Source organism: Cinclus cinclus, chromosome 2 (assembly GCF_963662255.1).
Source record: "Cinclus cinclus chromosome 2, bCinCin1.1, whole genome shotgun sequence".
NCBI lineage: Eukaryota > Metazoa > Chordata > Aves > Passeriformes > Cinclidae > Cinclus > Cinclus cinclus.
Genome location: NC_085047.1, coordinates 32,654,306 through 32,783,251, shown reverse-complemented (window position 1 = coordinate 32,783,251; position 128,946 = coordinate 32,654,306). Strand labels below are relative to the sequence as shown.

Below are 128,946 nucleotides of genomic sequence, written 5' to 3'. Positions count from 1 at the left end.
AAAAATAATGTGGAGCCTTAGACTATGTTTATCTTAATAAATTAAATCTTCTGCTGGCTGCACTTTGCCTGCTTCTGCCAAGCTGCTGTTACACCATGGAGGCTGCTCTGTGCTTTGGATGACTCGAGGAGGGAAGGAAGCAGGCAGCAGCAATGTGAACAGCTGTCAGCTGAGAAGGGAACGAGGGGGTGAGGGGGCATCCCTCCTGCAGCACTGCTGGATGCTTCAAGGAAGCATGGACAAAGCCTCTGTGTGCTTCCTGCAGCCATTGAAGAACTTAATTCATGGATGATCTCTCTGCCAAATTGTGTGAACTGCCCCCCACTCCCCCCTTTCCCCTTTAGTGACAACTCTATTAGTTAAACAAATCTCAACTATTTTTTTTTGTTGTTCTAGGAAATAAATCACAGGAAAATAATGTCAGAGAGCTCTTAGGGTTATTTTATCAGCGCTGTGAGGCTTTTTAGAGATGTTGCCCTGTGTGATTAACAAACAGAGCAATTACTATTCTAAAAACAAGGTTTACCCAAAAATATGTTGAAAACTCTTGTTTCTCAGAGGAAGTCCAATGGAAAACAAACTGATAATGGATGCTGCTTTCTCCGTGGAGATGTGGGGACACGAATTTTTTGAAATGATGGTTTCTTTATGCTACTGATTCTTTGGGTTGCCAATAGTCTGTAAAACAACACGAAACCTGGAACTTCTACCAGAGGGACTGGTTGAAAACACTGGGCTTATGTTCAACTGTAGACTGATTTTTAATAAAGTGACTGCTGCGTTTCTTAACTTGGGGCTAGAGGAAAACTGGTGAATTCACTGTCAGCAGACAAGTCTGTCCTTGCTTGTATGGTCACCAGGTGCTTGAATGTGTTGGATGAAGTAATTTAATCTTTTCTTACCCCTTCTTCTGCATTCCTTTGGGGTAGCGAGTGGTGCCCAAGGCTGTAACTTTACACATAGAGAAAATCGATACAAAATTGTGGGAGCTGCTTTCTCTGTGCTGCTTTGGTTACAAAGTGAGGTGAGTTTAAACCTATTTTGGAGTAACCCCTCATCTTTCTGTTGGATAGAAATTCATTCCTTCTTGTTGAGACCTGCTGCTGGCTCAGCCCTCTCCTTCCTGGAACTGGGCTTTCATTAAACAGTTTTCCAATGGCTCCATGGTCCATGACAGCTATTACACCAGCTTTACTGGGTGTAGGTATTTTGTGAGTTCTTTTGCTTCTGCGGGGCTTTCTCCCATCCTTTGTGCTCCAGGGTAGTCACTGTTTGACACAAGGCTGAGGGGTGAAGTCTGTTGACCAAATTTGCAGCCTCTCTCTTTTTATATTTCATTTCCCAGTATTGTTAAGTTTCCTCTCACAAAGCTTCTATCCAAGGATGAATTTCTTGGGCAAAACAGTAGAGCTACCAGCCTGGAAAGTGATATGATCTATTGATAAGCTTGTCTGCTTGGCTTAGATGGAGATTGTGGAATGGAAGGCCACTGTGCTTGAATAATTCCCTTTGAAAAGGACTTTGTATTCCCTCTGGAAAACTCAGGATGGCACATGTGGAAGGAACAGAATTAATGTGTAGATCTCTCTTGATCTAAAATCTCATTTGACTGGAAGATTTGGCAGTTGACTGCTTTTCAGACAGCACAGGGTTCAGGTTGATCCACAGCGTGTTTAATGTTTCTGTCTTTGATTCCCTTCCCCACTCCCTTCTCTGCATCTCATTGAGATGAGGACCTTAATGCAGATGTGCCCTATCTGTGGGCGTGCATGGGAGTTTCTTCTCCTGCAGCAAGATTTCTTCTAAACTTCCCCAAACAAGATAGAAAAGGTTATTTTTATGTGTTCTAAAGTTGCTCTTCTAGATCCTCTATTGCATAAGGGAAAGAGACCAACCCTTGACTGTTTATCCCTCCTCTTACAATGTGCTTCTGTGTTTAACTTCCACATGGACCCGGTCCTGCCTGGTTTCTGTTGGCTGCTAGAGAGGGGTGTTGCCAAAAGCCTTTCCTTCAGCTGGGAAAAGCTGCAAGATTGTGCCCGTGCTTGTGTGTCATGTTGCCCCAGGCTTTTTGTCCCCACTGGTGATGAGTGGGTGGGAAAAGGAGGTGATTGCTACGGTGTGCCTGGACCTAGTTTCTAGTTACCAGACACACTGTGTTTTTATGTTCTCATAAAATCTTTTTTAAAGAATTGTAATTGCCCTAATCTTAGGGGAATGGTTTTGGTTTGTATTAGTTGTTCTGAAATGTATTCTTTCCTCCCCTCTGCTTTCATGTGCCTGCCTGGCACCAGCATCCCTGTTAGCTTTTGAAGAGCTCTTCCTGTCTATGGCACACTCCTCTCTACAGAGGGCTCTTAAATAGCAACTTTCTGACTTAAAATTTAATCTCCAGAGCTTATTTTCCTGATAATATCTTGTCCCTGCTGTTACTTGAAAGGGACTCCAACTGGGCAGCTTCTTTTGTGCCTTTTTCCCCCCTAACTTTCTCTTATTAACTGATTTGCCTGAGTTGAAACCATTTTAAATCACAGCCCTTAATTATTAATTTGCCTGCTAATATTAAAGTTCTCTCTTCCATATTAGAACATTAAATTTTCAATTGTTCTGACTGTCCTTTCAGAAAATATATTTCCTTTTTGAGGGATCTCAAGTAACCTGATACCAGAAATATTTTCATATCCTACAGTTTACAAAGGGTTTGATGAAGGGAGAGGCTAAAACACACCTTCTTTTCTTAAACAGAGACTGTCTTATTTAAATATCAATTGATATCTTCAATAAGACTTTTCCTATGTTTCAAGAATGGGCATTAATTTGTATCACTTTAGCTATTAGGGTTTTTTTAGGGTTTAGAGTTTTTTAAACAAAAATTTGACTTGGGTCTAAGAGTTTGTGTGTGAGAAGGGTGTGGAGACCATGTGGGAAGAAGGCAGGTTGTTTGGACAACACTGCCAGGCACATGGTGTGATTCTTGGAGTTGTGCTGTTCAGGGCCAGGAGCTGGACTCAGTGATCCTTGCAGATCCCTTCTAACTCAGGATATTCTGTGGGGCTGAGAGAGAAGAGCCAGGACAGGAATGGAGGGCACAGCAGAACTGGCTGGTTGCAGCAGCAGCACACCTTTAGCCATCCCTGAAATGTCTTCATTGAATGGAAGTGTTTTTAAAGAGCATGAATCTGACTGATTTGTTGCTACAGGCACTTCTGGCAGGCATTATGCTCCTACCAAACTGCCTTCCCCTTTCAAACAAAAGGGGTTCAGGGATTTCTCCAGCAAAGGAGGCTCCTTGAGAAAGAAGGTTTCCATGGAGACACTTACTTGACTTAAACGATCTGGCTAAGGCTTGAGAAGAGGTTTGGTGGGTAGACACCACATTGACACAAAAGCCACTGTTTTGCAAAGCAGCTGGGGTTGCTGCAGTGTTGTGTTGCCAACTTGATGCCCCTTTTGAGAGGGTTGGTTTTGAAAAAGTGCTGAGAATGTTGCTTGGTCAGGAATGTGTTGTGTGTATAAAAGTTTGGCTCTTAGCTGAGATCTCTGTCAATATCCTAATCCACGTGTCTCAAAATGCAGATGGGTGTAAGCAGGGCACGTTTACAGCAGAGTGCTGTGCAAGAAAGGAATGCAAAGGTGTCTAGTAGGTGCTTGCTTTCTTAGAACCCACCCTTCTTGGCTGACAGCAAAATTGGTTCTGGCCAGTTTCCAAGAATAATATTTGTTTGAAGCCCACTCCTAAGTAAGAGCATAGTCCATTTGTTTGGTGAATGACAACATCTTCAGTGTTAAAATTGTTAAAGGTGAACTGGTTGTCTGCTTGTCTTTTCCCCCATAAAACAGTAAGACTTTTTAATGGCTTCTTACTTTAGCTGTAATAGAGAGCCTGGAAATGTATTTTGGGGTCATAAGCCCAACTGGATGGAGCATACGTATAACGAATGCTGTAGGATCTCATAGTTTGTTGCTAATGACAGTTCACAGTGGCAAAGGTGGGACCTTAGAGAAGCAGCTGCCTGCTTTGACAGGGGATGGCTAACAGCAGCAAAGCTGCAATACAGATGGGAGCTGGACAGAAACTTGCTGCCAGAACGGAGCCTACAGTGAGTGGTGGGAGAGACAGAGCTGGTCCAAAGGGTAGGATGAAGCAAAGGTTAAAACTTCAATTACACAGTTACTGAGGAAATTCAGGGAATGCCACAGCAGCCTGCTGCATCTCAAGGCAGCAGCATCTCTGAAGGCGGAGAGCAGAAAGGAGCCTGAGAAGGGAAAAGGTGCTGAAAGTGGAGAGTGGAGCAGCAATATGGCTCTGAGTCACAGCTAGTGCTAAGAGCTGGAGCTAATCCAGGAGGTTCACAAAAAATGACAAAATTCAGCTGAAAAGGAAAAGTGTAGCTAGAACAGAGGAGATGGCCTTGATGTGCCAAGGAACTGAAGAGAGAGGACAGATTTCCTGAATGTGTGAAACAGCAGAAACTAATTTAACACAGGCTTCTGTGGATGACAAGTAGCTTGTTCCCTCCTGCCTTGCAGCATCAGTGTCATGTCTTTTTGAGATCAGCTCTGCTTTGGGATCGTCAGCAGCTGCCCAACTTCAGCCTTGTGTTTGTAAAGAAGGCTTTTTGCTGTGCACCTAATGATTTCTGACTGCAGCTCTCTGCTGTTGGTAGATGTCTTTGTGTTGTGTCCCACCTGGAAATACAGAGTCTGTTGCAGTTTTAAAATCTGCTGGATGATGTACTTCTCCCCATGCTGCCTTGGCATAACTCCTGTACTGTGCTGCTGGGTTTGTTCAATATGCCAGGTCAGCTCAGCCATTTTAAAAATAAAAATTGAAACCTTAAATAAAACTTTGATTAATTATTTGGTTCTGCTTGACTTGCTGTGTCAATGATCCCTGCAGTGATAGTAGAAATGAGCGGGGGTGCTTGGATGAGGTGTTGTGCTCTCTGACCTAGTTTAGATTAATCAGATCTTACTTGATTGTGCAAAGTGACTTCACTAAAAGCTATTGCAGCAAGTGTGACTTTCATCACTCATTTTAACTTGTTTGGACATAGTTAATATTCTGGAAAGTAGACTGGAAGCAGGATGTCTGCCACAGCTTGATGGTGAAGGAAGCTTGGATGCTTGTTTTCTCTGCAGGTAAATTTGGTGTCTGAGACTCCTGATATGGAGGAGGAAATCGGGAGTGGGTTTGAGATGGGTATGTGTACCCACCTTCCCAGCATCACTTTTTCTTTCAGGATTGGTAGGATAAGGCTGATGAGAAGAACAGGAGTTCATCGTACTGCCTGGGTATCATCTGACCTTGATGCTTTACTCTGAAGTCTGAGAAGGCCAGTCCGGTGTTGAGAGGACTTTCTCAGGTCAGCACCTGTGCAATGTGGGGGTGAGAAGCTCTGACAAGCTTCCATGAGTCAGCTGGGTGCTGAGCCAGGTTTTAGAGAAGTCGCTGAGAGAAATGGGAGCACCTTGAGTGGGGGACTTGACCAACTAGAATAAGGAAATCAGTGTGACTCCATAAAATCTCTTCTGCCTAGAACAGATGCTGGAGCTGAAGTTTGCTTTCCATGAGTTCTTTTTCAGGAAAGCCAGAGGTGATACCCATCAAGTTGTGTTTTACAAAGATGGGGTCCCCATCATTTGAGCAAGAGGAATGTTGCAGCTGAACTGGCAGGGATTTGGAGTGATTCTCTTTGCCATGATGTGGTATCATCCCCTGTTGGATGTCCTTGTCCCATTAGAAAAATGAAATCTGACTGCACCAACACTACCTCCCCTTCATAGAAACATAGAATGGCTTAGGTTGGAATGGCCTTCAAGATCCTCTAGTTCCAAACCCCTTCCATTAGACCCAGGTTACTCAAAGCCCCATACAACCTGGCCTAGAACACTTCTAGGGATGGGGCATCCACAGCTGGACAGCTTGTGCCAGTGTCTCACCACCCTCACGGGGAAGAATTGCTTCCTAATAGCCAATCTAAATTTTCTCTCTTTCATTTTGAAGCCATTACCCATTGTCCTGTCATTCAATGTCCTTGACCAGAGTCCCTCTCTGGCTCTCTTGTAGCCCCCTTAGGCACTGGAAGTTGCTCTAAGGTCCCCACAGAGTCTTCTCCACACAGAACATCCCCTCTTCCTCCAAAGCTTCACAAAGCAGGGTACCACACAAACTTTGCTCAGGGTGATGTACATCCCCCCAAAAGTGCCCCTAAAAATACTGCTGGATTGGTGTGTGGTGGCTCTGCCCTCTGGCCCATGGAGGGGGCATTCTAACTAGCTACCATTATCCATGATTTTGGGGAGAACTTTCTGTCTTGGAGGCTTCTTCTCTTGAGACGAACGTGGTAGAGTATCCCAGCAGTGGATGGGGGATGGGAGATAATGGACAATGAATGATGGCAAGGCTTTAAGAAATGGTCCGTGTTGATTTCAGTGAAGTATAACATCTCTGAAGACTCTTCAGAGCCCAAGGCAGCTTTCCTTGAAGGTAAATTCAAAATAAAATTTATAAACCCATAATTATTGAAAGCTTATTTGATAGATTAATTGTATTGGAGTTAAATAATGGAGTTCTGGAGATAAATGTGGAGATGGACACAAGGTGATTATGCCTTGTGTGTTAGATCAGCAGATCTATGGAAGGGGAGCAGGGGAGGAAAAACAGGAGAAAGCTTTGGACAAAACACAGCTTCGGGTCTGAGCCAGACACAGCAAACTGGCAGCTAAATCCTAGCGGGAGCAGGATTTATTCTCTGTGTAACTGCATGGTATTAGTTTATTTAGGAATGAAACGGGGGACTAAGTGGTAGGAGAAACAATGCACTGGCAGGTGTATTCTTTATCACATGCTGCAGGAATACTGCAGCTCCTTGTGCAGAGCATGCTTTGACTGGGTCCCTCATTTGCCAGCAGCATCCAGAAGACTTCCAAGTTTTTGTTCTCGAGGTCATCTTTAAGGAGGATGTGTAGCCTGAACCCGGTAAGCAGGGAGCTGGCTCGGCTTGCCTGATCCTTCCCGATTCCTGGGGCTGTAATGCCCTCTCCCGGCAGCTGCGCCGAAGCTTTTCCTTTCGTGTCCATTTTCTACGAGCAATGTAAAAAGGAACTTTTCTGTGTTTCTTTTGGAAGATGCACGCTGAAGGCAGCCGGGAAACACGGGCACGGATAAGCAGATCATCCTGACGTGGAATCTGGTGTCCCGCTGTGTCTGTTCCTTTGTGATCTCCCCACCTCCAGCTTTACTCCCCTCCCGTTTTTAAGTTGCTGCAGCCTTGTGAGGGAAATGTGCTTCCCCAAGCCATGGGTTATGTGTGAGCCCTCTGCTCCCATCCCAGCGTGGGTCCCTGATGCTCACTGACATCCCTGTTCTTCCCCCAGGTGCGGTGGGACTTTCTGCTGGGCCAGGTCTGCACTGACAACCTGGTTAAGCCTGGTAAAGGAGAAGGGGCACTGTGCCATGATGGCTGGCAGGGTTGAGAGAGGCTGCTGGACAGAGGCTCCTCTCCTGGGAATGAAGTCAGGGTGAAGTGAACCCTGGCTCATCCCTCATCCCACACCTTGTGCCCTAAAACCACTAACCTGCATAAAAATTGGGGCTAACAGCTCTTCTGGCAGTCAAGGTCATGGTTGTGGTGTCCATGTGTGCAGCTGTAATGGTGTCCAGAACTCAGATGTGCCTGGATTGTGCCCTGGAGGGCAGTGGGCAGGTAAGAGTCCTCTCTTTTCTCACCAGCAGAGAGTTGAAATGCTCAAAGATGGACAGGAGTGTGAGTCTCGACTGGCACAGGGAGGGACTGAGCTGGTAGACAAACTACTCCCTCTCATTTTCATTCCCCAGTCTCATGGCTGCATGAACAGTGAATCCTTGTTCATGCATCCACTGCTTTTTTCTATTCCTCACATTTTCTAACCACATCAGCCTCTAACCCTACCTCTCACTCAAGGCCTTTGTGTTTTTTAGTCACTCTGAAGCCCCACAGGCTTTGGGAACAGCCCAACCCAGGAACGCTGTAAATTGTCCTATCTCTTTTGCACCATGAAGAATCCACTGGGTAGGTCCCAACCCAGGAAGGACCAGCACAAGATCAGTGGTAATGCTGCGGCACAGAAAGATGGTGGTGTCCCCAGAGCAGGCACCAGCCAGTGCAGGTCTTCCCTTGCACAGGCAGAGTGGGTTGGGTGGGATGCAGGGGCTTTAGGCAATGTCATTGCTGGTGCTGGTGTGCTGGGGAAGGGAGGTCTCATTGGTGGTGGGTCCCCCTGGCCACTGTGTCTCGTTCCCATGCCATCCACCATGCGAAGGGTAGGAAGTACCCAATGAGTTCTCTGGAATTGCCCTGGAATTATCCAAGTGTCACTGGAGAGGCTCCTCAGCGACAAAGCTGCAGCTGAGCAAAACTGAGCACCACGGCCCAGGTTGGGAGACACGGGGCACAGCACAGCTTTAAGAGCCTGAGTGGTGCGAACCATCTCTGCTAGTCCAAAATGGAACAGCAACTCTGAGTCCCCACAAAATTCTTTGGCTGCTCAGTTCCCTGAAGGGTGGTTTATTTCCCTGGAGTAGTGGGAGGCATCACTGCAACATCTCCACTGAGGAGCAGCAGGGTGTCCCCATCACTCTCGAGGGAGGAATCATCAGGGCAGGGGCTAGAGCTGACCTCCAGGTTCACTGACCAAAGAGGAGCACAAAATGGCTGCCTGTGTGCCCAAGAAACAAAACTCTGAAGTGCTTCACTCCTGAGATCTGTCACGCTCCTCCCTCACCGTCTGCTACATTACATTTCCTGGACACAGAAAAATTTGGCCAAGGGATGTTTTATCACATCCTCTTCTTCCTCACTGGTCCTTGCATGATTTTCCCCTCTGGAAGTCCCTTGACCTCTAGCTGTATCCTCCTGGGTGTGCTGCAATCCCCTGATTTCTGCCAGGAATGGCCAAATGATGCAGTTTCTTAAAGGACAGCCACAAACTATAGAAGAAGAGTGAGGACTGTCCCTTTCTCCCTTTAGATGAGGCTGCACCAGCTCCAGCAGCAGCCAGCCCTGCTGCAGCAATAGCTGTGAGAGGCAGAGCTTGTCCCCACCAGCTGCTTTGAGGGTGATGTAAAAGCTCCGTCCATCCACTCAACACAGCCTGTATTTCTGCTGGGGTGCCTGGTCCCCACCATCAGGCTCTCAATGTATCTGCCTGGTGTTCCTTCCCTCCTACCTGAGGGATGTGGCTTTCCCAGAAACAATGCTCAGAGCCCCTCATTGAGCCCCAGGACTTGGGAGGACTTACCTGGCAATTCAGCATGCATGAGGTGATTTTCTGAGTTTGTATTTTGACTCTTGGTGTGTGTTTTATATCTGGTGGATTGCACGCTCCAGGAAAAACTTCCACGACTTAGGCTTAACTGGCTGGGTTTTGCACCATTATCCAGCCACTGCTGTCCTTGGAAAGGGACAACAGCATTTCTTGGGAGTAAGTGCATTTAAAAACAACTCTGATCAACCCAAGTAGCCTGAGAAATCTTGATGAAGGACATGTCCCAGGATGCAGGAGCAGGGCCAGGCCCAGGTTTCCATGGAGACTTGCCAGCATCCTGCAAAACCTGCTGCTCCCCATTTTCATTGTGCCTCTACTTTAACTATCCCCACATCAACACTTTAGGAGGTGCTGATGCTCTCTGTTTCTTGTGTGTTGGGGCTGTGTGTCAAAGGATTCAGTTTGGGAGATGGCAAGAGGACCTCCCAGTTTGCCCCTTCCCCTGCAGGCTCATCCTCTGGAGCTTGATGTGAAGCTGACAGTCTTCTGGCTGAAGAGCTGAGTGAACATCTTCATTTTTAAACATGCTGTACACTGAGGGACTGGAGGAGTCTCTGCTCTCTTGTGTTGTGGCATGGAGCTGGCTAGGTTTCCTTTCTCCCCCCTCACCCATCCTGTGTGTCTCCAGGGACTGACATATCTGTTCTTTGGTGGGATACTACTTGTGGAAATAAAAAGAGGATGCTGCTCTCCCCTGGCTGTGGGTCTGAAGCTTGGATCAGTTCAGGTCATTTCCTTCTCCCCCCACCTCCTTTATGACTTCTGGAGCTGTCTTAAACTGTGCCATTTCCATCAAACCTTCTAGGGACATCATTACCTGCATGAGTCCCTGCTCTGAAAGTTCAGCTATTTCTTGGGCAAATGTGCTGTGTGGGATGGGGGACATGATGGGGACACACACTGGCCCCTCATGCTGCCAAGGCAGTGTGTTGTGAGAGGACAAATGTCCCAAGGTAGGGAGGACTTAGGGCAGGAGGGTGTGAACATGTGTAGCTCCCAGCAAAATTCTCCATGATGTGACTGGCAGCTGGGCAGGGACACCATTCCCACTTCCTATTTGAGCCATTTCTGCCCTGGGATTACCTTCTCCTGAAACAAACAGAGGCAAAACTCACTGGGTTTGAGGCTGACCTGCCCTGCTCTCCCCTTGGAGAGGTTGGTACAGCACCAGTCCCTTGCAGGCATTTCCCTTATGGACTCACAAGCTCCAAGGCTGGACTTGCTGGTGGCAGTGCTCCAGCAGATCCTTGTTTACCTTTATTCCCAGTTTCTGGCAGGTCTAGGACATTGACTGGAACACTGGGTGAGGATTTTGTGCTTGAGATTAGCTGGTGAACTCTGAGCTGAAGATACTGAAGCCAGAGCACTGTCTGCCCAGCTGATCAGTCCTTTGCCAGGTGTTTGGAGAGTAAACTGATGCTGAATGCTTTGCATCTCTACACCCAGAAGAAAGCAAAACCATAGCAATATTTTAGGACAGAGAACAGAGATTTTTTTTTTTTTCTTTTTTGGTGGTAAGACTATGGTCGTGCTTTTAACAAGCTTTTTCATTCTTCAGGCTCTTACTTTCACTGAAGGAGCTTTTTTTGGGCTGATGATGTTGCTTAGCCTTGTCCCTTTATCTTCATGTAGCCCTTGGGGTTCATCCACACTGTGAAGATAACAGTATCTGGAGGAATGGCAGCCTGAATAGGGATGGTGATCAAGGCCCTTCAGAACTTATTTTGGGGAGTTGCTGATCCTACTACTGTCTTCAAAGGTAGAGCAAAGTGCTCTGGCTCTCTGTGCTCTCCACTACTCCTTAAGCCTTCCAAGCCACCCCAATGCCATGCTTCCCCTGGCTCTGCACCTTCAGGACCTCAGCATGCCCCGTGACGAGGCTGGGCTCAACACAGCCCAAATACATAAGGAGAAAAATCCAGTGGATCAACTCAGGAGATTAAAACTGCAGGGTACCTGGAAAAGCTGCTGCTTCCTAAATCTCACTAGTGGCACCAGTCTTCTTAATCTCACCCTTTCCTGCCCTATTTATCAGATTTCCAGGAATTAGACCATAAAGCAGCTAATTTTTCTAGAGGCTCGCACACAGTTCCGTACATTTTTACTCTAGACAGCTAAGTGTTAGCTGGAGAAACACCAGCAATAGAACCAGCTGCTTTTACCTTCATGTCTTGTGGTTCCTACATTTATTTAATTCCAGTTCTCCCAGTTCCACAGGAAGAGTGATGTTATTTTAGGGCCAAGTGCTAAGTAAGGATTAGCAAGGCAGTTTTACGTGGAACTCTTCTATGCCTTCTGCTCATCGTTCAGTTTCGGAGTGAACCAAGCTGCCGCCTCTATAGCTCATCTTCTAATGAAAAGTTTCTCTTTGCAATGTGAACTGCACAAAAACTGCTGGACCATCCTTTCTGCCTGTTCTTGCCCCCTCTGTTTCCAAGGGCAGTTTTCTGATTTTGCTTTTGAGGGACCCCCTTTCTTTACATCTAACAAGAAAAATCCTACTGTGAGAAACTACAGGGATGGAAAAACTGCACCAGTGGTGTTTCAGAGGGCTGTCCAGGGCTGGAAGGGGTTTTGTTTAGCTTCTAATGCAGTGAGGAGCTGTTATGGAGCAGGAGGAGCTGCATGAGGTTGTTCAGCTTCCTATCCTGAGAAACTTTTTTATGGGATTTTGCCTCTCTGAAAGCCCAGGGTGCATTGGAGGTTACAAAATCCAACCTGCTTTTGTTGTACAGACCCGTCCCCTCTCCCCCTTCAAAGGAAGTTATAACTCTAATAGGATTTAGATACTAAAGCCCAAAACCATGCAAAAACCCAAGTAAAATAAGCAGTTTTGCATCCGGGGTTGCTCAGAATTCTGGTGCAGTGGATTCCTGCCTGGGGCTTACAGCCGTAGAAAATATTTTCATGGAGGAGGTTCAGGGGTTTTAATTCTGAGGGTCAATGATGTCACATCTTTCCAAAATGCCCTCTGGGACATTTCCTCCAACCTCCTTCTTTGGACACTTAATTCTGCCAAGGTGGGATGTGACCACCAACCTCTCCTGTTCTGGGCGGGCAAGGGATAAACGAATCAATCCCAGGTTCATCCCCAAGTCCCGGCTGTCTCCCAGAGCCATGCCGTGAGCAGGTGTCTGCATCCCATGATGAGATTTTAATTTTTCTAGCCTTGGGGACTGACTTTATGAAGCCTCTCATGGCCCCTCCTCCCGTGGGAGGGACGGCTCCCGCAGCCCGTCTAATACCGGGTGTCACACAGCGGTGCCACCATTCGCGTCCCGGAGTGTCACAAGCGGAGGACGCGGCGCAGCCCCGGAGCAGCGGGAAGCGGGACCAGCCCCTCCGTGCGCGTCACGGCGCGGTGAGTTCCCTCCTCCCTCCTGCCTCTCCAGGATGCTCCCGCCTGCTGAGCTTCACCCCTGCCTGCTCTTCACTGCTCGCCTCGAAAGTTAGCACCGAGGTGGAGAGATTCCCCCCCCCCCCCCCCCCCCCCCATCACTCTTCCTTTGTTATCTGTGGATTTTTGAGCGTGTTAGTTGGGATGAGACAGTGGGCTCCTCCCGCCTGGGATGAAGAGATCTTCTCTCTTCAAAGAGAAGCCCAGAGAGCCGGAGGACAGGGAGAAGCGATAACCAAAGGGAAGGGAAAGGGATGGTTTGTGAGCAGGGGGCTTTCTGGTAGCTTGCAGTGCAGGAGGAGGTTCTCAGCAGTCCTGCCTCACCCGGGGTCCGTGCGGGATGAGTTGGCTGTGACCTGTTGAGCGGATAAACGGGAGCCGGGATGAGGCGAGAGCTGCGGGTGGCTCATGGGGTCGCTGTGGCCGGGGCAGTGGTGGCGGGGAAACAGCGGCTGAGCGTTTGCAATCCTTGGGATAAAATGCTGTTTCCATAGTAAAAGGGAGAAAGGAGCCTCTCTCTTTCTTCCCCTGAGCTTGCCTAGCGTGTGAACGGGGAGGTTGACTCAGGAACAAATAACCCGTGAAAGGGTAACATCTGGGAACAGCTGTAAATAATCACGACTTGGTTAGAAAGGCTGGAAGCGACACTACAGTCCACCATCTGCCCTGATGCTTCAGTCACCCTGGGAGCTGTGATGGGCAACTCTTTGGAGAGCAGCTCGGTTTGCAGCTGAAACAGGATTTGACCCTGGCTTTAGGCTGCTGTTGTCCGAATGCTTCCATGCTATTTGTAGGCATAACAACAATTAACAATGGAAGAGGGGAATTTTCACTTCTAGGAAAGAGTGAATTTTAGTTCAGCATCAGACATCCAGCAGATGTGTACCCGGGCACTGGCACTGGGACAACTTTAAGTTGCAAAGTGCAAGCTTTGTTTAACTGGAGGTCCAGCCCCTGGTGTACATCGTGTCCATAACCTTCTCTTCACTTCTACGCTTTCTCTGGGAATCCTAACCTCACAACGTAGCATCTCCCCTGATAAGTTCTGAGAGATGATACCAGGTGGAAGGACAAAAGAGAACAGAAATAATTTCCTACAGGTGCTCAAAGATTTTAAGTTGCATTTAACAATAAGAAAAGGCATAATGTGTGATGAGACCAGCTGGATTTTAATTAAAAATTGTTCTGAATGTGAACAGAGGCAAAGGTGTTGCTTCCTTTATAACTTTACTACTGAAATGTCTAAAAGATGTGCAAGACTTTCAGGGCAATTTGAAATCCTTGCTGAGAACACCAACACAAAGCTTGTTCTCACTGCCAGTCCTGGGGCTTCCTTATGCCATGACAGTGGATCAAGGAGGTGAGCAAACAGTGTCTTCTGTATCATTTCTGGTTGATGGAAACACAGTTCTTTAAATTTAGTTGTGTCAGTTTTGTTGTTAGAATGCCTGCAGCTCACAATGTACCTCTGTGCAAGTTGTTACCATACAGTTCCACTTAATGTGATAAAGTATCAGCTAAAATAAAACAGAAAGTTGGATTTTTTTTTTTCCCTAGAAGTCTGTGGCTCTTTGACAGTATGACCTTCTTTTCTTTGCAAACCCAGAGGCCCTCCTTCAGACAAACCTTTCTGGTTGTGTGTAGACACTTTCAGAAGCTGTCACTTACCAGCTGAGACACACATGGTCAGTGTGGAGCAGATCCTGCCCACTGGCAAAGGCACAGCTCGGTGGCTTTGCATGGGGGACAGGCTGCAGGGAACTCTGCAGTGGTCATTCCCCGGAGACTGCAACACCATGCACATGTGCAGCAACAGGCTGGCTTTGGTCCAAACCTGACTCCATGTATCAGGATATCTTGCAGGAAGAGGTCTGTGCCTCATCCTGGAGGGATCTGCTATGTGCTGGCCTGTAGAACTGCCCCAGAGACCTCTGTGGTGTGCAGCAAACAAGGGTCTTGGGCTAGGTTTTAGGTGAGCAGAGAGCATAAAAAGCTGAGAGAATATGTTTTTTGTTATGGATCTTTGTGAAAAGAAAGTAAAAAGCTGGTGTGGGTAGAGCAGCTCAGAGACCTGACCTGTGGTGCACCCTGGGCCATGCCTTCATGGATGAGTCCTGAGGGTGCACAGGCATGGCTCCACATTGCATCCTCTGCTCCAACTACAGACACATGGTGTGAGGGAGCTTAGCAGCCAGCCTGCAGGTGCTCCTCTCTTCAATATCTTGTCCTCATCCTGTTCTTCATCTGCTGGACACTGCTCTCCCAGCAGCATTCAAGCAGGACTCACAGCTGGCTGCTTTTTGGTAGCTGAGGGCTTGGCGTTTTTTGAAATACCAGTAAACAGAGGGTATCTTTGGTCATGTTCCCTGTTGTTCTCCCCACCAGCAGGACATTGGCATTTGCTGCATTTCTTGTTCTCTCTAGGAAAAGGGGAGGGAAATAGAAACAGTGATTTTTCAGGGGCTTGAGCAGGAAGATGTCCCTGCCCATGGCAGAGGGTTGGAACCAGCTAATCTTGAAGGTCCCTTTCAACCCAAGCCATTCTGTGATACATTGGTTTTATCTGGTGTCATATTGATCCTTTTCTTCTGTCATTGTTTGCTTTGCCAGTCTTTGTGGCGTCTCCAGGGAAGATGTTGTGTTAAGCACGATGAAAACTTGCTGTCAGGGTCAGGATAGACTCTCCGTGCTCGTGGCCCGGGTCCTTTCTGGTGGCTGAGCAGTTGTAGCCCATGTGAGTACACATGATGCTGTAGCAAGGGAGAGATGAGAAACCCTGTCCTGGGACTCATCCTTTGCAGGTTTGGTGCCAAGGGAAGCTCTTGGGGTCACCAGGGTGTGCCAGCTCTTTTCTTTCATCAAGACTTGCAAGGAGAGGTGACAGGGTAGGAAGCTAGCTGTGATGGTGGTGTGCTATAATAGCAGCAGGGAGCACAAGAATAGCAGTGGGCAGGGAAAGAGAGCAGGGCTGGGGCAATGAGTACGTGTGTGAATGAGGCTGTGGCTGCTGCCTGGGGGGGCTGTTCTGACGTCAGCTTCAGTGTTGGGTGCAAGAAGAAAGAAGCACATATCTGCAAGCGGGGCACGGGCCAGGAGCAGCTCAAAGCATTGCTGTCGTCCCGCTGGAGTCTCAGGCTGGAGTCTCACTGCTTGTGCAGAAATGCTTTGGAGTCAGCCCCTGCCTTACTCTCCTGCTTTATTTCCTCTCTTCTCCAATGCAACTGTGAGCAATTCCTTGCTTCTCCAGCTTCCATCTGCTCCAGTTAGGCTGGAAGGGCCTGGAAGGTTTTCAATCCCTGGGACACTTTTACAGCACTGAGCCTTGGTGACAATTACAGGTCCGTTCCTCTCTGCTCGGGCTGCCGCCACCAACTCCGTCTGGTCCTTTCGGCAGCCGCTCTTAATCACTGACCTTACTTTGGAAGGTCTCCAGAGTTGGAGAAATAAAAGACGCTTTAGAAAGCGGGGAGGGGGGATTTGGCAAAAACAGTTGCTTTTTAAAAGACTACTTATTTTTTAAGATGTACTTGCTACTGATTAACCTTTGCTCTGTGATTGTTTTAATTGATTCATGCCTCAAAGCCGTCAGAAAGGTTCTGTGGGGTCATGGTGCCTCTGTCCTAAGTGCTCTCTTTCCCTGCAAAGCCTTTAAGAAGTTTCTCGTTGAGCACAACCCAATCCTTGCAACAAATGAAGGTGAATGACGCCAACCCTTTTATCTTCTCCATCCCTCAGATTTTCCAGCCTTCATCTTAGTGCTTTGCTGCTGTGACCTCTTCCTTCCCTGCCTGCTGCCAGTTGGCAACCTGCTACCAGGCTGGGCCTATTCTATATTCCTTTACAATTCATGGTGAATGCCGTTTGGGGGGATGGGGGGGATGGAGGGGGGTGTGAGTTTTTTGCCCTTCTGTGAAAGAGAGGCACTGTAGGGTTAAGTACTACTGCCCTCGATCAGCCTGTTGGTGCCTTACACGTGGTCCTACCCATGGGCCCGCCTGTGGTCCCTGTGACTGCTTCATGTCACCCCACATGCAGAATTTCTGTGGCTGCCCCTTTGTATGGCAACAGGATGACAACCCCCTGGCAGTTGTGGCCTTGTCCTCTCCATGCCAGGATGCAGAATTTCCTTGAAGGTGAACTGGCAGGGCTTGCTGGGTTTAAGCGAAGAATTCCCTTTCGTTTTGGGCTGGGCTCATGCCCTGGCACTCTGGATGTTTGTGAGGCCATTCATCTGGCCTATTCAGACACCTGCCCTTGCATGAGCTGAGCTGTGCCCATTTCTCTTTGCTGGCTGTTCTGGGCAATCAAGGTGACCACTCAAACACAGAGGAGATGGAGCATAAGTCTGATGAGGAGCAGCTGAGAGAGCTGAGAATGTTTAGCCTCAAGGAAAGGGGACTGAGGGGGCACCTTAATACTCTCTACAACCACCTGAAAGGAAGCTGTAGCCAGGTGCCTACGGAGACTGTCTCTTCTCCTAGGTAACAAGAAGAGAGGAAATGGCCTCAAGTTGCTCCATGGGAGGTTTAGATTAGATAGAAGGAAAAATTTCTTCACTGAAAGGGTGCTCAAGCATTGGAATAGATTGGCCAGGAAAGTGGTGGAGTCACCTGGAAAAAAAGGATATATGTAGCATTTGGGGACACGATTTAGTTAATGGTTGGATTTGATGTTAGAGGGTTTTTCAATCCTAATGATTCTGTGATTCTAACCAGTCATTCAGGAAGACCAAGGGAAGAATGAAGACACCCACCCCAAGCTCTCAGCTAAAGAAATACTTGTTTCCTCCAGGATGCTGGGATGTGAGCGCTGCTGAGTGCTAATCCAGCAGATCTGACTCTTCTGTGTGTCCTTGGCCCTGAGGAGGTCCATCAAGGCTCTGCCCATGGGTCATCTGTGCCAATCTGCTTGTTTTGCTAAGCAAACTCCATGTCTCACATCAGCAGATGGATGAAAACCAAATGAGCCATACAATCCTCACCTGCTGATCTTGTGGCACTGCTGGCACAACCCAGAACTGGGAAACTGAGGCTCTGGGTGATGGCTCCACTGCGTCCGTGGCTGGAGGTTAGGTCAGGGGATTTGTGTGTCAGAATATCCTGTTGCTCTGAAACGAGTTCAGAATTTTATGAGTTGGCTTATGCAGAATTGTGGTAGTATTTAATTAGCTGAAAAGGATTTTTCTCTGAGAACAGCAGCATTCTTATGGTGCAGAAACTGGCTACCCCTCATGCATTTGGATACTGTCAATAATTAAATGGATAAACTTCTGTCTGGTGACATGGAAAGCATCCTTTTCTCCTTTTTCCTCCCCTCCTTGCAGAGTATTTTGCTCCAAGGCTTGAACTTTAACACCCACAGCCTGGGGGAGGGACAGGGCTGGGGTCTTCAGGCAGTGGCTGTCCAGGGCCCCTGTCCTTTGTCCAGACTGAATAGTGTTCTGCAGAGCTGCTGAGCAGAGGTATGCAATCTGGAAAGTTCTTTTCTTCTTCCCTCTTGGCTCAGGGACAAAGTCTTCCCCCAGACATGATGCTTGGGGTGATGCACAGCCCTGGGTGGGGCTGTGGTGCCGGAGAGGGTCCCCCACGCTGTGTCCCAAGCTCCTCATCTCCCCTTAACAGCAGGGCACAAAGAGCTGCTTAGGCATTCCCAGGAGCAGAGAGGGACCCAAGCCAGGGCATGCTGAAATGCACAAAGTAGGATTTGTGACTTCAAAGAAATATTTCCCTCCTTTCTGAGCTCTTTTTTATTTTTTTTTCCCCCCAAGGGATTTATTCCTCCTCCTCCTCCCGCCCAGGCAGGCTTTGAGGCATGGAAGCACTTTTTGCCTCCCCACCGTGGCTTTTCAATGGTGGGAGAACGACTTCTTAGAAAGCTGTGGGCCACCCAGGGGCCGAGCCCGGGGCTGTGCCCATGTGCTGCACGGGGCTTAGCTGAGAGGACTGCACACATTGCTGCTGGTGACACTGCATGACCACAAGGACAGTGAGAACAGAACTCTTCCCTTCCCCTGTTGACCACGCTGGAGTGTGGGGAGCAGCATCTCACCCCAAATTGGTCATGCTGAGTGTCTGTTTTCACGCTTGACCTGGGTAGGTATAAACCTCAGCGATGCTCCTGATTCCCTCTTCGGGTGAGCAAAGTGACACCCAGACATGGACATCTTGCTGCGGCCATCTGGGACCAGCATCTGGCTGGGAGATGGAAGGTCTCTGTGTGATCACAGATGGCAGGTAGCTGCTCCTTTGGGGGCTAATTTCTGCCTCTGCTTGCCTGTATTGCCAAGGGGCAGAGTGCCAGCTTCCTCAAAGGGGTCTGTCCTTTTGGGGTGGGAACCCAAGGCTGCGAGAAGAGGTGCTGTGTAACCCAAGATAATGGGTTATATAGGAGGTATATGAAGGCTGATCAGGGCCAAAATAGAGGAAAGACTCTGCTGAGGGGTCTGTCACCAACAGAACCAAAGATACCTGTTCATCATGCTCATTTCTGCAAAGCTGGAGAAGTGCCCATGTACCCAAGAACACTTGGATCAGATTATGCCTGAGTCCAGCCAAAGACATGGCATTTGTAAAAAATCTTTCTCCACTTCTTATTTTTCTTTCTTTTCTTTTTCTTTTTATTTCTTTTTTAAACGCAATTGTTCAGCTTTATTCAAAACACTAATTTTGCTCCTAGCAGGCGAGAGGGAAAATCCATTGTAGCACTTTGAGGCCCTTTTACACACTTGATGATTTCCCCTTGCCTGTTTCCACATGATGCTGAAAGCATTTGTATAAAACCCATTGTAAATGCTCTGAGACTTGGCCAACAATTTCCTGGACACACATTTGTTAATGTAGCCTGCAAAGTGCTTTGAAAATGAAGAAAAACAGCTGTAATTTCTAATGATGATGAGTATGATTAAACAAGATTTCTGCAAGCGGTTGTGAATAATGAGCCATCCCTGGGGACTGGACACTGGGGACAAACATGCTCCAAACATAGAATCAAAAAATGGTTTGGGTTGAAAGGAAAATTAAGGTCATGTCATTCCAAAACCCCCTGCCATGAGCAGGGACACCTTCCACTACACTAGGTTGCTCAGAGCCACATCCAACCTGGCTTTGGACACTTCCAGGGATGGAGCAGCCACAACTTCTCTGAGAAACGTGTACCAGTGCCTCACCACTCTCAACAGTGAAGAATTTCTTCCTAATATCTAATCTAAACCTACCCTCTTTCAGTTTAAAGTCAGTAACTGCCCCAGCTCTCTCAACTTGACTTCACAGGAGAGATGCCACAGCACTCTGATCTTGCAAGACTCTTAAGAGAGGTACCTTGAAGGAACAGAGACTCTAAACAGTCCTGGGGGAGGGTTTTGGGAGAGGAAAAATGTGACTTGTGCAAAAATGTATTTCAGCTTTAGAGCTTTATTTCCTATGGTGATCACTCTGGAATAAAATCAGGGATTAAGATGCCTTTTGTAGGCTATATTCCCATGGCTGATGTTGGGTTTTGTTTCAAGGTGAATAGATCTCACCTTGGGAGTGAGGCTTGCTTCAATATGCAAGGGTATGTTTAGAAGTTTGGGGCTGCAGCAGCGTTTCCAAACCTGTACCACTCATTATTAGCCACGGGGGCTCCCCAAGCTGACTCCACAAAACCAACTGGTTGCCTGAGAAGATCATGCCTTAAAGCATGTACCCACATCTGAGGCACTTAGGGCTGAGCAGGGCACACCACCCATTCCCAGCACAGCTCCTGCTGGATGTCCTCTGTGATGGGCTAAGCCCCTGTCTAATAGATACAGGATTTTGGCAGTATTTGTTTCTTGAAATGGGCTTGTTTATTTTTGTCTGTTCAAAATCTGGTGGGACATTCCAAAAAGGTCCCTCCCATGAACCTTGATGGAAATCTCTCCATGTCAAGCCACAGCCACTGCTTGTTAGAGGTGAACTACAGCAAATGGAATGGAGAAGCGATGTCCCTGCAGTTGCAGGAGCTGTAATTCCTTGTTAACCCCTTCTACATCCACATCTGTTGGTTGTTTCCCATGTTAAACCGTGTTGTTTCTTTCTGCTAATGGCTGTGTTCTTCCATCTCAGAAGCCAACAGATAAGCAAAGAATGAGACATGCCTTGCACGTGTTTGTCCCAGGCCGTACCACTCCCTGAGATCCCAGAGCAGGGCTTATCAAGAAACTGCTGAAGGTCATAGTGATAAATTGTAGTTGTTATCTGCCAGGGAGAGAACATAGATTATATTCTTTATCACAGGGAGGTTACAACTATCTTTATCTTTTTTTTTTTTTTAATTTCCTGGGTTACACCTCATTAATTTCCTGAAAAGAAGCTGAAGGCAGATGATGGCCAAATACAAGGGATCCTAGACTATGATCTTGGGCAGACTGTAGGGTAGAAATGCAGGTTTAAGGGATGCTCTTTGTTGGCCTTTTCTGGCTAGTGGCAAGATCTGTGTGCAGCTCATGGTGATGGTGATCAACAAGCAGTTTGTCAGGAGGTATTTTTTTTTCTTTGCTACTGTTGGTGTGATGCTGTGAAAGAATCCCAGGGAAAATCAAGGAAGTGATGCCCTAAAGAGTGGTGGCAGGAATCTCCATGTTAAGGACCTGCAGGTGCTGGAGAGGCTCAGCTCTTAGGAATCTCTTAATCTGAGGAATCTCTTAGTGCTGACATGGGGTTCACTTTCTCTCCAAACCCCCTGGAAACAGTGGAATGGGCAGAGTGGGCATCACTCATTTCTGCTGTCTTTCTACGCTATCAAGATTCTTAGGAGAAGCTGGCCACGCTCAGGGGCTGAGAAATTACCACCTCCATGTCCCTCCTGTGACACCTGTTGCCCATGTAACCTTTCCCCTCAAATCTCTTCTTGCAGCGAACTTGGAAACGTATTTGTAAAGATCCGGAAAGAGCCTGCAGCCACAGAATCATGGAATCAAAACGGGTCAGGTTGGAAGGGATGCCAGTGGGTCATCTGGTCCAACCTCGTGGCTCCAGCAGGGTCACCCTAGAGCACATGGAACAGCACTGGGTGGTTCTTGAGTACCTCCAGTGGGAGACTCCACAACCTGTTCCAGTGCTTGGTCACCTGCACAGTAAAGAAGTTCTTTGGAAGGCGGAGCTTCCTGTGTACAGGTTTGTTGTCCTTATGGACGGCATCACCGGGAAGAGCCTGACTCCATCCTCTTGTCACCCTCCCCGCAGACACTCGGAGGTGAGATCCCCTTTTGGTCCTCTCCTTTCGAGGCATCTGTGGCAACTGACCCTGCTGCCTGTGCTGGAGCGCCTCACAGCGCCCTCCCTGCGCCAACCGCTGGGACAACCGCTGGGACAACCGCTGGGACAACCGCTGGGACAGCGGGACGGCCACCGCGCGTGCCAGCCCCTGCCTGCGAGAGAATCCCCGCGCCGTCCCCGCGCCGTCCCCGCGCTGTCCCCGCGCCGTCCCCGTTCGCCGGCCCCGCCGCTCGCGCTGCCCGGGCCGGTTTGAATCCGCCGCGGTGCTCCCGGCTCCTCCCGCTCCTCTCCAGGCTCCTCCCGCTCCTCTCCCGCTCCTCGCCCGCTCCGCCGCCGTGAGCTTCTCGGTGCCGGGGGGGTCTGGGCTGCTGCTGCTGCTGCTCGGGTGTTTCCCCTCGGACAGCCTGACCTGACCCTCGCCCCCAGGCCGTAGCTCGGCCGCCGCTGCTGCCGCCTCGCAGATCGTGCCTTACAACCCCCTGCCTTGTTAGGTATGGTGTGCGAAGTACCTCGATGCAGGGGAAAGCAAAGAAATGCTCAAGAGGCCACAAGGGAAAAAGCCATAGGGCGGTGCCAGATTTGGCTGCCGCACCTTTGCCCCCTGCAAGATGAATGCTCCGGCCCCAGCGCCCAAAAAAACGCAGTTTTTTAATCCTTGTTTATGTGCTGGCTTCTCAAGCACGTTCCTCTTTTCATGGGGCTTTCACCGTTCAGGCTGTGTGGCTGAGTATGTTTCCTGATTTTTCTCTCCTTCTCTTCCCTCTCATCCCCCCAGGCTATTTCCCATGCTTTTCCTCACTCTCTGCCAAGCAGTGGGAAAGCAGCAGCCCTGTCTGGCTGCCTGTGATTATGGGAACTCTTATCTGTGAGCAAAGTCTCTGTTTGCCATGGAAAAAGCTGAAGTCCCCGGGGTTTATGGAGCAGCAAAACATATGTTACTGCTTTCATTTCTCACTTGTTAAGGAGTCCTAAACTTTGCCATCCTACTGATGAGTGTTTACCTGCTTGCTCTCTGCTTCCATGGCTTTCCCAGTGAATGGATGCAAGTTTGCTATTTCCCTTCTCTATCCATTTAACTTTGCCTGGTATAGATGGGTGGGAATTGCAGACAATCTCTGAATTTTAAGAGAGCTGTGCTTGAAATCTAGATGCGAGGAATTTGAAGCCTCTTGCTGAGGCCTTCCAAGGGCTTGTGTATCTGTCATTTGTTTTGGTGTTGTTTGCCCCTTTGGTCGTTGTTGGGCCCAGTTATTGGATATTGTCTTTCTTAGGATCAGATGCTTGTGAATTCAAATGTATCAGTGTTTGATGTGGTCTGAGACACTGCAGATTCAGCCAGACCATGGGAGTTATAATGTTTTTATGGCTTCTAATTGCCTTGTCCCAGCGGTGGCAGCAGACTGGTAAATTAGTTACCACGGATGAAACCACAAAGGATGAAACCACAGAGGATGAAACCATGGACAGAGGGTCATGGAGAACAGGAAGGGTGGCAGAGTGGTAAGGAGGGAGCTTATGTTAAATGGAACACAATTATTTGAGAACATGGAAATGAACCTGAGAGCAGAAACCAGGGAAAATATGTGGAGGTAAAAGGCGAGGAATGGTGCCTGTTCAGAAGGGCACATATAAGGATGACCATGGAGTGCCTGGAGAATATGAGTACATTTTAATTGAGAAGCACTCTTCTGACTGTCCTTGTGTCTGTCTTTGTTTTCCTCATTCTCATGTGGGACCTGGCACATCTAAGAGGGATTTCTTCTGGACTTGTCCTAGGAGTTGCCACTGGACTGTTTGCTGATACCAGCAACAGCACAGTGTAAATGCATTGCAATACATGAACCTTGCAATACCTGAATCTTATGGAGGGAGATGGGCTCTTCTTAGGAGTCACTGCCTTCAGAATGAAGCAGCCTCAAATTTGGTGAGTTGTCCTCGGTCTTCCCTCTCCCTGTCAATTCTTTGCTTCGCATCTCCATGCAAGCATCATCTTTTGTCTAGTGCCTCAAGCGTGCCTTGTGCTTCATTCCCCAGCAGAGACCCAGCAGTCCCTGAAGCTGTGGGGCAGAGCTGCTCAAAGGCTCCCATTTGCTAGATGAGCCCTGTATGCTCAGAGGGAGCAGAAGCCTTGGATCAAATCATGGTCTGAAGATTGACAAGATAGTTTCTGCTTAGGACAAGAGCGTGCCAATATTTCTTCCTAAGATCTAGTCTCAACCTACCTCCTTTCAGTCTGAAGCCATTCCCTCTTGTCCTGCTACTCTATGCCCTCATCAAAAGTCCCTCTCCAGCTCAATAGTAATCCCTTTAGGTGCTGGAAGGTGCACTAGGGTATCCATTTATATCTCCATGTGTTTGAGTGGAGATATGCCAAAGAACATCTGTCCTCTGCACTTGACAAGATAAAATTTCAGTCCAAGTTAATTGCCTTTGTAGGATTCTTTGACCCTTTGCAGGCTTCAAAGGAGCAGCTGAGCCAGATAGCTCTGTCTGTTGTAGGCTGGGAGAGGAGGGAAAAGGTCTCTGGAAAGAAAAAAAGGGAGAGGACAGGAAAAGAGGGATGGATGGATGCCAGCAGAGGCTAGAGCCCAAAGCAGGGGACAAGTTATGTTTTTTGAGTCTCTTGATACTGAAAGGTGTAATGGTCATAGTGATACTGCTAGGACAACAGGGTCAAATGGGGATTCAGGGGATGCCAGAGAGAAAGGCATTTCGCTCTTCTTTGGCCAGCCTGGTGCTCTTGGGAGAACCAGAGGCTGGTGGAGGGGGTTGTGGACAGAAGGTTGTGTTTGTCTCTCCCTTATTCCCCAGCTACCTCTGCAATGAAGTGTCCCTTTCCCCAGTAACTCATGGGCTTGGAGTGGTGACTTGATTGGAAAGACTAAGGCAGGAGGTCATGAAATTCTTAATTATAGTGGTATCATAAGTACTCTGAGGCATAGATGAAGCTCTGATATTGCCCAGAGAAGTTTTGGATGCCACATCCCTGGAAGTGCTCAAGGTCAGATTGGATGGGATTCTGAGCTACCTGGTCTAGTGGAATGATCTTTAAGACTCCTTCCAATCCAAACAATTCTGTCATTGTGTGATGAAGCTGCAAACACCTTTCCCTTTCTGCTGGGAGTGAGTGCAGGGTGAATTATTTAAGCATTCAAAAGCTCAAAACCCAATAATGTTTGATACATGAGAGAAACTGGATGCTGCAGGTATCGAGTAGCCTGTGCTATGGGTGAACAGGTGTAACCTGGATAGACTGTGGCTACTGTGTGCCAAAACCCATGGGAAATGCCACAGAAATAACCAAACAGCTGGTCACTGTGCACTGCACAGAAGGAAAGACAAGAAAAGCTGAGATAGTTGAGGCCAGAGTTTAAGAGAAGGTTTAATCTATATGTGAACACATGTAACCAAACAGAGGAAGAGCTTAAGCTGTTCACTATATCCACAATGAACAAGGCATGAAGTAATGTCCTTAACTGTAATATAGGGGACAAGACACTGGTAAAAAAAGCCCCCAACTTTTCATGATAAAGTGAGTTAGGACTTGTTCAGCCTGTCTTGAGAGATGGTGGGCTCTCCATCACTGACAATTTCACGAGGGGTAAACTGACACCTAGGTTTAACACCTGGCATGCTGCTGTAGCTAGACAGATGATGTGGTTTCAGGATCTCCATAGTCTGTTTTCCTGTCAAATCCTATGTGCTCATAGACAAATAATGATGTGTGAGCCTTGTATCCACACCTGGGAATGTGAGTAACAAATCTCCTGGCCCTTTGACAGCAAAGCTAATGAGTTTGGTCCAGTGTCCTGAATTCCTATTGCTAAAAGAGAAGGGCTGAGCAAGAATGGACACTGTGCTTTGGTGATATGGGAACTCATATTTTGGGGATCCTTGTAGGAGGTAACAAATACTGCAGTCCCATGGCATGTGACAACCTTCTGGTAAGAGTTCAGAAGGTTCATATATATTCAGAAGCTGTGGCTATTGTAACTTGGTAATTGCTGGGTTTGTGCCAGGTGTACTTTAGGCCAGCTGATGAAAGCAGCTGGATCAGCTGTCATCTGCACCACATCCCCCCAGCTGTGCTCTGGGAATTCTAGAGCAGGATCACCATCTTGCCACATGAGATTGGCATCAATTTTTTACTAGGAGTGACTTGCTGGTGCCAGGATCTGGTACTGCTGAACTTCTAGGGATGGCTTGACCCCAGCACATCCAAGTTTGTGTCCGAGTTGCCTATGATTGTCCTGGATGGACAGACACATCTGTCTCAGGAAGGCATTCAGGGCATGACATTCTTAGTGCTGCATAATTAGTACTGGTCGAAACTGAACCCCCTTTTTGTTTCCTTTCCATCCTCTTTCCTTGTACTCCAACTGCCAATAAGCTGGAGCATTTAGAAAGGGTATGAGAGGAATGTCTTTTCTGTTTTAACTTGTGTCTGGTGTCTCTGGTTTATTTGTGCTTTCTGCAAACTAGCCAGCTATTTAGATATGTCAGTCCTCAAGGACTTATGCACTGGTTTCTCCAAAGTCACACTGGGATCTGACTTATTTCCAAACACAAACCCTTTATACGTGTGTTTCATCCATGCGTATAGTGCAGCAAATGGTTTATTCTTCCTCTTGAATTATTGTTATTACATCTGAAAAGTCAGGGAAATCTAGAGTCCTAAGATGGAATTTTGCAGCAGATATTCCAGGATTTGAACATGGTTGGTGTGGACCCAAGGATGTGATAGCACTTGTAATGCAATAGAAAAACATCTCTGACTAACTCAATTCCAAAAAGCTGCATAATGGGGCTTCTTTACATGCCCAAACAAAACTGTTTTCCTAAATCTTTCCTTGAAGTCTTGGTAGTGCCCTGCTGGGCAAGCCACTTTTCAACTAGAACTAGTCCCTGTGCTATTTTCTTCGCTGTAACTGCACCGGTTGCAATTTACTACCAAGTTCTTTGTTTTTAATTATGAATAGATCTCCCACACGTCCATCTTTGCAGCTAGTCTTTCTACACTTGAAAATCTGTTCCAAGTAAAGTTGTTTCAGCCAGGTAATAATTATTTCTTAAGGGATCAGTCTCTGCAGTGCTGCAGTTTTGCCAGAATAAGAGGGCTGTGCATCTGTGGGGGTTTAGTGCCTTTTCTGCATGAGCTAGTTAAACTGTTAGCATGTTTCAAACAGGTCGCAGTGATACCGACTAATTCCCATAGCTAATCCTAGATTCAGATTCATATGACATAATTTGAAATGCGCTTAAGTTACTGAATTAATTTCCCAGAACTCCCTGTATAGCCAAAAGGAGGCAGAAGTAGCATCAAAGGTGATTCAGAGTGCCTAAGTTACAACCAGGAGCCCCACTGACTGCTAAGAGGATTTGCAGTGACCATCCTCAGCTGGCCATCTCACTTTGGTATATAAAATTAAGTGGGATGTCCTCAGCATCACCTCCTGCTGGTCTCAGCATCCGCTTGGGAAAACTTTCTCTCCTTTTTTGAATATGGCAAGCTTGCCTAGCAGTGTCCCCGTAAAACTTGTGTTCTTGTTTCAGGAGGAGGATGAGATAAAGCCACTCAGATGGAGGCCAGTCCCACCAGTCTCAAGAGGCTGAAGTTTGGGAAGCTGAAGGTGGTCCGTCGGCGCTTGCTGCAGAGGTACGAGCACCAGCCCTTCATCTCCTGCCTGGCTGGTTTCTACAGCTGCCGCTGGAAGCGGTACCAGCGCGAGAGGGCTGAGCCCGGGAAGTGCTGCTGCAGCATGGTGAGTGAGCTCAAAGTCAGCACAGACTTGGATTTCTGTACTGGGGCAGAGCACTCTAAGCAGACAAGGGGTTGGTGTCGTGGAATCCAAGCCCAGTATCATTTGGAGCCCACTGGGATCTGTTGGGATGTTGGATTTTGCTGTAATTGCTTGATGAATTGCTGCTTCTGTGGCAGGCTCAATTTGACTGTGCCACCACACAGCTAATAAATGCGGACTTCACACCAGCCTCTCCTGGCCAGTGAAATATCTCAAAGCCATGGAATCAAAGAAGTAACATGAAGGTTGGGTGGGCAGTAAGAATTGCAAAGAAGGTTGCTCTACAGTGCAATTTCCTCTCATGTCAGGTGGTTAGAATTCCATTAATTTGGGAAGTCATGAGTTTTCCCTGGGAGCAAGTAGTGCACAGTATGCTTTTGAGGACATTTTTCTGGTTACAAGGGACAGGATGGGAATTCCTCTCCATATTTACTTCAGTTAGAATTCCAACACCAAGCTACGTATTTTTAGGGACAGCCTAAAAGTACCTGCCATTTGCTTTGATTACTCTGGGCTGGCCATAGCTCTGACTGCTTGTCTTTCCTCTCCCTCTCCAGCGGGAATGCATGTTTTTCCCATTGCTCATTGCAGCTTTCTGCTTTTCTCTGGTCTTTCTGTACACGTGGGGTGAAGGTAAAAATGACTACAATAGCTTTGACTGGTAAGTAATATCTTCTCCTCCACTCCTACCCCTTTGACCCCTAGGTCACTACGATGACTGGGAAGGGATGAGGACCTTCCGGAGCAGCTGTAGTGCTACGGAGCACTTTAGTCATGAAGCAAATATTTGGCGCCTTAAAATCTTGGTTACAGCATCCAAATTTAATGTCCAGTGACTCTGGAGGTGCTGAGACTCTGCCTTTGCTTGCGCAAAATTTTTAGGTGTAAGTGTGAATTTAGGAGAATGTGACGATGATTCTTCTCTAAGTTGGGAATGGAAGAGACTAAATAACTCTTTCCTTCTCTGAGTCTTTCTTTTCCCCCTTCTCTTTCTCCCCCATTCCACGTGAAAAAATGTAGTGGCTGGAATCACAGGCATTGCAGCAGCTATCTTACTGAAATAGAATTCCGTGTTCCCAGATTCAAAAGTAAGAAATAATTGTCAGGGATTTATGCATATATTTTCCTTCTGTAGTATGTAGGCAGCAGTTATGCAAATCTGCTCCCTAAAATTGAATTAAAGCTGCTCAAATATTACGGAAAGGAAAGGTATAATAGTGTATTTTAGTCTGATGGTTAATGCAATCAGGGATTTGGGGAAGGAGGCTCTTAATGACTTCTGCATGTTACAGCATAGGCTATTCCCCTGCCTTTCTTTGTTTCACTGCTTAGAAAATTTCAGAATTTCAGAGAACAGGACTTTTGGTCCTCTCTAGTCCACGTGCTAACCAAAAACATTATTACAGTATTCTATTGGTTTATTTTTAGGTATAACTATGGGAATCTGGGCTTCTGGTTTCTCTGGTCTCTTGTTATCCTGATTGTGGCTGCACTCTTGTTCACATATATCTCACTGTTACTGGTAAGTAATGCTCCTTGTAAGCTGACCTTGATTTGTAGTCCTGAAAGGTAAACATAGGGATGGCTTTAATGTTTCAGACAAAAGCTCAGTCTAGTGCTCTGTATGATCCTTAGACAGTGGCAGTTGGGAGATGATCTGGAACACGAATGTTTACAGTACCTTCTCCCTGTATCTACCTGCCAATGACCAGTTTCAGCTCAGGAGTCTCTGAACCAAATGTAATTTCTTTGATTTCTTTCAATGATTTCCCTTTGATAAATGTGTACAATTCCTCCTTGAAGCCAATGAAAGCTGACCCAGCAGTGTCTGGATTTAGATTTAGGGGGAAAGAAAATTGTTGCTTTGGCAGCAGGGAAATTGAGTCATGTAGTAGTGGTGATACATCATCACAGCTGAGTTATTCTTCTAATTCTGGATAAAAAGGTTTACTAGAGCAAGGAGAACAGAACTTTATCATTTGATTCACTCTGCTTTGCTGGAGGATTTTCTCCAGGTAGAGGCTATAGATGTGGTCACAAAACGCTGCTGAAGTTTATGCTGAAAGATATTCCTGAAATCTTCACTTTTCCAAATCTTGTGAAATTTTCTAATATGATGGCTGGTGTAGTTAGGGAAACATACCAACCCCAAAATTTTCCTAAAATTTCTACTTACTTTTCCTCTGATCTTTCTCTCATAAGAAAGCTCTCAAATAAAGACAGATTTGCACTTGTTTTTCCATCTAATTCATCCAGAGCTATAGGCCAAGAATTCATTTTGACTCCAGACACTGGAGTCCCCCTCAGTCCCAAGCCCACTCTGACTTTCATTTGGAAATGCCATGTGCTGAAGGTGAGGTTATGGCTTTGTCTTACCTCTGTGACCAAGACAACCAGTTTTATCATCCATTCCTGCTGTTCTTACCCATTCCCTGGTGTTACATACTGTTGTCATACAGTCAGTCTGTAAATTGCTCATACAGGGAACCTCTTTTAGCTTTGTCCATGAAGTACCTAACACAATTGGTTGCTGGGGTCCTTTTTTTCCTGATGAAGTACAAATAAATGGTACTTCTATTCTGGTGCTAGCGATAAAAACCGCAAAGTGATAAATAGGACAGGTGCTTGTTCATGCCCACAGCGATCAAGAGCATCATAAGAGACGTGGACTGACTGAACTCTGAAAGGGGCAAACAGCAATAATTAATTACAAGGATTTTGTAACACCGTGGTGGCTCTAGGGCTCATGGACTATTATTCAGCAAAGCCTACCTGGTTTTCCCAGGGGCCATGGATAGTGGGAATACCAGTAGTGCAGTTGCAATACTATTTGGGGCAACTCAGAACTTTGCCAGAGATGCCCATATGACATGGATACTTCTGAGATGGTGCCTCACCATGGTGCCTCACCATATGGCTCTGGATCTGGAGTCAACCTCAGGATCGGACTAACTTACCATAGCCCATGCTAGAAACTGGCTTTAAAAGATTTCCTGGGCTTAAGGAGCCTGAAAACCCCTGGGGCTGATGTGTCAGCTTGGTCAGACCCTGTCTGGATCCAAATGTCAGCCAGTGTCCAAGCAGTGGACTTTCTTAGAGCATTTTCAGGTTTTTGTCACCCTGAATATGACTGCAAGCTATCAGGGCAGGTGATGGGGAAGGTAAAACCAGAAAGGAAGATGGAAGATATGAGGTAAAATTGGTGTCCTACATAATTTAGTTCAGTCCTGGTCTCACTCTTTATTATGTAGCTACATCTTCCTCTCAAGCCTCTCAGTTCTGTCTAATGAGGCTGACAACATTTGCCTTCCTCAGAAGGGTGAGTATGGATAAACCTGAAAGAAATGCAAGTAGTCTGGATGGTGTCAGACAAATGGAGAAACATTTCAGAGGTTCCTCTGCTCTGGGAACAACCCCTGCAGTGAAGGCCCATTTGCTTCTTGCTTTTATGGGGCTGTAAAGTGACCCAACCAAAGCTGTTGGGTATTTCCAAGGACACTTGTCCTGCTTGATTGCATCACCATGCCATTACATCCTTTGTAGCAAATTGGTGCATAGATCCATGCTGAGCAGAGGGCGCTGGGGGCGTGAGGCTGCTACTTGAATATTAATAGGTCTTAAGGGGAGAAAGGAAAGTTATCACTGCCACCACTTAGGCTCCTGCTATCTCAAAATATGAAGGGTATTGTAAGAACTGTGGCTGGGCTAAGCTCATCCTAGCAGGGCTCTTTCAGGGAAGGATTCTACCAGGAATCCACCCCCACACCACTGTTTGCAGAGTTTCCCTTTCACTGAAGGTTTTGTTGGACAACCCAGCAAAACACTGGGAGCCTCATGGGTTGGTAAGTGTAGCTCAGCCCTTCCACATCTAAATAAGTCATTCACTGTGGGTACTATATGGTAGGTGGGTTGCTCTAATACATTTCAGACAATTGATGGCCCAAGAGGTTTCTGGCATGATGAATTACGTCCCAAGTTCTGGTTGAACAGTGTTGGATGGAGAGTACCTTCACCTAGGTTGTGTTTTCTGGTGGTGTTTTGTATGAGCATCCCATCACATCAGAGAACAGAACACTGTGATGTCCTTCTTGGAGCAGAAAGATTTTATATCTAGTTTTGCTTATGAACACCATACCCTCTTTCTTAACGATGGCACCGAGCTGGAACCTGCAAGCCTGCTTCCACAACCTTATTGTGACCCACTGAAGCATACAGACTTCTGCCCACCAGCCACAAGTGGTTGAAGAAAATGCTGCACAAGAGAGCACTAGCTGTCTGGACAAAGATGCTCTCCATCCACATGCATCATTGACATTTTTTCACACAATCAATTTCAATTAATTCAATTGTTCAATCACTCCCCAAGACAATTTTCTCATCCCCATTAGGGCTAAAAGGTTAAACTGAGGGGTATAATTACAGAACTGTTTATGCTCAGTGGAGAAGAAAAATCTTTTCTTGTTTAGTCTTTTAAACCCCAGCAGATAACATTTGCCTTTCTGCAGTTCAACCACATTTTTTCTAAGGGTTGTGAGGAGGTGACTTTTGACTGTACAAAGTAAAGAGGTTCAGATGCATTGTAGCCTCTTCAGTCATAGATGGAGAGGACTCAAAATAATACATTGGCACTGAAATCCAAAATGTGACCTCAAAACTCTGTCCCCAAGAGACTGGGGTACTGGACAATAAGTTCTGAGTTTTTTGCCATAAAGTGAATGCATATAAGGACCTGAATCCAGCTGCTGTGAATATCTAAGTGAGCAGATATTTCAGGTGAGACAAGTGTCTAAGTGCCTTCTTGCTTGTCCTTGTAGAGTAGGTTCAGAGCCTGCCCACACCTCACCAGGAGTATTGAGATGATTACAAGGTTGTTCCCATGCTGAAGTAGAGTGGAGTTAATCATCTGCTGTCCACCCTTTGCAGCATAACCTTGTGGTCAGTGAAGCCATTCTAAAAGAGGGACATAAATTAAATTCTCATTGCAGTGAATCCATTTCTTTTGCCACTAGGAAGCATCCCTTAATCACCACTTTACAGGCAGATGATGGAGGGCAGAGACTTCCACACCTGATTTTAAAGAAGAGAAGAATGCAAGAATTGGAGGCTGTAAGATTCTGGGAGATGATGGGATTGGCAAGAGGGACCTTGACTCTAACCTTGGCAGTATTAGTCAGAAACATAATGGTCACCCAAGCCCTCATGACTCTGTACTTATATTAGACAATCCCAGGAACTGCGTGGAAGCAATTTGGGTTAGACAGACCAGTGAGAAGACACAAGGGAATACCATAAAACTGTAAAGTGGAGATTTAGGTTTAAATTAGGAGAAGGTTTTACAGCCAGAGGATTGTTGGGCACTAGAACAGGCTCCCCAGGGAAGCAGTCACAGGACCAAGTCTGTCTGAGTGCCCTGACTTCAAGAAGTATTTGGACTACACTCTCAGGAACATGGTGTGATTCTTGGTGCAATTTTGCACAGGGCCAGAAGATGGACTTTGATGAGCCTTGTGGGTGCCTTCTGGCTCAGAATGTTCTAAGTGTGTTGCCTTACTGTATGCAAGGACCAGGTCTTTGTGTAACACCACTTACAGCAAAGGAGCAGAGAAGCTTTTTTGCTCTTGTTTTGTCACCCTGAAATAGCTTATTTAAACGGGGCTGATATAAGATCTTTAGCAGTATTTCAGCTCTCTCTCAACTGCTCCCATGTTACTCATCATGTACTGGGTGCATTTATTCCATTAAAGGAAGTGTCAAGAAGCACTTGTATTCACTGCTGAGTTTAACATAGAATCATAAAATGGTTTGTGTTGTAAGGGACCTTCAAGGTAATCTTATTCCCACCCCCCTGGAACGTCTACCTCTAAAACAGGTTGCTCAAAGTCCCATCCAACCTGGCCTTTTATCTTGCTTCAAATCAGCATGATCCTGGAAAGGGAGTGTGTTTGTAGATGGATAGGAAACAACTTACATTCACTTGCAGGTGAATTTCAGGAAAGAAGATCCTCTTCTTCCAAATCTATAAATCTTCTTTTCATACAAAAAAAATCCCACTATCCTACAGTCTGGAGGGGCTTGCATCATAAATGATCCTCCTCAGTGTAGCACTGATGTCTACTATAAGATACTTTTCTCTAAGCCCTGACACCTGGTGATACTAGTCCTGAAGTTCAAGTCCCCAGTTCATGGCATCTCAGGTTGTCCTCTGTCCTGGCTGAGGTTTGCAGCATACTTCACAAGAACCCTCCCCAAGGGCTCCAACTTGCCATCAGGTGGAAGGGATGTGCCAACCATCAAAAACTGGAGTAATTTAATCTCCAAGACATTTTTCTGAGACAGGTCTGAGGTGTCTGTTACATTTCTGTGGTTAATGTGGAAGAATTGCCTTTTTTTTTGCTGTCTGCTCTGTACTTTTGTGCTGCTTCAGGGCATTTTTTATTCCCTGACTTCTCTTCCATGGTTGATATGCCTCTAATCACAATAAACGCATAGAAAATAGTCAAGGTTAGTGCTGTATTGGTTTATACAATAATAACTGACCCTGGCCATCATTCCTCTTTCAGAATCTCTCCTCACAAAAAGTAATTGTAAGGGAGTGCTCAATTATCTGTTACCCAGGAAAATGTCTTTGATCCTGGAGGGCAGTCATGATGTGTGCTTGGCCATTTCAGAATCATTTTTACTGTAGCATGAAACTTTTCTCTCCATACACCTGTCCTGGAAACTTTGACTTTGTGCAGGAAGACCTAGGGTAAGGTAACTTCCCAATGCAAAAAAAAAAAAAATTCCAGAAGTGCCTCACTGGCACACGTCACCACCTTCTACCAAGATGCATACAATCTCTTCTTGATTTCCCAGGTCCTCGCGATGTGTTTGCTTGCAGAAGGTCAGCAACTGTACCTGCACTGGAGTCACAAGGTGGGGAGAGTCAGGGCTTTCTGGTAACTCTAATCTATGCTTTTAATTTAGTCTGTGGTGTTTCTTTGCACAGAAAACCTCTTAGACTATGGGAGAGAAGGAAGAGAGGGAAGAGGTTAATCTTATGAGATTGAGATACTCATGAAAATAATATCTCCACCTGAGTGGATCACTCAAACTCTTTTCGCACTCAGTGGAAGGAAATGAATCCTCTGAGGATGCATTTCATCCAGCTGGTCACAGGCCTCTAAATTAAGATGAGATGAATCACATTCATAGAACATTTTTTCCCCACTGACTCTAAAAGGTGCCTGCAGTGACTCATTCAGGTGAAGATGCCTATATTTGACACATCTACATATGGTAACATGAAGTCAAAAGTAAAGTTTTCATGAGAAGCACTGCATGATTTTCTGGATCAGATCCCAGCAACTGTGAAAAAAAGTTTCTGCTCTCTCTGCAGGAGAGAAAGATGGATTTTCCAAGGCATCCTGGTGCTTTATGCCTATTGGTCTTTGGGTGGTTCCCTGGGAGTGTTCAAGGCCAGGCTGGATGGGGCCCTGAAAAATCTGATCTAGTGCATGGCATGGGGGGCTGGAACTAGATGATCTTTAAAGTCCCTTTGAACTCAAACTGTTCTATAGTTTATAATTCTATTCTAGAGTTTGGGAAATGGCTTTTGGAGTTTTGAAGACACAAACAAATTATCAGGGTCTTGTTGCTGTAAAATTATAGGTTAGAATCATCTTCCTTAAGTGATTTTTGAGGCTCTGTGAGGCATTTAAAAATGCTTCTCTATCTATGCAGTTTATGGTGGGATGCAATGTGATTGCAAAGGCTGCAGGGGGAAGGAATAGCTGAACATGTTGGTGCTTGATCCTGTGTTTCTTCATTTAAGTAATGGAAGCTGAGTGATCTTTGCTATTGAAAAATGGGTTCCAGAAATACCAGAAAGTTGTAGAACAATTTGTAAAAAAACAACCAACAACAACAACAAAAAAACAAACAAAAAAAAGGCATTCTTGGGTGCAAGGGATCTTTTTGGTTAAAAAGTGAACTCTCATCTCTTAATTATGGGAGGGTTTGTTCTGGCTGAAGCCTGTTACAAAGCAGCTCATAGGACAAGGAATTTGTGTTGTTGTCTGTTTTGGGTGGAATTTGCCACTTCTGTGTTTAGAAGAGATTAATTCCATCTGCAGATTAGGGATTTAATGTAGTCTGATCACCTAGGCTCCATCTATATCAATAGAGAGGCATATTCCATCATAATGCAAGCAGGAATGGATCACCTCTGAAATTCCTCTTTCTTTACTGCTTACAGAGAGAATCCTGAGTGCTGACTTAGTTGAGTATCCAACCCCTGAAATCAGTCTTGCCATATTGATAGCATTGAGGATTTGGTTTTAGTCCCGTTGGATCTCTCTGTCTCTGAACTGGCACAGTCAATCTCATGCATCCAAAACAATTTTTCAAGATGCTTAAATTAGCTGTGACTAAAATGGATGGCATACCCTATGCAGAAATGCTGAAGCCAATTTATGTCTTCTTTGTGTCCTCAGATTGGTACTTTTCTTGTCTTGGGCTTCTCTATCTCGTCCCTCTTCGCATTGTCTATACTCTGGCGAGATCATGGGAAAACTGTCCGCCTCTCATTCCAGGTAAGAGGGGTTAGGATATCTGTTTGAAAGAGCAGCTTGTTTATAGAAGTATTTTGTGACAACTGGCAGAAGGTATTCCATATGGTGGATGTTCTTGACATGGTTTTTGTTAGCAGGGTACTTTCTGAATAAACGTATATTATGACTTAACATTTCCTGTTGGAGGAAAGGAAGGCAAAACCTGAGATTGAGTTTCAAGCTATGTGATGTAACATGTCTCAGTTTAGAAAGATATAGGAAGTTAGAGCCCTTTTTTTTCCCTCCCCAAAAATGTATGTCTACTGTCAAATTTCAGCTGTCCAGGACAGGTATATCAGACCTCTTAGGCTGGTAGGTTTGTTGGAGCAAGAACTTTCTCCCTCATCCCAGTCTGCTGGTACAGCACAGTTTCAGTCTTTTGTGACTCAGAAGAGCTTAATCTCCTGAGGGCATGAGTGCACTGGGTTTTTGGGGAGCAGGTGGAGAACGCTGGTGTCGGGTGGGACAAAATGCTGGATGCAGGAGGTCAAAACTCATGGTCGCTGGCCTCCTCAACTCTCAGGAGATCTGAAGGTGGAGGCAAGAACTGTCCAGTGCTGTTCAGTGTCTGAGCATCCAGGTCCCCACGTGTATTGGGGAGGAAGAAGCATGTAACCTTTGACTGCACAGCTGCTCTGCAGAATCCAAAACACTCCACAATTCTATGATTCTATGCTGTTTGGGTCCATTACCTCTCCCCTATGTGGCTTAGTGCTTGTGAAGGCTGGGAGAGCAGTGCAAGTGGACTGGCAGAGGAATTGAAGGTGTGGTGTTTGTAGGGTGTTGTTAATTGCACATTCCTATTCTACACTGGCAAAGGTAATGAGAAACCACCATCTTCTCCTCCCCCTGGCACACACCAGGGAGTGTGGACAAGGAGGAGACATGAGAGCCTTTGGGTTCCCCATCGATGCTGTTTATTTCAGGTGTCCATGCCCTTTGAGATTGCCTCCCATTGCTGTTCCCATATCATTTGCAGATACTGTGTCATGTCCATTCGCCCTGCAAATCTATCTCAGGTATTCTTGACAACTCAGATGGTACCTCTGCTTGCACAACTGAATCCTGCTTCTGGTCAGGAGATGTTGGTATCAAGTGTCCAGACAGTGTCACATTCAGTAACATCTCCCAGTGACTGCTGCTTTCTTCAACCTTCCAGCTCAGAGAATCGAGCATCAGGACTAAGAAATAGGAAAGGCTTGCATCTGGAGAGTTGCATTTTTTTCCTTAGCACATACCTTAATAACTGCCAGTTCTAGCTGGAATATTTGCCACAGAGCTCTGATGAGCATGAGAAGATGATGGACTGGTTTCTAGCTCATATTTGCCTATTTTTAGGAAAAATGTGTTAGACCAACAGGCATTCAGATTCTATATTTCTGCTTGGTTTGTAACTCTATTCATGAATTCATGCTAAGCATAGAAGTGATTATCTTCTTATGACCTTCTTGTTTAATCTTTAGGATTAAAGAAATTAAATCTATTAACTGTATCTGTCTAGCAATATTACCTAATATATCTGCTTCTATTATACCACAGTAGTTAGTTTCATATCACAGCTAGTAAATACCACATTTTATCACTCAGATTTGTTGGCATCAGTTTCATGATTTGACTACTGTGTGGTGTAGTGTGGAGATAGCTATCACCTGGATGGGATTGGATTGGAATTGTTTGTATTGGGATAAACTGGAAGATGCTCACAGATTATGGCATATCAGTAGTGGCAATCATATCCTCATGGAGGAGGGTTGTTGTGTCCCCTTCAGCTGATTAAGGAGAAAGTAAAGAATTGAGCAGCACTCCTCAGGCTGGGGCACACTCCTTCCTGGCCTTGCCAGGGACACATGGCTCTCCTCTGAGTCCTGAGGTGTTTGGTGGATCCAACACAGGCGACGGAGAGTGGTTAACTGCTGGTTTCTGCAACAGGAGCCCATCCATGTGTGTAAGGGCTGTAGCTCTGATGGCAATTGTTTCCATCTGTCTGCACAGTTCATCATTTGACTGAAATCCTTTTTTTCTCCTTGCCAGGTCACTGCTCCTTATCTCCACATAGGGGCAATTGCCATTATGGTCCTTCTTGCCTGGCCTGTGGCTCTTCATGCCCTCAGAGCAGATAAGAAAGGTATGGCAGCTCTGTTTCCCACTTCCTGAATGATAAAAGATATATACGAGCATGGGAAAAGAAGCATGCAGGAGCCCTTTCCTCCCACACCTGCACTCCAACTGGAGGAGACTCAAATTCTGCATCTCCCAGGGAAATGAATGGGGCTGGGGCTTGGGCTGTGTACTGCCCTGTTGCTGTCCCAGTGTGTTACTGGTTTGCATGTTTCCTTGCACTGTTTTGCCCTATACTGAGGCAGTGATCTGTGTTGAGACAGAGGAAGCTAGCAGAAGCACCCATGTTCTGAGTCACGGATTAAACTTTTTTAGCCCTCTGCAGGAGAAAGTAGCCAGTGGCAGTTCCCTTGATTTTTGCTTGCTGTATACAGAAGGGATCTCCAGTCCAGTCAGACAAACCACTTCAGACTAGCATATCTCAGGAGAAGCCAGCTGAGATAGGGAAAAGAACTTTTTTGGCCTAGTGTTACCTCATAGGAAGTTCCTGCCCACCTCTAGGAAGAATGACCAAATGTTGTAAGGATAAAGCCAGATACCAGGAACAAGTGCAGAAAAACCTGACTGGGAGAAGCTGTTTTTATTTTATTTTCTCTCCATATAGCCAAAATTATCTACCTGACATCCATCTTTGGATTTTGGTGTGCAATAAAAGTCACAGATGGAATGGACTGCTGAAAGCATATTTTTTTCCTGTCCAAGACTTTTCTTGTTGAACTGCAGCTGGGGAGGCTGGGGGAGAATACACAGGGACCCTATATGCCACCATGCCTGAGGTACTCCTAGCTTAGTACATCATTGTTGTAGCGTAAGCCCAAATTCCCTCAGAGCCACTGGCACAGAAGGATGGTGGAACCCATTCAAGTAAGAGGTGTTGGTGCATAGATGCCCATTTCTCAGAAGAACTGTTTTGGTTCCTGAGGAGAAGGACTCTTGGGGCTTTTGGGCAATGTGTCAACAGATTCCAGAGAAGAGTGTAGATAATGAGTCGGCAAGTTTCTGAGGTGCAATATCCATGCTCTCAGGGTCCATAGGATTGTCTAGGTCACACACAGAAGGTCACTAGCAACAATCTGAATGAACCAGGGAAGTATTAAAAGTAAGGAGATGCAACATAGTTGAAGGAGAGGTACCTATCCTTCTTCATTGTGATTGAAACTTGAAAATGGTGCTTGTTCTCATCTGAGTATGAAAAAATTAGCATCCTTCTGTTGAGGATTGTTGTTCTACATTTGGAGGAGTTTTCATTGCATCATGTCTAAAGAAAAAAGAAATAAAGCCATATCTTGCTGTCAGGCATAGCGAGATGTAATTAAAGCATAAAACCTGCAGTCCTGACTTAAACAGCCTGCATCCTTGCTTTCACCAATTTGTTTTCCTCGGTTGTATTGTCTGAAAAGAAAGTGAAAATTAGGGGAAGAAGGAAAGCAAAAAGGGATGAGACAAAGCCCAAAAGCTACTTAGCTGGAGGACTGTATTAAAAGTTAAGTGGCAAGGCAGACTCATTCATTATGATGTGGATTAACTCTAGCCTTCCTCCTTCAAATTCTTTCAGTTACTCAGGTGATAATTATTGGTCCATACCTGGCTATCCTTCTCTTTCTTTTCTTGATACCTCTGGGGATGTACTCTCCTTGCATCAGAGAGATGGGAACGCTTGGACCAAAACCAGCCCTCATTGGACACCGTGGAGCACCAATGGTATGTCTGAAGAAGTTATTTTATGTAATTTCTTCATCCTCTCTGTTGCTACTTATGTCATCATCTTCTGTTGTTTCTTTGTTTGTTGTTGTTGTTTTTTTTTTTTTTTTTTCTCCCCATGAAATATGTGGAGGGTGGGAGACATTTCTGGTCATTGGAACTGCATGCCAAAGGCATCACTGCATGAGTTTGCTTACAAGGAAAACACTGTTTCTGAGGAACAAGACCAGGTTGGAGGGGGCCTGAGCAACCTGGACTAGTGAAAGGTGTCTCTGCCCTGACAGGGGAATTGGAACAGGGTGATGTTCAAGGTCCCTTCCAACCCAAACCATTCTAGGATTCTGTTATTCTTCTGCATGATTGGTTTGGCTAAAGTGGAAGGAAACAAACAGTAGACTTTAACAATATAATGATGCTCCCTTAATAAAAACCAGAGATGTTACAAGGAGGCAGAAAGCATTTGCAGAGTCCTCCAGAGTGTGTTTGAAAATTATCTGTTCATGTGCCTTTTTTTTTTCCAGCTGGCACCAGAAAACACTGAGATGTCATTTCTGAAGACGATTGAGCATGGTGGGGATGGTCTTGAAACAGATGTCACCATAAGGTGAGGGCAAAACATCACATCTCACAGAATATACACTGCTTCTTCTAAGGGCTGTCTTTGGAGACATGCAGCTCCAGGCAATTGGGTTTTACTGATGGCTGGGACAGGGTCCCTCAGCTGTCATGTGGCAGGGGCTGTAGGGCATGGTTGTTCTCAGGCAAGTCATTAAGCTGCAACTATTGATTAAACAATCGTTATTTCTACAGTGTGTTTTAAATGCTTAGTATTTAGAGTATAGAAACAAGCCCTTACTCTAGTCTGATTTCCAGGTCACAGTGAGGGTTATATCAGGTCTACAAACCAACAGAAAATTGTGCTCAGATTTGTGACAGCATTGCCCTAATTATTAGATCTTTAATTGCCTTTGGTGAACCCATTGCCATGAAATGCTAACTTTCTGTGCAGGATGAGCTGTTTCCAGGCACTGAATGAGAAAAACACTAACATTTAGACATTTTACTAAACTAGACCTTTCTGTAAAAGAAAATTTTGCATTTCCATCACTATGCATTCAGAATTCAGTCCTCTAAAAACCACAGAAACACTTTGATGTCAGCAAAAAGAGATTTCAACCATAAGTTACTAACCATTTAGCATGGCAAAAAAGGTCACCGCCTTCACGTTGTCCCTAGGGAATCTGAGGCACAGACAAGCATGACTTCTGTGAGATCTCCTAGAAGTATTTAAGCTGGAAATAACCTGATGTCTTGAGCCTCAGCATTCTTCCATGTTGCACTTTCTGCATTAAGGAAGGCTGTACTGCTGCATTCACAGTGGCCCACATGTTCTGATGTGGCTTGATTCTGCTCATGCTGTGAATGAACCTGCTCCCCAGGTGACCTGAACTCTTGCTCTCTGGCAGCTATGATGGGGTTCCTTTCCTCATGCATGATGACACCTTGAGAAGGACAACTAACATCCAAGAGGTCTACCCTAATGACACTGGTAAAGCAGCTTCATTTTTCTCCTGGGATGCTCTGCAGAAACTGAACGCTGGAAAGTGGTTCCTTAAGGTAAGCATCATGGAGGGCTAGAAGCATTCAAGTTCAATTGGATTGGACTCCAGGCAACCTAGTCCAGTTGGACACATCCCTGTTGCAGGGGGCTTGGACTAGATGAGCTTTAAAGGTCTCTTCCAATCCAAACTTTGCTATGATTTCATGACTATCACCAACTGGATCTCAAAGAGACACCAGCTGTCTATTATTTAACAGCATCAGTGTTAGAAGAGGAACTGCTAGGTGAATCAAAACTCAAGTGAGTCAGTGTAAATCCTTTAATTTGGGTCTCTTTGCTTTGTCCAGTTTGCCTTCATGCTAAGGAGACCTGTAACAATTTGCTGGTGGGTGTTTTTGTGTCACCTTATTATGGCAGCAGCAGAGCTCATGGGCTGGGGGAAGAAGAAAAGAGCTACTTGTGAAATGTGCTGTTTATAATATTTAGAGCTAACAAGGTGGGACAGAGAAACACAGCAGAGCTAGCTTTGAACTATGCAATTTAGGTCCCAGAAGCAATGTCCTCACAGCCTGGGTTAACTTCCCCCATTTCATATGCAGAAGAAATAAGCAAAATAAAATATCCCCAGCTGTTGAGGACTGGCATCAAACTTTTTCCCTTCTTAGAGATACAGCTGACTCCCAGAGCCAACTACCTGATTGATTTTCTTTATTTTTTATATCTGTTTATTTCTAGAACAAACCATTTGTAGGGATGGGCTCGCTGTCAAAGGCAGATCAAAACCAGGCAATGAATCAGTCCATTTACACGCTAAGTGGTTTTTTGCGCCTCGCAGACAGTCACAATAAACTTGTGATATTTGATCTCTACCGCCCTCCAGAGAAACATCCTTACAGGAACTTGTGGCTCCGCAAAGTCCTGGATGTCATCCTCAATGAGTCGAAGATTAAACGCCATCTGGTAGGGTGACCTCACTCCATGTCCCTTTTTCTTGCTTTCCTCATTGGGACTTCAGGGTGTACTCTGCATGATTTTACCTGCATAAAATTGGCCTATTGCATTTCACTTGATTTAAAAGGCATAATTTGGAGTATATTCCTAATATTATTTCCTCAGAAGGTTCACAATGGTGTAATCCTTCAGCAGCACTGGAAAAAAAGCAGTGTATATACCAAATGATGCCATAGCCCCTAAACAGCACTTCTTCATAAATATAATAATTGTCAGCCTATTCCCTGCTACCCATGCTTGTTTTATATATTGCATCAAAATTCCCATCTTAAATTAAAATAAACTGTGAATCTTTATTGCCTTCCTCTACCTGGCAGTGGATGAATGCTAAACTCACGGGAGTCAGGTTATGTACCCATTGATGTTTGGGGATTTATGCTGATCTGTATCTGCTGAAGGTCTTTTCTTCCATGCTGGTAGAATGGCAGAACAGAATATTTTCAGTTGCCTTTTCTATAAACCAAAACTGTCTTTTAATTCATTTTCAAAACTGTATCTTTTGTTGGGCTGTGTGAAACGTACTCACTGATATTCAGTGGATAAGCAAGGAACAGTGGATACTTATTTTGTGATAAAAGTGACTTGCAAATTCTAAAACTGCATCTGAATATTATTTGATCATTGGGAGAAACGTTGTTTGACAGGCTGGGTTAAGTCCCTCAAGACATTATCTTTACTGGGCTTGTGTGAGCAGCAGGGCATATTAGGGGCATGAATTCTTCTACTGAGAATTCACTGGTTCCTCTTGTTGCCTGCAGGTCCTGTGGCTGCATAACAGCGTGAGGTCCTTTGTTCAATCTGTTGCTCCTGGGTTTCAGCACACGATGGGCAGAAAGGCACCAATAGAAGACCTATTAAAGCACAATATCGTCAAACTCAATCTGGTCTATACTGACATGTCCAGTGAAGATATCCGGTAGGTTTCAGCCCCAAGTGCAATCCTGGGGGTGCATCTGAATTATGTTTGTCTGATGCATGGGGCAATGTCTCCCTCCAGTGACCAGTTCCAGAGACTGTAGTGTTTTGGAAATAGGTCGTTCAGACCAAGTAGCCATCCCTGATACATTTAGACAGACTGCAGTTCACTCCTACTGTTGATTAAGAGGTGGCACATGTAATTAAATCCAGCTGTCCTCAATTCCATATTGACCAGGATCTGAGAATGTACTGGTAAGAACAACACAGCTGTATCCTGATTTCTTGTCTTTTTATTTGTGCCTTCCCAGTCCCACCAGCACTGAATCAAAGAGAATGCACAACTATTTAACCTCCCATGGCTCTCCCACAAACAACAGTGGGAGTGCATAATGCTGTGGTGAGAGACCATCACCCTCTTGTAGCCAGTGTTTTGGAGACATAATTTCTTGTCTGTTACTACCAGTACTCTGTTCCATGTGACAGACTGAAAATGTAATTTCTATGATGAAAAGCTCTATATTCATTGCAGGAGTTCTCAAAATGTTATCCTCATGTGGCAAAATGACCCAACAAACCACCAAAAAACCATGGCTTTACCTGTCCAGATCTTCTTTTGTAAATAGGGTATTTTGCTCTTTCCAATGCATAAAACCATTGAAGTCTAGTTGAAATGAATAAGAAATTAAAAACTTTAATCCTTTGGACAAGAGTAATGTCCATGTTCTCTCAATTATAATTGTCACAGGATGTAAAATCACATAATCATAGTATCACAGAATGGTTTAGGTTGTAAGGGACTTTCAGCATCATCTAGTTCCAGCCTTCCTGCCATGGGCAGGGAAGCTCCCACTAGACCAGGTTTCTCAGAGCACCATAGCCTGGCCTTGAACACTTCCAGGGATGAGGAGTCTACAACCTCTCTGGGCAATCTGTACCAGTGTCTCAACCACCCTCACAGTTAAGAAGTTTTTCCTAATGTCTAATCTAAACCTTTTCTCCTTCAGTTTAGGGTCATTCCCCCTTGTCCTGTCACTCAATGCTCTTGTAAAAACTCACTCTCCAGCTCTCTTGTAGCTCATCTCCTCAGAGCCTTCTTTTCTCCAGACTGAAAGGCCATAAAAAATCATAGGCATATCCTTTTGGGTAAACCTTGGATAGGTCCTAGGTAGATTTATAAATGCTACTATTGATGATACATTACCTTTATAAAAAGAATGAACTTACATCAGATTAAGTTTCAATAGCTTATAATAAGTCAAGAAATGATGCGTTGGTGGAGCAACCAAAGCAAACTTGGGTGGCCAGCCTTGGAGATTAGCTCAGCTGGTCTAACCAACTGAGGTGCACTAACCAACACCAGCATTGTGAGTTCAGTCCACAGATAAGCCATTCACTGAAGAGCTGGACTCTGTGGCCTTCTGTGTCCCTTCCAAATCAGGCTATTCTGTGATTCTCTGGTGGTTTGGAACACACTGTGGGAAGATTTTAGAATAACACGGATGGTTTAGATTTAAAAGATCTCTATGATCATCAAGGCCAACCATTATCCCAGCACTGCCAAACCCACCACTAAACCATGTCCCCAAGTGCCACATCCACATGTTTTAAATACCTCCTGAGATGATGATTTCAGCACTTCCCTGAGCAGCTAATTCCAAAGCTTGATAACCCTTCCCATTAAGAATTTTTTCCTAATATCCAATCTAAACCTTCCCTGGTAAAACTTGGGTCCACTTCTTGTTCTATTCCTTGAAGATCTTCCACGCTGAAAGAATGGAAGAACAGAATATTTTGGTTGTCTTTTGAAAGAAGAGACTGACTCCCACCTGGCTACAGCCTCCTTTACAAACACATTGTTACATTGATTCATACAGCAGAAGGATTAGAAAGGTTTTGTCCTTTTGGGCATTTTATCTGCATTTGTTTCCAGCTGTTCAGCTATTCTGTATTGACTAATTGTTAATGATTAATTTTTGGCTGGTTGGATTTCCTTTATGTTCCTTATCTAGGTCCCAAAGTAAGCACTTCCTGCAGAAGATTACAGCCATTTCCCATGATCTTCCCAAGTCTCCTTGCGTAAGCCTGAAGGAAGTACTAATCTTCTTGCTCAATGAAGGTTATTGCCTTTTGGTCTTTTAAAGGAAATATGCCGAGGCAAACATCACCACCAACTTCTACGTGGTAAACGAGCCATGGCTCTATTCCCTGGCATGGTGCTCTGGGGCACACTCTGTGACCACCAATGCCGTCCACTTGCTGAAGGACCTCAGCCAGCCACTCTTCCTCATGGTAAGTGGAAGTCTTCTCTCTCTCAGGTGTGGGAAATAGGGTTGGGATGTTCATGATTATCTCCGGGGACGATGGGCCAGTTCACACATGAATAAAGCATTTTTTAAGGATCCTTTGCATAAGAAGGACCTGAGTTGAAACCTGGCTTATCTGGAACCTCAAAGCCGCTACAGGTATTACCATGCCCTTCTCTCTTCTCCTGGCTCAGGATGACCTAACCCTAATCCTAACCCTGCTTGTTAGGATTATCACCTTAGGCCTTGAGATAATGGGAAAGAAGTCATATTGAGACATGTATAGGAAGAAAGGAAGGGCCTTTGGGGACACAAGCTGATGCATGAGAATCTCTATTTCTAAGCTTCTGAAGCACCTTACTGATTTCAGAAGTTTCTCTTTTCCTGCCCTTCTCAAACTTGGTGTTGTTCCACAAGTCCAAGAGAAACAGCCACAAAAATGAGCCTTCCTACTGGGAGGAATTTTAATATAATTTCTCTATTTGTTATCCTGCCTTGAACAATCTGTAGGACCAAGAAGTACCTCAGGCATTGGTCCCACCAGAATCTCTGTAAGGACTTTAAACAGTTGGCTTCACATTCTTGAATTGGATTTTACAATGCTCCTCTCCAGAGAACTGCAGTGTTTCAGTCAATTCTAAATTTGTGTGGAAGTCCAGTCTAAGGATGAATCTTCAAATGCCCTTAGACTTAAAGAGGGAGCCACTCCAGGCTATCTGTGGTGTTCAGTAAATGGCATTTTTAGAAGAGAAAATGAGATGCCACCAGCTGATGTTATTATTGGGGTGAAGCTGAGAAGTGCAAGGCCTGCCTGTACAAACGAGGTCTCTGTGGCATTCACTGTGATATGGTAAAATATTTTTGGCTACACAACAGACCTGCTTTTATGAAGAAGAACAATTTGGCACCGACACCCAGTGGTGAGTGGCCACTTTGAAATGTCACCAAACATTTTAAACACCCAAGGGATGTTACTGCAGATGCAAACCAGGATGAACAGCCATATTCAATCAGGAAGAAAGAGCTTGAGTAAGTTTTTTTTGGCAAATCTTGTGGTTCTTGGTGGTGGACACAACCTCTGCTGTTTTCTTCCAGACTCCGCAGCAGTACAACATCATGTGGATCCTGACAGATCTGACCTCTGCATTCCTCATCTCACTCATCTTTGCTCTGCACTGGTAACCACCAAGCTGTTTATGGCCATCCTAACCTGATCCTTTGTGCCAGGTGGAGGGAAGGAGGGATGCTTTCAGGTGACCTGAAGGGTTAAAACTACACTTGAGAACATTAGTTTCCCTTCTGGAAATGGAAGAAAGCCCAGAAAGTCCCCCAAAACCTCACTGTTTCACCTGCTTGCTCTCTTTTCCCTTTCCATTTGGGTAGCACAGGCACTGTCTGCCCTCAGGATTCAGTGGAGAACTGGTGGATTTATAGTAGCCACATAAACCAATTATCAAAGCTGATGGGGTGAGAAAGGAACTGATTATTCTGTTATTACTATTTAACAATGTTTCATTGGACTGATTTGTTAGGAAAGCTCCCAGTGTTAATATTTGAGCACCCCATGTCTCTCTACACATGCCAGAGCCCCACAGAAAATCCATCCTTCCACACAAAAATGTCTGTGTCACAGACACCACATTTTGTTTCCTTCCACTCTGTCAAAGATAATTGGGAAATCTGGGGTTCATGGAACAGTCTCACCCCAGTAGGTCATGTTTGGCTGCTGGTTGTTCTACTCTACCACAACTGTATGATGAATGTACCTATGTTCTCATCTCAGTAGTGCCCCAGAAAAGCAGGATGTGCTGGGCTTAGCTCTTCAGCTGGTTGTCTGTGGGTGGGTGGGAGGATCAGAGCAGCCAGCCCAGGGGAGTGTTTTTGCAGGGTGCTGGCACTACTGCTGTGCTGCCAGTGGCAGCAAGCAGAAAGTCTGGGAAGCCCCTGGGTGAGAAGTCTGGGCTGCTGTTAACTGTGACTTGCTTAGGCATAGGAAAAGATTGGAGTGCTAATACTGATCTGGTATGGTAAAAAAATTAATTAGTAGCAGTTTGACAGTGATGAACTAGCAGCTGTACAGGCATTTTTCCTGGGCATCCAGACTTTTCCCTTCCCAAGACAAGGTGGCTTCCTCCCTCCCTCTCTTCCTTCCCTTTTCTTCCCCTGCTCTGCTCTCCTCAGGTCCTGCTTTCACTTTGTTTTCAAGGCTGCAGGTTTCAGGAGTGTGCACAATCACCCCTGTAAATCATCACCACCACCATCAGACATTGCCATGCCCAATTCCTCCAGGATCACGTTCATGTTGGGTGCATTTTCCAGGGTTCTGTGGATGCTTCTGGTCCAACCAAACAACAGACTTCTCTGGGCTGGCCTTGCAGCAAGGACATCCCCAGCCCTCCTGGGACTGAAGGGTCATTAGCAGTGCCTCAGTGCCCTGTGTGGTCTTGTCAGTTTTATGAACATGCCAAAATCACAGTTTTTAATTTTCCATGGCTGCGTTAGAACCAATGTCTGTAAACATTTTGGAGGCTTTGGAGATCTTAGATCTTGCTTAGAAAACAGGGCTTAGTCAGAAAGTTGCCTTCAAAATGCTGTTGCACACATGAAGTGTGGATGTTTAGTCATCAGGCATGCACTTGAGTCCTTTCTCGATAAGGACCTGAGAAAATCCCAAAATAGCTTCCCTCACAAAGTAGGGAAAAGCTGTCCAAGGCAGCAGGGGGCATGAGAAACACCACAGCAGGCAGTGGCCTAACCCAGGTGCTTTACCCCATGCAGGTGGCGAGAGAAGAATTTCTCCTGCTGTGCCCAGGACAATAACCTGATGATAGAGAATGGCACCTACAACAAATTCAAGACAGGTGAGCAGGGCAAGGAGAGCAGCTGAATCCTGCTCAGGGTGGTCTCTGTGGGAGTACTGAGATCCTGATGTTGGGGTTGGTGATGGGCATCCATACTCATGAGGAAATTTAGGAGGAAGGATGCAGTCTGGGTTATCTCAGCCCCAGACCCCATAGCAGCTTGATCCAATTGGCCCTGCTTCAAGCAGAGGCTGGGGCAGACACCTCCAGATGTCCCCTCCAATACTCATGACACAACGTGGACTGCATGCATTTTTGAACTGGTTCCGTTTGCTCACAGTGGCTGTCAGAACAGATGCAGGTATTTGGTAGCTCACTGTGTGTCTCCTTTTCCAGAGCTCAGCGATATGCCTGCCGTGCTGGCCTGACATGGGCAGAGAGGGGACATGGACCTGCCATCTTGATGAAGCTGGGGAGACCAGCTGGTGGGGGGCTTAGATCCACCTGGTGAGGAGGAGCCCTTTACCTTCGTGGAGATGAGCACCAACCTTCCTCTCTACAGCTTTTCTCACATACCCATGTCTGTCAGGGATCCTTGGGGTGTAGGAGAGCACAGATGGAGTTGCAGCCATGAAGAAACTGTGCATTATGGTGAGATGCATCTACCACATGGGAGCCACCATTTACCTGAGACCACTGGCATCCCGCAGGGCAATCACTCCTGCTGTGTGTAAGCCCTGTTTCCATACATGCTGCAAACATCTGAGCATCCTCCAGTCCTCCTCATTCTCAGGTGCCCAGATTTCTCCTATCAGACCAGCCTCTTCACACACTACCTCCTGTCCTCCCCCCTTGCAGGTGTCCTACATTCCCAAGAGCACACTATACCCACCACGATGGTCAGGTGGTGCTGGCTGGGTCGTTACAATTAGTACCTTTCTCTAACAGAGGCAGGGGTAACTTTGGTTTTCCTTTTCCCGACTCTTGCCCTGCCATAGCCTAAGAGGATAATGTCCTCCCCTTGTCTGTGGGTGAGGGCGTGTCATTCCCATGGGGGCTGAAGGGCATTTTAGTGTCTTGGCCATGTACTACTGAGGCAATGACCAGTCACAACCACTTTTCTTCAGAAGGATGGAGCTGTGTGGGAATTGGTCCCACCAAGTGCTTGCTTTTCTCTTGGGAAGGTCTGTACACCTGTACTACAGCCTGGGATTTATTCCAATTTTCATTTCTCCCAGTGGCTGCTGGCACATAGGGGAGGGGGCCTATGCTCTCTAAGGGAGATGTAAACATCTCTCAGGTTTAAGCCATATCTTCCTACTTGAAGAGATAGTATGGTTTTTTTGTAAATTGCAAGTGATGTTTTAAATACATTTTATCTCTCCTATCCGGTTTTGTTCTTATTTCAGCAAACTGGGAAAGGGAAGGAATATAGTAGTCTTTACCTGATCCAGACTATAAATATTTCTCACACATGAGCCTTTTGTTAATGAAGTAATCACAAGTGAGAGGGCAGCATTAAGTTTCAGAGTTGCTGAGAAGCATCCGAACCTTTCCAAGTTGCAATTCTGGAGTATTTGGTGGCTAGAAATGCAAAAAAATGAAGATCCTCCTTTGGAAAAAGGCTAAAGGACTTAAAGTTGTTGTAGAGCAGCTCCAGATCTGTGAAATACGGGGAGTGGATGGTGTTAAATCCCCCTCCCCATGCCTTGCATACATAGATGGTTCATAACTTTTCATGGGTACCATTCATGTAGGGTATGTGAGCAGCAAAAGTAGGAGGTGGGGAGTGTGTGGGTTAAGCGTGGTGTGGACCATGGGCTCCTCAGCCTGTGCCTTGGTGTTCAAGGGAGGGACTTGGCTGTGGTTCCCCAACCACTGCCTTTAATATGCATTGGGAAAAGCCACCTCAATGCTCTTTGATCCATGTATCTACCTGCTGCTTGGCCAGTATGCACTGGTAACTCCCTGCACTCACCTTCCTCATCCTCAGAAGCCTTGCCTAGGCACCACCTGGCCAGTTAGACCTGTGGTTTCCTTTAATGCCTTATGCTCTGTCACATCTCAGCTACTGTTTTCATTGCTTCACAGCTAGCAAGGTCTGGTAACCTTGTTAAGCACACGACTGGTCGTCTGACTCCCACACACAAGCTTTTCACCCAACACTTCCTACATGCAGTGATTAAGCTCGAAACTGACTGGAAGATTCAGCCCTTGTCATAGATGACAAGCAATGGAGACTCCCAGACTTCAGTGTTTTTTACCCCAAAAGGAAAGATTTCAATTAATTTCCAGTCTCAGTGCACTGATGGTTTGTTCCTCCTTGCTGGATGCTCTCATCAGGAATTGCACATCGCACAGAGAAGTCTTGTCCACAAGTACCCAGGAACCCTGGTCCCACCCTTCCCCCTGGAGATGTCACAACAACTGCACAGTGCAGAACAGCCTCCCACAAGCCACTTGATGCTTTTTAATTGGAGTATTTCACTCGGACATATGCTTTTTTCATGTTACATCGCTTGGTGTGAATACAAAGAGGCCAGCAGATGCCAATACATAAGACACACAAGTACACACACAGAGTCTCAGTCCTGCCCAAAATTATGGGGTGTATGGGATGCCTACAGAGCTGTAAGTGGAGGGATGAGGGTGGAGGCAGGGGAAAGATGACCCAGGACAGCTCTGGAAAACATGGCTGTGCTGCATCATCTGCTGAGTGTGCAATGGGTAGCAGGGACGTCTGGACACTCAGAAAAAGCAGTGATGGTGTGGTGATGATAGGCATGTGTCTAAGGACAGGTGTGATCCCTTGGACTGCTGGATCATGGCAGCTAGGGAAAGGAGAGAAATGTCAGAGATAGATGGTGAGAAGGCAGCTGGGCTCCCAGTGTAACCTTGGTTGGCGTAACCATGCTCCCATCACCAGAGTGCTTTGGGTAGGGGATGATGGAGGAAGGGGATCTCCTGGCAGCCCTGTCTGGCTGGTGGATGTCTCCATGCAGTATCTCATTCACTTTGATGGAGCAACCAAAGTCGTAAGTCACTGCTTCATCCCACTTGAATGTCACAGTCCTTGAGGTCTGGTAGGCAGTGCTGCCAATTCTGCCTGGCACACCACGGTGTTGGAGACCTGAGCCCAGCTGAGCTGAACAGAGCAGCATGTGACACCCCACAATATGGACTTCTACAAAAGCAGTCAAACCCAGCCCAATGCACTGGACCAAGAGACGCCTTAACATCTACTGAGATCCACTCAAATGTTGGTTACACCACCACCAGATCTTGGTGGACAATTGTGCCTTGTCTTGTTACCCCACATCCAGCCATGTGTTCCTTTGAAGCCTGGATTTTGGAAAGGCATCCCCAGGCTTCTCTCCCTGCATCTTCCCACATGGTTTCAGCCTCTGCCAGCAGGTCCCATCTCTGCTCCAAAGTAGGTTGGTCCACACTGTGTAGCATTGGGTGGCAGATGAGACAGCAGATGAGTACAGCCAATCAAAGACACAGAAAAGCCCACGAAAATCAAGGGTCTGCCCTTGATGCAAGTGGTTCTGGTCCAGCTAGGACTCATGAAGAGCTGCTTTATACAGAAATACACACACAAAGCACAATAAAATAATCAGCTGGTACAAACCCGAAGGCCAAGTTCATGTTTGAATTACAGCCCAACATAGGCTTGGCTTCCAAGTGTGGGGTGTTCAAAATCCCCATATCCATATTGAAATTTGCAGTAAAAGTCCTCCCAAGGTTAATTTTTCTGGACACAGGGAGCAAAAGGAGATAATTCTTTTTCCAAGCTTTGCTTCCAGCTGAACCCTTAGGTTGGGAAAGATGTGCCTTACTCAGCCCCTGGCAGTCATGGCTCTTGGGGAATCTCTGGGCAAGGGATTGTTCTGTAGGTTACCCTCCACCCCAAGTCAGCATCCAGATACCAGCATGAAATACACTTTTTTTTTTCCTTTTTAATATATTAAAAAATAAATAGAAGAAGAAGAAGAAACAAAACTTTAAAATTTGTTCTTTAAATATTTCCAGCATTGCACAGATAGCACATCAGTACTCTAGCCTGTTTGATCAGTAGTTTGTTTATTCTGATTCCTAGTTGAAATGTGCTCCTCCCAGCCTGCTTTTTCTTTCTGTACATCTTAAGAATACAGTGTATTCTTTTGTAATGACAAAAAAAATCCCAAGCCCTGCAGTGTTCATTGGACATCTTTCCAGCATGGGTTAGGGCTCTCTTATTCCTCTTCAAACCTAAACTTCACCAAAAACCTTTTAGCATCCTAACAGCTCTCATATTTAAGAAACAAAAACGAAAAATGAAAACAAAGCAAGCCACACGTACACACACACACACACACACAAATCCTCTTCCAAGAGCCTTTGTGATGCCAACCACTGGGTTCAGGCAAACCTCCTGCTGGAGTGTCTTTGCCTTGGTCACTCTCTGAGAGCAATGGTGTCCCCTGGAGATCTTTGAGGTGTAGGACTGAGTTGGGTGAGAAAGGTGAGTAGGAGGTCAGAGATAGTCATCTTCGCTGGAAGGGGAGGTGGGACTGGAGCCCTCAAGGTCAGAATCCAGTGAACTCCCTGATGGTGTTCGGTTCATCTTCCACATCTGGGAGGCAAAGGTTCTTGCCCAGCTGCACGGGTATCCCACAACCCTCAGCTGGTGAATTAGCCCCATGACCATGTGCCAATGGCTTCTTGCAGTTCACTTGCTACCCTTTGCACTCCGCTGTTTGCTCATGGCTGTTAGCATCTGGCTGATGTATGAGGTTAAAAGATCATCCATCTTGTACCCCTGAGGAGGAGAGGGAAGATGTTACCAGCCTCTACAGCACAGCTTACAGTCTCTGGCTTGTGCCTCCTGAACACACTGGCTACCAGTTCTCGACTTCCAAATTTTCAGGTACATTTTGACCTGTTCCACCATTCTCCTTCAGTGAAATGTCACCACCACAATGAACACTGTCCAAACATAATTTGCAACATTGAGATAAACTCCCTGTCCCAGGATGCTGCAGAGGCAAAGGACATAGGGAGCTTTGGATAGGACATACATTTCCAAATGGCCAATGAATTACTGAACGCCTCAGATTAGTAACCAGATTAATGCCTCAATTAATCCAGAAGGAATTTTTATCCTTTGTTCTCTGGATTTAAGGTAGTCTAGGAGGAGGTTTATTGCTGTAATTGTTACTAGTGACAAGCTAGGTAAATGATACTGGTTAAGAGTACCACTTGAACCCATATCAGCTTTAATGTGTTCTTCAGTCCAGTGACGGGGAGCAGACCCCCATGCTCCTGACATGGCACCATCCCAAGCACCTTAGGCTTGCTTGTTTGTTGGATGATGGACCAAATGAGAGCCCTGATTCATTGAGCAGAGCCATGGGAAATTCAGAAGAAAAAAGCTATACCAGCAGCTCTTCTGAGAAACCACTTTCAGCCCAGAGAATCCCTGGGGCACAACTTGCTGCTGAAGTCAGGATTTGGTCTAATCTTTAATATTTCTTACCAGGGAGGTCTCACAGAGCAGCTTGCTTCCTCTCACCAAGTTGCCAATGGTTATGTGGAAATACGTGTTGCCACTACTCCAGTTAGAGATCTTGGTGAAGGGATGAGTGATGAGAATATCCTGGTGGGAACACAAAACTGACGCTCAACATGCAAGAGAGCCTCAACTTCCATGAGGGGCTGTGGACACTTCTCATGTCCCTGTTCACTATCCATCACAGCAGGCCAAGGATGTCTACTGTGATGACACTCATAGGAATGGCAGGGAGATCAAGACTCCAGATCCTCCAGAGCTTGTGAAGGACTGCTACACTAGAATGACCATGAGGGTGGTACAAGTAACTAGTAAGATCTCATTTACTCCAACTCCTGTCTGATTGCCTGTGAAAGGATTAAGGAAGCAGTGTGTGCATCCTCCAGGTACAGCACCCTAATAGTTGATGCTCCCAATCCATATTTTGTTGAAGAAGTCTGGGCTTGCTCTGTGCAACAGTGAATTTCTGCCTCCATAACATTTTCTGCCTATCCAGCCTTTCAAGCCTGGCTTAAAGAGAACTCAGTAAGTACTGAACAACTCACTCTTTGGGACATATTGGGTGAGAGCTTGGGGACTGGGCCCAGGACCATCTGGTGAATACCCAAGTTTTGCTTACCTTGGTTTTGGGATCAATGAGGCTCACTCCATGCTTATTGATGGCAATTAGAAGGATTTCTGGATAATTTGGCTCTGTAGTTTGCTGTTGAGAATGAGATGAACTGGTTAGGAAGATCAGACCTCTCCCTGTCTTCTCCTGACAGCACTGGCTTCTACTGTCCTTGATGGAACACTAGTGCCATGGTGGATGGTCTGGATTTGGTTTGTGGTGGGTAGAGACACGTCCCTTGGAAAACCACAGCTTCCCCTTTGCCTTGGCCAAACAGAGAAGAGCTCGTGTGTTCAGCAGCACAGCTGTCGGAATAGCCCTGACTCTGATATGATGAAGCTCTACAGTGCTTCTGTCTGTGTAAAGAGGCAGTGCAGCAATGAACGAGTGCATTTGCCCTTTACTGACGAAGAGTATTACATTTTCCCTGTTTCATCAGGATTGTCCCATCGGGTTCAGATCTGGAACCTCTCTGTGATACAGGGCTCCTGATCTTGGCTAAAAGCTACCCTCTAGAGAACCCCCAGGGCAGGTACCTTCACTTCAAAGAATGCTGATCCAAATGTAGGCCACTTGAAGATAATCTTTAGAAAGGCAAGCTTGGCTTCTTCTCTTGTTTTGCCCGCGTGTTTGTTGTAGTATGCCACGATGGACTGCAAGAGAGAACACAACAGAGATGGAGCGTTTGCAGTATCTGGCACTAGGGTTGTTTGCAAGGAAGAAGCATCAGTTCCACAATGACAGACTCATAGAAGAGTTTTGGTTGGAAGGAACCTTTGAAAGGTCATCCAGTCCAACTCTCCTGCAGTGAACAGGGCTGCCTTCCACTAGAACAGGTTGCTCTGGGTCCTGTCCAACCTGGCCTTGATGTTTGGTTCTAGCCTCTGTTCCAGTAACACTTCAAAAAAGTCATTGGAGCTGGCTGGTCACTGGAGCAGGGCCTGGAACCATGGCAGGTCCTTTTTAGATAAGCTGAGCTGGTGACTCCATTAAAGAGATTACAAAATTTGATTATCCAATTTATGCATCAGAGGGGACTGAGAGACCTTCAACCCAGAGATGCTGATATCAGACAGGAAACTGAAAGGACTTGTCAGACTATTTCTTGACAGTGAGACACCTCTAATATTTTAAGGCTAGACCAGTTTGCACCTGTGCCACAGCTCTCCCTGTGTAAAGAAAACCCCTTTACTCAGTTGTCTGCATTAAATGACAGACCACCTCTTCATGAGACCATCTCTTAGCATGTTTGAATCTGGCTTTGCATCCACCAGTACAGCCACAGTCTCAGGACAAAGAAAACCCAGGGCGAGGCCTATGTATGTGAACATGCATGTACAATTTCTCCTCTTAGTGGTGCCAGGGAAAATGAAGCTCTGGTAAGGCTCAAGAAGGACCAGGTGTCACTGATTCTGGCAACTCAACTTCAACACTGAATCTCAGACAAGTCACCCGAGAGACTGGACTTCTCCCAGCCAGGCCTGGCATATGAATCAAACTGCTGGTTTACCCTTTTCCAGTCATCTGGAGAGAGCTGCCGGATAAGGTCCTGAGGCACCAGCTCCTTCAGGAGTTTGGGAATGCTGGGGAAATAGGACTTGTCATCTTCAAACTTGACCCGGTAGATGAGAGCCGCCAGCTGCAGAACCTCTTCCCGTGAGCACTTGTGGTAGCCACGCAGGTACTTTGGTAACTCCTGCATGGAGGAAAGAACAACAGAAAGATAGAGAGGGTGTCCATGGACCTTCACCCTCAGGTGTTAAATAGAGTTTGGGAGGTATCCAGCCTCCGGCTAAGAGGCTGTTCCCTGGGAACATCTGCAGATGGACAATTGTTTGCAACCTACACCTAATCCCTCCCAAGTCTCCACTGCTATTGCAGAGTCCTGGCTCACCTGGTAATAGTGGAAGATTGAGTCTGCCATTGAATCTTTTCCAGGTGTTGTGTTGGTCCACAGTTTTTTCATGAAGAACACTTGGTAGGTGAGGGAAGGCACTATACCTGTGCAAGTGAAGCAAGCATAAGAGCAATGGTGTGAGTATCAGCTGGGTATCAGTGACTATCAGTGTCTGCCTCCAGCAGTGCCCATGTGCCATCACAAAACCTCCAGGGACAGGGACATTCACAAAGCCAACTGGGCCCTGGCTTTGCAGAACAAGCCACATCACTGCCATGCAAAACTTTAACAAAGTGGGAAAAGTGTCTGGGCTCACTTGTGTAACTGTACTTCATTTATAGTAACACAGGACAGAGGAGTTGTACCCTGGAGGCACCTGTGTCTTGCAGCCACTGGTAAATTCAGCAGAGCTGCAGCCAGTTCCACTTTGGATGTGGTCAGTGAGGCGAGATGAATCCCACCACTGAAACCTTCCTTCAGGCACTTCCTGGAGAGATGCCCTCCAGCAGGTGCTTCTCACAGGGGCCAGGACTGACCTTGGAACAGAGGTTTTGATGCTCCTGGATGGATCATCTCCTGGGTGATGTCCCCAGGGATGGTGCAGAGAGCACCACCCACAGCAGTGTGGCCCAACAGATCACAGAATCACTGAGGTTGGAAAAGACCTCTAAGATTGAGTCCAACCATTAACCTAACATTGCCAGGAGCACCACAAAACCATGTCCCTAAGCACCACATCTACATTTTTTTGAACACTAGAGGACAGTGATTCCACCACTTCTGTGAATAGCCTGTTCCAATGCTTGTGGCAGACTATGTGGTCAATCTTGTCTGAAATAGCTGGAGAGCTGTAGGAAGGCTGTGTGTGACCTATACCGGAAAAAAATTCATCCTTACCATCTTTTGCCGGTCTTGCTTTCTTTATCCAGTCTGTCAGGTGTCTCACAAAGTCAAAGAAGAAATCTCCCTCTGGCACACTGATGACCTGGGGGACACAGCACATAGTCATGAAGGCTGAGCAAGTGAGTCATACAATAGGATCACAGAATATCCTGGGTTGAAAGGGACCCAGAAAGATCACCCAAGTCCATCTTCTAGCCCTACGTAGGATATCTTTCAGAATCACACCAGGTGCCTGACAGCATTGTACAAACACTCCTCGAACTCTGTCAGGCTTGGTGCCATGACCACCTCCCTGGGGAGCCTGGTCCAGTGCCAAACCACGTTTTGTGTGAAGAGCCTTTTCCCAATATCCAATCTAAATGTCCCCTGACGCAGCTTCATGCCATTTCCTTGAGTCCCATCACTGGTCATGCCAGAGAGGAGATCAGTGCCTGCCCCTCCTCTTCCCCTCATGAGCAAGTTGCAGACTGCAATGAGGTCTCCTCTCAGTCTCCTCTTCTCCAGGCTAAACTAGCCAAGTGACCTTAGGTGCTCCTCACATGGCTTCCACTCAAGGACCTTCTCCATTGTCGTAGCCCTCTTTAACAGCTTTATTTCCTTCTTATATTGTGGTGCCCCAAACAAGTGGCAGGACTCCACAGGCAGGGTTGGCCATTGCCCAGTCCATCTCCTGTAGTTGTTGCTCACTGTTTTGTACTTCTTACACTGATGTGTTACAAACTGCTGATGTGAGAAAGCCAATTCCACCTTGCTTCAGGCTCTGTCTCTAATTTCACCCATTACTCCTTATTGCAACTTGTTCCACCACACTTCCTTTTCCTGCCTGATGACTATCTCCATAGATTTCTCCCAGTTGCCAGAGACAGCTTTAAGCTGCACATTTTTCTTAGTCCTTATAAACCCAACTCAGCAACAGGCTAGGAGAGCTTTGCCTGTCTGTGCTTTAAGTCATTTGGGGTGACTGCTGTAAGTCAGGGCTGTGGGACTGCAAACCTCACCTGTATCAGGTCAGATCTGACTTAAAAATGCCACACAGCTTGTGAAGAAATGCTTCTCACCACATGGCTCTGGCTCCACAAATGTGTACCCACTGGCAAGCAGGCTGTCCTGAGTATCTCGGCCTCTGGATGGGTCACTCACCTTGTCAGAGATCTTAACGAAGAGGCTGAAGCCCTCAGAGGACTTCAGGAGCAGCCTGTTGGAGATGTTCTGGCAGAAGTCTTTGGCTTTCGTGCTGGATTCCACCTCAAATGCCTACAAAGAAAGGAAGATCATCACTGCTATCTAAGGGTTAATTTTCACCTTCTGCTCTCTTTGAGGAGCTCCAGGTGCACATGCACAGAGGGGTGTAGATGCCCACTACCAGTGAAGTCAGTGACATTGTGGACTGGGGCTCTGGGCATTGGAAGGGATGTCTGCAGAAGCTCTGTCGTGCTACTGCTGTAACACTGTGCTTTGTGATGCTGCATCTATATCCTATGCTGGCTTATCCAGAGCTCTCCAGGGAATGCAACAGATTTTTCTAATCTCACAGTGAACTGTCAGAACTATTTGTTTGAGGGAAGAGGGGTGGGAAAGATGGAGTGAGAGAGCTCCAGGCTGATTTGTCCTGTCTCTCCAGTGATGATGAGGAAGTCAGATGCCTGGCTTAGACCAGGTCTAAGCCAGATGCCTGGTTTCTAGATAGGTGAATAGAGGAAAAATTATTCCTGTTTTATGGATAGCTAAAGGATGGGATATTTAAAGGTCTGTCCCATTTGAATGCACATCCCAGTTCTGGTTTTGCTTTTTGAGCTGTGCTCAGCATTTACATTGCCTCAGTTTTGCTCTGCCCACTTAATGAGATTCAGCTCATAGCAGTTTAAGGAACCTAAGCTTCTGACCACCACATGCACCACTGAATCACCTAATTACCAGGACCTGTGTTCCACATCCCATGAGAGTCTGATGTGGGGTTCAGTGCTGCTAATGCTCAGCAGCACTTCAGTGCAGATGCATGTTGTACTAGAATGGTGCTACTCTGTCAGTCCACCTGGTGACTTCCATGGCCAAACGGATCACAGAAAACCCATCCAAGTGTAGAAGTCCCCACTGCCTCCTTCTACTGGCTCTCACACAGATCCATATGTATGAAGTAGTGTCATGCTCATTGCTGGTCATGTAGAAAAAAATACTCAAAAGTGATGAGAAACCCCAACAGTTCTCTCGACTCCATTAAAACTCCAGATAAACCAGGGCACTCACAGCTGCTGCAGAGGACTCATCCTTTTCCTTCCATGGGTGTGGACTGTTTTACAAATAAACCCACTTGGAAATTTAGTCACACCCAAGGGTATGAGGGAAGAGAGAGATGTGAGCATCACAGGAAGACTGATCAGTAGGTGAGACAGCAGGATCTACAAGGACATGCCTATCTACTCTGACATCAATATGACTAGGCTGCCTTATCAGCATGTAAGATGCTTAGTGAGAGCTTCCCAAGTACACGTATGTTTTCTGTGTCATCTCAGGTCAGAAGGGGTAATTTCAATCACCTAATTTCCAGTGTTGAAATAGTCTGCCCAGTTCACCGGGGGGGCCCATCATGGTACCCCTCTGAGTATCATTGGGTGGACAATATCTGCTGGTTTAGACTCCAAGTAACTGAGAGCCAAGGCCTGTGAGCTACTGTGGATGGATGACCCCATCCTGTTTCCCTCTTTCTGCAGTCATACTCTAAAGCCTCCAGTGAACACCAGCAAAGCACCCATATCTTGAAGAACACAGCTTGCAACAAATCCCAGTAGACAATGATGGATTCTCCTTGTAACGCTTTGGCCCAGAGTCTTCTGGAAAGGCTGAGCTTTTCTGAATCAGAAACAACATTGGCCTCTTCTGAGATGTTAATAAGAAAACTGACAGCCATCCTGACAGAAAAGAATTTCCTTCTCCCCCTTTTACCTCATCAGTGTCATCAGGGAAGTAAACCTTGTGGAAAATTTGAGTAGTTTTGTGTTGAATGGCTTCCACTTCTACCAGATGGGGCGGGTATTTTCTGGATCCATTCCTGCAAAACAGGAGGTGGCAAGTGTCACAGCATCATCATAGCAAGAATCCTTTGTTTAAATCTCCCCTTTCTAATGCATGTTCTTTTTGAGTAACTTCAGCTACTTTCTTCCTCCTAAAAAGAAGAAAGTGGCTTAAATGGACCTGAACAAAGTTGATTAATTTCTATTTTTCTGCACTGCTTATCAGCAACCCAATGTCCCTTTCAACCAGCTTGGTGGAATAGGGAGAGAGGCTGTGAGCGTTCACTGTGCCCCAGTCATCAAAATATCTTCCAGCTGTATTTTTTCACACATATTTGGATGTTGTGGCACAGTCAGGACAAGGAGGTCTTTCAGTGCCATACCTCAAGGCTTTCTGGAGTCTCTGGATGCAGTCTGCAGCCAAGGGATGTTGTTTTCGGGATTGTAGGAACCTCTGGACATGGGGCAGGAGGATGTTACTTGGAGGGAAAAGGCCTGTACACAACCACAACAGCTCCCACCCTTTCTCTTCGCTGTATCTGCACAAGAAGAGACCCAGGAGGAAAATCACTTGTGGCACGGACACTTCAAATCTGCTTTGCCCAACACAGTCTAGTGCATTTGGGCCAAGGGAAATGAACAACTCTTACTTGATGTGGTTGTCTGTGAGCTGCTTGAGGGTCTGGCAGTAGATTTCATCCTTTAGGGGTTCAGCTTTCAAGGCACCTTCAAATATTTGGTCTGTCAGCTCATTGACTGAGCGGGTCCTTTTGGATGGGTAGTCACCCATATATTTCAGCACAGGTGGGAGGTAAGAGTCAAGGATGAGTTAACTGGGATATTTGGTGAAGCCCCTTTGTTGATGATGTCGTTAAAGACATCTGACACATGACTACAGAAGTGGGTGCAAAGGGATATTCAGGCATCAAACTCTGTCCCCAAGGCCATGTGGACTGGTCTGCATCCACACTGATCAGGGCTGTGGCCATCCAAAGCAGGTGCACCTGGCAGAGAGTCAGCTGAATGAAGCTAGTGAGTGTGGTAGGACTCAATAACTGGTCCCCAAATCCTCACTGATTAAGAAGCACATACACCTCAGATTTCAAGGATGCTTAAGTAGAGATTTGTGATGCAGGCCTATCTCCAAGCCTGTGACGTGGTCCCACAGCCCTTAAGAGGGACCATAAACTTTCTTTGTGCTTTGCTTGGGGCCCTAAAGAGCCTTTTCAGCCCTTTACCTGCCAGACCTGTTGCCTAAGGGCACTCCCAAGCAGAAGGATATCAATAAAAGCCATACAGGCTTCTTGGGACAGCTCCTCGCTGCCCAGGATCTTCTTCAGCAGTGGCTGTTTGATGGGCTCACGGGTGTAACACCACAGCTTGTCCTTTCCACGGGTCTTGGTGATCATGACCCGGCTGAGGGTGTGCTTTGGAGGTGGTCTGGTGGCAGATGCAAAGCAAGAGGTGGAGAGATTACAGGGATAATAGGAACAGCTTATGGCCAATGTTTCACCTAGGATGGTTACTCACAGCACCTGGCTAATGAACTTTTACACCAAATGGGACATCAAAATTGAGAAGTACCCAGCTCCAGTTCTGCTCAAAGATAACCGCTTGTACTTTCCCGTGGCTCACAAGAGTCTCTTAGAGACCTTACCACAGTAATTACACCACAATCACCTATGCTGTCCCAAAAAGCTTCTAACCACAGGAAGGATGATGGCAATGAATGGGCAGAACATCCACCCTGAAAGAATATCACCTAGCAGTATAAATCTGACAAGGGGAAGACATCCCAGAGGATCTGATCCGCCTGTTTGGTTTGCCAGCCCATCCAAACAGAAGTGGGAGCTTTGGTCTGCTGCATTCAGCAGTGGTGCACATTTAAATTTTTGGAGCTGAGATGAAAATACCTATAAAGCCTAAGCACATCCTCCCACACAACATTACATTTCAAATTGCTATACCTCTGCTGAGAAGAAATCCTTTATAAAACCTTGTCTGTGGAAAATCTACAGTTCAAATGCCATGACCTAAACCAGAGGTTGAAGTACAAAGTCACACAATGGGGTATTCAGAGTCTTTTTTAGCAGCAAAATTTTCCTGATTCCCAAGCTACCTGCAGATGGATTCCTAGAATTTTTGAGAATGGTTTAAAAAAATCACCTAAAATAATCATAGGAAAATTCCTCCAAGGTGTATGGCTTTACTCTTTCTTCACTGTCTGAAACTGCCATCTGAGAGGTTCTGATGACATCTTGTCGCTGGTCAGGGGTCATTGTGACCAGCGCCTGTGGGATGAAAAGCTCTCTGTTACCTGGTATATTTGAAATAAAATACATCTGATGTATTCAAAGAGAGGAAACAGATACAAAACAAGAATAGTGAAATTGAGAATAAGCCATCAATTCCTGTTAACAGTCAGTTGGAATTGTGCAGTTGTCATTTCTCTGTGCCATTCTCACTCCCTAATGCAAGGAATAACAAATATTTCCATAGTGAGGATAATTTCCTAAGGAAGATAATGTGCTCTGGAACCTACAGCTCCATATGTGAGTGCAGGAGTTCCCTCCAACTACAAATACACCTTTAAGCAATTAGATCAGCTGGAAGGATTTAGCACAATACATATATTTTCCAAGTCACAAGTTTGTGGTGTCCTGTGTGCCATGATCAGAAGAAAGTCTGAGATCAAGTTTGCTTTGGACAGCTTGCCACCTCTCCCATCCACTTTGGTTTCTGCCTTATGTTCTGGCCAGATCTAAGCACTTCACGAAGGCTTTGACGTCCCTGGACATCATACCAAGTTGTGTAATTCCATAAGACTGCTTACCACGACCTCCAGCGGAGGCATGGTGACGGTAGGCAAGACATAGACGGAATCAGTTGGGAAATCCCCTCTCTGCTTGGTCCGTTCATTGAAGCCATTCGCCCACCCCGAGTTCATCACTTGTTCTCCTGTGTCCTGGTCCAGAACTATCAGATCTCCTTTAAGGAAGCTGAGGAACCCAGATTCTTCTCCCACTGCAAAAAAAAAAAAACAAAACAAAAAACCAAAAAAACAAAACAAAAAAACCACAACGATTGGGTTGAATGTTTGGGATTTTTTTTTCCAAATTCCTCAAGAATATTTGATCTATCTATATACTTACCACTGAGCTGGGCTATTTACTTGCCTGGATTTGGGTTGTCTTGGAGAGTGACCACATACTTGGATCGTTTTCTTAGTCCTTCAAGGAAGGTCACCACCAGGTCCCGGATATCCTCTGCATTGTTGGAGGTGAAAGTGTATTCATCACCTTTAATGGTGGCCAGGGTGAAACTCTGCCCTTGCAGCTTTCCTCCTCTGGGATATATTTTTATAGGAGACATAAACATGAAACATAATGACATCCAGAGGTAAAGCCTGCAAAAAGACTGATCTGTGGTGAGATTGCCAGCCAAATCTATTCCTCCTTACCTGCTGCTTGACACAGCTGTGATCTCTGGGAAAGAGAGCTCTAAGAGAACCTGCTCCTGTTCATCCACAAAGTACACCCCTGTCCAGTTGACAGCTACAATCACATCATTTTTAGGCAGGCTTGGCCCTGGGTTGAAGACAAGACTTTCAATCAGCTCATGAAGAGTCTTAGGATACAGAAAGTGTTTCAAAGGAGGATGCAATGATCAAAAAGCTCTGTGTTTTTTTAAGGGAGAGAAATAGTGGCAGACCCATAGCCTGAGCCATTGCTAATCTGGATGAAAGAAAAAATAATGCGTCCAAAAAAGACCAGCTAGATGGTCCCCTTCTTGTCTATGGAATCCCCATATCTCCTTCCTTTGCCTTAGAGCATCTTGTGCTCTGGGGATGTGCGCTACGGACTCACCCGAGAATTTGAAGGCTTCATAAAACCGAGAAAACAGCAAAGGCCACTTGAAACGTGCAAAATCCACTACTTCCTCCTTGACTTTTTTTGGGTCTGCCCTCTTCTGAGTATAAATTCCCTACAGAAAAAGCCAACCACAACTGTCATGAAGCAAAACACAGTTATACCCAGGAAGAGAGCAAGGAAAATCAGTCCATGTAACCTGACGATCTTGGAACAAATATTAATGGAGGTCTCAGTGTGGCTAAGGGCCAAACTACTACAGGAACAAGTGACAGTTTGGGCAAAGTCCTGGCCTTCAGTTCCCACTTTATGGAATAATTTGACTTGGAGAAGGCTGGGCAATCATCTGGGGTGACCAGTCTCAGTGAGGTTCATCTCAGATGACTGTGAGTTTCCCTAAAGTAAGTGTTTACTTTTCAGCTTGACATTCCTTTAGTTGGAAGTGGACACTCATCAGCCCTTAAGCCCCTTATTTAGGGCATTCTTAGATGCCTGACACTTCTGTGCAATGCTGACAGGCTTCTGGGGGATGTGCAAGATCCAAGTGGATCCCTGTGTTTCCACTGACAGTTAAGTTGAGGTGAGACTCCTAATGCACATGGAGATGTTTCCATAGTAGGGATCCTAATCTGAAGCTGGCTCATGATGTTAAATGAAAGCCCATCCTCATGCCAGGAACATCACCTCTCATGAATGGTCATGAGTACTGGGTAATGAATTACGGAAAGTGTTGCTGTGTGAGAGTGTCACAAATGTTCTAACTGAAGTCAGGGAGGTTTTATATAATGCCTGGCACAATAAAGTCCTGACACTACCCAGAGACATGAACCACCTCTGTAATACAACTGGTAACACCACAATCTAGTGTAACAGGAATGCCACACCAGAGATGGCATTTTGCATCTTACAGTAGATCTTTGCAGGATGACTTCTGTCAAATCTTGCATAAAAAATAGTGGTAAAGCTGAATATGGTTAGTACAAGCCCTGCTCTTTCTCATTGTTTTAGCTTCAGGCCAGGCTAAGAGCTGACATATGTTTAAAAGGCACATGAAGCTATTGAAGCATGATGTGGCTCTCGACAGGTCATCTATTGTCCCCACCTTTTTATGTGCAGCTATAATGAGCTGAGCCCATTTTTCCACTGTTTTTGAAGCTGTGATCTCTCTGTCTGGAATGTAGGATGGAATTAGATTTAGCAGCCTTTCCAGTACCATCTCTGACCCATAGTCCACGTAGTACTGCTGGGAAGCCAGTTCTGCCAGATCTTCCTCCTGTGGAAGCCAAACAAACCAAGTTAATGCTCACACCAAGTCCTCACAACATCCACCCTCCACCATTCAAGGAGCCTGCTGTGGAGGCTGGGTGTACTACAGAATTGTGTGGGGATGCTTCCTCTTGGCAGAACTTCACCTTTTGCAGCTTTTTGCACATCAAAAGTTCAGGACATTGACCACTAAAAGCTATGATTAAGCCTTAACATGTTCATTGCTAAGAGTGCTCATGCAGCACATGGAAGCATCCAAGCCCAGTTAAGAGGACCTGATTGCTGTAGCTCCTGTTTTCCACGTGAATACCATAATGCCCAAGCCAATGGGTGTCCAGGGAGGAATATTTATCATCTCCTTTGTTGTAACCTGTTTCACTGTCTCAAAGATGCTTGCTGGACCAGACTGGGAGCTGCCGAGGTCACATACCTTGTCACACCGGTACTCTCCAAACTTCACCCCTCGCACGATCTGCTGGTAGATGAGATTGGTGGCCACGTTGTCCTCACTGGGGTTGTGCCAGGGAGTGAAGATCTCCTTCCTGAAGAAGAGTCGCCATGGCGCGTTGCGCTCCTGCGCTCCCTGCTCCTTGGCGTACTGCTCACACTGGGACACAGCATCCATCACGTGGTCATTGCCACTCCCCAGAGAGGACACCTAGGGAGGGCAGAGAGAAATGTGGCATTCATCTGACCAAATGCAGACCTTTCTAGGTAGAGAGCTATGTTTAAGCCACTCAGACTACCTTTACAAACAAAATAATCAAAATAATCAAAATAATCTATGTCATCTAGCCAGCCAAGTTCTGAAGCATGGGTGAACCATTCCATTTGGAGCTCCAGTTTCCCATACAGACTGAAAGGAGAGCATCAACATGAATCAGCAGAGCCAATGGTCCCATTTTAAACTATTGTTGATTCATACTGTCCTTTGAAACATAGTGTTTCAAAGTCAAGGGCTTGGATCCAACCTAGCTAAGCATCAGAAAAACCCAGAAGACAAAAGCCTGTCCTGTTACAGAAATTTATCTGTCTTCTCACTGGGGTCTGCCATGAAGCCCCCAAAGCACTGTATCTCCTCAGACTTAGCATCCCTTGCTGAATGCCTCCTCAAAAAAGATGAAGAAGACAAAGTATAAACCATTTTCTTCTCCATCTAGAGGCTGAGGTGATCACATCTGTAGGTGAGAATATGCTTCATCCTCTTACAAGCAGCTCTTGGAATACTTGAATTGCTTTGACTTGCAGCTGTTGTCTCACCTGATGAAGCTTTACCCCTCTCATTTATGCTCACCCTTTATTTTAACGAAATTCCTAAAAAAGATATGCTTCTAGGTTAAATAAATCAGGTTAAATGCCAAAGCAGGCATGGAAGTTTGGATTTTAGCTCATTATGGAAGCTTAATTTCAACTGTTAGTTTTCCAGTTAAATTTAATCAGCTCACTTGTATAAAAATTCAGGTAGGATGTTTTACTGGAAATTAATCTCTAATAAGCTTAACTGAGAGTAAGAGAATAGCAGCACATAAGTATGTAGAAGGAAAGGAATTTCTGAAGGTTTCTGGTCGACCACACTGGTCGGAACAGGTGCGTCTTTGAATGGGTTTCTCTGTGCATTTTCCTGTTAATTCTGAATATCTCCAAGGAGAGATTTTCATACAACCCAGCTTCAGAGTTCGACTATTCTTTTTGTGAAAATCATACTGACATTTGCACTGTAGAAATAATCCCTCTGCCTTCTGGAAGTTATGCGACAGCAAGGAGAGCCTCCCCTTTCTTTCCCAGAACTATTCAGGAACAGAACTTAAGGCATACCTTGTCAAAAAGTGCAATGTAGAGTGAAAAGCCAAATCTGTCCTTCAGGCTGATTTTGTCAGCCAAAGAATTACAGAGCTCTTTAGCAGTTGTTGCAGAGTCTGTCAACAGTGTCTTTGTTGTCCCATCCATAAATGTGACAGGCAGCATGATTGGTTTCTTGGACTTGGTTGCCTAAAGGATTAAAGTCAAACTTTATAATGTTACGTGTAGCTTAATATTATTTACCTGCACACTCTTCCACTCCACTCTGCTAATCTACTTACTAATTCCTGATCCCACTGACTGGTTGTTTTTCAGTGCTACCACACCACATTTTTCAACAGGATAATGTACAGTCAGCCACTGGAAGCACTTGGAAGTCACAGATATTTTATTTAATACATTCTGTCATCAAAGTGCCTAATCCAGTCAATGCAAGTATGCTTGGGAATGCTCATGGACACTGGAGAACAGCTGTATATGCTTGCAAACCAGAGTAGAAAATGAGCAACTTTTGCACAAACTGCCTATTCCAGCTATAATTATCCACAGACAAGTCCCAGGGACCACTCACAGGAGGCAGTTTGGCAGCCACTCTTCATCTGGAATATAGTTTCTTTGAACACATGGGGGCTTGCTCTGTGCCAGCTGGCCTCAATGCCAACAGCACACATTTAATTTACAAATACCGATGCAACCAAAAGGATCAATCTTCAACATACTCTGGAGCAAATCTAGGATGTACGGGGAATGCATTATGTTGGAATCACGTGGAAATTGTTGACAGAAATAGGCATTTTTTCATCCCACACTCTGTCCTGACAGAGATGTGGCTCTTGTGACAGTGAAAGGCTTAAACCCTGATCCTCAGTTCCCTGGGGAGGACGTGGAGGGGCTCATACCTGCAGCTCCAGCCAGCTGGGTGGCTGTGTCCTTGTCCCATTGGCAAACGTCCGCCTCAGCCTCTCTTCACAATAGGGAGCATAACCTGGAGGGCCTCCATTGATAAAGTTCCTTAAATACTGTTGGCAGCAGGGAACATGTTTAGACTTTTGGCTTAAGAGGCCAAGCATTTGCAAAATGTAATGTTTTATTGGAGAAAAGCCCTCTGTGACTAATGACACCACTCAGACTTGGATATTCCTACATCACATCATTGGAAGCTGAGAGATAGTAGGACAGTCTGCACCCCTGCCTTGTTCTTCTACTGTGCATTTCTAGCCTCAGAGGAGATAAAATACCAAACTAGACAGATTTTTGATTGAAGCAGCTTTTCTGTTCTGTTATTGCTGCCAGTGATTTCTATCTTTGTATTTGAAAGATGTGTTATAAAACATTATTAAGTGCTGGCCAAAAAGAGATGGGAAAGAATGAAAAAGATGTGTAAGTAATGATTCAGGGGAATTTTAAGCGAATGCCACTCAGAACATTTAACAGACAGCACAAAAGATTTTTCACAGTGACATTAAACAGATACATCCTTAGTCAGTTTTTAAACTGCATTTTGGCCTAAACTCCTATTTGAAGCACTTCAGTGTATGTTAAAAATACAACCACATTATTGTAAAGGCAATTAAGTCCAGCGATTTCCACAGTATGAAAGATAACACACTTAAAAATATTACACAAACATCTTGGCCAAAATGTTTGCCAAGACTAATAAATCTGTTAATCAAATTTTTCTGAGAGACTTTATGGAAAGATAAAGAGATCTCTGAATAATAACACACAGCTATTTCTTCAGAAACACAAGCTGCTTCATAACACTGTCAGCCATAAATAACACTGCTTGACAGACAGATATCTCAGTCAATTGTAATCTACAGAGACCCTATGAAGTACCTATGTAATACAGCCAGGTTATAGGGATGAGATCTGCTACAAATGATCATAAGCAGTCAGTACAATGTAAAAGTGTAGTTTTAATTATGCTGTTGCTAATAATGAACTATGCAGTTACATATTTTTTCACATTCCAACTCCATTGTGACTGAGCCTTCCCACCTAGGTCCACTGTTGGTTGAAAGACAGGTGCAAAGAACAGGGGTGCTAATGTGTCTTGGCCCATGTTTAACACATGATGCAATAAAAGTGTCTAATGGGATCCAAGGCATAACATGAATATTTGGGAGCTGGAATACATGTTGAAGACCTGCCTCATAATCAGTGAAATCCTTCTCCAAGTGTTCAGTTCTAACTGATACTTTTAAATGGCAGAATCATAGAAGGCAATGGATGCCATCCAGAGGGACCTGGACATGCTTAAGAATTGGGCTTGTGTGAACCACATGAAGTTCAACAAGTACAAGAGCAATTTCCTGCCCTTGGGCTGGGGCATTCCCAAACACAAACGCAGGCTGGGCAGAGAATGGATTGAGATTAATCCTGGGGAGAAGGACTTGAGGGTATTCATGGACAAGAAGCTCAACATGACACATCAGTGTGCACTCACAGCTCAGAAAGCCAAATGTGTCCTGGGCTGCTGCAGGGCCAGGGAGGAGATTCTGCCCCCCTGCTCTGCCCTAACCAGATCCCAGCTGGAGTGCTGCATCCAGCTCTGGGGATCCCAGCACAAGAAAGATGCTGAGCTGTTGGAGCAAGTCCAGAGGAGGCCAATAAAATGCTCAAAGGGCTGGAGCATCTCTGCTATAGAGACAGGTTGAGAGAGTTGGGGTTGCTCAGCCTGGAGAAGAGAAGGCTGCAGGGAGATTTAGAGCACATTCCAGAACTTAGAGGGACTACAAGAGAGCTGGAGAGGGACTTTTGCTAATGACATGGAATGAGAGGACAAGAGGAAGTTGCTTTAAACCACAAGAGGGCAGATTTAGACTGGGCATATGGAAGAAATTCTTTCCTATGAGGGTGGGGTAAGGCACTGGAACAGGTTGCCCAGAGAAGTTGTGTCTGCCTCATCCCTGGAGGCACTCAATGCCAGGCTGAATGGGACTCTGAGCAATCTGGTCTAGTGGAAGGAACACTCTCCTGGCAGCAGAGTTGAACTAGATGACATACAAAGACCCTTTGCAACCCAAACCATTCTATGCTTCTGTGATTCTATGATCATGTGATTGTATGATTCTATGTCTGAGTGTCCACAACTATGTATAAATTATTTCTGACAAGTGCTTCACTATCCTAAAGTAATCTTCTCTTCTTAAAGACTTAAACCAACACAACTTCCTGTGCCATACTTCTCAGATCTCATTTCCACACGTAATTTAATTTTCTGTGACTTTGCCAGTGATTTATCTTCTTTATTAGATTTCACACTGACAAGGCCTGGGGATGAAGGAGGCATTTCTATTAATGGCTTCAGCTCTTTTAGTGCTGAACACCCAGTACCTAATCTGATATCTATGGAGATTAATGGAACATCTTTATTTCCAGTCAGGCACTGGAACAAATTGTCCTGGGAAGTGGTGGAATCATCATCCTTGGAAGTGTTAAAACAAAATGCAGATATGGCATCTGTACACATGCTTTAGTGGTAGGGTTGGCAGTGGTTGGATTGATTTTAGACATCTTTTCCAACCCAAACAATTCCATGACTCTCTAACTTACTTGGAAAGCGGACTGTTCAAATCTAGGCAACAGAACTTTGCCGAGAAAAAAGAAAAATCATTAAGAACAACCTCATTTTCAAAAATGTCAGCCACTTGGCATCTCCCACTGACTTCTCTCCTGCTGATTCACAGTGCTGCTGAAGATGGGTTACATGTCACCTCATGTGGCTGTTTGGAACTGGATGTTTTCAATATGACACATGACAGGGAACATAGCATCATTCAGACAATACCTCTGCAAATATACTTCCACATAAATTAAAATCTTCCCTTTCTATGTGCATTTTAAAAGTATAAATTAATATTTATAATTGGCTGTGTTCTATTCCTTGCCAGTTTTGGTAGAGTAGATGCCTGAGGTCATACTGTCAAAGCCAGTAGATGCTGAATGTACAGACCTTTGCATATAGGAAACAGAGGAGGAATGTGGACTATTCTGGTTGTGTAAATTTCACTTGCAGCCTCCCACAAACAAATTTCCTACCAGAAGTCACTTAATCACATCTTCACACATCTATAAGCTGGAGACATCATCTAGTTTGGTTGTCTGCATTGCCTTTAGAGTCAAAGGAAAGAGAGAGTCACTTTTCAGGAGTGACTCATCTGATTGACATTAGATATTGAACTTGGGATCATGAACAATTTCCTTAGGAACTCTGTCATCTTCATTTCTGGCAAAGACTGTGATTCCCTCTACTGTGGAACCCAAGAGACAAGCTGGTCCCATGAGTGAAAATGTATTGGTAGATAATTCATTAGACAAATATAATCTACAATTTACCTTCACAAACTTCTCAGAAGGAGCAAAACATCCCACACAAAGGGACATCAGGATCCAACCCCTAGCATGGCTGCTTTTGGATGGGTTCTGAGTCAGCTGCTTGCAGATTTGACAGTAGATTTCATCCCTACAATAGGAATTAAAAAAATAATTAAAAGTTAAACAATAAAAAGAGGAGTGTTTAAACATTATTTTCTATTAATAAACATACACACATAAATTGGCTACATCAGAGAAGTGCAAGTGACCTTCATTTGACACTTTCCAATTTTTGAATGCTTCATTTAGCCCCTGAAATGCGTTTGAGTTTTTCATTAGCAGACCATTAAAAAATTCACCCAAACAAAAGAGATGCAATGGTCAAATGGAAAACAGAGTAGCGAGGAACAAGAGTGGGTATTTTAAAAAAATAGCCCAGTGTCATTAGGACTTTCAAAAATGTTTGAATTCCTTTGCATGGTCTTTCCACTGGGCCTGATATGTACAGCAAGGAACATGATCCAGCTCAGCCTGCATTATACAACATAACCATAAAAATTATAAAACGAGAGCTTTGTAAAGCTTCAGATAATATCAAACTTGTTTGAATAGCTCAAGAAAAGCTCAAGGAAGAAGGAATAGAAAGAATGGCATGTTCATGCCTTTGTTTTGATTTCTAACCTTAAGGCTGGCCTGAGGATGCCATTACCAATAATGAAATGGAGCTTCTCCAAATTGGAAGTGGGTCGGTCTTCAAGCATGCTATTACCCTGCAGTGTAGACTCACCATCGTGAAGTCTCTTTGTCACCTGCCAACCAGACAAATTGGTCTCTTTTAGGACAGCCAGTTACTGTGTCCCCCCCACCCCCATCCCAAGTGTGTGGTGCTCCCCCAGGAGGACTCCTCCACCAGCCAGGAGGGCTCTCAGAAATTCTTCCATCTAGGATTTTAACAGCAATGGAGGGTTTGACTATGTTGGTTTTAATCATGTGTAGGTGAAATTAAAAATGGTCCTCTCTAGCTACACTTCCACCTGCTTGGTCCTTTCCCAGCATTTCTACAATGGCACCCCGTTTGCATCCCAGCTCTGAGCTGGTCCTGATGCTGGCACAGGGCCACCAAGGGTCTTCGGAATAAATCCATCTTATTGCCAAAGAGGACATGTCCCTTTAACTTAATCACATTAAAATAATCATCAGTGTTTTCATTGGAAAAATGGACCCATTCCCCATGCTAATGATGCAGTTGAAAATGCATAAGCATGGTGCTGTTTGTGAAAACAAGGATGGCATTTGTCTGCTTAGCAGCTCACTGTCTCAGCTAGTCAACCCCATCTCCATTTAGAGAGATGGACATTTCTAGAGCATCTTCAGAGCCAATTAGGGTGAGCTGGGTTGGGTCCTGTTTCTCCCCACTGACCCCTAAGGGAATATCTCGCAGAGCAATCTTCATGATCTCAAGCAGCTACAGCCAGGTAAGATGGTACCTGCTCAGGAAATGGGCAGTCTATAAATTGTTTCCATCACCCCCACCTGAAAGATTTGTCATTCCTCATTCTTTTGAGATGGCATTTCTCAAAAGCTCTCAGCTTGGGGTAACTGCTCCCATAGGGAGTTTTGTCCCTGGCACTGGAGTGGAGCAGGGGATGAGTGAGTGCTGTTGGAGACCTCATCTCTGCTATCTGTGGTAGAGGGCAGGAAACTAAAAGCAGGGATAACAATCAGACCATCACAGAGTGGTGAGAGGTATCGGCAGCTGGATGGAGGGCTGTGAAAGAGGGGAGGGAAGGTGCTGGATGAATGGAGAACAGGAGCCGAGGGGAGGCCGGCGCGAGGTGCAGAATGACTCAAGGAGACACGGGAAGCCAACCTTTCCCCTTAAACACTCCTTAAATCTTTCAGGCAGAGAGACAGGTAGCGCCAAACCCAGAGGAGGGCTGGTTCTATGTTGTCTAGGGAAAAGCAGAAGAGAGTCAGAGAGGGCTGCAGACAATCCAACGGCACTTGTGCTGCCAGGCGGCCAAGCGTCTCCCCTCACCTCCTCAGTCAGTTTGGATTTCTTCTTGAGTGTTAAGGAGACCAGTTTGTGCCGCACACTGTTCTTCTTGTGCCCATCAATGTGAGTACTCTGCAAAGCAAGAGGGGTGGGTGCAAAATGGTGAGGTGCCAAGCTGCAAAAGACCATTAATCCTGAGCAGAGAGCGTTTCAGAGACTGGTGGGAACCAGGAGTCTGGACCCATATTCCTGTGCCCCTTGAAAACCCAGGGATGGCTTTGAATTTTGTAGATACTCTCTAATCAGCAAGCGTCCCTCAGATCAAAAATATACATTGAGAACACATGAAAAAACTTATGTTGAATACATGGCTGATTTATGTTTAACTCAGGCCCACCCAGTTCTGCTGTATGACAGTGGAAATGAGATGAGCAAGACAACTCTCTGAGACAAGCCATTTGCACAGCATTTTTAGCTGGAAGTCATCTAGCCAGTGATTCTTGGACAGGTAGTTACCCATTGTGGTTTCATAAATTTTAACCAGCCCTGTGCTCTATCAGGTTTCCCAGAGGAACATCTTTGATGTGGGACAGCTCCAGGTACTGACTATATTATCATCCAATTACTTGCTGGCTTTCTACTTTTACAGAGAGCATGCTTTTATAGCAAAGTTTAAAAGTTTGCTTTAGTTTGCTATGGAAGTTTGCTTTCATAGCAAACTTTTGGACTTAGTTAACCTCTACCCATTTAAACAGCTTTGAAAAAAACATGATTTCACACCCAATTGACACTTTGAATCCTGTGGCTGTGGTGGTTTATATCCATTATAAACATGAGTTGATGCTGGATTTGCATATCATTTTGCTCAGGCATCTTTTTGTACTGTGAAGAGATGATGTAACCACAGAGAAAAAGGAGAGCTTAAACTTCCTTCTCTTCTGTACTACCTGATATCTCAGTTGGCCAAAATACGTCTTCTTGTGATAAACAAGCAAGAAATTATGGGTGGAAGGAATGAAAGGTGGTTCTTGGTGCATATTTTCACAGAATTATGATCCTGAGGCTACTTTCATCAGGTAATTCACTGGAAGTGCTGAATGGTATTGCCATTTCCAAGAACAGGGAGATTTGTTAATTTACCTCCACAAATACTGCAGAGATTTGTCAACAAAACTTCCTGAAAATTAAACAGTGGCATCCATAAGATGCCAATAGCGGATTACATCTTGTCCTACTGAATAAAGCAATTGCCAAAGATGAAAATATATCAGCACTGTGGACATTGATTTATCCAGAATAATGTTTTGTCTGGGAAGGATACTAAGATGAAGTCCTCCAGGGACATCCAGAGGGCACTCAGGATGCAACAGGGTTTTTGGTTTATTTTTTTTTTTTTAATTTTTATTTCCACAGCTTAATCCCCTGGTAATTAATTACTTCCTGCAACAAGATTAAGGGCACATTTTTAATTTAGTCTCTTCTGACTCAGGGGAGATAAAAAGGAAATCCCCAAATAAGAAACACAGGACATTACATTCCCCCCACTGTACTTTAGCTCTGCAGGGTGGAGGAGAGAGATCAAAGTCCCATGAAAGATATCAGGGCACTTCCTTCACTGGGGAACATTCAGCGGGCGGATGCTCAGTTCTCCCTGTGAGGAAGGGACAGGATCACAGGCAATTCTCCCTTCATAGCATAAGTGCAAATAAAATCAACAAACTGATTGCCTGCAGCAAACACCGCAAGTTGTTTCTTTCCAACACATTTCAATATCCCACACCTAATCTGACAACATCTCTTTTACAGCCGCAGCAGTTACCTCTCCTTCTCCCTGAAGAGCCTGCAGTTCTTTCTTATAGGTCTTCTTCCCAAGAGTCTCATATATTTTTGTCATTACTGGTATCTTCTCACCACCATCACTCATAGCTGTGTGGTACTTCGGCTCAGGGAGGTCTCCCATGAAACGCAGAATCGTGATCCATACAGCAAGTGCTGCCTATTTGAAAGGAAAGTTATACCCTGTTAGCTCACACCAGGGCAGTGGAGGTGGTGGTCAAGCCATGCTGAATCCATCAGGATCCCCACCATGGTCTCTCTGTACATCTGCAGGACATACAATACTTCCCTGTGCAATAACTAACAGTTTTTTCCTGCAGCACATGTCCTCTCTGAATGCTGGGCAGGCTGCTGGCTGCAACCACACATTCAGGCTCTGTGCTCGTGCCACCATGGATGTGTTTGTGAACCCTACCCTGCTTCTTGACAGGAGATGCCAAATTTATCAAGAGGCAGGGACTGGCAGCTCCTAACCTACTGCAGAGGGGAAGTAGAGCCACAGTGAAGGCGAGTTCATGGATAACGTAATATGCATTAAAGACATGCAGGTTCAATCCATTCCTGCTCTTGTACTGCTGGCTATGGACAAGCAGCTCTTCACTTTTACCTCTTCACTGGTGTGTACAAGGTAAGAAACAACACTTACAGCTCCCTAGAAGCGGTACTGAAGCAACAATTTCCATTGCTCATGCCCTGAGCACCTCATTGTCTTAATATAGATAACAATCTACAGAGAGGGACCCTCCTCTCTAATGTTCCATCCCTCTAATATTCACTGTCTTGCCAGCACTCAAAGCATACTGGTGGGACAGTGGCCATAGACACGTGCAGCAGAGGAGTCTATCCCTAAATGGAAACTCCTGGTGCCCTTTGGCTGGAGGATTACTCAGGCTTTCTCCAACCCACCCAGCCCTGCTCAAGGTTTTTCATCCCCTGCCTCACCAACTGGTCTCCTTCATCTTCATGGTACAAGAGAGGCTGCTTGAGAGGCCGGCGGATGTATGTGTGTGTTGCTGTGCCCTGGAAATACGTGGCAGCGAACTTGGCAAATTTGTACTCTGAGAGGTCTTCTTCCTCCTCCTCAGGGAGAGGCAATGCTGCATCCAGGTCCTCTTCCTCCAGTTCCTTCTGGACTTGCTCAAGATCCTGTTGTGGAAGCACATGTCAGACACTCAGCATGGCTTTGGATATCAAACCACCATTTCCTCTGGGCCTGGCTTTTCAGCCAGTCTGATTTCCATCCCAAAAGGAAAAGACAGCTGGAGGAAACATATAGAATACAGCTCTAGAGCCCATGCAAAGCCCGAGCTCTGAAGGACATGCCTGTGCCTAGGAATGTCCCCAGAGCAGTAGAAGAAGCAACAAGCATGGCCCCACTCATAGCATGGGGAAAGGATGTCTAAGAGCTAAATGCCATGAGCTGTGATGAACCTAAAAGGAAAGATCTCAAAGACCATAAGACCTTGATGACCTTATAGGGATACTGCTCTTCTTCATTTGGTAGTCCCAGGGAAAGCTGCCAGGCTGCCTGCCCATCTCTAGACACAGCACAGTAACCCTCTGGGGCCACACAGGAGAGCCTGGTCTTGAAGGAAGCCTTCAGAGACACACTTTTTTATTACTGTACTCTTTCTTGATCTATTAATGTTTTGCTGACGCCTGTCATATGATAGCCATGCTCCTGTACATCTCCAGTACCTCAAAGCCATTGGGTGCCTGTCCCTCCTGGCCAGGAAGGGAGGAGGTTGTCCCCAGGAATCCAAACATTTTGTCCACCATTTCTGAGTCATTCACTGGCTCATTGCGAGCTCTCTCCATTTTTTCTAAGAGCTCTTTCTTCCGACGTGCTTCCTCCTTCTCCTTTACTTCTCTCTCTGCATCTTCCCGTGCCAGCTGGGCCAGGCGTACCTGCAAAAAGAGAAGTGCAATGACTGAACTGCTTCTTCCAAAGAGTTGGCAGTAAATTCCACAAGGCCTGGCATTAGGAAGGCAGGCTGCCTGGTGCTTAGGGCACTGTACCCGCATCATAACTTGGAGCAAATCAGTGACATATCCATGTCTCAGTTTCCCAATTGCAGAAGGTCAAAGCAATGCATTTTCCCCATTCCTTAGTGCCTTTTTAGGGGTGTTGGTCCATGCACAAAAACTCTCACTGACCTATTTTTTTTTCTTTTATACAACAGCCCTGCATGTCCACACACATACAGAGTGTCCCAGTTCCCCCTTTATACAATTGCAAAAGTGAACAATAACTATAATCTCTGGCATTCCTGTGCAGCAAATCAGAAATTCTGGAACAGATTCAAACTAAAAGAGCACAGAGTACTTTAGAGAATTAAATATAAACCACTCAAGCAGGGCAGAAATCCCTCAGATATTTTTGTCATTGCCCCTCAAAGGAACAAAACTAGTTCCTGGAGAACAGCCAGAACCCCAGAAAGAGATCAGTCCCCATGTACTTGGTGCTTCTTTTCTGCTTCTTCTTTGGCTTTCTTGGCACTCATCTCCTTTCGAAGTCGTTCTTCTTCTGCCAGCCGAAGTTTCTCTGCTTCCAGGCGTCGATAGTACTGCAGGAATAAACATAAGAGCCTTTCTGAATAGGTACCTAAGAGCACACGATGCAGAAGCATGCATTCCTCCCCTCTGCTCATCTCCGTTTCTCCTCCACAGTACTTACTTCCCCGCGGAGGCGCTTGTAGAGCCTTCGGGCAATCATGCCCCGGGCGTAGGCCTGGACAGTGAGGACAGCCCAGAGCCGGTGGCGGAAAGCCCTACGGACCAGGTAGCCCCGGCACCGTGCCTGAAACTCGATGATCCGCCGGCGAGCCATATGGTACTGCTTGTGGAGCTTGCGGGAGCGGTACAGGGCCTGCAGCCTCAGGAAGCCAATCCGCATCTGCAAGAGGGAGCAGGATGAAACCACCCCGCCAGCCAGGGGCTCACCCACCCTAAGGAGATTTCCACTGCTAATCTCCTGCTTGCATGGCTGTAAATAAGAGCTGCTAAAATCAGTCCCCATGATAGCAAACCTTCTGGAGGGAGGTTCTCCAAGAGGGTGGAGACATGAAGCCCTCTGGCTGCTGCTGATTCAAAGCCCAGGAAGGACAAACACAGTTTCTTCCCCACTGGCCCTTTGAGAGGCCCCAGGATGTCTGGTTGGCCATCCCAGGGTAGCCACAGGCCATGAGGGTTGCTCCTACCTCCGGCCAGCATCTGCAAAACTCCTGCCTGACAGTCAAGGTGCTGTTTGATGGCAGGAGGCAACATCCTAGAAAGCCTGGAAGTTGCTATTTCTATCAAGTTGCAAACTTGGAAGATTATATTGAGATACTTTAGACCTTGCAGGCTTTCAAGATTATATTGAGATACTTTAGACCTTAACACACTTTCAAAAACACCCTGCTGTTGGGTCAAAACCAGCTGTAACAGGGAGAGGACTATGGACTGGGATGGTGAGAAATCCAAATATGGTCCCACATGGAGATGGAGTCCATTTTTCAGAGGAAGCTGCTCTTGAGTTTTCAGTCATCTGGAAACTAGGGGAAGACTTACAAAACCCCAAATGACCAGTTGGTGCAATGGACATATATGTCACAGGGGAAAGAACAGCTAGGAGGTGTTCTCTTCAATGAGATGACAAAGCAAAAGAACAAACTTCCATTCATCGCTCCAACTGATAAAAGCCAACTTTACCACTTCCGACATTCAGTGGGACATTTTGAACCAGGAAACCCTTGTGTATGTCCCAGGTGAAAGAGGCAGGAAGGCAGAGGTGTGAGGAAGCACCGCTGTACTTACAGCACCATAGTTCTTCCTGCAGTTATGTCCACGCCAGTATCTCTGAATCATCAGGACTGAATTTCTCACTTTCAGGAAATTGGATCTGCAAAAGCATTTCAATCATTTGCCTCTGTGGTTTGGCCACAAGTTATCATCTCCTGGGCCTCATTTCTTGGAGATTTGAACCTGAGTGTCCACGTGGAATAAACACTGCATTTTTGGCATGGAAATGTCTCCTTCCCCAGCCCTCCTTGCTTTCATAAAAACATCTGTAGGCATGCTCTCTGAGAGGTTCCTGCAGGGAGATTATGCCACATTATGGGAATGGGAAGGAGATGCTAGGAATGGTTCTCTCCTTCCCTCAGCTCCGCATCCTCTTCTCACACCTAAAATTTCTTCCCTCTGTGTCCTTTCCCACCCAAATGATTGAGAGCAAACCTCACCAACACCATGCTGCTATCCCTATCTGCTCCTCCAGTCTTTCTCAGCCTGATCTGATTCTTCCTGCAGACAACATGGAGACAACTGGGTGGCCTTGGGGGGGTCTCGCTATGATCAGTGTGTGAAAGATTGATGACTTATTTAACATGTGCCCCTTTCTGCAACACACAACCTGAGTCACAGCCATAGCTTGTCAATGAAAGAGCATAGAACCCCAAGAACTGTCCCTCCTCCGTAGGTGAAGCTTGTCCCTCGCTGTGGCTCCCCCTCTTCATCCACAACAGTGCCATGAGCTACCTGTCCTCTTTCCATGTCTGGAAACTGGGTTGCAAAGGGAAGAATTCTGAACTCCTTGAGCCTAGGGGAGAGCAACTTTAGTAGCAGTAGGTAATGCAGTGTTCCTTCCCTCTGCAGTCTTGTGGGGATCTCCATCGATTGGAGTCTCAGTGTTGCCTTTGGCTGGCTCAGAGTCCACTGCTGCACTGTCATAGCAAACACCACATCCCCTGAAGATGGCACTGAACAGGGACAGAAGGTCTTGTTCTCTCCGGGACTGGGGCAGATAACAGAGTTACCCTCTTGTTTCCACTACTGTTTTCCTACAGTACTTGCTGCACCTGAGTGCCAACACATCAGGGGTCCCCTCTGGTCATCTGGGCACCAAAGGAGTGATGCAGCCTCCAGAAGCCACTTGCTGTGGTGAAGCATCCCACATAGCCCAGCTCCCATTTGGCTGTGGGGTTCATACCTACCTGTCTTTATACCCACGGACCACCTTCTGGATGAGGATGACTTTGTCTGTGATGGCCTTGTCTCTCTCAATCTCCAGCAGCATGTCGTGGTGGTCCTGTGGGAGGAAGCAACACAACACCAATGTCTCAAGCTCTCCTTCTGCCTGATATGTGGGTGGTACAAGACCCCCGTCCAGGACGGTTGTCCAAAATAAACTCTTGGGTCATTTTATATACCACGTATTACCCCACTTGCTCACTGGGGAAGTCCTAACATAAACCCTAGTGATCTATAGTTTTCATTCCCAAATGAAACAGGTCATCCAGAAGCTGCAAATGCAATATTTCACAGTCTGAAAACAACCAAATTACATCACCCTTCCCTGCAGAGCTCCCTCCTATTGCTCTCAGCCATGGTAGCAGCTCCTAGGAGCACTGGAGAGCTTTGCAAAGAAACTCCTATTTGCCTGGGTCCCATTACTTCTTCCAGCCAAGACTGCAATGGCCCCCTAACATAAGGGAAAAAAAAAAGATCCTCAAACACTGAATTTCCTTTGCCCTGAGGCATTCAGATGCACTAATCCAAACTTTATTCTGATAACTCCCATGTTATGTGTGATTCAGCTTTCTTTCCCAGTCATGGCAAGCTGAGCCATGCCACACTGCATGTGGCAGAGGCAGTTCCACACGTTTCCTGGTTTGCTCGACCTCCCACGGCCCCTCGGGGCCTCCCAATTTCTCTGTTTCCTGTCCTGACAGCTGTGAAATCTTGATAACAGGCTCTGGAAAGAGCAACTAGTAGGAACAAGTTCTGGGGAAGAGATGGGGGTGTTTGTGCTGGCAGTGGGATTTGGGGGTGAATTTAGGTGTAAGCAAGTCAGGTTTTATCGTTGGGGTTTTTGCTCAAGAGAAGACTCACCTTCCCAGAACAGCACAGGAATGGGTTTGTAAGGAAAGATGAGTGTGTATGGGACTGCAGGGGACCTGCAGTGTTGGACTGCTCTGTGTCAGTGGGACTGATGCAGAAAAGGAGACTGTAGACACATTTTGGGTTGCACAAGGATGTGCAGAAAGCAAAATGAGCCTGTTGTGCTCACGTCCCTCTCTCTTCAGGGCTCTGCATGGGCATCCCTCCTGCTGCTGTGCCTTCTGGGCGAAGGCAGGAGAGGAAGCTGAACCACTCAGCCCAGGAGGGAAAAGGCTGTGCACTGGATGTGACCACTTTTGTGCTGGTATGGATTTGTGAATGCATCAGTGCTGGCACCACGCCAGAACTTCCTCCTTCCTGCTGCTCTTAAACCAGCCCCAAATGTTCTGCCTTAAGCCAGGTTCTACCCACTGACATGCTAGCCCAGAGACCATGGAAAAGGGTCATGTGTTGTGATGAAAGGGAAATGGTAGGACACGCCTCTTGAGGGAAGGACCCAAGATGGCAGGGGGAATGTGGAGAACCACCCACCTTTAGAAATATCTTTGTCTTGCCAATCTGCCAGTCATCATCCTTCCCCAGCACTGCTTCAGCAATGCGCTGGCATGTCCCACGCAGGTCACCCTGACAGAAAAGGGGTTGGGATTCGCCAGGACCAGACTCACCCATTGCTCCTCCCAAGCCCAGTGTAAACCTCTTCTGGTCCCAAATCCTGCAGTTTTCTTCTAATGAGGTTCTTATGGCTTTACCGTCACTTTGTTTAAGATGAGTGAGACAGACAGGCTGAATATGGCTACCTGTCCCTGCCAGCCCTGTAACCATTTTTCTTTCACTTGGAAAGCCCAGAGCACCACTGTGACACCTGGGGATCAAATGCTGCATAACTGCTTTTGGAGAAGAGCCACACCCCATAAATATTTCTGGAGATTGCCCAGCAGAGAGCACTCGTACCTATGAAAGAGGATTCTCACCTGCTTGTAGGCTGGCTTCACCCCAGGCATGAGCACCCGGTAGCGGTCCACAAACTCCACAAAGGTGTAGCGGATGGGGTATCCAGCCCGGCGGATGCGGATGGTCTCCATCATCCCTGAGTACCTCAGCTGACGGACACACAGCTCCCGATCAAACAGCTGGGGGGGTTACAGGACACAGGGGCTCGACTGCAAATCTTTTAGGGCTCGTTCATTGCACTTACAGGCAACTATGTGCTCCTCTGCGTAGGCCTGATGAGGCACAGACTACTGGAGGCAGTTTTGATTTTCTTTGCATGGTTTTGTTATCTAATTCATCCCACGCCTTTCTCTTGGACTAACCACAACAATACTCAGAAGCTCAGAAGCAGCAGCACGGGATGATGTACAGACTCTGAGAACTCCAGCCAGCATCCCGATACAAACAATCCCCCCCCCCGCCCAAAGCACATTTCAGAAGGAAGTAAAAGTTTTAGAATAACACAAAGTAACAAACAGTCAGGACTTTCCACTGACCTTTCGCTTCCGCTATCCCATTTCCTATCACTATCAGTACGTTTTCCTTCAAAGGCAGGGACAGAAAATGATCTCTCAGACAATGTTCGCTTGTGAAGTCACCCTGCAGAGCTCTGTGTGCCTTTATCTGGGATTTCTTTTCCTTTGGATTATTAAACCAGGGCCAAAATTAAATTTAGCAAGAAATCACATTTCATATCACACTGCTGTCTCTGATTCAGTGTTAGCTCATCCACTCATTTCTTTAATGGGAAGATTAATTTCTCTTTGTCTAATTCTTCCAAACTTGAAGCTGCTTTCCTGTCCCACTGAAAGTTTTGTAGACAAATAGGTAGTACAGAGACTTCTGTCTTAGCACTAGCAAGACCTGGTGAGATACAGACTTCCTATGCAGGACACAAAGTACCAGACTGAATTCCAGACATCCAGGTGTAAAAACAGCTCAGAGACAGGTCACTTAGGGTAATTTGCTAATGTCAGTTCAGGATGTACACCTATTTCTCAACATCACCTATGATCCAAAAGAAGGTCTTGTTCTAATCTCTGCTCAGATGATTATCACAGATCAGACCTACTATTAAATATTTACCCAAAATATTACATTAACAGGCGAATAGGTGCCTTTTTACTCACACCAAAACCAGGATAAGAGCACAGTAAAATGATCTGAGAGACCCACCAAATCTTTTGCTCTGTATTAGAATTATAGTATTAGGTTCACTGAACAGCAAAAATAAGTTTCAGACAAACACTGTTTGTGCATAACAGCTCTGAAATTCAGTGTTTTATGCTTTTTTTGCACTCAGCTGACCTTTACTAACAGATCTGACTTTAGATAAAGCTCCAGCTCTGGCTAGATCATTTATTAAATAAAGCTCTTCCTTTCCCAGAAATACCACTATTAAGTGTGGTAAGCAGGTAAGAGTGACTGCTCACAGCATCAATGTTGGATCCTGCAAGGTGTGAGGAGCAGGATCAGGGCTTGCAGCACTCACCTTATCACCTGCCTTCTGCTGCAAAATCCAGAGTCCCTTCCTTGAGCAGTCTGTGGCCAGGGGGATCCCCTCTCCTTCCTTTTCACTTGCTCCTAAAGGTTTGCCCCCATAGTGTTCATTGCTTTTGAAGCAAATCACTGAATTGGAGCAAGATACCTCCTCTCACACTTCCTCTGTGCTATTTTGCCTCTTTTTTTCCTCTGCTTTTGGAACAATGCTTTTGTAATTGGTGGAGAAAATCAAAAGGCAGTGGAAAGGATCAAACAGGATTTAAAATGAGGGAGATCCATCGGGAACAAAGATTTTTAAGGAAGACACCCATGGGAGGATGATTTTTAGAGAGCACTGAACTCTGCCACAGAACTAAACCCATGTCTCAGCTGAAATCTCAGGCAGGAAGGAGACTACCCCCTATGGAAACCGAGGGGCATTTCCTATAGGATAAAGGGCTGCGGGGTGAATTCCTTGAGATTGTCCTTGGGAAGAAAGGCAAGACCAGGAGCTACCGTCTGCAAAAGGTTTTGGGGTGCTGTTGGACTGCAAAGCGAGTGCCCAATTTTGCCAACCCTTTTGTGACTCTGTTGCTTGCACAGCAGGCTGTGGGTTGGTTTTCTAAGTGTGCAGGATTAATCCCAGCTCCACTGATGCCCAAAGGACTTTTTCCGGTAGCTCCAGGGCAGAATGACCCCACTGGCAGTCCCATACAAAAAGCAACCAGGAGAGAAAAGCGGGACTTACCATGGGTTTCTTGTACTCATTGGGCTTGATGCAGCGGACGAAGAAGGGCTGGCACACGCTGAGAGTCCTCATCAACAGCTCCAGGGAGCGCTTGAACTGGCTGCTGAGCGTTGGCGAGCGCTTCCTCGTCTCTGCTCCCTGCAAAACCCCAGCGCAGCGCACTCAGGAAATGAAAGGATAACGTTGCCTTTCCCCTCTGGCCTTCCCCAGGAGCCTCCTGCAACAGCCGGGGCTGGAGCTGGGAGTGGGGCCAGAGGTGGCTGAAAGTTGTGGCAGGAGAGGGGAAGGGCAGAGGCTGTGAGCTGGCAATGGCCGGGCTCTAGCAGCCTACTCTACTCTATATGGCTCTATGCAGGCAGGAAAAGTGCCGGGATTTATTTTCTCCTGCTTGAACCTCTCTGTGTGACTGGAAAACCCATCTTCCCTATGTAGAACCATGAGGAAGAACTACCCATAAGAGCAAACAGCCTCTTCTGGGCCATCAAAATTCTCTGTTTTACATCCTGGGGCAATGCACCTGCACAGGGATACTCTCAGGAACAGCATGGGCTTCCCTCTGTCCCCATGCATTGCAGCATGGGCGTGCCAAACCCTCTGTCATGGTTCCTCATGCCAGGCAGGGCTCCTCCTGCTCCCTGGAACAGGAACCAGAGACTCATTTAGGGTAAAGAATAATCCAGGAGAATGCTTGCTGCAGGGTGACTGCAACAGTTCCAGAAACTTCTGCTGAGATTCCTCAGCCTGTACTACCACAGATTCAAGTTTCCTTTGGAAAAGAATATTAACTAGACTAAATAACGTTGAGTATTTAGGGGGAATCATGGTGATTTGGAATATTTTTCTTGTTTCAGCTCACCTGGTCAAATTAATAACCCAATCTCTGTTCTGGGACAAGTGTTTCTAAATGAGAATGTGTATGTTTCCCTTAACAGTCCAATCTGGCTGCTCTGGGAAAACCTTGCTAAACCAGCTCCAAATGAAGTCCCTGGCCCATTTCACGTGCCAGACACTATTACCTGAGCTCATTACACATCAGCCACAGTGGTGCTGTGTGTCTAGTGAGGTCTCGTGCTCAGGGAGCCTTTGTGGGACAGCAGGCAATGCTGGAGGGCTGGAGGAAGAGCTGGGCACCAGGAGGCAACTCCCTCTTAATTAAAAACGGGGTGAGCATGTAACATGTCCTGTGACATGAATTGGTGTCCAGAGAATTCCCAAAGGGAGGATTCCAGCAGGATTTTAATGCAGTTTTCCTCCAAATTTACTCTTATTTTCAAGTGGCCAAGCCACACGTGGAGTCACAAAATCCTCATCTGCATTGGCCATGTTTTGCAGTGTTTATTTGCACATTTTTGTTGCTGTGTTTAGTTCTACTGTTGCTAAAATCTTTACATGTGCTTCATCACATACCACTAATAACCTTTAACATTCCCACCCTTCAAAACTGTGGAATTCCACACAATCACAGAACAGTTTGGATCAGAAGGGATTACAAATTCCCTCTAGTCCAACCCCTTTGCTACGAACCGGGACTTTACACAGCTCAGGTTAAATTTGATGTTGAGACAAACCCAATCAAGACAAACACAAAGTCATCATGGAAATCCAGCAAGAGAAAACCCAGCTCATGCAAACACCACAAAAACCTGGCCTGCTTGTCAATAAGAGTGTGGGGGGCTACCAGTGATCTCTCCCAGCAAAATCCTCCCCAGAAGGACAAACAGCTAACCAATCTAGAATAATTAATGGATACAGCTGCTACCTGCAGAGCACTGTAGAGTCTGATGCTCATATTTTGCCACAGATTTTCTGAGGAAAAGGCTGTTTCAGCAAGAATCCTGCTTTGAAAGGCTTTGATGAATGCTTTCTTATCACATTGCTAATTATGCATACCAGATCACCTCTGTGAGATGTGAAAGGACAGCCACAGGGGTTAGAAGCAGCAACAGATGCAGGAGCAGGGCTGGCAGTCAGAAACAATTGCATATTAACCAAATTTTAGTCAGTTTGGGCTTGGCTGGGAGAGATCATTTTTAAGCCATGGTGTTAGGAAGGGAGCAAAACTTTATACAAGGGTGTACAGGGGAATGCACAAGTGGTTTGCTCCCAGACAGCAAGAAATGCCTCTCCAGCTTGCTGGTGCCTTGCATTTCTTTCCTGCATGCATCCAGATCTGGCAAAAAGCAGTGGTGCCATCTCCATCCTTACATCTGACAGCTTTTTTCTGGGAGGAGTTGGAAGGAAGGGACAGTGACCAGAGAGCAGCTTGTCTTCCTGTCCAAATAGTCAGAGCAGTCTGGGCTCCCCCTGTCAAGGCCACATCATCCCATGCAGGGATGACATTTCAGGGCCTGTGCACATTTGTGCACAGAGCCCTCTCAATGGTGGGCACGACTCCTATGCACACTTTTTGGGCTCTCAGATACACAATAAATACTCTGACAAGTGTTTTGTATCTGCTTCATCCTTCAGGGATGGGTGACACCACTCAAGTAGTTGTGGTTTTTCCTGCCTTACCTCAACACCAGCTTGGAAAGAATCACACCTCTTCCCTTACTTCAGCAGAACGACCCCAAAAAAGGAGTGGAGCAGCCTCTCAATATAGCCTATCAAGGCACTGAAAATGCAGGATTTACTGCAGAGGAGAAGTACTTTTTAAGATAAAACCAGACCCAGTCCCCATAGCCTGATGGAGGAAGGGCTGATACATTCTGCTTTTCCCTGGCCAGACATTTCCTAGCTTTCAAACTCTGAGACTGCAGCATCTTTGTGACTCAGACCATCTCCTCACTTGTGTCCACACAAAGCCCAGTAGAAGGGAGGATGAGACCTGTGTAAGATGGGGAAGGATGAGCAGGATTCACAGGTGCTGTACTGCAGACTGGAGCCCGAATACTGGAGTACTCAGCCTGTACTCAACATCAAAGGAGGAAAAGACTCAAAACCAGAAAAGAAAAACGAGGAAACAAAGAGAATTAAATGATTTACAGAGAAGGAGCATGCAGAACAGAGTTCAGAATGGTGTGCAGACCACCATGACATACTTCAATTCCGCTTTCTTCTGCCATCTCAAGCCAGCCTGAACTTTGGAAGTGCAAGCACATACGTGGCTTGCCGCAACACCAAGACAAAAGGCAAGGAGAATGGCAACTACAAAGAGAAATGTCACTGAGCCAGGAATGGTAGAGGTTATTCCTTCTGTCCCTCTGCACCTTCTCCTCCTTGAAGGACAAGGCTGCTGGCACACCAGAAACACCATCAGGAGATGGCAGCCTGCTTCAGTGGAAATGCAGAAAGATGAAATACTTGAGGACAGCTAGGGAAGGAGGGCAAAGCATGTGCCACAAGCAACATTTTGGGGAAAGGTTCTGGACAAAGGACCATCCTCCCATCTCTCTAGGATTATAAAGTCACTAAATTGAGCCATGCCAATGTGACATGCAGTTTCTGGGCAAAAGTATTCCTTTTGTTTCTTATGTTTTTATATGAAATGTCTCTGGGGTGGCCTTCAGGTCATATAGTGAAGAGAGTCTTTCTCCTAAAGGCTGCGCAGTCTGCAAAGTGCATTCCAACACAAAGTTGACATGGGCTACATAACAGTGCCAAGTATCACTGTTTTGAACTAAAAGCTTATTGATATATATATATATATATATATATGCATATATGAAAAATCATTTTTTTCATGGCTGTTCCACCTTTACCTCAGTGCCTAACAAATATGAACAATTATTATTCATTAGACAACCTACAAAACATGAAGTTTATTCGTAAGATCAACTCTGACAACAAAACTCCCATTTCCCTGAATTACCTGTTGACATCTTCAGAGGAAAAAACTGGTTTGAACTTTTCTGGCAGATTTTACATGTTTGTCTCCTGTATTTAATCCCACCATAGCATCACAGAATTATTAATGCTTTGGGCTGTAAGGGATCTTAAAAGTTCATTTCGTTCCAATCCCTCTGCCATGGGCAGGGACACCTTCCATTAGATCAGGTTGCTCAAGGTCCCATCCAACCTGGCCTTGATCACTGTCAGGGATGGAGCATCCACAGCTTCTCTGGGTAACCTGTGACAGCGCCTCACCTCCCTCACAGGAAATAATTTCTTCCTAATACCTCAACTAAACATTTTCTCTTTCAGTTTAAAGCCATTCGCCTTGTCCTATCACTCAAGGCCCTTGTGAAAAATCCTTCTCCAGCTCTCTCATATCTTAACTCAGGAAAGACTATTATTTTTGCTACAGCTCTAGAGCAGGGCACAGTGAAATGTTCCAATTGAAACAGTTTTGACCATGATACAGAGCGGAAGGAGTCCACCTCTGTAATGAATGGCTTTCAGTCATTTTGGATCAGATCCTCCTCACTGGAATTCCAAATCCAAACATCAAAGATACTGTTGAAGTGAAAAGGGATGAAATTCAGCCCCATGCAAAGAGCTGAATTTTGAAAAGCAGGCTAATCCTCTGGTTATCAAGGGGTCGTGGAAATGTGAGCAGAGTCACAAAGCTTATCTCATAAAATCTTTAGCACACAAAATGCTACCTTATGGCCAAACAACTAGCAAGCAAGGTTTGGGAAGTTATCAGAACCAGTCAGCAGATGCGATGCAACAGAAGAGACCTAAAAAAGGTCCCAAAAGCCTCTTTTGATGATCATGACAAAATTTCATATTATCTTGTCTTTGAAGGCTTATATGTGAGGTCCCCCCTGAACAAGAACTACCCTCCACCTCCAAAAATTATCGCATTTCCAAACAACCCAGAAATGCAATCCAGGGGTCTCTCTTTGCATGTGAACTGTCTTACCTCAAAAAGTGCAAAACAGCATCAGATTTGGAGTTTTTTGGAGGAATAATGTCCCACTGAAGCCAATGGTGACACCATGGTAAATAAACAACAGCTAAATCCCAGATGAACCATATGAAGTTATTTAAAATGATTCAAATATCAGGAAAAAAATCCTCAAAACTTTGGCCTGGTTCTGATTTTATCCAAACCAAATTCCCATCATTACAAAGTTCTCCTGAGTTGAGACCCAGAATGAAGTGACACAGTCATAGACCTGTACCTATTCAACAAGCTGTAAAAAGGCTCTCCAACACATTGGTCACTTGAAATGGATCCTCTACAGATAGTGCAGGAAGAGGAATAAACCAACAGGAGTAAAGCACAATCCTTGCCAAGGAGAGGTGAGTATACAACAGAGGAACTCATGTATTCAGTTTACCTTTGGTGTGGGCGACTGGCCAAATGTGCTGGATGCATAGCCACAGAGAAACTACATGAAGCACAGGTTAAAAAAAAACAAAACAAAACAAAACCAAAAACAAAACACAAAACAGAGACAGAGAAGAGCAAATAGTGAAAAGAAGGAATAACTGAAATGGGAGCCTGACATTTTTAGCATTGGAAGTCCAGCTGTTACATATCTCATGAACAAAATGCATTAATTCTTAGATTTTTGTCTAACCATCTCCTGGCTTTTCTCCTTTGTCTTAATGTTCACTACTCTGAATCTGAGGGAGCTGCCAGTGTTCATCTCTTGCTTCTTGGAAACAAACTTTGTACATTTTTAGACCTCACTCTTTATCCATCCAATTTCAGCCATTCGCACTCTTCTTCCTCACACATCTCTGGTCTCTATATACATTGGTTGGAAAGGTGCCAGGAACAAAACACAAAAGAAATCCCTCCCTTCCTCTCTAAATTTTAATACCAAAATTCCTTTTCTAAAGAAATCCCTCTCTTCATCCCTAATTTTAATCCCAACAATCAGGTATTCTTGATAAAATTTAAACTTCTGCCAAGGGGAAAGCCCCCCTTCCCCCTGAATTTTCCCATTTGTTTTTCACTTTACACTGTTCCATCCTCCACTGCTCCTTCTACCTGTTCCTTGAGCAAGCAATGCAGCCATACCACCTGATTCCTCAGAGAAACAGTGTACAACTCCCACTCAATCCATAATTTCACCTGGCACCACTCACAGCAATGTTCCTGTTTAGCAAACACATGCAGATAAACCTTCTCTGTGATGACCATGAATAAATGAGACTTTACAGCCTCATGTGCTCCAGAAATACCCAGTTCACCACACAGGTTTCATTGTGTACAAATGTTAGGCCATTCAGGGACTGAACAATGTTCGAATATAAAATCTCAACCAGTTTTCAAATTTCTCTGATCTTTCTCAAATTTCTGGAATATAAGGACTCCATTTGAAAGACTGAATGCAAAGCAGATGTGGACTTACTCAAAAAATCCTACAAACTTATCAAAAAGCTCCTGAGGACCAGAGTTTGGAAGGTGTTGAGCAAAATCCTCATGATTTGATTTAGCCCTTAGCAGAATATGTCTCAAGTGGCATTGTCTCTAGCCACTTGTCTCTTTTAAAGAGATGTTATATTTGATTGTGTCACTGGAAAGTTCCTCCACAGATTGCCTCACTGAAGCTCAGGGAAGGCATGCATCATTCCAAGACATTCCAAGGACACCTCACCATACATCTTTGCTACATGCAATCAATTTCCAGGACCCAGGCTCATTTACTCCCTCTTTTGGGGCACATGTCCTATGAAAGGAGCTGCAAACTACTGAATGTTGCTGGAAAGCAATGGCAAAAGCATCCCAGCCACATGCTGGATCCTGCTTGTCTGAGGATTTTTGTGTGGTGGTGTTCAGGGAATTAGTGCTCTCCAGGTTCACAGTGATACTGTGCATGACTAGGAGAGCTGGTACACTATGTTGGCTCTTCTTCCAGTTCTATGACGTCAGGCTCAAAATCTCACATTCCAAAAAGAAAGCCAGACATCATAAAGTATCAAAGCACAAAGACCACCACTTGGGACAGATTCTGAAGATGTCTAGTGAACTACAAGAAGACCCCAAACAGTTTACGAAAAAAAAAAAAAGGATTCCAAGATTCCAATGTTTTCAAAGGCTTCAGTTCTCAGATCCTAAACAACATCCAGGCAGATATCTCAACTTTGCTATTATATATTTCCAGCATCTTTTAAAGATGCTTTGGTAGGGAATCCCTCCCAAAGATGAGACAGTTTGTGTGACTGTGTAAATCCTTTCATTGATGCCCCATAGTGCATCTCTGCTCTTCCCAAAGAAGAAAGAAATCACTTCCAAAGTCAACTGCAAAGCTTACAACAAAAATAAAAAGCAGCAAGGAATAAACAATAAAAAGCAAAGTAAGCAGCAGCACTGATGCTAAGGGAGTTAGTGCCTACTTCAACAGGAGTATCCACTTCTGAGGATAGCTCTGAACCCAACAGGAGTGTTATGCCAATTAGTAGCTTAATTAGTAATTGATAAATGTTCTCTTTAATTCCTAATGAAGTCAAAAGGATAATGATCATTAATTTCAGTAGAAGCAAAACTGAATGGCTAAAGGTTATGTACAAGGCTTGCAAAACAGCACGTAATATATTAAAAAAAAATGTCTTTGGAATGTAAATATTTCTTTCCCTTGACAAGCAAAGGAATTCAGCACTTACAACTTGGCACTCCTGAAAGTCCCTAAGTCCCTTGGTCCATCAGTGGCATTGGCTGGCATTTGGAAATGGTACTCCGACTGCCAAATATTTGTTTGCTTTGAAAAATGTTATCCCCACACCCTCTGCATCCCATAGCTTTTGCCTTGGGAAAGACTGGGGGATTTGGCCATAGTGACTGATCTGTATAGACTTTCAGATTCCGCAAGACTGATATTTTAGAACACTTTCTACTTTAATTTTGGGAGCAGAGTTGAGTAGAAAGATTTAGATGTTCAACTTCCTGAAGAAAACATTATACAACATCATTTGTGTTATTAAACATGAACATCATTTGTGTTATTGAAGGTGAAATGGACACTAATCTCATTACCAGCATTTAAGCTGGTATCCCAGTAATAAATGCTCAAATGGGGTGGAAAAGGTTAAAGCAATAACTCTGCCTTTCTCTGAAACTTCAAGGCATATAGTCTTCTCTCACACTGAGCATGGAGTAAGCACATAAACTCCTGGAGGACGGGGATGTGGAAAGAGAAGCTTTGAAGTTCAGCTTTCATAACTGGTGTCCCCTTTCCCTGCTGTTGCAACAGTGAAACACAGCTGTTTCCCTCCAAGTCTTGTTGCAGTGCTTAAGAACCAGCAATAGTGTCCTTTTTCTCTAACCTGGTCGACAAGCATTTGGTTTTTACGTGGACTCAAAGAAAGGGACCTTCAAGGTTACATAGTTCCAACCCTCCTGCCATAGGCAGGGACACCTCTCAGTAGACCAGATCACTTGAACACTTGAACACTTCCAGGGATGGGGCATCCATAGCTTCTCTGGGTAACCTGTGCCAGTATCTCACCAGCCTCACAGGTAAGAATTTCTTCCTAATGCCTAATCTAAACCTGCCCTCTGTTAGTTTACTTCTCACTCTCTTATACATGCATCTGGATGACCTATCTGGAAGGCACAGTTACTTTTCTCTCAGATTTCTACAATCACAAACCTATGTGTTCCAATTCCTACACAGTTCAGAGGGGCAATCACAGCAAAAAAAAATTTAATACTTGATGAACCAAATGCAGTGAACTGGAGGTGTGAGTGTGGATGCATCCGTGATACTGCATTAACACTTCCTGATGACTGACTCTCACTAACAGGTTTGAAACACCCCAAAGAACATCAGAGGCATGTGACTCTGCAAATCTCCCACCCCTTCCATGAACACCCCTCCTTGTGAAGAAAGATCTTCCCCCGCCTGCATTACCATTGCCACATCTGCTTGGAAGATCTGCTTGATGAATTTGTTTTTTGAGGAATGCACCAGCTGAATGATGTCTCCATGCAGCGTGTCCCTGTTTTTCTCCAAGAAACCTAGAGAAATAATGGGACAACACATAGATGACACAGTGCAACATGGGCAGCATGTGAGCTGCAAGCAGCTTCTGGGCTCTTGGACTACTGGATGATCTTGGTGAGGTAATGGTAGTAATGCGCAGGCAGAGAGAGAGACCATGGGAAGGAAGACAGAGGTGCATCTTCAGGCTGGATTGAAGACGCAGTGGTGCAAAGCACTGTCATTCTGTCACAGGCACACACAAATGAAACAGCACCAAACTCTGCAGCTCGTGGGCACAGCTGGAGATTCAAGTCATTGCAGCCAGAAAAGGAATACATTGACACTAGTGTGGACTACCACCCTGCCCTGCTCCAACACAACAGCGGCTCATCTGCCCACGAACATCCCCTCACCCCCTGCAGTGCCCTAGGAGCTGCCCCCTACCTTTTGTTTCGTAGTAAACAATTCCAGCAAAATGGTTAATGCCGAACTGGGTTTCATAGTTATTCTTCGGAGGAATATAGTTGGTGTTAAGCTTGTGCTGGGAGTTCAGCTTGTGTAACATGGTGGCATCTGTACCCTGTACATGCATGAAAAGATCTGACATTTAACCAAGGCTATTCCCATTGAAATAATTTTTCAGTCAATAGCATATTTCTTTCTTTTCTTGGTGATGATGTGCATTTATGTTGAGAAGTGGTATGTTGGAGAATATACGTCAAGTACAGAAATGACAGAAATTGATTAAATATCACTAGTATGTAGTTCTGTATTCAAAATAATGCTCCCAAAGGAATATATTTCATACCATTTTCTCTTAAACTTTGCCAATGGATGTTTTTTAGCCTCTTGCAGGCATATTTTCCCATCAGAAACACTTGTTTTAGCATAGCTGTGACACTGACAGAAGAAAATTTAAGAGAACAATAAGAACTATAAAGAGGCAGGCCACTGGTGAATGTGTGTTTGGGGCTGAGCAGATCTCTCACAGAGCGCCAAGCATGCAAGTACGAAGGGGATAAAATCAGGAGAGTCACTGGCTGAGCCGAAAACACACCTTGGGGAACTTGCTCTCCTCGTCAATGAGGGAGATGATGTTCATAGGCTTGATGGCAATCATGTCCAAGGCATCCTGGTTATCAGTGAACTCGATGTGCTGCCAGTTGATGTTCTCCAGGTTGTACTCCTCCTGCTCTAGTTTGAAGACGTGGCGCACAAAGAACTGTTGCAGGTTTTCATTCGCAAAGTTAATGCAAAGCTGCTCAAAACTGTGGAGGGAAGGTCAAGAAAAGGCCACTTTAGATCCATACTGGTTAATTTTTCTACATATTTCTCCACACTTGAAGTAATACTCTCAGACCTTGTCAACCACTCAGTAAGGCTGCTGATGGCTTAGAATTTCCTTATTGGTTTAGACAATCACTTTTTCTCCAAAAACAATGTTAATGTGTGTGGTCTTAATCAGTTTAGCAACTCCACTGTCTGCTGCAATTGATTAGCTCTGATTATTTCTCATATAGAAAAAGGCTTGGTCCAACCCAGTCCAGTTCACTTCAGGAGAGGTGAAAGGACTGCAAGACCTTGAACGTGGGCTTGTGAAGGAGGATTAAGACCTGGTTCACCTTTTGCAGGCTCCATACCTGTTCACAGTGAAGTTCTCAAAGCCAAAGATGTCAAGAAGGCCAATGGATCTCCTGATACTTTTGAGTTCCTGGGATGGAGGTCTGTAAATTGCAGCGTTGATCTTCTCCACAATCCAAACAAAAAGTCGTCCATAAATTCCCTGCAACATCCCAAAGATGGAGCTCACTGAGACAGTTCAGCAGTTTGTCCTGCTAGTGTGTGTCACCACTTCACCCCTAAGTGGTTCTTCTAAAGCGTGGTCAACAACCAGACAGTCCCTGAGGACCTGCTCACCAATGTTTGTGCCAGACTCTTGGCATTGTTTAAAGCTTCAAGAACCATTATGCAGATCAAGGAAAACAGACCTGAAAGCCTAGCTAAAAGACAACTGAGAGCAAAACTCCAAATTTGGATAGTGCTAAATTTTGGATTTATGGGCTTGCTGTGGAGCCAGACAGGCCTTTCCTTGGTTTCCACACATTCCTCTCTACAGATTAGCAGAGCAGAGCCATGTGATGCTGCAAGGACATCTTGCTCACTTGAACAAGATGATACAGCTGAAATATTGCAGCACTATCTGAACAGTCTGATGATCTAATGACACAGATATTGCTGCTTCAGTAATTTCAGAACTTCATGTTTAAACTGTACTAATTTTTATTTTATAAGCTAGAGCAGTGTGACCAAGAGGGGAGCCCAGTTCGAAGGCCCATCACCACTAGAGAAGACACTGCCAGGATTTGAAGGCTAGTTAGCTATCAAACCAGCTTGATCTACCAATTCCCCACAGACAAAATGAGGACCCAAGTTGGCCAAAGCATGCCAATAATGCTTGCCTTGCAATTTTACACGGGCCTGCAAACAGCACAGCAGCGATGCACACCCACCCTATCAACATTCATCACTCCAAAGCCTCAAGATGTTCCAGGTGCTCTAATGGCCGCTGGACTGCTCTATCCCTGGCCCTGTGTTTAGCTGTATTTACTGCTGTTTATGTTCCCAAATCCTGAAATTCAGGTGTGGGTGCTAGAGGTGTTGGTAGAGTTGTTCTGATTTACAGCAGCTGAGTATCTATCCTGAAGCTGAGGTAAAGTAATTTCAGAATGCTGGGTCCTTCTGCAGGTCCCCTTTGAGTACAGACAATCTCCAGTCCATATTGCAAATCCCTTGCAGAGCAGGTCACCTAGACTCCTTCCATCTCAACTCTTTGTACATCCCAATTAGAATATGGTTTCAAGGGCATTTGCTGGTCTGAGCTCACAAGGGCACCAAGAGAGACCCTTTTTCTGTGCAGTGGATGCTCCAGTCTCAGAAGGGGCAGATTTCTGCAGCTTATCAACAGAAGGCATAAGGAAATGCCCTAAGACTTACCTTTACAAAAGCGTCCCTCACATCCAGTGCTTGCTCCATGCTGAGAGGGGTGGAGACAGTTTCACCCCTTGTGATTATAGTCCGGCTGGTAAGGCAGTTCATCACATCCTGAGGCTCAACCTGACAGAGACAACACCAAACACAGCTGCTGAACTGGGGAGGTACCTCAAATGAAGACACAGGCATTTTCAGAGAAAAAAAAATAACATTTTTATACCATATTTTAATTTGGAAGGTGTTCTTGTGACTTAGCATGAAATGTTAATGAGGTGTGGGAAGACTGGATGAAAAACTAAAGCAAAGCCTGCAAAGCTGTATGCTACCAGCATGGGTTAAAGCTTTGGACCACCTTGACCCCTTATTTACTTCTTCAGGGAAATGTCCACTCCCTCAGTGGACAGAGAACTGTGGATCACGCTCTGGGACCAGCAGTGCCTATGGAGGTGTGATGATATCCCTGAAAGATCCCTGTTAGCTCTTGAGAAGGCCACTGAGGAATGCTGAAGTCACTGCATGGATGGTTTCAGTGAGGGTCATCTCACCTCACTTCAGATACAGAGTATATATGACATCTGTCTCAAGTACCATTATGAACTTTCTTTATATCATATACCTTACCATAGGCACTGAGGTATTTTGGATGACCTTTCTAGGATGATGTGCCACCAGAGGGTCTGTTCCTATCTGCTGGTATGAAGGGGAGCTCAGAAAATCAGACCATGGAGTCACAGGATAGTTTGGGTTGGAAGGGACTTTCAAAGATCATCTAGTTCCAACCCTCCAACAGGAACAGTTTCTGCTAGATCAGGTTGCTCAAAGTCATCACATGCGGCCTTGAACATTCCCACAAGTGGAGCAGCCACAAAATCCCTGGGCAACCTGTTCCAGTGCCTCACCACCCTCAGTGAAAAATTTCTTAATAACTAATTTAAACCTGTCCCCTTTCAGTCTGAAGCCATTTCCCCTTGTCCTGTCATTCCATGCCCTTGTCAAAAGTCCCTCCTCCAGCCCTCTCGTAGCCCCCCTAGGTACTGAAAGAGGCTCTAAGCTGTCCCCAGAGCCTTCTCTTCTCCATGCTGAAACATTACAAATCTCTCAGCCTGTCTCCATAGAAGAGGTGCTCCAGCCCTCTGAGCATCTTTGTAGCCTCCTCTGGCTACTCAGCCCAGACGGAGACATTCACCTTCATGCTGCTAGTGCAGGACACAATATGGCTTATCCAGACCTCTTCAGCCTCCTAGAGCTGGTGGTGCAAGGAGAGGCTGGCTCAGACGAAGCTTTGCCACAATACTAAAACCTGGGATCGAATTGGAACGGGAACAGCAGCACTGCAGGGCCACTGACCTCTAGCAATGTTGCTGCAGTGATGAGTGATGCTGACTGAACAACCTCGCAGGCATCCAGGTTGTCATAGGTCCGAGCTGGGGAAAGAAAGGCAGAGGGAATGCCATCAGCAAGGGACATGTCTCTGCAGAAAGTGGATGGGGTGAGGGAAAGGGTCTTTCTCCACTGCCTCTGTATGATGTCCTGGCAAAATCTGGCCATCGGAAGGGAGAGAAAAGTTTCTACATCTGCTGGAGTCCTGCTGCTGCCTGAAAAGGACCTGTACTCTGCTCTGCCAGACCAGGTAATAAAGAATGTAGAAATATCTCTAGCATCTAAGTGCTTCTGTCTTTCGAAGAGGCTTTTAAAATCACTGTGTCATTTCTGACAGCAGAGCTGTTTGGTACATTTACAGAGGCATATTGAATCACGCAGGCACCTGTCAAACACTACATTAGTCTCTCTTTGTAGAACCTGAATCTACTGAATGGCCTGTGGCCATATTCAACCTCACAACATTCAGAAAACGTGGATGTCATTGAGCACACTGCAGCCTGGCAGCCCTGCTGTGGGCAGGTGGAATTATTCCTTATTCCTTGTCCTTACAATGCCACAATAACTACCCGAGTTCCTGGCATAGCACCATGTCGGGTGTTCTGGATAGAGACCTCCATCCCTAAGCTTGGCTCTCTGTCAACATGCAGAATAAAGAGCAGCACTGGACCATGCCCCTGTATTTTGCCCTTTTACCTTCATACTGTAGGTTGCCCATGTGCAGGATGGCAGCCAGCAGCTTGGAGATCTCCCAGTTCTCCGTGTCGGTGAACATGAGGACCTTCATAGCAGAGCGGATATTGGCATACTCCTTGCTGTCATCTCTGCCATCGCAGGTCGTGCAGTTCCCCTGGGGAGGCAAACAAGGCACACACTGCATAGGGCAAAGCCAGGGAGCACCCTAAGCTCTCAGGGCTTCCCCAGAACCAGCAATGTTTTGTTTAAGGGATGGTGCTGAGTTTTTGGATCTGGCTCTGCCCTTCATCATATTCTATGATTCAGAGCTCAGCCTTGTGACCTACACTTACCCTGTTATTCCCCAGGTACCCTGTGTCTGACTGCCATCAGCAGAAGAGAAAAAGCTCTCTGAGATGGGGATAGAGAACTGAAGGCTCCCACTGATCCAATTAGAAAACTGGGTCCCAGCCATGCTGATGAGGCACCAGCCTCAATTACACCTATTTCTATCAGCTCCTCTGGCTATCAACAGAGGTATATAGGGAGTGGGGTGTACCGCAGAGATTGTTGGCTTGGTCAGACACTTGGAGCACACAGCTCAGCCCCATACTCTGCTGAGAATGTGCCATCCAGACAAGCATTCCTCTATACCCATCACTGCTTCAAGAACAGTGGGTCTTATCTAACACCCTGGTTACTTCCAAACATGTGGCACCGGCACCATACATCATCCTATCCAGGATTGTGTCCTGGTTCACAAAAAGTGTGGAAATAGCCTGGTCCAGACACAGGGATTAAGGATTTCCACTAAGACGATGAGCCTTGTGGTGGTGAGACAAAGAGATCCGTCAAATCCTGTGGCTAAGGCTCAGGAAGGTCATAACCAGCAAAGCAGCTCTTGGCTGCAGAAGCACCTCTCTTTTCCTTCTTCTCTCCTAAGAACCTTCCACCACATCACCCCACCAAACCTCTATTTCACTGCTCTCTCACCATCGCAAGATAGTTATAGTCCGTGGCTTTCCCAAGACCCAGCTTCTTTTTCTGCTCCAGGGTCATTCCTCTCAGCATGCAGTAGAACACGTGGTAATTCCTCTCATCCTGGGCCTGCAGGAGAAAAGCAAGCATCAGGTCTGTGAGGAGAACAGCACGGCAAAGGTTGGCTGCCCGAGCGCCAGCTCCCACGCCTTGCAGGTGCATCACCTTACCTGCCTGCACACCCGGGACTTCTCCAGCAGGTACTGCTCAATCTTTGCCCCCTCTATGGCTCCCCTTTTGTTGAAGTGGATATCGATGTACTTCCCAAATCGGCTGGAATTGTCATTACGGATGGTCTTCGCATTCCCGAAAGCTGCAAGAATTATGATGTGTTAGAGAGGATCTGATGCAGGGAGGATGTTGGAGATGGTCTCAGAAGGGGCGGGGGGAAAGTCAAAAGAGTGCATCAGAGAGGTTTAAAAGCAGCCCCAAAGTCTTTCCTTATGTTGGCTGGATCAAGTTCATCTCAGTGTGAGGAAACAAGATGTATATCAGATGACTCCCCTTGGAAATACGGAGAGGAGCACAGAGGAAGAAGCTTGGGAATGGGGTCACCTTATCCAGGAAGAAGGGCTAGGACAGCAGGATTTTGGCAGCAGCTGATGAAATAGAACAGTTGAGCAATAGTGGCTGCGGTGTGAAAGGTGAGACTGTGCAGAAAATGACAGAGATGCTAGTGAGTGATTTGATGACTGAGAGGGAAAGAAAAGGGAAAATACATCCAAAAGGGAAATACAGACAACTAAGCCAACCTCCAGCAGTAGACTTCTCCCTGCAAACAGACTGTGCAGAGAAAGGTATCTGTGTTCATCCTTTGTTTGGTGTGGATGAGTGCTCTAAGCCAGCACACCCTGCAATTTCTGCTCCAGGATTTCTGGCAGCTGATGGACATGCACTTGAATTGCAGAGCCTCTCTTTCCTGAATCTCAGCAGTGACTAACTGCATATTCAACAGCGCCCTGTGTGCTTGTCACATTTCTGTTGGCTCCTAGAGGGTTATTTGCCAAGCAGAGGAGGTAGAAATCACAGAATGGTTTGGGTTGGAATGGACCTTCAAGATCATCTAGTTCCAACCCCTCTGCCAAGGGCAGTGACATTTCCCACTAGACCAGGCTGATCAAACCTCCATTGTTAGAGAACAACCCCAATGTTATTCTTTAACAAAAATGCAATTTTTCTGCATAAGCATAAAAGGTATCTCTGACACCATGTTGGGTCAAGAGGGTCAGGTAACCTGCTTAATTTACAGATATCCAATTAAAACAGTGGGGTTGATCACAGTAACAGCTTGCCAATGAACTTATTAAGGCCACAAGCTGACTCTCATTATCTGATTCTTTCTTGGACTCCTCTATTTCTTTTTCTGCATTCTGCTGCCATTGAATGATCTTGGAAGGAAAAGGTGAGGTTTGCTATTGTATACAGCCAACATAAGATGCTGTTAAGCTCAGGTCTTATTAAACTGATTTTTAATGGAACCATCAAAGAATAAGAGTGGGTTTTTGCAACTATGGCCAAAAAAAGCAAATAATTAGTTGAATTCAGCACTGATGGGATATTGATGCTCTGCATGCAGTCCAGCACTGGAAGAGGCGGTGAGATCTTTCAAAAGAGCTTTGATTGAACATCAGATACTCAAAAAAGTACTGGTCAGCACTTTTACATACTACACACAGAATTAGGTAAAATTCATGGTTTTGTATGGGCTTTTTTGGGGGGAAAAAAAGCACTTTTTTAAAGTGGCAAGCCACTTCTTTTCAATTTTTGAAGTAACAAAACAGTAGAAAAAATAACTCAGGTCAGCTGAAATGCTTTGTTTTCAACAACAGCTGTCAAAAATATTAAAGGAAACATTAAGAGGTCAAGTCAGAGATTATTGGTCCTGTGAAAAATAAATTCAGATGGAAAGAATCTGAATGTGTTGTTTAGCAAAAGTGTACTTAAAAAAAAAAAGTTTTGTCACTTTTTTGGAAATTCAAAGTGTGACATAAATGATTTACACTTGGTTATATTTTATGGTTCCTGAATCTGTTTTTTATTTTTTCCAGCAAAATTGGTCTTTATAATCTGAGGCCTCACCTTCCAAAATGGGATTTGCCTCGAGGACCTGCTGCTCAATCCAGGAGTGCTGACCACTGATTGCTGCCAGGAACTGCAGAATCAGTTTTGTGCTTTCTGTCTTGCCTGCTCCGGATTCCCCACTGCAAAGACAATAGGAGTGGAGGTCAGCGAAAGCCACACCGCATCCCTGCCAATGTCCCTTGCTCTGTCTCCAAAAGGACTTCTGTCTCTGTGTCTCTTCTGTTAGCATAGGCAGGATGAGACCACTAAGGATGGGTTTCCAGCATCCCAAGGACTGGTTGTGGGTCAAATGGTAGGACATGGTACCAGACAGCTTCCAGCCAAGATCCAGATTTGCTTTGTGTTCCATTTGGCCCAAGCTGCTGCTTGAGTTCGGGTATCCCCAGCAAACGTCATCATTCAACCAGCACTAAGAAGTCATGAAGTACTTTCAGTCAGTGCTTTTCCAGGTAAGATCACCAGACCACGACCCTGTGGTGCAGGGTCTAGCTGGTCCCATGGGACATCTTCATCACCAGTCTTGAGCTGTGGTAAGGCAGACTGTGAAATACAGACTTTTAACAGCAGGGACTTCAACAGGTCTCCTAGGCTTCTTCTAATAAGGAGCAGGTGGGAGAGGAGAAGCTTATGGGGCAGGAAGCCAGAGTTATTCCTCAAACTTTTCACTGAAAGATAACCTCAGTTATTTTGTGAAGGGGCTGGGCAGAAATATTTGGGTGAGTCTATGGCATGTCTTATACATGGGGTAGCCAAACTGAGTGACTGAAACAGACCTTCCTGACACTGAGTATCCAGCCCTGGTCTCATAGGCAAATTGTTTCACTTTTCAGGCCACTGGCACACTGCACTGACTCTTCTATGGGACCCACATGATGTTTTTTTAGACCAGCAAAATAAGCCTTGCTGAATGGTCTTTTCAGACTCATGTATCTGAAATACTGCACGCGGGATGTTCCAGAGTTATGTTTTTTTATTCAGTGAAACTTAGGGTAGGCATGCCTTGGGGAAAAGGGTGCCTCAAATGAAAAAGGCTGTGGGTTCAGAATTTCTAGGATCATGTCAGAGGGCTGAGGACATCAAATCTGGCTCATACCACCATATGGGACAGATACTGGAAGGAGCTATACCCATAATTGCAACCAGACACTTCTTGGTGCCCGAAGTTGATGGGTCCAGGGCAGAGCCATGCAAGGAGACACTGCTCAGGAGTGTGAATGACCACAGGTTCAGTGACTGAGCTTGTCCATGACCCTCCCTTGTGCAGAAAGTATTGATATTTGCATTTTTGATGTCTGAGTATTGAGCTTAAATTTAAAAGCTGAGGTTAAAAATGAATATGAGATCTGTGATCTGTTGGGTTGTAAGGGTAAGTATCAAATTATTTATAAAGCACCTTTACTGGGAACAGAGTGACTGCAAACAGAGATTGCCTCTGCCTTGAGAATATGTGGGTGGAAGATCAGATCAGTCATTCAATGTCCGATTCTATCTGATAAGCTGATCCAACTCAAGCATGTTGCATCTGCTCAGCATATGCTTTCAGGATATGGCCCACCTGGAAACTCAGCAACTCACCTTATGATACAACACTGGTCCTTGTTGTTGCGCTGCATGTTGAAGTAGCAGTTGTCAGCAATTGCGAAGATGTGTGGTGGCATCTCACCAATCTTTTTGTTGGTGTAGAGGCGTATCTGCTCAGGTGAGTAGATGGGTAGGAGCTGGTAGGGGTTTACTGCCACCAGTATTGAACCAGTGTACGTCTGGAGAAGAAGCACATGAAGGTTTATGGGGACAGTGAGGTGCAGCTGAGAGACTTTGGAGTTTGGATGTGATGGGGATGGAGGCCAGAAAAAGCAAGGCTTTTTAAAAGCTGGATGAAAGATGATGCTCAAGTCAGAGATGCTTGCAGAGGAAGCCTGGAGTAAAATGAGAACAGAAGTCCCAAAAATACCTAAATCAGTTCATTTGCAGCCTTGCTCATGCACAGCACGGTTTCAAGCCTTAGTTCATATTTTGAATGCTCTAAGTTAAGATTCAGAGTCTTAAGAGAAGCTCATATTTGCAAAAACATCACCAGAGCCAGCATATATCCATACACATCTACTTCACTGCACGTATGATGAGAAACCATAGATGAAAGAAACCTGACAAACATTCCCATATCTCAAGACAGGGCCAGTTGGATCCAAACCATTCTGACAGATGACTATCTAACCTGTTTTTATCAATCCACAGCAGCTGCTAAACTTCCCTCTGCAATGCATTCTTCTCTACTACCTCTGTCTAACCAAATCTCTCCATACTTCAGTTTAAACCTTGTCCTGCACAGATGGATATTGCCCACAAAGTCTTGACATATCCCTTCTCATCTATTTCTGAAATTTTGTAAATGGCCTTTGGTCCCTCTGTCCTGGGCCTTGGGTAGCAAACTTCTGTAGTATCTTGCTCTTTCATTTTTGCCCTTCCAGAAGCTGTTTCTCTCAAGCCTCTCATCAAAGGACTCATAAACTTTGTTATCTTGCTCAGATGCAGTGCTGAGGTTAGGAGGTTTGGCCACATCCCAAGCTCAAGGCAGAGAATAAGGATCTCCTTCCCCTGTTTCATCTGTCTAAAAATCAGCGTCTAGAGCAGGTGAGTCAATGGGCCTCTGCCTTGAGTTAGCCAAGGGGCATGAGATGAAGGCTACTTTCACTCTGTGACTTCAAGGACTCCAAGTCACTTTCTCTAGGCTAATTTTTAGCAACTGAAGTCACAAGATTAATCTCACCTTTCTTTCCTGGTGGAAAGAAATGCCCCCATTACTTCATATATTTTTTTCAGGAAACAAAATAAGTAATTTCAACATTCACATAATCCTTATGGGTTTTCATCTGCATGACCTAAAGCCAGTAAGACTTTGGCACAAAACAACAAAGTGGCACATCCAAAGATGCTTGTGAGAGAGAGGAAATAATTTGCGACCATCTACACAAAGCTTAGCACCACTTCGGGCTTCCTGAAGGCAGCCAGTAGGTGGCAATTGTGTCCCATAGTAGGGAGATGAAAGCCATTGGGGTTCCTTATCTTCTAGTCTCATAGACAACACAAGAGAGCAACTTTCTGTTCAATCCCATGTGAGGTTTGACTTAATAGTGGTAACTGAGAAAGGACACAGCACTCTTCTCTGTAACACGGGATTATGTGCCAGTAAGGGAAAAAAGCTCTTTGAGCTCAAGAACAATGTTATCACAACTCCAAATCATAGAAACTGGCTGTGAAATAATGTAGACTGGATTTTAGAAAAGAAGGCATTGAAAAAAAAGGGAGCAGAGACATCCCAGAGGAACCTTCAAAAGGGACAGAACAGGTAATCTCTGTGCTCAGAGAAGGAGGAAGCTCAATTTCTGAATGGGATTATGACACCAAGATCTTTAATGAAGACTTCTATGAGTCCTAGCTGAGATATGTGAAAAGCTCTTTTCCTCTTTACAATTTACCACCAGGTTAATTTTAGGGATTTTTCATCTTCCTTGGGCCCCTTTAAAAAAAAAAATCCAACTCCTTGCAGAGGTCGCTGAAATCCCTGCATTTCAGTCACAGTGATCTGCCCTGCCACAAATGTAAACACAGAGGCTTTTAAAGGTGTTAACCATTAGGAATGCTTTCTGGATGCTCTCACTGACCCTTCCCTTGTGATCTGCAAAACACTTTGTCAGCATGAACTCTTGTACTATTGCTTGTTTTCGTAGGTCATTCCTAGTTGATAAATAATCACAATTTGCCCAATTCTCACAGCTGACAGAAGGCAAAACTTTGTTCACTCTGTTGATGAGGGCCCAAAGGGCACTTCCAAGGAAATAGTAGCTCACTGGTTTCTATTGTTGGGTGATGTCAAAGCCCTTCTCTATTGGAAAAATAAAGCTTTACTGAGAGCAGGGACTCTGCTATAGCTGACCACAGGAACTGCATCTCACAGCAAATTCATTACTGCCTGCATGACCTACATTTTAATTAGCCCCAAACAAATCCTTTCTGAGCCTGCTTCCCTTGCTACCCAGAACACCATGGCTGACTTCATCTGGATTGTTATGGGGTTAAAGCTCTACCAAACGTTACTGCATTTTGGCAGGCCTTAGAGAGCAGCAGCAGGCACTGGTTTCATCTACAAATAAAGAGATTTAACCTTACTCATGAGTCCAAACTCCCCGCCAGACTCTCTTGCTATTCAGCATAGTTTCTCTTGCTGCCTGCAAGCCAAACTAAGGGCTGAAGTTTTCCATATTTTGATGCAGACATTTCTTCCCTTCAAGTTAAGGTCATTACTGAGAAGCACTTAAAGTTATAACCACATTTATAGGTTGGGGACTTTCCAGCTCTGGGAAGGTGTCACAACTTCACCATGTGGGTCAAGCTCTGCACCAAAGCAGATGGATGCTCTCAGAAGCAGCAGCAGCAGTGGTGGTGCAAAGTAAATGAGAAGGCCACAATGGTGAACAGAAAAAGTGATCCAGTGGAAGGCATGACAGCAATTGCAAATGACATTGCCAAGAGTCATACTTACCCTCCCGCCACAGTTTGTCTTAGGAGTAAAATGTGAGGGAGAAGAAAAAGGGAAATTTTATTTTATTAGAGCAGAACTATATCCTCCACAAAGCTAAAGACATGAGGAAACAAGAGGAACAGAAATCCCATTGGAAAAGTAATCATTTACTCAGCAGACTCAGAAATCCTTTCAAGCAGTGAAACTTCACTATCTTTAAGACAGGGCTAATTATACTACAGAAAAAACACCTCAGGGGACTGGGTGTCCCCTGCACACATGGCATCCATATGGTGGTACTTTGGCTTTGCAAAACTGTCATCAGTATTTACCACTTCCAACACAAATCTATTCCTCCTAGTGCCATCACTCTTAACTGAGTGCAACCTTAATGTAAGGTTGGGTGCCTGAGTCTCGAACTACACACCTGTAGACAGAAGTGGTTTGCATACCTCTCTATCGAGCTATGCACTCTCTGTCATTTTGAGAGTGTCATTCTGATTTTGGGATTGCACTAATTGCTGTGCTGTGCCCAGTTCCTGGGCTGGCACTCTAAAGTCACTAGTGGTGTGGAGCAATCAAGACACAGTAACCTGGAACCTGTGTGATGCAAATGTCTTTGTGGGATGTGGCCATCCCTTAGGCAGGAACTCTGTAGGACACACTGCACTGCCACCATCGGACCAGAAGGACTTGCAGAGAAACTGATGTGGTTATTGTGTCACTTCAGCCCAAATCGTCACCCACACTCACCTCCAGGCTAAAAGCTGTCCTTTGCATCAGCCCTTATTAGGATGATGTTGCCAAACAACATTTTGCCCAGTTCTTGTTTGTGTTTCTAATCTTCCTGAATGCCTGTGAATAGCTTGGCAAGGGAGCTCAAAGACAAAGCTTTTACAAAGGAGCTTGGTGTATTCAGAGGCAATCCAACACTGCACACACAGAACTGTATCTGTGGACCTCTGATTACTTGGAGAGGCGACAGGCACTTGCTGGATAACACAGACACCCCAAAAGAGACAGACAGACAGCACTGAAAAAATATTGAACATGATCCAAACTTTCCCAGAGAGAATGGCAGGAATCCACTTTGTGCCACTGCAGGGTGCCCACAAGCAGGGGGAAAAGGGGCAATGCTCAATGGGTAGAGACAAGCTCCTTGAATGACCCAATCAGCTACAAATTATTGGCCATCTGTACTTCTTGGGTGGCATTCAGGTTGCTTGAATTCAGTTATCCACATGAGTACTGCACCTAACCTTGATGATGGATGTGCTCTAAGCTGGGGGAGGTTGGACTGTAGACCTCCAGCCTAAACTTTTCTTCCAACATAGACTCCTCTATGATATCCAAGCTCCAGTCAGCTTTAAAGCATCTGAGAGGCACTTCTGTTTGCATTGCTGACAGGCAATCTTGTCTCTGTTGGCTCTATTGACACCTCTGGTGACTGCCATGGATGCCCATGGAGATACCACCTCAAGTATGAATTTGAGCTGTTAACTTGCTAGTTTATCATTATAAATGGCAAAAAGTTTAATTATAAAAGAGAAACTCAGTTCATCTAACATGGGAGTACTTTTCTGGTTATACTCTTTCTGCCTGAACTGACAATACAGGGGACTTGGGCATCATGCACAGCAAATAAAGTGTCTGAGTGAGTGATACATTTGGAGGTCTCTATTCTCCTCCAAGCTTTGAAGACTTATGGGGGTCTTTTAAGCACTCATGTGCCCCTCCTGCAGGATTGGACTCCATCTCTGAAAGAAGAGATGGATATCTCCCAGAGAGGGGGCAAGGAGCTGTCAAGCATATTAACAGCCTGTGCAGCAGTGGCATCTTTTCCATCACTGACCAATCTGAATCCAAAACCATCCTATCAAAAAGCACTGGACATCAAGCAGTGATGAACAGACAGACTTGATAGATAAAATCCCACCCATACTCTGTTAGCTTATTTTAGCTGTGAAGTCTGACTGTCTTGCAAATCCCTCTGGCCTAAAAATCTAGTAGTCCCTAGAACCTTTTAAAAACTGGATGACCAGGAGGCTTTGACAAGGCCTTCAAAGGCACAGCAGGCACTCACCTGAACATCTGGAAACTGTAGGATTTAAGAGTAATACAAAATTTTCTGTATTTGCAGAGGCTGTTTGAGTACATTATCTAGCAGCAAACACATGTGAACTCTGAATTTCTCTCAGAAGAACAAAAAGAAGTGCACCCAGCACAGAGAACACTGATAAAACCACCACAGAAATTTGAATGCTGACTTCTGTCCAGCTGGGGAGGTGACCTTTGTGATGCTGTCACAAAAAAGAGATGCAGTTCTGACTGGCTCCCTGTAAACCCCTCATTCTGTGAATGTCTGTTTGGGTTGGCAAGGCTGTGCTGGGTGTACTGGGCATGACATGACTGAGCTGACCTAAGGAAGGACACTACTGTCCTCAGAGACCAACTGCCAGAATCCCAGGCAACCCAAGGCTAATAAGCCGTGAACAGACTGGGAAGGTTTTTTAGGGATGTTCTGTGAGTTGCTCATTTCTTTGTTCCCAATTATTTCCTGCATGCCCTTCTTCATCCTTTCTCTGCCCCTTCCATCTCCAGCAATGGTTGTCTTCACCCCCTTGGGTTAAATAAGTTAATAGTTCTGAGGAAGAGGGAAGAAGGGTCACATTCAGCATGTAGTCTACACTTCTACACAATTTTTTGCTTTAGGATGACTGCAACATGCTCATGGCCTGGGTTGAACTAGTTATTTCTGTGCAGAAAGTTAATGCACATTCCCAAAACCTCTAGAAGGGCGGGACAGCAAGGTGGTGTGGACTTTGCCCATCACCCAACTCATGGGGTCTTTCACTGGAGCATCTAGAAGCTCTGCAATGTCCTCCAAAGCCAGAAGCCCTTCACCACCTGTGACAAGGTGAAGGTGGAAACCTAGATGCTCAGTTCAGTCAGGGATCCCCCCAGCATGGGTTCCCCAGAGGTAAGGAGAGCAGGGGGTGGGGTGTGCAGAACCAGAGGTGGAGGTGAGGTGGACACTCACATAGATGAGGTGCTCCCGATAGCGAATCAGCAGGTTCCTGAGAATTCCTGCCTCGTTCAGGTCCCCCAGGCGGATCATGTCCTCCACTCCATGGATGGAGGTGGGGTGCATAGGTTTGATGTGGCTGGCATTCTGTGGGGAAATCCAGTGCTCCTGGGAAAAGAGCAAGGCCACAGAAAGGTAAGTCAAGTGAGAGACCACTTGGATGAAAGACACAAACAGCCCACCCCAAAGAGAAGGACCAGATGGATGAACATACACAAGAGATCATCAGCACATGTGCCACAGCTTCTATTCCTGGGGCAAGGCAGTGATGAATTTGAAGGATTTGTAACAGAAGGAAAAAATCTTTTTATTGGAATTTTACTGGAGCAACAAGAGACAGGAGACACAAGCCACTCTGGCAGGAGCCTCTTCCAGAGCAACATGGTCATCCAGCACATCAGGGGAGTTTATAATAAATAGCAGATTTTTCTTCCCTTTCACAACTGCATTTTCACAACCCTCTGCCACAAGACACTATTTAGCAGAGAGAAGATGATTTAGAAGAGGAGAAAGAGATGGATGGGGTGGCAAAGTCATACTTTTATCGGCAGTGTTATTTAGACTCACCACTTCTAAGGGCTTCAAAAGCCACTACAAATTGCCCACAAGGACCTTGCCAAACCAAATCTCTATTACCCTCAAAGGGAGTGAGAGCCTTTACAATTACCTCAGCTAGAAAAAAAAAAAAGGAGCACAGAGAGCCACTTTGATACATACCTTACTCTAAAATAGCCACCGCTGCACAAAAAGGGGTGGGAAATTGAAGGAGAACCAGTGCTTGGGGACATCAGGTACTGGTAGGAGGTCAGGAAGGACTGGATAACAACAGAGGAACCTCATGTTGAGGTGTGCTTGCTCAAGTAACTACCTAAATGTATTCTGGAGGCTTCTGCTATCATTGTTCTCAAGAAGATTCTCAATTTTGCACTCCCAGTACAGCCACAAAAACAGGGACACAACACTGTCTTGTCTTTACAAAGAAAAAAACTATGGCACAGTTGATTCCCAGTGACATATGGGAAGTCCATAACAAAGTTGATTATCATGGCCCTGGGACCCCTGGCCTAGCAAGGCCATAGAGCTGAAGAAGGGACATCACAAGCCTTTGTACGTACATTGCCTTCATCATCCACGACCTGGATCTGTCCAGAGTCACACAGTTTAACCACCGCTCCAATGGGGACATCGAATTCCCGTCCAGTTTTGAGGTCCATCCACACATAATCCCCCTGGAACCAAAGACAGCATAGTTACACTCAGCACTGCAGGGAGCTCAGCATCCCTTGGGATACAATTTGTTGATGTTCTGTACACAAGTCATCAGCGTGAGTCAAATTACTTCCCTCACAAGCCACAAACCACCCCTATTCACAGAGGCTCAGGGAAGCAGATGCTTTGCATGTGGCACTTGGGGACGTGGTTCAGTGGTGAACACGCTGCTGCTGGGTTAATGGTTGGACTCGAAGATCTTAGAAGTGTTTTCCAACCTTATTGATTCCATGGCTCTGTGAAATCCCCTGCAAGGTGCCAGAAGCAAGGCATGGTCCACACAGTATATAGACCTAACTCTCTACTGTCCCAGTGCCCTAACTCTCTGCTTCTCAAGCTCATGAGTGGTTGTTGGTCACAGAGTGGTTACAGTGATACAGGCAGAAAAACCCAGCCAGGTACAGGTTTTTCTCTGTGTAATGTAAAAACCTAGGAAATCACATTTAGGAGATGGTTTTGAGCTCTGCTAAGCAGATAAGGAGGCTTGTGGCACCATTCTTACTTGCAGAAAACCACTATCAAATATTCCTTGAAGACTGCTGAAAAGGGGTTGACTAAAGATGGGTTAAGAACATAAACAGAGAGCCAGATACATGTTCTTCTTCAGGAGTTCTTCCAGCTGCAGTAGTGTATAGGTGGGCTGTTTGTATTCAATACTTCTAAGTGGATTTTATCTGCTGTGAGCACTTTCATTTAAGTCCTGAAACTCTGTAAAGTTTTAGCATCCATAATCCCAAAAGGCTGTGTCCTTTTACATGTTTCAAATGTTTTACCTCTTTCATTTCAGACCTCTGTGTTTTCATTTTGAAAGACACAGCAAGCAGTTGACCCTTATCCACTCACTTAATGTCACTACTGATCCTATACACCTTTGTCAGTCCTGCTGGGCAGGGACTATCTGTTCATCAGCTCTGTGGCTATTAAATTACTCAAATGCAAAAAAAGCTTTTAAAGAAGCTGTTTTCCTCAATAAAAAAGTAAACTCCAAAATAACTACAAACTAAAGCCCCAAGCAGACCCACACTGGAACAAAGCAGAATTATTTCCCACCCTTGTTCTCAAGGTGAAAAGGTATTAAAATTGGGAGCAATCTAGTTGTCAGGTGTGTTTTCATTCATGCAGCTGAGATTAATGCTGTGGACTTGCAGCCCCACCTAACACCACATTCTTGGGGACCAGCTCCACTTGCACCTATTAAGTGTGATGCAAATGCAGTATCTACCTTTTGAAGTCCTGAAAAACTGCTGGGAGAGGGAGAAGGGAAAACCAGGATGTATCAATTTGCATGTGCTCTGATATAACCCCTTTCCTGAGTCTCAAATATCAACCACTTCTGTGGACAGAGCATATTTATAGATTTGGTTTGGCCCAATAGGCTGCTAAACCATGCTCCTCTCTGTTCTGGGTGATGGGAACTGGAGACATCACCATCCAAGTCATCATTCACTAAGATTTCCAAGAGACACAAACTTGTGAGTACCACCAGGATATAAGGTTACACTCAGGGATCCACACATGGCGAAACTACACACCAGGAATTCCCAACCATTTTGTGGCAGACTCTACCCTTGGCAGCTGCTTGCTAGGTTTCCACTAGGATATCAATAAGTCATCCTGCTTTCATGGGGCTCAGAATCCATTCCTTAGTTTGGGTTTTCATTTCCCCAGAGGGTTGTGCTACAGCTCTAGGTATCTTTATCCAGCTCATAAAAATATAATACTAATAAATTTTTCTCATTATCTGTCTTATCCTCACATCTTATAACTTAGCTAAAAAGGCAAAAAAAATCACAACTAATGAAGGCAGTGTCAGGAGAAGATACGTAATAAATCCATTTATATTAATATTTATTTTTTAGCTTCTTTGATCCAAGACTCTCAAAGCATTTCAGAATGTTCAGCACTGTTATTCTCTGCGCATCACTGGGCAAATTCATGCACATGGTAGGTAACCTGATCAAGGTGTCAGCAAGAGGTGAGCTGGGTTGCTCAGCTCCTGCTCAGCAGAAAAACCTCTCTAACACCTTAGCAGCTCTGTAAAAATTGCTCTTGATCAAAAATCCAAGAACTGTAATGCCTTTTTTTTTTAATCTCTAATACTGAATAGCTGTAAAAGCAGTCTGCTTCATATGGTGTATTACTGCACAGCTGAGACAAAAGGCAGTCTGCCTTCCCCAAGGTAAATTGATACTCTGCTACCACTAAGACAACTTTTGTGCTCTGTCTGCCTAATGCACAGAGAGCTCATCCCCTCAAACTTCTCTTTTTAAACCCATTAATGTTGCAGTTCTTAATACTGGTGAAAAAAAGTCTTATGGGATGGGCTAAGCCAGTAAGCTCAGGAAGGTTGGAGTGGGTTATAAAATAACATCACTTATTAAGAGTGCCGACCTATTTTCTTTTCTGACTTTAATCAGTTTCATGTAAACCCCATGGAAGTCAGTTAAATTCCTTCTGCGGAAGCAATCCCTTCGGATCAGCCCCCAGCCCAGCAGATATACTGGGGATTTCAGGACAAATCAGGGTGATTCATGCATTTACCAGCTGTGGCTTGTGAGTTGCATAACCTGCCTCATCCCTACATTGGTGCAGTTTATTTCCCAAAATGCATGACAGAGTACTGGAGAAGTGAGTATACCACCAGACCCTTTACAGTATCAACATGATCCACCTCCTCCTCCTTAATGCAGCCAGTGGGTTTTAGTACCCTTCCAAACTAGAAAAATCTTCCAGATTGCTCTGGGGCAGACCCTCAGGACCTCACAAACTGGGGGCAGTGACAACCAAACAACGGTGCAAGAGGAGGAAACACCACACACAGATCCACACAATTCACAAAGAAGATCTTTAGGAGGAGCTTCCAAATGTGAAGAGCAAGGAGGTTGCACTGCAGGGGAGCTACAGCGCTTGGCGGGGGTGACAAAGGAGGAAGGTGAGAGAAGCTGGCATAAGCAGTACAAGGATCCCATCAACAGCAAGACAGATTTCAAAGCAGCCTGAAAGCTTCCAGCCATGCTCAGGGCTTGGGACCCCCTTTCTTACCGCTAGCATGGTCGTGGGCTTCAGGACCTGGTTGACACTGCGAAGTAGTGTCCATCTACCCTGGTCTCTCTCCTGATCTTCCACCACCTCGGGGCATGGCTGCATGAAAACGACTTTCTTCTTCTTCAACATCTCCAAAATTTTGCGGTGGTATTTGTCCCTCTCTCTGCTTTCTACATGGTGTATTCCACCATGAGTGCCCAAATACAGTGGCTGGTTTGCTCTAGACCTGAGGCGTGACCATACCTGCTGCTCACAGGACACTCTCTGACCTGATTCACAATATGGCTCTTGGTAAAGATCTTCTCCTAGCAGGAAAATTTCCATGCACCAGCCATGGTCCTCTCCTGGCCAGCTGACACGCTCACTGTTTATGACCAGCCCTGCAGGAATCTCAGAGCAAACTGTACAACTTTGCGTTTCTTCACTTAAATTCTTCCAGTCTCTCCAGCAAGGGCTGATACTCGGTCAAGTACCTGAAGGACACAGCAACTACCCGTTCTGGAAAAACAACTGCAGGATTAATGGGAAACCTCTGCATTTCCCCAGGACTTCTCTCCGTTGCCTTCCTTTCTTAGTGAAATAACCGTCTGCCAGCTTGAGGACTTTCAGCACAGAACACTCTGGGATACTTATTAATCCACAAATGCAGTCAGTCCCCATGCAACACATGGCATTTAATTAACCTAATACCTTTACATACCAAATTAACCAAAGCGCAGCGGGAACTCAAAACCAGAGGCCATCTGCATTTTCTTTAAACTGATCACCTTGAGTAGATCCATAGCAACTGAATTTTAAATAATTGAGTGGAAGGTGTTCAGTGCAGCATGGCCTCCATGCTTACAGGTGAAAGGAGAGCCTGTGCTGGATGAAAATGGGCTCAATATAAGGATCACAGAGATAATGAGGTTGCCCTCACTCTATACCTGCCAGCTCCACAAATCCATTTCTGCAATCACTCCTTCTCTATAGGGAGGCCTAGTAAGTTCTAGTAAGGACTGATCAGGACCACTGGCCAAACCAGAAGAGCACAAGGCATTTTACAGTCACCTCAGATTTTTTTTCTTGTCCTATATGAGAAACACATGAAATTTCTCATTTTCAGCTAAGAAAGGTCATTTAGAGAATTTCAGACCACTATAGCTCAGACCCAATTCCTTCCATTAAAATTTTGAATCTAAAGCAGTGCCATTTATAGAGACCAGATCAATGCATGACTAGATAAAACAGTGTAGCTGCTAAGACATTCTCATTTATCACTGCTTTAATACAAAGCTCTACTGATGCCCTGATTCCATGGGGTTTTGAATCCATTTGTCCACAAAGAACAAGGCACAGGGACACAGTTAATTGGTAGGCCTGGCAGCATTACATTAATGGTTGGATTAGATGGTTTTAGAGGTCTTTTTCAACCTTAATGATTCTGTGATTTTATATGCTTGAAGGTAAGCTTTCTAGACAAAGGAAGGCTTCATAGGTACACTTCATGGGACACAGTCTCCAAGGACAACAGCAGATGATGGGTACATTAAACTCAGAATGAGCTAGTTGTACTCATCCATGAGCAGCAGTGACAACAGTGAGGTAACCCTTGCCCAGGTGAAGATTTTTTAGATGGACACCCACCAAAGAAGCAAGTAAAAATGTACATGAGGCATGATAGCATTGCAGTGACAAGGGGACAGAGTGAATTTAGCAATCTCAAGGGAGATTTCCTCCAGTATGACCTGAACACACAGTGCTGTAAATGACTGTGGTTTTGCTCCCCTAGAAAGTAGAAGACAGATATCAAATCAAAGCTAAAAAACAATGAGAGGATCCATGTGGAAGGAAAGACTGATTAAATATGGATAAAGGGACCCACAGGATGGGCTCACTGGATGTGAGTGGGGTCCTACAGAGGCTCTTTACTCACCAGAACACCTCTCCGCTGCTGTGCCCCAGAAACTGGAGCAGTGCAGGAGCAGCAGATCCAAGAGAGCGGCTGGAGTATTTCTCTCACCCTGCACTGGAGCAGCCAATGCCACCATTGCCCAGCCATACCCTGTACCATATTTCTGAGGCTGTGTATCCTGGTGTGCTGCCAAAGAGTAAGCTAAGGAGCAGAGGACTGCAATGATTTGCCCTAGGTTATCCTTGGAATAGGATCCAAAGGACAGATGGGACCCTAGAGGGCTGAATCCTGCCTCTGCAGTCCTATTAAATGAGCGTGCTTATTTTTCTCCTGGCACTGGGGCTGCTGAAAATCTGTAATTTTACACACTACCACTTTATTTTTCACACTGCTCCTCTGCTAGCAGATTTTCTGGAGACACTTAGGCAGAGTCACACGTGTCAGCCAGAGACACTGGCATTTGCAGTGAGTGCCTGCATGACCTGAGTGTGCTGCCTCCTGGAAGTGGGAAACCCCATTCCTTGGAAGGGACAACCCAGCCTGGAAACCAGCCTCCCTTCTCTATGCATCAAGAGGCAGAGCACCAGCACTAAGCCTGCTTTTTCAGAAGGAATGTGCTATGCCTTATGTAGGAAACAAATCAACACACTTAGTACAATAAGGGGAGGGCCACGGTAGAGGAAAATAAACCTTCAGCTGGCTGGCAACCTGTCAGCAATGCCATCCGGTTTAGATTACAGCTCCCCAGGGGTAACATTAGACCCTTCCCTGCAGAGACAGAAATATGTACCAGAAGAGCCATGCTGGACCCTGCTCTGATGATTTACTTCACCTCTGCAGCAGCAGGCACAGCTGAGATCAAGGTCCTGCGGTGACACGCTTTGTGCATACTCATAGTAAGGGGTAAATGTTTATCCTGAAGAATTGATGTGACACAGGCAATAGGTTTATGCTGCTGCTGAGGCCTGAGTTCCCATTAAGTGCTATTGCAGTTCCATGGACCTTACTGCTGGAGAACGGAGGGAAATTCCACCTGCATGAAGCACCCTCACAGCAGCTGAAACACCTAATTAAATGAAAGCTTGGTTTTTTTTTTTTTTTGGTTTTTTTGTTTGTTTTTTTTTTTTTTTTTTTGTCACGGACTGTTTTTCAGTCCCAAAGAAAATGCATCAGACACTACCAGGGCTGAAGAAGTGTTCTTGAATCAATTATTTTGCAGCTAGCACTGAAAAGCTAAGTTATTCAGTGACAAATGGTCAGGTATAGCTCAACTAACCCAGTGTTCACCTCTCAGCAAGACATCCAGACCTCTTCTAGATGATCATCCCTTTCAAATGAAATATCCTAGCCTAGCCTAGCCTATTCTACATTCAAGAGTGAAAAAGAAAAAAAAAGAGGCATTTCTATGGTCACCAAAGCAGTTAATTAAACTAGGTCAGATGATGCTGACCTAAAGGAGTGTGTGAAGAGGACAGTTTGGAGCTACAAAACTACAGTAAGTGTGTCCAAAGCTAGCTAAAGTGCCTCCTACCCATTGCATGGATACTGAAAATTCCTAAGGGCTGATACTCAGGTAAATTGCTGAAGGATATGGAAAAAAATCAGTGGTTAGCAGAGACTGACTATGGACTCAGGCCAGCAGTTACTCCCTGCATCTCTAAAACTTGCTTTTCTAAAATTAGAAAGATGATACCCTGCAGAATGACTGTTGATACACTGTGTGGGCCAAATGTTATCTGTGGGCCATACCTCCAGCAACTGATGTAAACCAACGTGCCCATGTGTTTGTGCAGTTTTTTGTTGGTTTATTTCTTATGGAAACAGACACAATTACATATCCAGGTTTCCAGAGCTGAGTTCTTTACTCCCTTCCTGCTTGTCTTTGACAAAAGAAAATCCTTAGTGCACATGATGCCAGTGCAAACATAGGATATTCCCCCAGCTCCAAATTTCAGTGTGATTTAGAGAGCACACTGAAATCCAAATGTACTGGTGCACTGCAGCTGATTATGCCAGTTAGGACTTGCAGCAGCTGCCTGAATCCTTCAGGCAGTAGAATGTCTGTGCTCTACTAAAAACACATATCATCACCTCTAGATATCACCTGTCTGATTTAGTTCAGCTCTCAATTACACAGGTGTACCCTGCTCAGTTTAATGGACTCACGGCTGTGCAACCCAAGGGAGAATCAGGACTGCTCATCGCTATTCTTTGCACTCATCTTTAGTTGTGCATTTGCCACTATTATCAGGAAGATGTAGAAAAGGAAGAAAAAGCTTGCATTTCTGCTTGATAACAAATGATAACCCTACAGGAGAAGTGCACATGCTGGTAGCTGGTAACACTAACAATTTTCCTGTTTCAAAGAAGATTCCATTCACAATTTCTCATTGCACATCAGGTACCAGCTGTCAGCCAAAGTAATGAGCTACACACAAAGGCTTCCTGAAGCAAGGGGAGAGCTACAACAGGAGTTATTAAATAATTCAATAATTGATGCACTGCTTACTCACCCTGTAACTCCAATACTGACAGGAGTGAAAAAAACCTCCCACAAATGTGGCACTCATCCCATTTGGTGCTGAAGGATAGTCAAAGGCTCTGGGAGCAAAAAATATGGATTCAGTCAGATTTACCAGGGTGCAACCCAGTATGGTGTAATGAGGCTCAGCTCCCAGTGATGCTTGACCTCTTCCCTGGATTTTGGCAAGGAGCTTGTTGTTGACTGTTTGGGACCTGCTGGCTCAGGAGAGGAGTTTACGCATGCAGACAAACAGGGAGATAGAAGATTTAATCCGTAGCTCCTATGGCATTACTGTCACGGGTGAAGTGGAGAATCCGGCAATCCGTTGATGCTACAAGCAGATTAGGCTGTCCTCGGGTGTCACCCACCCAAAAGCCATGCCAGAACCCTGCCTATCATGTCTCATACAAAAAGCTGTGGATGCTGCTTGGGATGTGATTGAAAAATCTGCTAAGATGCAGAAGTGGAACAGGAAATGAAGACTGAGCCTTTTAGCCCCATGGCCGGGTCCTGTCCTAAATGCAAATGGAAGAAATCCAAACGAAGACAACAGAGCAATCATAAGAAGTACAAATCTGGAAAACTGAATTGAGGGAAAATGGAAATGAGAGGAATCAGAAGGGGAGCACTTTAGGATGAGAACCTGTAATTCAGTACTATTTTAACCATGACATATTCCTTCAGGTCCTAGGAATAAGATGTTGCTGGGTACCACTCTGGGAACTTTCAGATCCACTCTAAATCTGCCAGGAACAGTCAACCCCCAGAGAAACAAAGGGTGCAGCTAAATCTTCCTTAGTTTGGGATAACAGGCATGATGGGAACTTCTTACCCTTACCCATGCAGAATTTAAACACTTTGGATATTTTTCTATAAATGAATGTAGTTCTATATGTCAAGTTTTAGGAAGATGGTACCAAGGGAATGCCGTCTCCTTTTCTAGGCATAGTTTGGGAGGGATGCTGGTTCCAACAGGTCCCTAAGGTTGGACAGTACCACTAAGCTATCTGTTCCCATCCCTTTGATGGTACCAAGCTCTGTAGTACAGTAAATACACCTTAAGGATGAGAGGCCACCAGAGGGACAAGCTTGAGGAGTGAACCCATGGGAATCTCATGAGGTTAAACAAGGCCAAATGCAAGATCCTGCACTGGGTCAGAGTAACCCCCAATGCCCATATAGGCTGGGGGATAAAGGGATTGAGAGCAACATTGACAAGGACAGGATGGATGAGAAACTGGACATGACCCAACAAGGGGCACTGGCAGCCCAGAATTCCAGCTGCATCCTGGGCTGCATCCCCAGCAGTGTGGCCAGCAGGCCAAGGGAGGGGGTTCTTTCCCCTCACCTCCATTGTAGCAAGACCCCAGCTGCTCTGGGGCCCTCAGCATAAGAAGGATAAGGACCTGTTGGAGTGAGAGCAGACGAGGTCATGACAATGCTCAGAAGGCTGGAGAACCTCTGCTCTGGAGACAAACTGAGAGAACTGGGGTGTTCAGTCTGCAGAAAAGAAAGTCCCAGGAAGATCTTAGAGCCTCTACAGTACCTAAAGAAGACTCAAGAGAAAGCTGGAAAAGGACTTTTGACAAGAGCATGTAGTGATATGACAAGGGGGAAATGGCTTCAAGTTGAAGTAGGGCTGATTTAGGCTACAAGAAAGCTGGGGACAAACTTTTCAGAAGGAAAAGTTTTAAACTAAAGTAAGAAAGATTTAGAATAGATGTTAGGAAAAAGTTAATTTACAATGAGGGTGGTGAAACACTGGTTTGAAACACAGATTGTCCAGAAAGGTGGTGGATGCTCCACCCCTGGAAGCTTTCAAGATGAGGGCAGGACAGGGCTTTGTGCAACTTGATCCATTTGAAGATGTCTGTACTCATTGCAGGAGTTCTGGACTAGATGAGCCTTAAAGAATCTGTGATTTTCTTCTTTGATTTGATCCACAGCAGACCAGCTCAGGGCATTAACCCAGCAGCAACATTTTCACAAAGTGTTTCTGCAAAGTGTTTTGCTGGTTTGGTCCCTGAGCTGACTCCCCAGTGGAGCTGCTGCCTGTGAGGTACCTTTTGGGGCATCACTGAGCAGAGCTGATGGAGGCTCTGCCACACTCACGGATGAGCTTTGTTCCCTGGATGAAGGCAGACAACTGATTCGATTCATGAAAGCAGAATCCCAGCTGATGAGCATGAGAGCTACAGAGCTATGTAACAGATGGAGGTAAATAGGTATGTCTACAAAACGTTGCTCTGCCTCTGAGGCATAAAGCCTTTTCAAGATCACAATGATTCGCAGAAAGGACAGTTTGAATTACATTGTACAGTTCTGATTAAGGGGGAAAATCATAAAAAAGGAAGATGATAACACAGAAATGTAAATTGGAAGAGATGTTTCTAATCCTGGCTCATGCAGACTGTTCAAAGAAGCCTAAAAACAACAACATGAAATTAATTGTTTTGCCTGGTTTTATTCCTTTGGAAACAAAGAATATTTTTCCACCATCTGCAATAAAACTATCTGCTACTTTTCACACACAACCTGTCAAATTCTCTTTCAGAGTTTTAGCTTTATCTTCCATGCCGTGGGAAGATGTTTTCGGCTTAATTTCTTTACTTCAGGCTCTCTTTTGCTCCTCCCTGCCTTTTCACTCCCTCACTGAGACTTAGTCTGCAATTAGTTGCTGTGTACCAAATAAATGTGGGACTATTGCAACCTGCACAGCATTTCCTGCATTAACAAAGATGAAGACTTAGTACTAAGAAATGCTTAATCATACTGCAAATACATTATTTTCCTATATAGTAGTAGTAGTAATATAGTAATAGTTTATACTTGTGTAAATGCAATTTTCCCATCAGAAAGTTACACTGATCTGTCTAGACAAGCCCTGCTCCTTAAACAGAATATCTCATCTTTGGAAATATTGAATGAAAGGGAAGTAAGGCTACCTTTCCTTTATTGCCACACCAGATCTGAGCAGATCTGTCCTTTTTGCACACCATCTATGCTTACCCACTGAGGGTTGTGATGATTACTGAGGAGAATGAGGTATTCTGGAGGGAAGTTATTTTGCAGCTCAGAGAGTAGCATCCTGAGGGAGTTTGTGATATGACTGCTAAAGGGAGAAGCTGACTACTCCAGGGGTGTGCTTGAAAAGCCAGCCACTGAGAGGAAAGGATGGCTGGAGAAAGCATAACTGGAAACAAACAAACCATGCTGGCAATGGTTGTGATGCAATTCAAAATATCTCAGTACTGGGCTTTGTTCTTTAGGTGGCAGCAACAAAGGTGCAGAGATGCTGCATTACAAGTAGCATCTTTCCAAAAGGAGAAAAGACACTCCCAGATGTAAAAAACCCTGGGTTTAGACTAGGTATCAGGAAAAAATTATTGACAGTGAGGGTGGTGAGGCACTGGAAGAGGCTGCCCAGTGAAGATGTGGCAGTCCCAAACCCAGAAGGGTTGAAGGCTAGATTGGGTGGGGCTTTGACCAACCTGATCCAGTGGAAGGTATCCCTGTCCATTGCAGGGGATTGTAATGAGATGATCTTTGGGGTCCCTTCCAAGCCAAACCATTCTATGATACCATGATTCTATGAAAAAAAGTCTATGAAAAATGTGAAGCACATAGTTAATTTTTTCATAATGAAATAGAAAGCGAAAGAGTCCTGCGAGTACTTGCCAAAACCCAGAGAAGTAATTTTTATTTCATTGCTTGCTTTGTGGTTTTGAAGACTCCCGAGTTGCCTCTGTACAAGATCACCTTGAAAAGAAAACTCAGAGCAGGTTACTAATTGCAACCACTTCCCTGGATTCTTCAATCCCTGTGCCTACAGTATTGAAAAAGCCTACCAAAGTGCTGGTGGTGGGTCCCTCTGAGGGAGGAGGTGAACCAGCCACAGAGCTGTAGCACAATACCAGCCCCATCTGCTGTAACTCTCTGGAATTACCAAATGCATCGGGAGACTTGTTTCTGATGATTTCTCCACAGGTTTTAATTAAACTTTGATGCTAATGGTATATGAAATTCCAGAAGGCTGGAATAACGTAGAGACAACAGAAGACAATCCAGCTTATTAAGGGTCTGAATGGACCAGTTGGCAAGTTCAGCTAGACAAACCCTAAGAGGCTGCAAACAGAGGTGGAGTTTTTAGGCTGGCACAAGATGATAGAGACTGGGACAACCATCACTGCTCAAATCACACCTGCAATTGCCAGACCAAGCCAAAACAGTCGACCTGCTGGATCAGGGCACACACAAGATGTACACTGTGGATGCCTCCAAATTGTGAGCTTGACAGCTTTACAACTAATGGCTTAGAGCTTGTCACACTGAAGAGACCTGGCCTTCAGAAAGTGACCATCAACCAGACATCAGTACTTTTTACACACATGAACCCAAAAACCTGTTTCAAAATCTGAGTCCCAGCAAATAATCCCCAGCCACTGCAAACAAAGCAATAGTCACAGTTTGGAAAAGGAAGTTGGACCTGTTTCTTAAATGAAATTTTTAAGGAGTGGTGGCTGGTAAAATTGCCAGTGGGGTAAGAGTTTCATATGGGAATCCTCAACTCTAGTAGTCAGAAGAATGAAACCATAAAAGAATTAAGCTCAGCATTTTGGCACAGCAAATAATTCCTGTGGTTTTGGTACTTTTTATATTCCTCATGGATATTTTATCACATGGACAGTCCATTCTGCATATGCTGCAGAAGGGAGATACAGCCTCTAAAACCCATTTTGAAAGGGTTGCATTACAAGTAAGTTTTGTAAAATTTGGTTACTTCTGAAACCAAAATTTTGGTTTGGTTGGGGGGTTTTCGGGAAGCCTAACATGGCATAGAGGCTTGTTTGGAAACTGGCAGCTAAGGGGTGCTCATGTGCAAACCCAAATCATGTGAAGGGAAGTTAATTCATGTGAATAATACTCATCAATTTTATACTTGCTTTGAGAAACTCACTAATTGCCATACAGCTTTAATTTTGAGACTACCAAGAGTATTATCATATAGATATATTAAGCCTATGCTTCATGAATAAGCTGACAGTATCAGCACAGTTAATGCCCCCACTGCATTTTGCTAGATGCAAATGTTGTTTAATTTCCAGCATCTATGTAATTGGAAAGTCTGCCTGTTCATCTCACACCAAATCTAACAATTTTATGGAGTAAAGGGGCAGTAAAATGCCCTCACAAGTGATTTGTAGATCATGAAAATGCTGTGTGTGACCTTAAGGGTCATTTGCCAGCAGCAGTACTGGCAATAAAACGCCTGGCTGGGTGGTAGGGGATGCACATAAATTGCTCCCATTGCATTTGCACAGGCTGCACAAAAGGCTTCTGAGTCACAGTGGGCGAATCGCCATTCCAGACAGGTGATTCCTAACCTTAAAACCAAGCATCATCTGTTTTTTTCTTCAGCATGCAGGATAAGCCAACCTCTCCTTCTCCTGGGTTCTGCTAACATGGCTCTGAGGAAAGGATGGAGGACATCTGCTTCTTAGTAGGAGTAGGGAGGGAGCAATAATATCAGTGTAGAAGTGGGTTTGCCTCAGGCAGACATGCAAATGGGTGTGCAAGGTTAAGGCACACCACAGGACCACTTACGGTGGCTAGAATCTTGCTTTCTCAGTGGCCCATGAGGTTATCTAAGGCAGAGCAGGACAGGTTGGACAAGACACTTCTTTATAATACTCCTCCAGTCCAAAATTAAGGGGATATCAAATGCAGTGGTGGGTGGGTTCAGAAAATAGCCATGGAGGTGGATGAGAAGCAAGGACAGTTTACAAGTGCTTGGAAGGGAGATGCATTAGGGATTGCTAACTAAATAAGTCACATCAGGCTTGGGAAATAACCAAGCTGAAAAGTCAGAGGTGAAGGCCAGGAAATTAGCTGAAGGACAGTAAAATATTTTGGGGAAATAACAGTGTATGCTTACTAGTCCCTTGGTGTTCAGCAACATTCATTTTGGATACAGAATGCCAAGTGGGACAGACCTGGGTCTGAACAAATCGGAACATTTGACATACATTCCCAACTTCGGCCCACTGTAACTCTCTTAAGAATTTTCTAATAGTTTCTGTTCAGGAACAGAAGTCCTAATAATTTACAGCTGGTGAAGTTTTCTCCTTTCACAAAAATTGCCTTAAGGAGAATGAAGTCCTTGCAAACTTTTAAGATTGACCTTTGCCCAGTGCAAGAAAGCAGTTCATTTCCTTTGCCAATGCCACCTCCCCTGTGCCACCTCCCAGACAGGGCTCATTTGTGAAGCAGAAAAGAGGACTGATCCACCATCACAGCACCTTCTGATGCTTGTAAAACTTATCCATGTGGGTGTGGCCAACAGGGAAAGGGCAATTCCCTTACATCACAACACTGATGCACAACCCCTGCACAAGCTGGGCAGTACAGCTGACCACTAGAACAGTAGCTGTAAATATATCCTGGTGTAGCAAAATGGAAATGCTAAAGTATCAGAATACAAATTCCCGAGTCCTAGTCCACACTTACTCATCTCATTCCCCATTGTCAAAAGCTCCAGCAGAAGTATGTAAAGTGGCAGCTGGATCACTGGCCTATCTTAGGTTATTTCACTGCCAGTACTGAATTTTCTTTGTTCTCAAGTGGATTTTGAATTCTTTTTCAGAAGTCTCCTTATGTGAATTCAAGCAAACATCTAAATTATCTGACTATTTTGGCTACACTTATGAACCAACTCAAAGTAGATTTACTCTTCAGAAATTCTCGCTATAAATTTTCCTTAGAGACTGCCATTTCACCCAGACCTGTAATGCAACAGGAAAAGCATATAAACAAAGCTTTTAGGGAAAACACTCGCATTTCGCTAAAGTCTGACATGGAGAGTATAATTCTGATGTTCTTATTTGAATTCTGTCTCCAAATTCAGCTTTTAATTTCAACTGAACTATTTTATTTATTGACCAGGAAATTACATCCTGACAGATATTCTCTACGCCCCATCTCAACTTTCTCCCAAGAAAGAAATGCCATTTTTGAATTTGTGCTATTTGAAAAGGTCTGTTATTGCTTTTCTTCCCCTGGGCCCCAGGAGATGTACTCAGCCTCTTGAACCTGATTGCAAAAGCCAGAGCTAAGTGGGTTTCTTTAGGTAAATTGCTGTCAAGTCTACTCTGTGCTAGCAAATGATGGTGTGTCTTGAAAAAGGAATGAATTTTACACCATAAGCCAGATCTTTTTCTGATGTACATCACAGTAATTCTGCACAAGTGTCTGTAGCTCCAAATCCATGAAAAATCGAGAGTTCCCTTTTTAATTCCTTGCTGTCAAATAATTTCCAATCTTGCAAGAGGAATTTGATGATGAGGAAGGTCACCTCGAAAAGGGAGAGACAGCAGCCTGCTGCACAGCCTTTTGTACAAGGAGAAGACAGCAAACATGGTCCCACACTCCACTGAGGATGTCACATCACAAACACTCCTACAGCAGACATGTTGGCTTAAATGTCTACCTTTTACTCAAATCCCTCCAATTGTCAGTCCCTATATATCCCACCTGCGAACTGACCTGAATAAAAACAACAGGAAGAAAAAGAAATCATAACTTTTGTAAAATATTTTTTTTAAAGTGATCGCACATGAATCACATGATTTTGGTGAAATTATGGACAAGGTAGTCCAGATAACAGCTGTCTCACACATCTGGGACAGACAGAGGCAGGTGAGTATGAGGGCATGGGGATGGGATGGGATGGGATGGGATGGGATGGGATGGGATGGGATGGGATGGGAACAGAGCTCCTTTGCCCTGCTGCTTGCACAGCTGAGGTGAAGATGCTTCCTTCCATTAAGAACAGTAATCAGAGACTCCACAGCTGGACGACCAAAGGAAATCAACACTTGTCTTCCTGTGTAGATCCCTAGCAACAGGATAAGATGTGGGGTGGATGAGAGTGAAGGATTTCTGATCTCCCTCCCCAAACCTCACTCCTGAAAAAGAGGTTTACAGATGGGCCAGCAGCCCCCAGCTCTACCAGCTGGTGCAGTGGCCAGGTGAGGTTCAAGATTCATGACAGGATTTATTTTTATTTTTTCTTTTTTTTTTTTGTACAGAAATAATGTAAATACAGTGCGACTAGTTCAGGGTCAGGTTATAGAATCATAGAATGATCATTTAGGTTGTACAAGACCCTTAAGATCATCAACTCCAACCTAACACTCTAAACCACGTCCCAAAGTGCCACATCTTTTAAATACCTCCAGGGATGATGACCCCACCACCGCCCTGGGCAGACTATTCCAGTGCCTGACCATTCTTATGATAAGGAAATTTTTTGCTAATATCCAATCTCAACTCCCCTGGCACAGGTTGAGGCTATGATGTGTTGGAGGGTATAAAAAAAGGAGACAGTCTGAGGAGCTGAATTCCTCTCTTCTTGCTCCAGATGACAGGTGTCAGCAAGTTAAATGCATCTTTAAGGGCTCTGACAGTCATGGAGAAGTTACCGACCGTCAAGCAAGACAAGATGATAAATGAGCTGTTCTGCAAGAGCTCTCCCTGGGGAAACATGTGGACCCAAAGATTGAGTCAAGGTAAAATTTGTCATTGAGTCCTTTGAAGTCTCCTATACCCTCAAATGAATGTTCTGTTGGCTGGCTGTTTTGTTACTGCCTCTTAAAAAGGCAATACTAAACTCAGCCACACATACAACAACTCTCACTCCAAGCCTTCTGTGTCTTGAATTCAAATAGATTAAGGTTTCAGTGCATACACTTCAGGGATATTGGGGTTTTGCCTGAGATATCAAGAAGCAGGAATGAGTGCATTTCAGACAGGCTCTCTCAGAAGGTATCTCCATGCCAGGGGTGAGATTGCTTGCTCTACCTTTATTTGACATCCCAAAATTTATATTCCACAGCCACAGCACTGCAAGAACATCTCCCTAGCCTGCAGCTTCATTTTCTGCACACAGCAACCCCAGCACTTTAATTGTCCCATAAATGTGATGGAAAGGATTTGATGCAAAGAGCTGTTAAAATGCCAAATATCTTGAGCACTGCAATAATGAATGGCTCCCAACGATTCATGTTTCAATCTATATGCAAATGTGCCCTTTGGTTGGCTTGTGTTGGACTTTTCACTGCTGCATTACAGCTATCCAGGGAAGCCTCAGACTCATAGATCAGACAGATACAAGGCATAAATGGGAGAAGACCTAAATTATTCAGTGTTTATGAGAAAGAGAATCCAAACAGCAGAGTTACACTTTGCTTTTTATAATAACATGATTACAGATGAGCCCCAAGCAGACCTACAATGCCACTGTTTTTCTCCCCTGCCTCTCCCTCAGTGCTAGCAAAACATAAAGCACGATGAAACACTTGGTAAAGCTCAATGTGTGCTCAAAACTGTTTATGTCAGCTCCAGGTAAAGCTAGTGCTTACACAGCCCAAGTGTAAGATGTGAAAGATTTCAAAATCTTTGAATGGTCTCTGCTATTCCTACCCCCCAGCATAGGAAAACATCTCCTGGAGCATCAAACAGAGACTCTGTAAACGCTGGCAGTCACAACATCCATTTCTGCTCATTTGCAAACTGCACGAATCCCCTCTACCTTCACTGCAATGCGCAATTCTGGTCTTAACAAGAAATTAATAGAATTAATTAATTCTTCTAAAGGCCATTCCTGATACGAGAGCAGGAAGCCAGAAATATCCTCAAAAGCCAGACACATGAATATATCAAGGATGATCTTGTTCGTGTAGGCCTGGTGGGGTTTAAAGCTGAAGCTGTACTTCAGACTTTAAATTCAAAGAAATGCCAGAGGCGTCATCAAATGCCTTAATGTCAGAGGAATTGCAGAGTGGATAGGAGCAAGGAAACTGTGAGATTTTGGCATTGCCCTCAGAGTCACATCCCCAGTAGCTCTGACAAGCCAGGAGTGCAGAGCTGAAGTCTCTGACCAAGCCTTGGCCCCTGCAAAGTTTCAAAATAGTTGGAATAACTTTCTTGTTTTGCTGTTGAACTAAAAAGAGCTTTATAGTGTAAGGCATCTACTGTGCTTGATCCCTCAGGACCTCAACATCTGGCTGAACTTTGGTTTTCTTTATCTGCTTGGACTAGGTCTCCACCGTTACTTTTAGCTCTTATTTCCACTTTTCTCCCTGTAACTGCAGGAGCAGGTTAGGGGGACACTAAGAATGAGAGAAACCTGCAACAGCAGAGATGCTCTCATGTGGTCTGGACATAGTCAGGCAACTACAGTAACACAGAAACAATAATCTGAAAAGTCTATCTTAATGGATGAGATTTGCAGGATCACAGAATATCCTGGGTTGGAATGGATGCATAAGGATTGTCCAGTCCAACTCCTGATGCAGAACTCAGTCCTTCACAAAATGCCTGAATTTTGCAGCAGGTTTTATTCCCCAGCAGATAAGTTGGTTTGGTTTCTATTGGGCTGGCCCAGCACCAGCAACTTTGCAGCACCTTGGATTTAAGACTGGGCTATAGGAGGGTTACCTGCAAGAGCAAGAGGATGGATCTGGTAAAAGGAGCCATGCAGCAAGCACCAGTCTGTCGCCATTTTTCACCAGGAGAGCCCTCTTCCTGGCCAGGCTGTATGGTCAGCTGTGGGCAGGACCAACACACTCTCTCTGTCTCCACTCCAGCTCCAAAAACATCTCTATGTTGAGTAACAGACAGAACATGCATGACTGAGCTGCTGCTGTGCTGTGGAGC

The 128,946-nt window shown here is 45.2% G+C and overlaps 2 protein-coding genes across 8 annotated transcripts; one reads left to right on the top strand and one right to left on the bottom strand.

Moving 5' to 3' along the window:
* The first annotated feature begins 27,521 nt into the window (after nt 1-27,521).
* On the top strand, nt 27,522-49,175 carry GDPD4 (glycerophosphodiester phosphodiesterase domain containing 4). Its single transcript, XM_062513899.1, has 15 exons — nt 27,522-27,704; nt 28,301-28,404; nt 29,172-29,265; nt 34,599-34,658; nt 36,218-36,316; nt 38,366-38,459; nt 40,008-40,153; nt 40,675-40,757; nt 41,620-41,770; nt 42,450-42,674; nt 43,484-43,641; nt 45,785-45,932; nt 47,042-47,124; nt 48,725-48,807; nt 49,144-49,175. Exons 1-15 carry the CDS (start codon nt 27,522-27,524, stop codon nt 49,173-49,175), a joined length of 1,743 nt encoding a protein of 580 aa, XP_062369883.1.
* Nucleotides 49,176-53,461: 4,286 nt separating this feature from the next.
* On the bottom strand, nt 53,462-113,431 carry MYO7A (myosin VIIA). Of its 7 annotated transcripts, none has more exons than XM_062513862.1 (49): nt 110,614-110,727; nt 109,454-109,606; nt 106,435-106,452; nt 103,470-103,654; nt 101,892-102,013; nt 99,983-100,125; nt 99,768-99,881; nt 98,796-98,949; nt 98,052-98,143; nt 96,723-96,842; nt 95,369-95,511; nt 94,786-94,996; nt 94,173-94,308; nt 93,657-93,763; nt 90,135-90,185; nt 84,907-85,044; nt 82,658-82,816; nt 82,218-82,310; nt 80,780-80,874; nt 79,605-79,689; nt 78,484-78,702; nt 78,266-78,373; nt 77,505-77,714; nt 76,749-76,952; nt 75,790-75,966; nt 74,013-74,102; nt 72,656-72,783; nt 71,996-72,122; nt 68,554-68,673; nt 67,670-67,843; nt 66,285-66,512; nt 65,691-65,861; nt 64,586-64,703; nt 64,180-64,306; nt 63,896-64,065; nt 63,553-63,743; nt 62,886-63,010; nt 62,002-62,159; nt 61,370-61,523; nt 61,103-61,258; nt 60,652-60,757; nt 58,852-58,965; nt 57,706-57,793; nt 56,806-56,912; nt 56,422-56,607; nt 55,448-55,564; nt 54,921-55,004; nt 54,269-54,388; nt 53,462-53,551 (listed from the first exon to the last, which is right to left on the bottom strand). In XM_062513862.1, the coding sequence occupies exons 1-49, from the start codon at nt 110,710-110,712 to the stop codon at nt 53,462-53,464; spliced, it is 6,585 nt and encodes a 2,194-aa protein (XP_062369846.1). In that variant the 5' UTR covers nt 110,713-110,727. The 7 variants fall into 7 exon arrangements, with proteins under 7 accessions (XP_062369846.1, XP_062369849.1, XP_062369860.1 ...); XM_062513865.1 differs by having other exon boundaries at nt 98,067-98,143; XM_062513876.1 differs by having other exon boundaries at nt 73,845-74,102; nt 98,067-98,143; nt 110,614-110,724.
* Nucleotides 113,432-128,946: the final 15,515 nt, after the last annotated feature.

Bases quoted from the DNA above. Each gene is read 5' to 3' on its own strand.
- GDPD4 (XM_062513899.1), top strand. From the start codon at position 27,522: ATGGAGGCCAGTCCCACCAGTCTCAAGAGGCTGAAGTTTGGGAAGCTG. The intron at 27,705-28,300 runs GTGAGTGAGCTC...CTCCCTCTCCAG, and splicing joins GGAAGTGCTGCTGCAGCATG to CGGGAATGCATGTTTTTCCC. The intron at 40,154-40,674 runs GTATGTCTGAAG...TTTTTTTTCCAG, and splicing joins GACACCGTGGAGCACCAATG to CTGGCACCAGAAAACACTGA.
- MYO7A (XM_062513876.1), bottom strand. From the start codon at position 110,712: ATGGACCTCAAAACTGGACGGGAATTCGATGTCCCCATTGGAGCGGTG. The intron at 98,950-99,767 runs GTGAGAGAGCAG...TTGCCTCCCCAG, and splicing joins ACTATAACTATCTTGCGATG to GGGAACTGCACGACCTGCGA. The intron at 67,844-68,553 runs GTATGAGCCCCT...TTAATCCTTTAG, and splicing joins CCAGCTGGCTGGAGCTGCAG to GCAACCAAGTCCAAGAAACC.